Source organism: Anabrus simplex, chromosome 14 (genome assembly GCF_040414725.1).
Source record: "Anabrus simplex isolate iqAnaSimp1 chromosome 14, ASM4041472v1, whole genome shotgun sequence".
NCBI lineage: Eukaryota > Metazoa > Arthropoda > Insecta > Orthoptera > Tettigoniidae > Anabrus > Anabrus simplex.
Window position 1 is genome coordinate 21,071,767 of NC_090278.1, and position 132,510 is coordinate 21,204,276.

Genomic DNA, 132,510 nt, shown 5'->3' on the forward strand with positions numbered 1-132,510 from the left:
TTTTATTAAATTCGAAATGGCACGACAACATTATTATTTTAATATAAATCCTTGAAATAAAAAACGTATAAGTCATTTATTTTTGAATGTTTCAAACGCAGTCACATTGCATAGCGTTGATTTAATTCTCACAATATTGAAGAGTTGCTTCGGAGAAATTAATACATTAGTGGACAGCGAAACTGAAAAACTGAAAAAGGAAAGACCTGAAAACAGGGCACCTATTACTCCAAACGAGAACTGAGAATTAATCCACACGATCCGTGGAAAAACTGACTTTCAACAAGTAGAACGCCTGATTTCTTCTCAATTAAGGTTATCCACCAGTCGAATACCCTTTACGGATACGGAACACCCGCCGAATGGACCCTTAATCGAACCAAATTGACTATCAGTTGCTTTGGATGGGTTGCGAAATATTATGGGAAAGCATGGTGTTCACTACAAGTTAACAGCATCATTCATAATCGAAATAAAATTCCACCATGTATTTGTCATTCATGACACCCTTAAGTGATAAGGTAATCCCGATGCTAAATATGCATCACCCAAACAGCTGTTCAGAAGGAGCCAACAACAACATGATCCACGAGGATCTTACGATACGTCGTTCTGAAGGAACAAAACTACGAAATGCAGGAAACACTTATTCATCACGCATTTAGAAGAAATGCCAAACACTGAAGTTAATTAAAAAGTGGTTAATCACTTGAAAAATATTATTATCAAACCGATTTTCAGGTTAGAAATGGTTATGTTACGCTTAATAAAATTACCAGTCCACATTGAAGAATACAACAATAGGAATTCTTTCCTTTCTCAAACAATGACTACAATTACAGATCCATCTACTTATTGTTTGTCCCAACACACTACCTATAAAGTGATCACTTAATCGAATTCAACTACGTATAAAAGTGAAAGAACGACAAAGATTGAAAATAAAATAATACTACTGGCTGACGAATCGAAACCGCATTCGCAGCTCAAGTCTCACACTAATACATTGAGTGTCAATTTGCACATTATCAAAACGAAACGGACGTCAGAACGACAAAACAATTAAGTCCGTAAAATAAAATAACATTCAAAACTCAACACGCATGGAGAATTACAGTAAAATACTTAATCTCCACCAGGTCGATATCCAAGGTTTGGGCAACCATCATTCGCCGATCACGGTCCCGTTATCTTAAGGAGCACCTTCCAGCTGTTTGGAGCTGCGCACAAGTTGGTCTCATTATTACCGATCTAGCCCTCTTCATATTTCATATTTTACTGTAGATGCTACCTTCGTCCAAGTCACTTCGCAAAACCAAAAGAAACATCTAATCTGAGACTTGAGTATGTACAGCTGACATCCCAGACCTATCGTCGGGCTCACTTAAAATCTGTACATCCTAACACTAATCTCTATGTACACGATACCTTCCAAATTCTATCATCGGGCGTGAACTAGGACGTCTCACCATCAGTAACTCCAAGGATAACATGTGACGTCCTAAATCTATTGTCGGGCGGAAAAAGGGCCGTACTACGCTTCCCCTGGCATATCAGGCGAACTAGCTATTTCAAACCAACTCTGACATTTCAATTGTAAACCTGGTCAGACTAATAACACACACGGAACCACGTCTCTTACTATTAAACGAATCCAAGTCGAAAAATGCAGTAAGTCTCTATCTCGTTACAGAACGTGAGCTCGAAAAATAAGTATACGTGACGAACAATTCTCCAACTCAAACACAATCTTAGCATGTGCAATGAAGTTTTAGGGAAGAAAATAATAATTCCCAACGCATGTCTACCATTTAGTGCATGTTGCCCAAAATAATAATCATCACTACCGCATTGGAAACTCTCAAATCGCCTACCGTCAATTCCAAACATTTATATCAATGACTATCCAGTGAAACGAAATCCGATAAATTTACACGGTCAAACAACACCGACCGTGTATTCTAAATGCTCTTTTATCCTTGAGGTCACATTATCTTAATATTCATACGGACTTTACGTAACTAGTCACTTAACTTTTACTACCAAGATTTTTAACCTTTACTAGAGTCGTTTTCACTGGGGATCTTACTAGAAATCTACAGTGCCTCACACAGTAGTCGTCTCAATTTCCGGATTGTTAGCGGAAAACACTACAGCCTGCCACAATACAGCCTGTCTTCCCAAATACTTCCTCGGCGAACATAGCCTGTCTCATACTCATTCCCCTCGCCTTATCCCAGCGGTATCACTTAAAATCCAGGCTCCCTTTCACCTTCAGTACTCCTATCCCTCTCATCTCCACTTAGATAAATTCTTCGCTCTCAATCCGTTTTTCTTATATTTCCAAGACCCTGTTCATATTTCAATCCTCTTGTGAAAACAACAACCATTATAAAATACACCTCTTTATTTTACTGTTACTACGACTTTCGGACCTCGAGAATACATGAACACACCGCGATTTTCCGTATCATCGATATACACGATGTCGCAAAATTTTACTACCCATGAATAAATATAACTCTATCGAATTTCACTGGAATTTTCTAAATACCTGCGATCCTTGGAAAACATACTGGTTAAATGCACTTTTAACATAGGAAAATTTTATCCCGCGGTAGACATTATTATTATTATTATTATTATTATTATTATTATTATTATTATTATTGACAAACATTTCTGAATTCAACTGATATTTGAAATTAAGACATTCGCCACTACTATTTTACCATTATAGATCTCCTCATTTTCCTCACTTTGGACAATATCTCATAGAACATTAACGCCAGATTTAAACGTCGCATTTTACAGTTTCTTGACGTGAAATTTACAAACTAAAATTTTTCACACGCTGACCAAAATTATGACACTTTTCGCCTGATAATTAAAAATATCAACCCGACAATCATCTTGAAAAATTTGGTTGGAACAAACAATAAAATCTAACTACAACATAATAAAAATATAGACAGACCTGCAAGTGGCGTCATCTCCAGTATTCTGGCTACATTTTCGCCAGCTGACCTCGTGCCTTTAGCCGCACATTGGTACAAATAACATCATCTCCTCAAACATATCAATCTTACAAACACTGCCTTTTCACACGTTATTAATTTACAACATAAATCACGCACTTTCCTCGTTATAATTTGTACAACAAACCTCCTTCGTTCTGCAGTCAACTGCGACTGTCTACCTTCGCCCAGAGTCGTCTCTCTGTCACCGTAACCCAACAGGTGTTCAACAGATAACGAAATCAGAACTGCTCTGACTAGCTTCACAACTCTCTTAACACTTTCAAACACACATGAGGTGATACAATAATATCTGCTATGTACTTTAACAGACGCCTATGCTTTCACAGTTTGTCGTCAAAAGTTCAGAAATTTTCTGTCACCTTCCCTTTCTAACCGAATATGTGGACCTCAGCCACGAACGTGTACTAAGTTATTCATAGATCAATCTCGTACAATTTTCTGCTGACGACGGGCGTAAGCTACCGCAGCCTCAAAAACCAGATCGACACTGACAAATATGCAGTGGGGAGTTTCTTTTATAGTCTTATGAGGGACGCTACACACACTACTAAGCTTGATTGCGTAATCTGCTAATTTCGCGTCCAATAGACCGATTTTTATGAGACTTGTTCCAGAATTCCGGACAGACTTGTGGTTATTTTAGATGTTCATCTCATAATTTTACCACACTCGCAACAGGTAAAATAAATTATTTCTGCCCGGGCGTTTCGCGGGTTTTCTTCATCCATTGACCTTGGCACGTGGAGCTAGTCCACTGATCTGACGCTGATTTGTACTTAGGCTTAACTGCATTTATATTTTACCCTGGGGGCTCTGTCTTCACGTAGGGTTTAAGAAAAATTTAAATTATTTATTTCTGTATTTACTGTGTTGCCAAAATCTCTCGTTACGCAGAATTCCGTGAATTTGAAGAATTATCGGGCACTCGAAGTCCGCCGAGATGTCACGGTATTTCACAAGCTTACCGCGGGTGAGATCTTTCCCACGTGACAGCGAGGCTCTGGGAGCGCAACATGGCTGCTCTCAAAAATAAAAGTAGCTTGTTGATTTGAAATAAATATTGAGAAAAATAAAAAATATTTTTCTCATCGTAGAATTATGGGTTCAGTATACCGTTCTCTGTGAATGTGAAAGCATTGTCAATTCCAGACCAATCACTGTTTCACCGGAAAACAATCAAGATCATGTTGCCTTGACACCGGAGTTGTTCCTCAAAGATATTCGCAATAGTAGAACCGGAGATACCGACGAAATTGAAGAGAACCATTTGGAATGTCGTTTACGTTATCGACACAAACTCAGGGAGCAGCTGAGGGCTCGGTTCCGTTCAGAATACTTAGGCTCACTTAAGTGGATTCATCGCAAGAAGACTCGTCTGCCCTCAGTGGGAGAAGTCGTGTTAATTGGTTCAGATGATACCAAAATAATCTACTGGCCACTTGTTCGAGTAGAAAATATAATTCAGGGTCGTGATGGTAATATACGAGTTATTCGGTCGAGGTCTAAAAAGGGAACAATGACTCGCCCGCTACAACGTGTATTTCCTCTGGAGATAGAAGGCCAGTCTAACATGGAGAGTGAAGAGGTGTTGGACCCTGTTGCGGCTTCTATTTCGGATTCTTGTGATCATACCGAGTCATCCAATGTCGTTCAGATACAGCCAGTTATTAGCATTGACCCTCAAGTTACTCGATCTGGAAGACTAGTGAAAGAGAAGGAAGATAGCTTGTCACTATATTTAGTAATTTTCATTTCAGAAAATTAGGTGGGAGGTTGTGGCAGCACCAGCGTGTATCACAAAACATTAATTGTACTCCTTGGATCTCTTGGTAGAAGCGAGTGTTTTTTGTTTCTGTGTGTAATCTTCTTTGAATCAAACCTGTATTTTAGAAGTTCTGTTCATATAGTGTGGGACGGAATAATAAAATATAGATTAAATAAAGGATAAAGGGGATATCTGTTAACTGTTTATCGTAGGATATATCACATATTCCATAAAATAGTATAATATTCTTTGAAAACAACTGTGTATGAAATAGAGGAACAATAAAAAGTTAACATTTCACTACTTGGCAATAAACTATAAGCGTGAAACACGTCGTGGAATACAGATTAATTAAAACTGCGACTGGTAGTATTACATAATGAATAAATTACCTATATTTACCAATATTGACACACTTAACTTGCATAAGCAGTTCTATCAACCACGACACATGACTTTAATGGGAAATGAACAGGATGAAGAACTGAGAACAAAGTAAATTACACAGTTTTTATTTTAGGTCCATAAGGAACAGATGGGCACACACTGTTCACTCGTACTGAAAAATATATTAGCGACCATTTCTTCAGACTAGGAACACGTATACACGAAATCCTGTCCGTGTCACACATGAGGACTTAGTATATAGGTAGGTACCAATATCGTTCATCACACAAAGTCACTACAGGAACTTGTCCAGCATGCAATTTACAGTACTAGAATGACACTTCATTCTTGAAAGAACGTAATCCGATTCTATCCAATCACACTCAAATATTCAGAAATGTATGATCATTTATTATTATTTCTGCTTAAATACTTAGGAACTTGAATTCTGGAACTTGTCTTAATGAAGTCCTCCACTCTACCATAGAATTCGGGGTCCTGGCACGAGTCCAGCTGCCCTGCCAGTCCATTGAACTAGCGTGCCTATGTGAATGACATGCTGTGTGTTATTTTAGTTGCCCTATTTTAGCACTCCCACAATCATTATTATTATTCTTTCTCAATGTGTTTGCCCTCTAGGGTTGGTTTTTATCTCGGACTCTGCGAGGGATACCACCTCTACCGCCTCAAGGTCAATGCCCTGGAGTGTGACATATTTGGTTGAGGATACAAGTAGGGAGGGGAACCACTACCATTCCCACGCAGCCTCACCTGCTATGCTGAAGAGGAGTCTTCTGGTGGAGAGGAAGATCGGAAGGGATTGACAAGGAGGAAGAAAGGAAAGAAGTGGCCGTGGCCTTATGTTACATTCCATCCGGGCATTTGCCTGGATGAGAAGCGGGAAACCACAGAAAACCACTTCTAGGATGGCTGAGGTGGGAATCAAACCCCCATCAATTCAGTTGAGCACCCGAATCTGAGTGGACTAAGTTATAGCCCTCGTACAACTTTTGAAATTTCGTGTGTGAGCGGCGAATCGAACCCGACCCTACGAGGCTGGCAGCTAATCACACTAACCACTACATCATAGAGGCGGCTGCATGGGTTGTTAATGAGCATACATACGTAATTTTCCGTTATACCATTTACTAAGCCATCCGAAGTTGCTTCCCCCTTCCCGTCCAGGCAAATGCCGGGATGGTACCTAACTTAACGATCACATGCTCACGCATGCGCACTTCTGTATACTTGGACTTGGTGTTACTCATTGCGCAGTAATTTAAATCTCTACATCATGCGATCTGTATTACTATTGTCGTATTCGAGGAGTTAGTTACTTAAATATTTATTCGTCAGTGTATACGAGCATGATTCTATATAAGTTACTCTTAAATAAAAAGTAGGATTAATCTACTCAGTTCGTATGGTACAAATGCTTCAGTCTCTCTCTTAAAATTTCTCGGGCCTGACCCTAGATAAAAGTTCGCATTGTATCCGCTACGGTCAGATTCAAATTCTCTTATTTAATTTGGATGATCTGTGCTGTCTTCTTTACGGACTTACCTACTTTTAACGGTAGATTTTGACAGAAAGATGCCACTGATATGAGTTTTTAGAAGGAGAACATTAAGGTTTAGGTACACTGTATATTTGCTTAGTGAAATTCGGTCCTTGTGCATTAACCTGTTCGGTGGGCTTTGCGTGGAGATCCACAGCTACAAGTCGCTTGCTCGGCGGGTAACGCAAGAAATATCCGCCGACTATAAATACATTTTCTCAGTTACCTGCATGCAGAGGTTTATTTCTTTTTCAGTATCGTATTCAGGGCGAGTGTACCCTCTGGTGTGAATTTTTTCAACCATGTTCTCTCAATTCCTATGTTTCACCCAAGAGTTGGATCATACAGAACGCAACTTACGTCTGGACAAAAATGACCTAAAGCCCAATAGCCTCGCGCCGAAGCTTTAGCTCATCACCTAATCGTCCCTTGGATGAAATAACATTGCAAAAGAAAGTATTTCTAGGGATTATGATACTCAACAGACCTCTTTGGTGACACTTTAGAACTGTGACAAGGTTCTTGGGTTCTTTCTTCACGACTGGAGTGGGTGTTTACTGCGAGTTACACAACATTTATTATCGCACGCATATTCTCCGTAATACAGGCCCAATACATGATTTTCCTCCAAACAGCAGAGACCAGATTTCTATTCACTGCCTTTTCTTAGATGTTTTTCCGCTAAAATAACTGAAAGGAATCACCGGTTCCCATCGTTAGAGGAAGATGATTTATGGTTCACGATAAACTACATGTTGATATTTAGAGGGGAGTGTAATGATTTTAGTGAAGTAAGTTCTGCCGCAGGGGAATTCGTGACAGGAATTCACATGGAACATGTACTGGTGGCTGAAATGAGTAGAGTTCAGGCCCAGCTGATGCGAAAATTCAACAGTCGCGAAAGAGAAACCACGTGATCGATTCCTGTTCAAGTAGCGATCATGACAGTGACAGCGGTGACGATAATACTGATAACAGTCCAAACAGTGTAACTTCTTCGTCAATATGGACCGAAAGTAGACAAAGGCCCCGCACTGACCAAAAATTCCATCATGATGTAAAGGGCAAGTATTTAGGGAAAGGAAAACCAAGCGAAATATTGGGTTTTTATGATGACGAGATATGCCATAACATAGCTGAACAGGCAAAATATGACCAACAGAAAATCGCTTATAAAATCAGTTTACAAAAAAAACGAAGGGGTAGTAATCAAGATGGGTCCGTACAAATAAGAACGAACTAGAGATTTTTAGGGGCATAATGTTGCGACAGGGGATTGTACAGAAAACTATATAAAGTCATTATATTTCTCGCAATTTGTTGTTGACTACTCCTATTTCCTATTAGCTGATGATACGGAAGACACACCTTCTTGCCAGGCTGAGTGGCTCAGACGGTTGAGGCACTGGCCGGCCTTCAGACCCCAACTTAGCAAGGTCGAACCTGATTTGAATGCTCGAATACATCAGCCTCGTGTCGGTAGATTTACTGGCATAAAAAAGAAATCCTGCGCGACTAAATTCCAGCAAATCGGCGTCTCCGAAAACCGTGAAATTAGTTAGTGGAACGTAAAGCCAATATTATTAAATATTCCAACAGATCCTTTTACAATTATCTGACAATGAGGTGAATAATGAACAAATTCCTATCAAAATAAAAAAGATAGTCAGTATATGATCACCTGGTAGCAAAATTTTTGGAAGCTTATACCACTGGTGGCAACGTGTCAATTGACGAGAACCCCTTGTTATGGAAAGGGTGGGAAGGAATGAAAATTAACACACCAATAAAATGATCGCGTTTCGGAATGGAATCATACACATTACGTAAAGACGAGAGAGCGTATGTAACATGATCTGCTTCTGTGAGTATCGCAATGAACAGCTGTAAAGGAAAAGCACCTTTTAATTATGGAAAACTTCTAAATCTATTATTTACATGCAGAGAAAAATTTACTTCCAGCAAAATTTTTTAGATAACAGCCTGCAGTATTTAGATATACGTTACTGTATAAACGAAAAGCAAAACCTTGTTTCTGGGAAGAAACAAAACTCAGTATCACAGTCAGAAAGCACGTATTCCGTTCTACCACACAGAATTCAAAAATTATTTTTTTTGCTAGTTGCTTTACGTCGCACCGACACAGATAGGACTTATGGCGACAATGGGACAGGGAAGGGCTTGGAGTGGGAAGGAAACGGCCGTGGCCTTAATTAAGGTACAGCCCCAGCATTTGCCCGGTGTGAAAATGGGAATCCACGGAAAACCATCTTCAGGTCTGCCGACAGTGGGGTTCGAAACTACTATCTCCCGAATACTGGATACTGGCCGCACTTAAGCGACTGTAGCTATCGAGCTCGGTAATTCAAAAATTAAACAATACGATTTTTCAACAATTACACAATATATTCAAGTAAATATTCCATTAGTGGCCCTTCAATTGATCATTTTAGTCAAAGATTGCTTTTTAGCAAGAAGTTAAATATTTCCCTCGATCAGGGACATCATTCCCCACCTTGGAGTGAGCCAGTGACTACCGAGCTTCCCGCTTCAGAAGTTTAATTACACGATTCTCTGAACATTTTAGAGCATTACTGAGCAGGCGTTTGCGTTCACACCCGTGTTCGTTCGCATGTGAACTATTAGACTGACGGAAGGATTTGCCACAGACATTTCAGCACTGCGGTTTCTCGTCCGCAAATATTTCAAGGCAACACTTCCCCCAGTGAAGAGCTTGCTACAGATGGTGCTGCGTGGCGTCACGCCGGTATGAATCCGCATGTGAGCTGCTAGGTGGACTATCTTGCTGAGGGACTTGCCACAGATATTGAAACGGTTTGGCTTGTCGTCTGACTGCGTATGCATGTGTTTTGAGAGTGCACTTCTATCGGTTTAGAGATTACTACAGATCCAGCAGCGGTGTGGCCTCTAGCCCGTGAGAGTCCGCATATGGCGTGCTAGATGAACTTCCTGTCTGAAGGATTTGCCACAGACTTTGCCGGGGTGTGGCTTCTCTCCCGCATGAGTTCTGTAAGACTGTCTTTTTCAGCTGAAGGATTTACCACTGACATTACAACAGTGCGAGTTCTCGCCCGTGAAATTCCGTGTGTGAACTTTTAAGCTGACATTATGGCTGTAGGATTTACCACAGGTATCGCAGCAGTCGGCTTCTCACCCGTGTTAGTCCGCATTTGAACTGTTACACAGACATTGTTGCTGAAGGATTTAGCACAGACATTGAAGCAGTTTGGCTTATCGCCCATGTGAGCCCTCATGTGATGTGTCAAACTATGAGTTTGAAAGATTTGCCACATATATTGGAACATTGTGGCTTCTTGTACGTGAGTACGCTAGTGATCTTTCAGACCGACTTTCAGGCTGAAGGATTTAACACAGACTTTGCAACGTTGTAGCCTTTTGCTGTGAGAGACGGCATGTGAACCGCTAGATTGTCTTTGTGGCTTAATGAATAGCCACAGACATTGCCAAAGAACTGCTTCTAATTTGTGTGCGTTCGAATATGAACGTTTAGATACCCTTTTCGACTGAAGAATTTGCCACAGACAACGCAAGAGTGTGGCTTCTCCCCGGTATGAGTAAGCGTATGAACTTTTAAATCGAATTTCCGGCTGAGGGATATGCCACAGACTTCGCACCAGTTTGATTTCTCGCCGGTGTGAGACCGCATGTGTTCTGCTAGACTGTCTTTACGGCTGTAGGATTTACCACAGACAATGCAGGAATAAGGCTTCTCGCCCGTGTGTGTCCGTAAGTGACCTGTTAGTGTGATTTTGTGGCTGAATGATTTACCACAGAAATTGCAGCAGAGTGGCTTCTCGCCCGTGTGAGTTCGCATGTGGGCTGTTAAAGTATTCCTTTGGCTAAAAGATTTATAACACACAGTACAAGAGTGCGGCTTGAGGCCTGTGTGAACCCGTATATGTGATGATAGGAATTTCTTCTGCCTGAAAGATTTTCCACAGACATCGCAAGAGAGTTTCTTCTCACCCGTGTGTGCCAGCAGATGGACTTTTAGGCTGTCCTTCCGGCTGTAGCACTTGCCACACATATGGCAGGAGTGTGGCTTAAACCCCGTGTGAGTCCCAATGTGAACTGTTAAAGTGTCTTTTCGGCTGAAGGTTTTACCACAGACATTACATCTGAAACAAGCTCCTCCGCAATACTGAGGTTGATGGTCTGCGCAGATCCCCTCGGGTCTCGATCTACAGTGGAAAAATTAAAACAATGATGTTACCAAATGTTTGACCATCTCCGCTAAAAATGTCACAGAAAGGAAATGCTACTGAACAATGCACTCTCTGATATCACATGCAGAGAGCTCATAACTCATGAACAAGACATTCCTGAGGGTAAACATCATCTGGGGTCATATTCACAGTGTAGTCGTTAATTTGAAAAGATCTCGTTTGATACGAGGATATTTTGCGTCTTTTCTCTTGAATCACGTCATCACATGCAAGAAAATTCTGACGATTTAGAAATGTACGAGCTTATAGGCATCATTTAAAGAATGCACGAGAAGTTCTCCTAGATAAAGGAAGGCACATGCTTTGGAGATTTCATCTTGTTCATCCACTCTGCCGTTTGTGGCAGGCGAGTCATAATTTTTGTAAAAAAACCTTGTTACTGAGGTTGTTTGAGAGAATCTCAGTCCTGTAGACATTAATAAAGTTGAGGACGTTGTTTGAGGACAGTCAGCAAGATCTGCTGAACCATGGCAAATCATTTACTGCATAAATATTATTTAATGTCACGCAAACAATACTATTGTATTTGTACATTGTTATCATACCAGTGCAACATTATATTACATCACACTGTGGTTATTTCTAATTACGTAGATTTGATGTGCAATCAAACAGAGCCGACAGAAGTATAGGACAGTAGGTTTATGCAAGGAATTTCGTACAACTACCATGAATTACATCAGTCTACGTCTTAATTGCTGCCTTTAACAGAGGCCGTATGCAATATAGAAATTAATCCTTATAAAATCCTCGAAAAGCAGAAAGTTAACATGCAGATGACGGTTCTTTCTCTAACCCTGATGCTTTCATTTCACCTACAGATACTGCTGTTGTAGACATTATGATGGCGGCAAAGAATATGGTTTTGGTTGTAGCGTCTAATTACAATGTTCCGATGTCCTGAAATATCTGAACCCAAATGCAAACCTATCACGTACTTAAACATTCTTACGGGTAATCCTTTAACACTACAGCTAAAAGGAACATGGAAATCAAGGCTTGAGCCAGAATTCCAGATGAGAGGACATTGAAGTGAACCGTAGTGGATACTTCTGCTATGCAAAAGAAAAAAATAAATTCCTTTTATTTCGAAAACTTCATGGAACAAGTGATCATTTTGAGTAGCATGGTAACATTGTTGAATAGCATCCAAGTCTATGCCAGTGTCCCCACCGCAGTGTGGTTCTAGATATTCTAGGAAAGAAGAGCGAGGAATACAAATTTCTTGGTGAAATGTGAGATTCGCCTGCAACAGGCACGTGCAATAAGTCGATCACGCAGGAGAAAACACATCGTAACATGAAGTGGTACTTCCCAATTCATGCTGTATGCACTGAATTCACATGTACCGGTGGAATGCACGACTTCCTCACAAGCAAAGTACTGGGAGGCTCGACCATGAGTTCTTACTGCACTCTTAGGAGAAAATAGGTGGACAAATGAAAGGGGGACAATGGTTCCAGATGACACAGGCTAGACCACTTGATAATCACACTAGATATTGATATTGTCACCACTGACAACACGGGTCAGAAAATACGCCACTGGTTTGTATGTCATATGTTTTGTGGCATATCAAGCCAAGCAAAAGGTGCAATACTCTGGAGCAATTCTTCTTCACGTGGTTAAGTTATTTTTGTGACAAGTGATTTATCTGATTCTCAATTATTTTCTTCAGGAAAATGTTATATAATTTTGTATTGATGAATATTCTCCACGACCAATTTACACTGCCATAACAAGTGGTTCGTCGCAGGTGACGGATAAGGGTTCCCCACTGGGCTGCCGGCAGTTTTGAGCGAAATACAATTGCTCTCATAGACCAAATACACACAAGGTCCTTAATGGCAACTTTAGAGGAGATGGAGACGTTCGGTACAGAGTAGTTCGCAGACGAAGTACTCTACCTTTCTCGAAGTTAAAGCAGAAAGGAGCGTAGTGTTCCTTCTCCAGAGGGGATCCGAAAAGGCGTCTGTTTCTATGTCCAGAGCGATGTAACTACATGCTGTCACGAGTTCTAAAACTCTTCACAAGCCGGCCGTTAAATAACACAGTTACAACCTTATGGAATATGTCTCGTGGAATCGGAAGAAAGCCTCGGGCGTGTACCATAGAAGGGACGCACGTTGATAGGTCCCAATCAGCCTGAAAATTACGCAAGGGTTGCTGTCGCATGGGCTGTGAGGACTAAACAAGCGAGAACACCCATCCTGTACGGCGTCACTGAACTATGTCTGGACGAAGTAGCGAATTAGCCATAGCACTTGAGAGTAGGCACATAGGCATCTGTAAGGTGCAGGAGAAAAGATAGAGTGGAGAAAAGTCATGTGAAATGGGGTGCAGTTACTAAATGATGTACAACGGAAACTGAAGAACAAATAATTGTGTTGGCATAGTAACGTCAGCAAAATTTTGATTCTTTAGTCTCCGAGGGGCAAATGTATGACAATCCCTTGATGTAACATGTCTATATTGGGGATAGAAGGAAAATCCACGGTTTCAGTGCAACGCTCCACAAACTGGCCTGGGCAAGGAAACCAAAGATGCCTTCGGGGAAGTGCTAGACAAGAAGACCGTTTACTATCTTATTGTTGCCGATGATCTGAATGGACGTCAGAAGGAGGAAAGAAGACCACACGGCCCACAGCGGTCATGGATATGGACAGAAGAACGATGACGACGGCCAACAAATTCCCGATTATGCACAAAGTTACCACCGCCAACATACAATTCAAAAATCGTGATACTCATCCAGTCAGGTACCACAGTAGCTCCCATCCGAATCACAATGACTGTATTCTTGTGAGAAGACAGAATCTCAAAGATGTTGACAACTTCACAGGAAATGGACCAAAATTGATCAAATGGTTTCATCTGAAGGAGGCCGACGTTGTAGCGAAAATTAGAGTGCCACCAATCACCACAGTTGATGTGAGCCGGACTAAACTCTTAGACGCCACATGCCCAATTCTTTGAACAACTAAATGAGGGCGACGACGACGAAGGATTAGCAATGACACGTGGCTTCGGAATGGCAATGTTACGGATCCAGTAACGTTGAAGGAACAGTTGTTCCACAAGTTTCTAGCTCGTTGGAATGCATACAAAGCAGCCAGTAGTAAAGAGAAGGAGGTCATTGCCATTAAAAACACCAAACAGCGGGATATTTAACAGCTAGTCAAACCGGGGCATTATGAAACGGAACAAATCCAACTCTCTTATGACATCAATAAGAGATCAGACAATTTGCAACTCTATTGCCGGGAAGCGCGAGAACGCTGGCCGAACTACTTTGACAAAACTTCAATATTGGAATTTCCGTTTCGATCAGTCCAATCACCTCCGCTCAAAAATAAGGGAATCCCTGCCGAATTTTATAATTACCGCCCGATCAGACTTCTGAGCCACGCAATGACAGTTCTCCAACCAATCCTCGACAATGGGACTAGCGATTTAGCAAAGATTACGAGCCAAGCTGGATTTTTGTAAAATTGTGGGACTACAGGAGCAATTCACACTGCATGGCAGTAGAGAAGCTGAGAAAGTTCAAACCCACAGGGTGTTCCTCAATTAGGTGTACTATTTTCTGCAGCGTCAGCATCCGAGGTCATTGACCCCTAGTACTGTACTTAGACGTGTTCCGAATCCGAGGTCCTTGACCCGAGGTCACTGACCCCTAGTATAGTAGTATGGCTAAGCCGATTTGCGAATTTTGCATAAGAGAGCGAGTCTAACCTCACAGCCACTATCTTGTGGGGCCTAACTACACGTTAACGGCAAGCTGCCCTTCCTGACGCCTAAGAGAGCAAGCTTAACCTTATTGAAGGGCCTAACCATAGTTTTACGCTAGATGCCCTTCTCATCGTGGACAGTCGTTATCTTGAAGTGGCTTAACTTTACAGGAAGTATTTTTACGGCGAGATGCACTTCCCGACGTTGTTTCAAGTTCTAGGGCAATGGGAATTCACATAAGTAAGCGCATGGAGGAGTCTAACTACACATGGCCGTAGTTGTAAGGCAAGATGCCCTTCCCGACGCCAATTGCACAAGATGACGTCTATATACAACTACTTATGCAAAGGCTTAATAAGGAAGCACATGAAGGAGTCTAGCTACACAGCGGCGTATTTTTACGGCAAGAGGCCCTTCCCACGTTAATTGCAAAAGAAGGCGGCTATACGCAGCTCTTTATGAGACTGCTTAATAAGTAAGCACATGGAGGAGTCTAACTAAACAGGGCTGTAGTTTTACGGCAATTTGCCCATCTCGACTCTAATTGCACAATATGGCGGCTATACACAGCTCCTTATGAGAGGGCCTAGGGGCGCTTGCGCAAGTTGGTGGCTATATAAGGCTTCTTATATAGAAAGATGACGGCTATGGGCGAATGCACAAGATGACGGCTATACTTAGGTTTTATGGAGAAAGATGCCGGCTATGGGTGCTTGCGCAAGATGGTGGCTATGCATAGGCACTTATGAGAACGTCTAGTGGTAAAACAATACATTGGTTACATTTAAGCCCCTAGGAGTCGAATGAACTATCGGATAAACATGTAACTTGAAATTTCGGTTCCGAAATATACTATTTGACTGATGGGTTATAAGCATGTAGCTCATGTGGAAAGTGAAATAAACAGTTCGCGTAGCGCTATAAGAAATATATTGCTTACATTTAAGCCCCCAGCAGTCGAACAAATTATCGCATAAATATGTAACATGAAATACCGGATCCGAAAACATATTATTTAAATCTGTTGCCATAGGTCATAAGCTTGTAGCCACTGATCTCTATACATGGATGGCTGGTGGCTTGGGTAGCAGTAAGCCGAATAGAAGATGACTGGCGTAGTAAGATGGCAGCGAGCGCACGGTGCAGTAGACCCATTGAATAGACCACGAGGAGCGCGCTTGCTTTGTTTATGCTTAGTTCAGTGACGCCAACCCCCTTGATTGTAGTTCCACGGGTGTTCTGTGCTGTGTTATTTCAAAAGAAATAGTAGTGTATTTTATGAATTTAGGTTTGTTGCCTTGTAGTATGCTTGTAAATTCGTTCGTTCGTAATCTGTTTATCCTCCAGGGTTGGTTTTTTCCTCGGATTCAGCGAGGGATCCCACCTCTACCGCCCCAAGGGCAGTGTCCTGGAGATTCAGACTTTCGGTCGGGGATACAACTGGGGAGTATGGCCAGTACCTCGCACAGGCGGCTTCACCTACTATGCTGAAAAGGGGCTTTGTTGGGGGATAGGAAGTTTGGAAGGGATAGAGACAAGGAAGAGGGAAGGAAGCGGCCTTTGCCTTAAGTTAGGTACCATCCCGTCATTTGCCTGGAGGAGAAGTGGGAAACCACGGAAAACCACTTCCACGATGGCCGAGGAGGGAATCGAACACCCTCTACTCAGTTGACCTTCCGAGGCTGAGTGGACCCCGTTCCAGCCCTCATACCACTTTTCAAATTTCGTGGCAGAGCCGGGAATCGAACCCGGGCCTCCGGAGGTGGCAGCTAATCACACTAACCACTACACCACAGAGGCGGACACTGCTTGTAAATTACAAAATTAAATTTAAATGTGCATGTATTTATGTGAAATCCGAATGAAGAAACATCCTACCGGGTATTAACATACCGCAGTGTTCAGCTTATGGATGTACAAACATAAACGATCAGCAGAAGGAGAAATCATTTCATCGGTGAGCTTTATACTGTACATAATAATCTTCCTAGGGTAGTGTTTTGATTTTTAGGTTATTGTATCTTATTTCGCATATTTTGGGAGCAAAATGGCAATTTTTCTAGGTTTCCTTTCTCGAAACCCGAACATCTAAGATCATGGATTAGGAGTATCAGGCGGGAGACTTGAGAGCCTTCTAAAACAGTTGTTCTCTGCTCCCATCAGTTTGAGGAAGACTGTTTAGATAAAAATGGACAAACTGCACACCTTAGAAGTGATGTATAGCCAACTGTTTTCAATTTTCCTGAACATTAACTGCAAGTAAAGATTTACTTATATTTTTATTTATTTGTCACAATTAAACTGACGGTTTTGATGAAATAATTGACGTGACCTTATAACAATCTTAGAAAATGAAGTCTGGAGGAATTCTAGACCTTATTTACATCAGTAATAATTATGGGTTTCAGACACTGGAGTGGTGGGAGAAAGCACAGTGTGGTGGGTGTTTTAGGCTATCCCATTATACTAGTTGTTTTATTTGGGGCTCATTTAACGCGTGTTACATATTTCTGATGATGACCATCAATATTGCTTTGGTAGCTGAATTTAATTAAAGAGGTCTGTAATAGTAAATTAAGCTGCAGGTAACGTGATATACTGACAAGTTTTGAATATTTGCTGGTTTTATGAATGTGTACATTTGCTTCAATTATATTTTAATTTGATAAACTGCGCGTTATTTCATAGAAACAGGAAACAGGAATTCATTATCAAGCACCGATTATGGTATGTCAAATCTAGGCCTGTATAGTGAGCTACGTTTATAGGTACATCATTTCAAGAATGCATAATTTCGTGACATACATGTATACAATTTACAGCAATGTTTCCAGAAACTGATTTTCACTCGTATTGTGTTACCGATCGCTAAATGCATGTATTCAGCACCTAAGTTAATATTAGTCGGCCGTTATTATACACTCATTTTTATTGCTATCCCGGAGATTTACTGACCTCGGAATGACGTGTCAGTGATCCCAATGTCCTTATGCTTTGAGTGAACATGTCCCTATATTTTTAATTATTCCAACGCGCCATTAATTGCGATTTAAAATTGACTATATTATCATTGCATCCCCATAAGGAGAGCTCTAGGATGGGTATGCCAACATGGCGAACCGCGCGCTCAACTTGGCGTACTTTCTCCTGCAGCGGAGAGCTGCCATCAGCGATCCATGTGCTTGTAGCTCATGCAGGAGCGAAATGAAACAGAACGCCTAGTGCGATAAGAAATACATTGTTTACATTAAATCCCCCTAGCAGTCGAACGAATTAACGGAAACATGTAACTTGAAATTTCAGTTCGGAAATATACTATCTGAATCTGTTGTCATGGATTATAAGGATGTAGCTAATGCGGAAACTGAAATTAAACAGAATGCCTAGTGATATATGAAATACAATGCTTATATTTAAGCCCCTAGCAGTCGAACAAATTATCGCATAAACATGTAACATCAAATATTGGTTCGGAAACATTATTTTATTCTATTGCCATGGGTCATAAGCTTGTAGCTTATGCAGGAGCGAAATTAAATAGAACGCCTAGTGCTATAAGAAATACATTGGTTACATTTAAGCGCTTATCAGTCGAACAAATTACCGAATAAACTTGTAACTTCAAATTTCAGTTCGTAAATATACTATTTGAATCTGTTGGCATGGGTTACAAGCATGTAGCTCATGCGGAAAGTAAAATTAAACAAAACGCCTAGTGCTATAAGAAATACATTGGTTACATTTAAGCCCCCAGCAGTCGAACAGATTATCGGATAAACATGTAACTTGGAATTCCGGTTCAAAAATATACTATTTGAATCTGCTGGCATGGGTTATAAGAAGTAGCTCATGCACGAGGTGAAATAAATAGTTCGCATAGCACTATAAAAATACATTACTTTCATTTAAGCCACAGCCGTCCTCCTCCTCCTCTTTATTCGTATAGCAAAAGGGCACGGGACACAACTGCCCTCCTTCTCCTCCTCCTCATCCGTAGAGCAAAAGGCAAAGGGGCTCCTCCTCTTGGCTATACATAGGCTCTTATAGCCGCCTCCTGCTCCTCCGCATCAGCACAACAAAACGACAAAAGGGCTCTTCAAGTTGGCTGTACATACGCGCTTATGGCCTCCTCCTCCTCCTCCTCCTCCTCCCCCTCCGAACACGTGGTCGTGATGACACAATCACGTAGTATGCTGCGTCAGCACGCGAAGTTCAAAATCCACGCCTACGTGGTTAGAACTTGTCAAAAAGCAGGTAGATTTTAATTCCGCGCTCTACGTCGTTAAGTTAGAAGTTAGTGCACATAGATAGGACACGACCACGTGCTCTTGTTTGTAAACAAAGCCACGTGCTTGGCCCTTGCTTTTTTGACAGCTGTCATAGTGACAGCTGTCATCTTTAAACAAGAGAGCATCGTGAACCTCAGTGCTTCAATCTGTACTGAGCTAAACCTCATGGCTGCCACCTTACGCACGTGGGCGCACGAAATTTGAATTCCATGTACTTTCTTGACAGCTGTCATGATGACAGCAGTCATCTTTAACTACGTGGACGTGGAATTTTAAACAACAGAACATCGCTAACCTCACTGCTGCCACCGTATGCATGTGGTGGGGGGCAATTTAAAATCCACATAATCTTAACTCGGTACAATATTCTTCTGTAAGCCACGACATGCAGTCGACGCACACTGCTGTGTCATTAGTAATTTAACGCTTATTTCCGGTCGTAAGCCAGCCAGCTCGCTGCATGCAAATATTTACTTTGCATGTACTGTGTGTTGAAAGCAGATCTGTTATTTTTCCTTTCAATATGTAAGTATTTTAAACTCAGGTAAGTGTGTGCGTTTCTACTGTGAAGTGTTAACAATTTACACATCAACGCCTTCGAAAACAGGATTCATCTTGTGTATGCGTATGCAGCTTTTACGATGCAGAGTAATAGATGGCAGTGATTAACGTTTTACCGTTTACTCACATGCTACTGCATGCAGCTATCAGCCTGGAGCGGGCCGGTTCGAACTGCACTCTGAAGATGCGTTTCCGTACTTTCTCACATTCGCACCAGGCAAATAATAGAAGTTGTATCTTAGCTGTAATCAACTTTAGACTGTAATGTTGGCGACGTGTTAGCCTTCGGATCGAAAGATAGTCGGTTCAGACTGTAATGTTAATCGTGGTAGTGGTGATTATTGATTTACGAGAAATGTAACATTTAATTCTGTATTTCGTTGATCAATTTTAAACATCGTGTGTTCTAAACATCTGCTGTAAGTGTCGACACCGTCCTACCATGTTGCTGAGGGTTCGATTCCTAGTAGCATATAGATTCTGCGCGCTAATCACATCAATAGTAGTAGTAATTATTGTTTTATAAGGAAGTACATCTATCTTATATTTCTATCGTTCCGCTGACTTGGAGTTGCCCTTCTGTCAATGATTACAGCATGATCGTTGCACAATTAAGTAATCACGTGTTCGATTCCCGGGATTACAAGAAGATAGTAAGTATATGCTGTTGTGATGTTTTAAAATTCTAATATGAATATCGACAGAAGATATAGTTGCAGAAAATCGTATTGTCTTGCGTTATTTTATCTGTATAGTAGTAGTGATTATTGATTTAAGAGGAAGTACATCAATTCCTCTTCCACATGGGACCTAAGTTCGAATCCTATAATTTTTCTTTCCCTATGTTATTTGCGATAAGAGAACAGGGTTTGAATTCATGTTTTTCTATTGTAACAAAATCAGAGTTCGAAATCTATACTTAATTTTTTCTGTTGCATGTGTTTGAATCTCGCAAAAATCCATCTCCTTACGCCAAAGATTTTTCATAGTATCCCCTGCTAAGTAGTAAAATAATTTTATTTGCAGTGATGAAGAAGAAGAAGTACGTCGGATGCAGATATACACCATTTGCAATTCTACGTGTGCGTGCTGATTGCATAGAAGTGCCTTTGTATCAACAGAGAGATTAATCTTATAATGCAGATTTCAAATCTCATAATGTTTTGCTTTATAAGTTTTTATATTCCAAGCGCTAATTGTAAACATGTTTCGTCTTGTTCTACAATCAACTGTAATGTGTGCTAATTGTAACTGGTCTTGTCGAATAGAAACATACAGCACTGTAGCGTTAAAAGTTTTTTCCCGTTCTCAACACTAATTGTCAACATGTTTCGTTATACCGGATAAAGACATAGAACATTAGCTTGTTCTACAATCTATTCTAGTGTGCGCTAATTGTAACAGGATTGAACTTGTCTTGTCGAATACAAACATACAGCACAGTAACTATATTGTTTGCGTTATAAGTTATTTTCTGTTCTCAACACTAATAGTCAACATTTTCCTCTTGTTCTACAATGAATTCTAGTATGTGTTAATTGTGAAAGGATTCATGATGTCTTGGTCGAATAAAAACATAGAGCACGGTAACTATGGTGTTATAAGGTTTTTCTGTTCAATAGTCAACATTTTACCTCTTGCCTTCTTACGTCCTGTCGGAGGAGGAGGAGGAGGAGGAGGAGGAGGAGGAGGAGGAGGCCATCAGTGCCTACGTATAGCCAAGAGGAAGAGCCCTTTTGCACTTCTGTTATACTGATGCGGAGGAGGAGGAGGCTATAAGAGCCTATGTATAGCCAAGAGGAGGAGCCCTTTTGCCTTTTTGCCTTTTGCTATACGGATGAGGAGGAGGGCGTTTGTGTCCAGTGCCCTTTGGCCCTTTTGCTATACCAATAAAAAGGAGGGGGAAGGCGGCTGTGGCTTAAATGAAAGCAATGTATTTTTATAGTGTTACGCGAACTGCTTATTTCACCTGCATGAGCTACTTCTTATAACCCAGCCAACAGATTCAAATAGTATATATCCGAACCGAAATTTCAAGTTACATGTATATCCGATAATTTATTCGACTGCTAGGGGCTTAAATGTAACCAATGTATTTCTTATAGCACTAGGCATTCTCTTTAATTTTACTTTCCGCATGAGCTCCATCCTTATAACCTATGCCAACAGGTTAAAATAGCACACTTCCGAACTGAAATTTGAAGTTACATGTTTGTTCGATAATTTGTCTGACTGATAAGCGCTTAAATGTAACCAATGTATTTCTTATGGCATTAGGCGTTCTGTTTAATTTCGCTCCTGCATAAGCTACGAGCTTATAACCTATGGCAACAGACTGAAATAATATGTTTCCGAACCGATATTTCATGTTATATGTATATGCGATAATTTGTTCGACTGCTAGGGTCTTAAATGTAAGCAATGTTTTCTTATAGCACTAGGCATTCTGTTTAATTTCACTTTCCGCATGAGCAACATGCTTATAACCCATGCCAACAGATTCAAATAGTATATTTCCGAAACGAAATTTAAGTTAAATGTTTATCCGATAATTCCTTCGACTGCTAGTTGCTTAAATGTAGCCAATGTATTTCTTACAGCACTAGGCGTTCTGTTTAATTTCTCTTTCGCATGAGCCACATGCTTATAACCGATGCCTACAGTTTCAAATAGTATATTTCCGAACCGAATTTCAAGTTACATGTTTATCCGATAATTCCTTCCACTGCTAGTGGCTTAAATGTAACCAATGTATTTCTTACAGCACTAGGCGTTCTCATTAGGGCACATGTATAGCCGCCATCTTGCTATGAGCCCATATATAGCCACCATCTTGCGCAAGCGTCCATAGCCGGCATCTTTTTCCATAAGAGACTATGTATAGCCGCCATCTTGCGCAATCGCCCATAGCTGTCATCTTTCTATATAAGACGTATACAGCCGCCATCTTGCGCAAGCGCCCCTAGGCCGTCTCATAAGGAGCTGTGTATAGCCACCATCTTGTGCAATTAGCGTTGGGAAAGGCATCCTGCCGAAAAAATACAGCCCTGTGTAGTTAGACTCCTCTTTGTGCTTACTTATTAAGCCGTCTCATTAAGAGCTGTGTATAGCAGCCACCTAGTGCAATTAGCGTCGGGAAGTGCATCTTGCCGTAAAACTGCGGCCCTGTGCAGTTAGACTCTTCCATGTCCTTACTTATTAAGCCGTCTCATAAGGAGCTGTGTATAGCCGTTATCTTATGCAATTGACGCCAGGAAGGGCAACTTGCCGTAAAACTACGGCCATGTGTAGTTAGACTCCTTCATGTGCTTACTTATGTCAATCCCCATACCCTACTACTTAAAACAACGTCGGGAGAATCATCATTGTCCTACCACTCAAGATAGCGTCGGGAGGGCATCTCGTCAGAAAACTACGTCCTGTAAAGTTAAGCCCCTCCAAGATAACGACTGCCCACGACGAGAAGGGCATCTAGCCGTAAAGCTAAGGTTAGGCCCCTCGATGAAGTTAAGCTAGCTCTCTTAGGCGTCAGCAAGGGCAACTAGCCATTAAAGTGTAGTTAGCTGCTCAAGAGAGAGACTGTGAAGTTAGGCTCTCTCTCGTATGCAAAATTCGCAAATCGGCTTAGCCATACTACTATACAAGGGGTCAATGACCTCGTGTCAATGGCTTCGGAATCGGAACCCGGTCAATGACCTCGGGTGCTGACACTGCAGAAAAATAGTACACGTACTTGAGGAACACCCTGTGGTTTTGAACTCTCACAGCTCCTCTACTCAAGGCTGTTAGTTGATAGACACTGTGAATAGAGTAAGAGGCTTCATCTCAACTTTCTGGATGTTGAGATAGCTTTCCATTGGGTACCTCGTTACGTTATCTGGTCAGCGCTACGAGAACGTGGCATTCCAGGGCACCTTGTTGGGAGATTAAACTTGCTCCACGTAGAAACGAGTTATGTTCAAGCTGCCGCAGGAGCATCTGATGACTTCCGTATAACTGTAGGAGTCCATAAAGGCACTGCCGTATTTCCACTGCTGTTTATTCTCAGTCCTGCACAAGCTAATACCATGGACACTTCTCTATGCAAATGTGTCATTTTGGCTGCAGAGAATGAGCTCGATCTGCAGCGCCAAAAAGAAAATTGGAACAATCGACTAGCGCAATATGTCCCGCGCCTCAACAAAAAGGAGACAGAATACAAGACATTACATCGTCAAGTTGGAACCATGCATGTTGACGGTAAAGATATAGCACGAGTAGTGAAATTTAAGTATCTTGTCTCCACAATCTCTGATATGGCCGACTTACTAATGAAGACAACTTAAGGATATACAAAGCCTCGCTGATGTGGAGAATGATAACGGGCGCCCCTGCGACCGTCGGATGAAGGAGGAAATCTACTATCTACTGAACTGTTATGTGCCCTGTTTTTCTTTTTTTCAGAGCAACTAATGCTGGCCAGCTAGAATAGAGATAGAGCGCCAACTAAGCGTCATGGATACGAAGATGCTTAGGTGGAAGGCTGGCATAACTAGAATGGATCACTTTTCAAATTATGTTATTAGGAAATGTCTTGGCTTTGCACCGATACAGAGGAAAACTGAGGAAATTCGCGCGCGCTGGTTTGGGCAATTGTTGCATGCAGAGGTAAATATATATTGTGAAAGTCAGCATATACACAGGAAGCCAGCGGAAAGAGGCGCAAGGGGCAAACAAGACAGCGAAGGAAAGATACAGAGCACTGCAACTCGAAAGCTGTAAGCCTGATCTAATTGGATACAACGTATCACAAAAACCGAACCCTGCCACCAAGCAGGACTAACACTAAAGAAGCAGAATAACAAGAAGCAGATTGATGAATATTCTGCTGTAAAACATGGGATACAATGTATATTTTACACATCCTAGCATTCGACATAATACGTTCAAAATCTCTCTGATAAAGCCTACGTCCAATATCTATATAGGACTTATTTTCACAAAATAGCGTTTGAATGACAGAACACTTCTGGATTTCGTGTTTAATACCTACATTACATGTATTTTAAATAAAAATATATAACTCAACAAAAGAAAACTTTCAGAATTCGGGAGTGACACTTTGTAAATCCAGTGAAATTTTATGGACCAACATTTTACCTCTACTTTATAGGCTAGAGGTCTCTTACCCCAAAGTCCGGCTCCATGCCTAGATGGTTAGCGTGCTGGCCTTTGGTCACAGGGGTCCCGGGTTCGAATCCCGGCAGGGTCGGGAATTTTAACCATCATTGGTTAATTTCGCTGGCACGGGGGCTGGGTATATGTGTCGTCTTCATCATCATTTCATCCTCATCACGACGCGCAGATCGCCTACGGGAGACAAATCAAAAGACCTGCACCTGTCGAGCCGAATGTCATCGGACACTCCCGGCACCAAAAGCCATATGCCATTTCATTTTCTTACCTCAAAGGTATTTTTCCAGACAGTAGGTCCAATTTTCGTTGAGAGTTATTCTGGAATATACGCATATACGTCCATTATCTCGGTCATTTTGGAGATTTCACTCCTTCTCACCCGCCTTCCAATTGGAGATCAACTTGGACTTAAACCACGACCGGAGTGTCACTATTCATTTCAGCAACCCCGAAAACTTTGGATGTGACCCTATTTTCGATTACTTTTATATCTCACCCTCTCCAACACCTGCCCCTAGGGGGTGCTAATCTGTCGTAATCCCACGCAGTTTATCTCCTGATAGTAAGTCATAAGTGTAAGTCGGGCCCCGCGGTGTAGGGGACAACGCGTACGCCTATCATCCGGCGGCACCGGGTTCGATTCCCGGCCGGATCAGGGGGTTTTTAATTGTAAATATTTAATATCCCTGGCCTGGAGACTGGGTGTATGTGTCGTCATTAATGTTCCTATCCTCACATTCACTTCCGCCATTTCCAAATACACGCAGGTTCACACTTATGGTGTCAAGTAGGGGCAAAAGATCTTGTTAGGTCGACGCCCCGAATAAATAGCATTTCAAAAGTCAAAAGTGTACCAGGTTTTATTTGAATCGCTCCAGTAGCCCGGAAAACTATTGTTGTTCGCTTTTAGTTACGTACATAAATCACCCCTCCTCTAGAGAATCCAGGGATGTCTTATCCTAAACAGTACTTTCTCCAGATAGTAAGTCATACTTCTATCAATTTTGGTTGAAAGCTAAACTGTAACATACATACATTATCATGGGCCTTTTTGACAATTTCCGTTTACCCCTCCTCCCCCTGTGCTAAAGGGGGATGAAGTAGGATTTATAAAAAATCCGGCGTGTCTTTATTGTCAGCGGCCCCGAAATTATGGATTCGATACTATTTTCGATTATTTTTATTTATTGTAGTGAGGTTAATTATCTCAGTGCCCACGAAAACTACCGATTCCACACTATTTTCGATTAATTTTATAAATTATTCTCCCCTCTTCCCCACCTCGAAGGGGGCTGAACTTGGATTTGTTAAAATCCGGAGTGTCACTATTCACCTCAGTGACCCCAAAAAATATGGATTCGACAATATTTTCGATTAATTTTTTTTCTCACCCCCTTAACCCTCACCACAATCCGGAGTGCCATTAATCATCTGAACGACACCAAAACTGTGGATTCGACACTATTTTCGATTAATTTATGTATCCCTCAGCCCTCGTCCCCCACCCCAAAGGGAGCTGACTTGGACTTTAAAGAAATCCGGAGTGTCACTATTCATCTCAATGACACCGAAAACTATGGATTCGACACTATTTACGATCATGTTTATATCTCACTCCCCCCTAACCTCAACCATATAGGGGTATGAACATGGACTTATAAAAATTCGGAGTGTCACAATTCACCTCAGCGACCCCGGAAACTACGGATTAGACACTATTTTCGATTAATTTTGTATATCTGGGCTCCGTCACCCCCCAAAGGGGGCTGAACTTGGTTTAAAAAATTCTGGAGTGTCACCATTTACCTCAGTGACCCCAAAAAGTATGGATTCGACAATACTTTCGATGATTTGTACATATCACCCCATCCACCCCCACCCCTAAGGGTGCCTGGGGTGTCTTACCTCCACGCGGATTGTGAAAAGAAGTACGGAGTGTCACTATTCTTCTCAGCGACACCGAAAAGGATGGATTCGACACTATTTTCGATTATTTTTATTTATCACTTCCCCAACCCAAAGGAAATATAAAATATTCGGAATGAGACTATGTTAGTGCCCACGAAAACTACCGATTCGACACTATTTTCGATTATTTTATATACCACTCTCCCCTCTTCACCAAATCGAAGTGGGCTGAACTTGCACTTTAAAAAATCCGGAGTGTCACTATTTACCTCAGTGGCCCTGAAAAGTATGGATTCGACAATATTTTCGATTAATATTTTTATATCTCAACCCCTCAACTTCCATCACAAAGGGGCCTGAACTAGTATTTTAAAAAATCCGGAGTGTTACTATTCATCTCAGCGACCCCAAAAACTATGGATTCGACAATATTTTCGATTAATTTTGATATCACTATCCCCCTCCATTATTTCGGTCATTTTTGACAATTTCCGTTTTACCTCTCCTCCCCCTGTGCCAAAGGGGGATGAAGTAGGATTTATAAAAAATCCGGAGTGCCGCTATTCATCTCAGCAAAACCGAAAACTGTGGATTCGACACAATTTTCGACTATTTTTATATAACACTCCTCCCTCGCCTTCCACACCAAAGGGGGCCAAACTTGGATTTATAAAAAATTCGGAGTCTCATTATTCATCTCAGCCACCCCGAAAACTATGGATTCGACACTATTTTCGATTATACATGTATCTCCCCGCCTCGCCCTCCGTCCCTAAGGGTTCCTGGGGTGCCTTATCCACACGTGGTTGTTCTCCTGATACTAAAAATCCGTAGTGCCACTATTCACCTTGGCGACCCCGAAAACTATGTATTCGACACTATTTCCGATTAATTTTATATACCGTTATCACTCCCCCTGCCCCCACCCCAAAAGGGGGCTGAACTTGGACTTTAAAAATGTCCAGTGTGTCACTATTCATCTCAGCGACCACGAAAAGTAGGGATTCGACACTATTTTCGAATACTTTATACCTCTCCCCCTCGCCCCAACGGGTACATGCGGTGTCTTACCCCCACGCGATTTGTCAAAAGAAATCCGGAATGTGACTATTCATCTAAGTGACCCCGAAAAGGATGGATATGACACTATTTTCGGTTATTTTGATATATCAATCCCCCTCGCCCTCCGCCCCAAAGGGGGCTGAAATTGGACTTTAAAAACATCCGGAATGCCACTATTAATCTTAGCGACCCCGAAAAGTATGGATTCGACACTATTTTCGATAATTTTCTTATATCACTCCACCCTCGCCCCCACTCCAAAGGGGGCTGAACTTGGACTTCAAAAAATTTCCAGAGTGTCACTATTCATCTCAGCGACCACGAAAAGTATGGATTCGAGACTATTGTCGAATATTTTATATGTGACCCCTTTCGCCCCCAATCCCTATGGGTACATGGGGTGTCTTACCCCACGCGGTTCGTTGAGAGAAATCCGGAGTGCCACTATTCACCTCAACGACCCCGAAAAGGATGGATTCGACACTATTTTCGAATATTTTAAAATGTCACCTCCTCGCCCCACCTAAGGGTACTTCGGGTGTCTTAACACCACGCGGTTCGTCTCCTGACACTACGTCGTAAGTGTACCAAGTTTGGTTGAAATCGCTGCAGTGGTTTAGGAGGAGATTTAATACACATATACAACGGCATTTATAGATATATAGATTATTTCGTAATAATTGTGCATATATGTTTGCAAACAACAAAGTACAAGCACTTCACTGACAATGAGCACTAAAATGAAAAGTGGAAAATGGTGATAATCAGTAAGTGTGACGACAAACTGGAACAAGCATAAATTCAATACCATGATATTGAAACAGGAACCACACGGGATCGAACTGTGGATCACGCGGTCTGCTCCATCCTATCATTTTGTGCGTGTTGTGAGCTATGATGCTACGCTTCCGGCGAGCGAGCTTGCGGCAGTCTGCTAAGACACGAATACGACATCACAAAACGCGTGGCCCACACGTCAGAGCGAACCATCTAGAAGCTTTATTATATATCCGCTTCCAGATGAGATATCGGCTAACGATCAACGGGACCGTGTAGCTTACAATAAAGATAGCTCATGTCCAAATTTCATGTTAATAACTATTCCATTTAAGGATATATCTCCCAAGCATTTGGAACCAGGGAAAGCATGGGAGTTGATGGCTCAAGACCTATATGGGCCACTCCCGAAAGCAACCTGAGGGAATAGGTACATTTTTGTAGTCGTACATGTGTTTTCCAAATATACGATGCTTCCACCCATATAGAAGGACAATGCTGGTAGTATTCTTCGAAGTATTAGGAAGAATGTCATCCCAGAAATGGGAAAACCAGAGTTTCTTTTGACGGATCACAGTACACAGTTCACATAGATGGAATTTCAGAACGTTCGTGAGGAACTACATATTCATCACATCATGAAATCCATCTGGTATCCTGAAGCAAATCATACAGAAAATGTTTGCGAGAAATCGCAAAATTCTGCAGAATCTACTCCGGTAACCAACACTGGAAATGGATCGAGGTATTGCCTATCATGCAACACATCGTTAATTCCACTACTCACGAATCAACTCGTGATATCCCGTTAACATTGCATCGGTAAGTAATTCGAAATCGACCATAGGACGATTACTAAAAACACCGCCAGATGTGGATGAACACGAAGAGGACAGACTCACAAACGCCCTCAATCATCTGAGACATGAAGCCATACTCAGGGAGCGACGGCAAAGGGGCAAGAAATTCTGACGGCCACTACAGGATGACGATCTTATCTTTATCCGCAAAACGGCAGAATCTCTTCCCGAGCAAAGGATTTACGCCAAGTCTTGCCCACTCTTTGTTGGACAGTTCCGCATTGTGGAAATCCTTAGGAATGGAGCATACAAGATTGCTCGGATAGACAATGCCATCGAAGGCATGTAGAAAGCTGCCAATTTAAAGGTGTATCACAAGAAGATGACAAAAGAAAATCGTGACCGAATTTTCTTTACCCCGACGAGGGGTCATGAAACAATTTTGAAACTGGCTTTACGTCGCACCGACACAGATAGGTCTTATGGCGACGATGGGATAGGAAAGTCCTACGAGTGGGAAGGAAGCGGCCGCGGCCTTAATTAAGGTACAGCCCCAGCATTTGCCTGGTGCAAAAATGGGAAAACACGGAAAACCATCTTCAAACCTGCCAACAGTGGGGTTCGAACCCTCTATCACCCAGATGCAAGCTCATAGTTGCGCACCCGTAACTTCACGGCCAACTCGCCGATGGTCGTGAAACAGGAACCGCCCGGGATCGAGCTGTGTATCGCGCGATCTGCTTCATCGTTTCAAATTGTGCGCGTTGTGAGCCATGATGCAAAGCATGCGGCAATCTGCTGAGACACGAATACGACGTCACGGAACGCTTGGCTCACACGTCAGGGGGAACCATCTGAAAGCTCTTTTTACATCTCCGCTTCCAGATGAGATATTGACTAACGGACAACGGGACTGTGTAGCTTAAAGTAACAGATAGCTCATGTCGAAATTTCATGTCAATAACTATTTCATTTAAGGAGATATCGCAACGTCAAGATATCAAGTAATTTCAATGACATGCATGCTCAGAGTCAAGTCCGGGTATACAAGACGAGCAATTTCACCAACGAGGTCAGTATAGCGACAGTACAGCACAGTAGAGACCTGCTGTCCGAGGTTGTGCCGGCAGTAAAGTTCAATTTTGTGCTCGAGTGTCGAGTTCGAACGTCGAACTAAGTACCCGCAAGGTACAGCCGAGAACTTCTAACTTCGACAGCGGTACAAAGGCTGTAAACTAAATCTTTCCAAGTAATTAAACATTTCGCGTGACTTAAAATATACAAGTGTTAGACATCGAACGTGTAAATACGAATGTGATAGAACTACTGATTAACTTATAAATTAATACGGCGAGTCTACGTGATAACTTCTACGAGTAAATTAACCAGATAGGACTTTGTTTGTAGAAATTACCTGCCTAATACTTCACTGTTAGAAGTAAAATACAATGCCATTAACTATTTAATATTTCGTGGTGATACAGTGATAGTAGAATGCTCTTCAACGCAACGGGAACAGAGACACAATCCTACATTAAGATCACATGTAAAGTTGAATGAATAGACTTTATTTCAATTTCCGTGAACTGCATTAACCTGACAGTCAGAATTTAGTGAAGTCAGGGTACCGAAAACCTTCAATTGTCTTAGCATAGACTTTGTTTAAAACTTACTGAATTGCATTAAACTGACAAGTGGAACTTAGGAAATTCAGTGTCTCATGATAAATTAATCACCTTATTACTGTAGTGGATTCGATGAAAATTACTGCGCATATTACACGTGCTACTTGGAACGAACAGAGTAATATCACTCAAAATGGTGTGTTTAAACCAACGCCCCATGCATACTCCGACCACCCGTATTATCATGTGAACTTCCGCCCATGGAGACGTAGTAACTTCGAGGGATACGTGGTAATGGTGTTCCTGATCAATGGTGTACGTGGTAACTTCGAGGGACGTGGTGATTGTGTTCCGGTTTATGGTGGCCGTGGTAACTTCGAGGAATACGTGGTAATGGTGTTCCTGATCTATGGTGTACGTGGTAACTTCGAGCGACGTTGTGATGGTGTTCCGGTTTATGGTGGACGTGGTAATTTCGAGGAATACGTGGCGATGGTATTCCTGATCCGTGGTAGACATGGTACTACAGTCTGTGCGAACACATTCAAACGGAGCCAGTTCTTCAACAATGATACGCATTTGTGTCATTAAATAATAGTGTGAACTGTGTCTTATCAAATAACTTTCAATTTAGCAAGTCACTTTAAACTTTCTAGGAACTTTAATTCTCATTCAATATGATTTCGAACTCATACATTCCAATTTTTCAAATGCCTTGCTATTTCTTAACCCAGTGTAATAGTAAGTCGTACAAACGAAACTGCTAACGAGTGGGCATTTTGGAAGTTAGCCACTCAGTTAATATTTCTACGAATCAGAACTTTGTTTATCAGCATATTACATGAGGTTAGTTAGTTAGCTAACTGAAGAATGAACTTTAGCTCGAAAATTGATAGGCATATCAAGGTTGAACTTTATTTGCTAGCACCAATTAATCATTGGAAAAGAAACTCTAAATAATTCCATTAGTTCCATTTTCAGGAATGATCCCTTCTTCAAGGTGAACTTAATTAATGTCGTTATTTATGAACTTCAAGAATGAACATTATTCACTTAACATAACTAAAACCGGGCGAGTTGGCCGTGTGCGCGTAGAGGTGCGCGGCTGTGAGCTTGCATCTGGGAGATAGTAGGTTCAAATCCCACTATCGGCAGCCCTGAAGATGGTTTTCCGTGGTTTCCCATTTTCACACCAGGCAAATGCTGGGGCTGTACCTTAATTAAGGCCACGGCCGCTTCCTTCCAACTCCTAGGCCTTTCCTATCCCATCGTCGCCATAAGATCTATCTGTGTCGGTGCGACGTAAAGCCCCTAGCAAAAAAAACATAACTAAATATTTTGCTGTGATCTTAATTAATGTTGTCATTAATAATCCTCAAGAATGAATTCCCTTTATCCAAGTTAGTTAATTATATCAACAAGAGATTTTATTAATTTCACTGGTGAACTTTATTCTAAATATTTGTCACTAATAAGATTGACAATCTATTATCAGTTTATTGAGTTCTAAGTGCGGATGGAGTCCAATTTGACAAATATTCAAGGGAATGATAGGCCATTCATCTATTCTGACTGATTTTAATATATTTTTTGTGGACAGCACATACAATATTTCATTCCCTCTTTGTACAATCTCCTAATATAAGACTGCACACACCCTGCAAAACCCTCAAGCACAATTACAAGTTACTGGTACAATATCTTTATACACTTACAAGAATGTGAAAATTTAATTTGAATGCTATGATATCTAAGATGTAGCTCTACTGAACTGAATGTCTTATTTCTACAAGTCATTATCTGCTTGGCGTTTACAAATGGAGAAATTTGACTTAACAAAAAATAGAACTGGAAGGGTAATAAAAAAAGGAATCTAACCAAATCAATAATTTAAAAAAATGGCATTATTTGAGTTATAACAGTACTGAACTGAGCCATCAATAAATTGATTAATGAAGCTAAATTATATTAGTTTGCAATTATTACACGATTTGCAATGTACATAAAAATAATTCTGAATTTGCAGATTTAGTTTATAATCTGAAACAAGCCTATGTCTGTGTGTCACTGTTGGTACAAACACACAAAATTACTGAGAATATCTGGAGGCAATAGTTGCAGACTGCATTTCAGATGATAGAAATGTGATGAAGAAATGAAGCAGGGACAGTGAAAGAAAGAATATATTTTTGACGGTTGCTTAAAGGTATTGTAAACAAATACACTTCAGAAATATCTAGTTTATCAGAGACTGTTTTGTAGATATAGGGGTATTCAATAAAACTACATAAAGGAACAATAAATTTGATCTTAAAGTTCCTGAACATTGTAAATAATTTAACAAATAGAATTTTAAGGTATTAGTGTTTAAATGTAACCTTGTAAAGAAAGGATTAAACTGATACAAATGATAAGTTCCAAAGATAAAACAACCACTGCTTAACACAACTGTGAATAGCTACAACATATTCCATATTGTATAAGGTTTGTGGTGTACATACTGTGTTTCTTCTTTGATGTACGCCAGCAGCTGATCATCAGTATTTTGTTCTATGAATATTTCCTTCTTAATGTCTTTGGAAGGCTATAAGTAAGAAATAAGAAAAGTAGAATAAAGAAGTAAATGAATAAAAATATGAGTATATAGACCTAAACAAGAAATAGCTAAGAAAACAAATTTCATATTGGCAAAATAAGAGTATAATTAATTATCTACCAATTTAAAATGTAATAATTTAAGAATGGAAAGTAACAATCAAATCAAATCGAATCAATTCAAAATCACTTTATTTGCAAAAGAGGTGTATACTTCAGTGGTAAATGATACACAAAAATACATTATTATCAGGCAATAAATCTTAAATTGACAAGAGAAGAAAGTATTTTCCTAAAATACAATGTTATACAGTAAATTTTACCCTAACAATTTTTATTAATCACACACCTCATCTTTAATAAATTTCTATAATTTACAAAATTTTACTAATAACATTTTCTGCACCTACAAACATAATCAACTCATATAGAGTCTGTGGAGTGACTTTAAATAATATTATACTGTCGCACGATGAAATTATATTGCATTTATTTATTTATTTATTTGGAAAATAACAAGCATAAGAACCTGCTGCCTCCTAACCAGAGCCACTTTCGTCATCACTTTCTGGATAAGTGATAAGGACAGGAAAAACCACATATAGTAGGATAGCAGTAGAAAATGTAGCAATAGCAAAGGAGGAGCATGAAGGGACAAATACTATCTCCAAATCCTTACACAATACCATTCTTTCCTTCTCTTTCGCTTTCTGTTTATCCCCTTTTCCACACTGACTAGGTATTTTCTTTACCCTCTTATATTCACATTCCCCTGTTCCCATCTTTCTATACATGACTTGACTTGTCACATTTTTGTTCATTTCCATGCTCCTATACCTTACACTTTCTTTCCCTAAACACCTCACTGTAAAATCAAATAATCCTATATTATTCCTACCACTTTCCCAACAAGTGGACAATGCTTTATTAATAACCACAGAAATATCCATCATCCTTCTCTGTACATCACATTAAGACCAAAAATCAATCAATGTCTCTATCAATGAATCAATTAACCATAAAATCCATCAACCACCACTGATCAGCATTTAGTGCTGTCACCTGGGTGGCAGATTGTTTGTCAGTTGTTTATGTAGAAAAAGATCGTGGAAATTCACGAAACAACTCCCTTGGTAAATTATTTTAATAACTGAATCCTATTTGTATAAATGAACATTTGACAACATACGTCCCCTTGAATTCCAACCCGTCTCACCAATGACATCCCAGAATATATTACCTAGCCGAACAGCTTGTCTCCTTTTTCCAAGTTTTTCCAGCCCAAAATTTGCAACACCTCTGCAACACAACTTTTGTCAGAAATCACCCACAAGAAATGGAGCTGTTCTGTGGATTATTTCCTGTTCTCTAATCAAGTAATCCTGGTGAAAGCCTCATATTCTAATTTGGCTTTGCTCAAGATTTATGAGCCCTCTCCTTTAAAACCCCTAAATAAGCCATTAATCATATTAAGAGATCTGTAAATTTTATTTTTAATATGATTTATGTGATTACCACAATTAAAATCTATCGTTATTATGAATATCTAAGTACTTACAGAGAACCCTATGAGGAACTTTCACCCCATCAACACAACAATTAAAACGGAGAGGACTCTTTCTATTTGTGAAACACACAACCTGACTTTTCACTCTGTTCACCATCATACCATTGCGTGATATCCATCTCACAATATTGTCAAGGTCTTTTGCAGTTGCTCCCAATCCTGAAACTTATGTATTACAAAAAGCCTTATCTCTGATTCCAGTTCATTGCTCATATTGATTATATATATGAAAACAAACCTCATCATACTGCCATATGGGAGTCAATCTCATAATCTTTACAAGACCAAATAAAGCTTCACATACTCTAATGCTCTGAGTCCTATTTTCTAGAAATATAGCCACCCATTTGGTCACTATTTTACCTAGCCCAATTGCATATATTTTTGTTGGTAGTCACCCAAGGTCTATCCTATCAAAAGCCTTAGATATGTCCATCATGACACACTTGACCTCCTGAATCTAAAATACCTGCTTTATCTTGCTGGAATCTACAAGATGAGCTTCAGTAGAATAATGTTTTCTAAACCTGAACTACATTGTATCGAACCAGGTAGTAATTTTGCAAATGTGTATAATATAATCAGAAAGAATGCATTCCCAGTGGTTGCATGCTACACCAGTCATGATGAGTAGTGAGTAATTATTGGCATTACGTTTATCAAATTTCTTTATACACAGGGTGCTAGTATATCACTTCTTTATTCATTTTGTACAGTTGCTTCATACATACACTAATCAGTAAAGCACTACAGATTTCATTCTATATCCTAACTAACTGACCTTAGTATATCCCCAGAAACTTTACCAATCACAGCAGCATTTCTAGTTTTATATTTTTTACCTTATTTTCAACGTCTATTTTTTAAAATCACAGGTCCATGTGGACATTGCATATTAATTTCAAAGGATTAAGTGAAACTGTCAACTGCATCAGGTACTGCAAAAGGACATGACCATGCCATTGGTGACACGTGACACGAGTGATGGGTGCCATGCCCATTTGTTGGCGAATGGTGTCTTTTTACATGATGCAGGACAGTGATACCAATTGACTAATGGAGTATACACATTCCCATGTTGCATAATTGGTAATCTATACCTTTCTCAGTCTGTCGACATTCAACACTGTACACAGAGCAACAGGACATACTACCATGCACTATACTCTGGACTTCAGAAGTAGTGAATCCTTCAGCCACAGAGTATGCCTGTGACTTCTTCATCTCATCAGTGCTGACTTTATCATAATTGGCACTTCAACTACCTCACTATCAGATTGTAGGCGAGATCCTAGATACAACTGAGGTTAAGTTATGAGTAAGTTCCCACCTTCCAATACTTATCAATTTCTATATAATAGACTTATTAATTACATAATATAATCCATATAACCTCTAGTACATGTTTCGTTCCGATTATGGAACATCTTCAGCTAAAATTGGTAAAATGGCAAGACAATTAAAATACATTGATGTTAAGATGATACATAAGCTAAAAGATATGATAAAATGGCTCGAAAATTAAAACATATGATAATGATGATGAGATAAAGTTCATTCATGTTGGTTAAAAACACAACAAGTCAGTTTTCAAATGGCGAATTAAAAACAGCGATAAGGTTCTTCATGTTGGAGGCGTGTACATTTTGTCGATCTTGAAGATAAATTGAAGAATACAGGATTTTCTTATATGTGATTTATCGGGGAAATCTTGATAAAATAACCGTAGTTGAAGTTGAGTTTGGTAGGATTATTGAAATGTGTCTGAAACGAGAAAAACAACAAAATGGCACAAAGCTACTCAGGAAAAAACTAACGACTTATGGCTCAAAAATGAAATTAAATTTCTATACAGAAAAAAGTCTTTTTTAAACTCTAAGTTATATAACGCTCATCTAGAAGCTTCCTCCCTTATGGCCCCTATTGAATGGGATTCCTTTTTGAAATATGGCGATACAAAAATTCAAAATATCTTGGATAAGAAACAAGAAATCTTGAACAAAAAACTTCACGGTCTTACTCTAAATCAAAAAAACATAAATCAGTCAAAAGAATCCTCCATTAACATTGAACCCAATTCAACCTTTCACCCCCCGACTAAGAATCTAACTGACGTTGTTTTCGAGGACAAAGAATTGCAGATTATCAACAAAGGACCCAAACATAATTGGTCTAATCCATACAACCAAAAGCAATACATAACAACCATTGCTGAAGTAGAACAGGTCATAGCTCAGCTTCCAGTAGATCAACAACTCGAAACTAAATTCGAAGTCAAAAAGAAACTTGTAGAATTATTTAAAGATCAGAAAGTTAACACACCCCATTTACCTTCTACAGATATAAAAGGCCTAAAACAAAAAATAAAAGATAATGACCTTATAATCACAAAGGCGGATAAAGGCAATGTGTCAGTTATTATGCATAAAAAAGAATATATAGAAAAAACCAAAGCATTTTTTTCAGATAATACTTTCACAAAAATTAAAAAAGATCCGACTAACTCTGTCCAAAGAAAACTAAAACAAATACTTAAAAACATTAATTTCATCCTTAATGAGAACGAAACATCAAACCTAATTAATATGAATCCAAGACTACCAACAGCAAGGGCTTTGCCTAAGATACATAAACCTGACACACCCATTAGACCAATTATTAACTTTAGAAATAGCCCCACCTACAAAACCTCTAAATTTATCAATAGCTTCCTAAAGAAGTACTATACTTTCCAAAGCAGAACCACAATCAATAACTCAATAGAATTTTGTAAAATTATCAAGAACACAAAATTAAAATCATCTTTCACCTTGAACTCTTTCGACGTCACTAATATGTATTCTACGATCCCCACGAAAGAAACTCTAAATATAATTAAGAACAACTTAAAGACACACAGAAAACTTAGTAACCATGAAATAGAAGAATTTATGTTACTCCTAGAATTCACACTTAACAATAATTATTTTTCCTTCAATAACACAGTATACCAACAAAGTGGTCTTCCTATGGGATCTCCAGCGTCAGGTATCCTTGCTGAAATATACATGGATCACTTAGAAAAACATAAAATTTTAAATGATGAAAAAGGCATCATTATCTGGCTAAGGTTTGTCGATGACATCTTCGCAATTATAGATGAACAAATCAATAGTAGCACTAATTTATTAGACCAAATCAACAGTTTAGACCCTTTCATAAAATTTACATTAGAAACTGAGAACAATAAAAAACTAAATTTCCTTGATTTAACAATCGAAAGGAAAGAAGAAAAGTTGGCCTTTACAATCTTTAGGAAACCGACTCAAACTATAAACACCATACGAAAAGATTCATACCATCCTGAGGCACATAAAAGGAGTTCCTTTTTAAGCATGTTAAACAGAGCCTTCAACATTCCCTTATCTAAAAACGACCTCCAAAAAGAAATTAATCTCATTTATAAAATAGCGATAAGCAACGGATACACAAAACACTACATAGATAGATTAGTGAATAAAATGAAGAATAAACCTCAAACGCAGCTAGTAAAAGAACATAAAAAGAAGAACTTCGCCACCTTTACTTATAATAACGGGAATATTTACCAGATTACTAACATTTTTAAGAAATTTAATTTCAATATTGCTTTCCGCACCAATAACAACAATCAACGGTTAATTTTCAATCACCAAAGCATTGCAAGTAATAACAAATATTTAAATTCCGGGATATATAGGCTTAAATGCTCAAATTGTGCCACTTCTTATATCGGACAAACAGGCCGCAATTTCTCAGTAAGATATCAAGAACATATTAATGCCGAAAAACACAGGAAGTACTCGGCCATGAGTCTTCACATGACCGAATATAAACACAATTTTACATCGATAGAAAGGGACTTAACCATTCTACAAACACTAAACAAAGGTAAATTAATGAATATCCTTGAAAATATCTATATTGAAATTGATCAGAAGCGAAATCCCAACCAGAATGTTAACGAAATTACGGAAAACATAAATATATTATTAGAAGAGGCTACCAATTTAGACTCATCCAGAAAAACCACCAAAAAGAATCCCAACAAACAACCAACACACCTCCTTCCGAACAGCTCCACCTTACATAATTGTCCCCCTACCTTTCCGTCCGTTTCCCCTAGCCTATCACAACACCACTCCTCAGTAAGCTCCACCCTACACAACACTTCACCCGCTCTCCTCACGTCACTTACCTCTCCCTCCAATACTCCCCGCCCACCGCAAGCACCTCACACACGTACACAGGACTCAGTCAGTTAACAACACGGCGTAAGGGAGGACGTTAAATACGACAAGATTGTCTTTAAGGTAATCAACTCTATTATCCTTCTTTCTCGCGAACATACATTTTTAACAAGGTTTTCTCCTCAAAATATTTTCTATTTCACTTCTCCTTTTCTCGTTTCAGACACATTTCAATAATCCTACCAAACTCAACTTCAACTACGGTTATTTTATCAAGATTTCCCCGATAAATCACATATAAGAAAATCCTGTATTCTTCAATTTATCTTCAAGATCGACAAAATGTACACGCCTCCAACATGAAGAACCTTATCGCTGTTTTTAATTCGCCATTTGAAAACTGACTTGTTGTGTTTTTAACCAACATGAATGAACTTTATCTCATCATCATTATCATATGTTTTAATTTTCGAGCCATTTTATCATATCTTTTAGCTTATGTATCATCTTAACATCAATGTATTTTAATTGTCTTGCCATTTTACCAATTTTAGCTGAAGATGTTCCATAATCGGAACGAAACATGTACTAGAGGTTATATGGATTATATTATGTAATTAATAAGTCTATTATATAGAAATTGATAAGTATTGGAAGGTGGGAACTTACTCATAACTTAACCTTAGTTGTGTTGAGCCAATACGGAATAAACATGAGATTTATAAGCTGATCCTAGATACATGAATCAACTTGGATAGAGCCATTAGATGGTTCAGATGAGTCCAGGTATTCACACTTCTTTATGTTCATTCTAAGGTCATGTTTTGAGAGAAAGATATTCCAATCTTCACCTTAAAGAAGCAGTCCTGTTCTGGATCTATCAGCAAGTGCAACATCATTTGCATGTAAGAGAGTCCTAGGAATACTCCTTTATAGGTCCCATGTGAGTGTGTCCATGCGGAGTACAAAGGGCAATGGGGACAGAGCGGAGCCTTGGTGTACATTACATGTAATAAATATCATTTTTGGTCCGTATTGATGATATTAGATTGAAATAATAACATTAAGTTATTTATTAGACCACCTAATCAATACAAAATCGTTTTTTTTTTTTTTTTTTTTTTTTTTTTACATAAATTTGTTAGCTAATAGTGGGACATGTTTCGCCTTCCCTGAAGGCATCATCAGCCATAGTCGGCCAACTCACATAAAAAAGCCACTTATCACAGTTTAATATATAGAGCATTAAAGATCCCTATGTCCTCTACTAATTTAAAGAAAGAATTACTATTCATCAAGGAAATAGCTAAATTCAATGGATTTAACACGAGTATGATTGATAAAATCATCAATAAAACCAAACTGAAACTAGCTACCAATTTAACCCCATTAAAACCCGTCAAACCAAAATACGCTAAATTCACGTTCACTAACCATAGCATTTACCCGATAACCAATTCATTAATGAAGCACGAAATAAAAATAGCCTACACAACAAAAAACACTAATCGTAATTTATTCTTCAATCACAACTCTATCAACATCACAGACAATAGTTACTCTGGATCAGGAATATACAGATTAAAATGCTCTACATGTAATTTTTCTTATGTTGGCCAAACTGGCCGCAGCTTCTCTACCAGATATGCCGAGCATTACAATGCCCAAAGACACAACAAATTCTCCGCAATGGCCAACCATATGAGGGACACCGGGCATAAATTCACCACAATAGAACAAGACCTCCATATCCTAAAAAGAGTCGATAAAAGCAAACTCATGACAGAATATGAAAACTTATTTATTTTCCTCGACCAACATTTTAATAAAGATAAAAATCTAAATGACACTATTGATAAAAAAAGCCCCTTGTATGAACAGATTCTTATTTTATTACGAGAATCAACTTCCCTCACCAACAAATTCTTAAAAATCTTCAACCTCACATCAATTAGAGTTCCCACCTCCCCTACAGCTAATATACCCCCTCCCTTCCCCCCGCCACTAGTACCTCTAATTCAAATACAACCAATAAACCCATAGCCACACCCACCGGGACATCGCTCCCTCCAATAGCCTTACACCGTTACAACACGCGCAGTAATACACTCTCTTCCTTCCCTCCCACCAATAGCAGCCCCCCTCCAATAGTTACGTCAACGCAAACAGATCCCCCTCCAGCACAAAACTTCAGTTATAACACACGTAGCAAGAAGTCTACGGTTGCAAATACCTCTAACTCATAATATTACAAGCTATCTTTGTCACCGTCAAATGGTAAGTGCATACAATTCTACTTCAATATTTTTCAAATATCTTTTCACACAATTAACTCTACGTTTCTTGCTTCCATTTACAGATTCCACTTTTATATGCTTTTTCAACTAGAATATCTACAAACTCACAATTTACAACATTTGAACATCACTTCAAATTTTGAGATGGTCCATAGTGATCCTATTTGAAACTGTTCTTCAACTTCTATTCACCAACTTCATATCCTCAACGTGTTCTACAACTTCACCATATGCATCTGACTTTCGTCTTTTATCTTCAAGATCATGATGAACTTTGGATCTCTCGACTAACTTTGACTTTTATTCTCTCCTCTTTACTTTGATTATATATAGATTTTTCGCCATCTTCTAATTATAACCGCCATGACTATCAACTTTACTTTTATGCAATCTTACTACTTGTTGTATAACAATCTGTTGTTTTATCCATTGTACTTATTTTAGCAGCCTTCTAATGTTAATTTTGTTAATACTTCCACTATTGTATCTCATCACATTGTATTTTCAAAACATCATTGTTATTTTTAATGTTATTTTACTTCAAATCTCTTCAAGATTTTTAAAATTCATTTCATTACTACATGTTATTTAGACGCTTATTTTTAATTTAAGGTTAAGACTATGGCTGATGATGCCTTCAGGGAAGGCGAAACATGTCCCACTATTAGCTAACAAATTTATGTAAAAAAAAAAAAACAAAAAAAAAAAAACGATTTTGTATTGATTAGGTGGTCTAATAAATAACTTAATGTTATTATTTCAAGCCTTGGTGTACTCCAAGTTTCACTGAGAAGCTCTCCGAGATGCTGAGAGCACAACGTACACAACATCAGTTGTCTGTGTACAGCATCTTGATCCAAATTAGAAGCATTTCTAGTACACCATGGTCATGAGTGAACACCAGATCACACAGCGTGGAACAAAGTCGAAAGCCATTTCAAGCTCTAGGAAGGCAGCAATTCCATGCAGAGCATGCTTTCCTCCCTTGAAGTCAAGTTGGGCTGCCTACCGATGCTCTTCAATCCTAGAATCAAAGTAGCCCTTACTTCTTCATGGCTTCCCCGTATGCCGTTCTTCCAGTATCTGTTAAAGAGTTCAATCAAGCAAATCGGCATTGAAAATACGATACAGTATACTTAGAAGTTTATGCTTATATTTTTGCAGCAATGTCTGAAATACCCCACACAAGCACCCTAATCAGAAAAACTGAAAAAGACATTATTCTTGAGGTGATCAAGCTACTGCAAGTTGATCCTTACAGAACTCCAGTTGGTGTAAAACACTCAAAAAAGTTCATTTCAACTAACATTTGTTGACACTGTGAACATACAGTACAACACGATACAACAGAACAAATCTTCCCACTGCGGGACAGCAAAAAAGTGACAATCAAGGAGTTTTACCAAAATAGTTCCATGAACTTAGATTGTCCAATATCAACACAGATCTATCCGTATTAAGAAATGAAGCGTACACTTGTTTTAAGTCAAACCATCGTCCAGGTTAATCCCATGGAATATTTTGAAGCTAATACTGAGAGAATTGTAAGAAAACACCAGTAAATTGCAGGGAATATGCTGTAACAGGGAATAATGGATCAAAAAAATCTGGGCATAGAGAAGAGCACATGGCTCAGATTATCTCAAAAAGGAAGAGATTGGGTTGGATCAAACTCATTTCAATGGCACTTCAGTGAATGATCAATGAACAAATAGTAAATTTAATGATTATCATTATTTTACTGAAAAACCAATTATAGTATTAAAATTAACAGCTGAAATATAGCTGGGCAACTCAGAAAACTTAACTGTTAATAATATAGAATGATACTGCATAAGCACTGTATAATCTACAGATAGCTTCACTTTCAAGTTCTACACAACAATTTATATCGAAAATTAGATTTTTACACCAGAAATAGGATTTGTACAAAGCAATTTTACTTCTTCTTTCTTGCTTCCGCATTTGGCCAACTGTTAACCGCGTGAAACTTAATGCTTTCTGGCCAGTCTTCTTCTTTTCTCTTCCCGTAACTTCTTCATTCATTCTCTCCTTATTTTTCTCTTCTCCTCAGATATTACAAATTTGGGCCTGTTCTTCCGCTGCTCTTAATGAAATTTTACTAATTTAACAACATATCAATTTATTAAACTATTATATTTTTAATACTTCTGTATCATTTATACAGTAGTACATAATGTGTAAAGAAATTTTTCATCTACAGCATATTGTACCCGTATATTTCAGCATAACTGGAGTTAAAATTTAGACTACGGCAAGAGCATGATTTAATTTGATCAGTGCATCATTTGTAATGGCTGAGGTGTCCAGCTCCATTGCTAAATGGTTAGCGTGCTGGACTTTAGCCACAGGGGTCCTGGGTTCCATTCCCGGCAGGGTCGGGAATTTTAACCATAATTGGTTAATTTCATTGGCACGGGGACTGGGTGTATGTGTCGTTTTCATCATAATTTCATCCTCATCACGACGCGCAGGTCACCTACGGGTGTCAAATCAAAAGATCTGAATCTGGCGAGCCGAACTTGTCCTCGGACACTCCCGGCACTAAAAGCCATACTCCATTTCATTTTTTCAATGGCTGTGGTGAAGGCCAGGATCGGATAACCTTGGAGCAAGTCGCCCTTAACCTCATAACTGCATGACTGTGTAGGGAGAGACATGAAGAGTTAACATTTTCAAGGCTAGCATCACCCCGCACACTTTCAGAATAAGAAAGTTATTATATTAATAAAAAGCATATTTCCAATACATGACAATGACTATGGCTGTATCATTCTCTTTCATGAAGTCAACCAGTTCTTCTATCTTTTGCGTCGGTATCAGGACATTTACTATCGCAATCTTAACGTAGTTTGGTGCTGGTTGCCCATATCTCACAGCTCCCCCAGCACCCAAACAGCTGTGCATCGCTTTTAGCAGGGGACAGCCTAATCTTTCCCGAGACACCATGTCTGCTTTATCCATATAGGCTATTGTTACAATGGGCTCGCCACACCCACAGGCATTTTGTACCCACTGCCACGTTCAAAATTAGGCCATCCCTAACATAGAGGCAGGCGCCTTTCGTAGCAGGTCCTCTGGAGTACAGATGCTATTGATTTGCCCCTTCTGCCATCTCCACCGTACTGAAGTTCATCTTCACTGCCGTAGATGCTGCTGAGAACTCCAACCATAACCCAGTGCAAAGGCCCTCCATATTTTTTACCCCTGGAGAGAGGGTGTCCCAGTATTTTAAAGCCCCAGGAATTGGGCTACCTGTTGTTCCATGGGTTGTATTTTGGGTATCTCAACCAGCCCTACATACTGTAGGGGCCCCCTATCCACCTCCTGCGTATGCGATCTGTAGGGGTCATGTTCCAATGGTTACTTTCGGAAGTTAACGTCACCCACAAAGGCTAAGGTTTTCCCTTCATACCTAAGGTTAAAAGTCTAACTAATGAATTGTAGTGTAGTGCCTACAGGTGCAACTAGTATAAAATGGCCTTATTTAACAACATTTTATGTCCTAACAGAATGTGGATAAAATGACAGTAAGTTACAGCAACATTTATTAAAACTTCCAAATTCTATAGAACATTTGTATGTGTTATGTTAAAACTGAGCTGGTTGGCTGTTGATCTAAAGTATTTTGGTGTGGCATTATTTATGGTCTTTCATAGTCCCACCACCCTTCATGGGTCCCAAGTTGTTATGCTTAGTGTTGAAACCGTCTGCTTAACCAATAAAATGTCTTAACAGAGAATAATTCTATTATTTGTAGATCAAGCCTGCCAGGTTAAATTGGACTTTCCATTTGTCTGTAAGAAAAATAAAAAATAAAATGTAATGTTTCTAAAGGCAACATGTTGAAATGAGAAGCCAACACTGAAATTAAACGTGGCCTACTTTGGATGCAAAGGCCTTGCAAGTTTGTAGGCACTATGTGCTCAATTGGCAGACTGTCTAGCTGGTGGGTTGAACATATGGAGGGGTCGTGTGGGAGGAGTCTGCAGAATAGGAGGGGGGTTGACTTTGCAGACCACTAGCACTTTTCTTAACTGTCTCCGTTCTTCTTGCCCTTTCTCTTTCTGCCTCTTTCTAGAATAATGGATTGCTAGTTTAAATAACTGATTATGTGTTTGTTTAGACTATTTTCCCTGACAAACTTCTGCAATTTATAAATATCCAACTCCTCGGGAACATTCATCTGTTTAACCTTAGCCTATTTAAAGGGTGTAGCAGAACCATATCTCTCTTGATGTTCGTGAACTGGTGGTTATTGTCATGCATATGTTTGCACATGGCAGAGTATCTAGCATATTTTCTTGCACTGATAAGCACTTGTAGCGTACTGTACTGCTCCACATACATTTTCTTGCACTCTAGGCATGTCAACCTATACACTCCCAATTTACTATAAGTACTGCTTGCGTTCATGCTGTTAGAATAGAACAGGATTTTATCATTATTGTTATTAGTCCTAAGAAACACATTATTATACTTCGTGAACAGTTTGGCCAGACTATATGAGCGCCTATTGATATCAGTAAGTCACAAATTTCTTACTTTCTTTCTTGTTATGAGGAAAGTTGTAGGTTTATTTGTGATCTTAATCTTGGTGCCATTTACGTAATTTTCGGAGTAACCATTTCTTTTCGCAATTTGTTTGTGTGAGTTTCCTATATATTTGGTATATAAGATTTTCATTATTTCTAGTTATTGTTAGTAGTGTAAATAGGACAGTTCGGCCGCCACCTCCACTTCTGGCTCTCGAGAGAGGCCTCCACCTCCAGCGGGAAATTTGAATTTTGGCGGGAAATTTGAATTTTGGTGCGAGATTTGTTGTAAACAAAGCCACGTGCTTTTTGACAGATGTCATCGACAAAAACGCATCGCTAACCTCACTGCTGCCATCTTAACGGGCCTAAACCGCAGTGGTACCAACTTAACCTAACTAGCGCGAGATTTGAATTGGTATACAAAGCCACGTGTTTTTTGACAGCCACGTGCCTTTTGACAGACAACAACGCATCGCTAACCTCAGTACTGCCATCTTGACGGGTATAAACCTCAGTGGTACCAACTTAACCTAACTAGCGCGAGATTTGAATCGGTAAACAAATCCACATGCTTTTTTGACAGCTGTCATCCGCCATCTTTAAACCACAGAGGACTGTGCTGCCCTGTTTATCGCAGTAGCTGCAATTTCGTCACCTGTCATCAGCAGTGCTGCCATCTTAACGGGACTAAACCTTAGTGCTACCAACTTAACGTCACTAGCGTGAGATTTGAATCGGTAAACAAATCCACGTGCTTTTTTGACAGCTGTCATTCGCCATCTTTAATCCATAGAGCACAGTGCTGCCCTCTTTAGCTATTTACCTTTGAAATGTGGTGGCGGATAATTTGAAAAATGCTTTTTGACAGCAGCCATCTTTAATCCAGAGAGCATCGTGCTGCCATCTTTAGCTATATACCTTTGAAATGTGGTGGCGGCAAATTGAAAAATTCCACGTGCTTTTGCTTAGTAAACAAACTCACGCGCTCTTTGTCAGCTGTCATCCCCCATCTTATATCGTAAACCTCAGTGCTACACTCTTTAGGTACATACTTTTGAAATATGGTGGCGGATAATTTATAAAGAAAAATTCTACATCAGCCATCTCTCGACGCTAATTGCACAAGATGGTGGCTATACACGACTCCTTAAAGGTGCTTATGCAAGATGGCCGCTATACATAGGTTCTTATGAGACGCCCTTGGGATGCTTGCGCAAGATGACGGTTATACAAGGCTCGTTATGAGACGCCCTAGGGATGCTTGCGCAAGATGGCGGTTGCCCTTATGAGGCGGTTTAAGGGTCCTTTACACAAGATGGCTAGAGATGCCCTAAGGATGCTTGCGCAAGATGGCGGACGCAAGATGGCGGCTATACACGACTCCTTATGAGACGCCTTATGGGTGCTTGCGCAAGATGGCTGCTGCTCTTATGAAGAAAGCTAGCTTAGAGGCTAACGTGTCATGCTAGTTCGATTCATTAAATTTGGGGCTTAAATGCAAAATGTTAAATATCTCGAAAACGGTGCATCGTAGAGCAAAACGGACAAAAAAAATTCTGCCCAATGCCTTGGTTCGCAGAATGAGGAACATGATAGCATAAGAAAAACATAGTCTAATGATGAGATCAAAAGTTCGGCACCAACTTAGGCCCTTTGGAATTAGCTCTGTTTCAGCTTGTAATGAAGCAAGTCTTTGCAACATGATCAAATCTAGCTATGGTAGAAGGTATAACGTGCCGTGCAGGTTTGATTCATTACATTTGGGGCTTAAATGCAAAATGTTAAATATCTCGAAAACGGTGCATCGTAGAGCAAAACGGACAAAATTTTATCTACCTAATACCCACGCTTGCAGTATCAGGAACATGATAACATAAGCAAAACATAGTCTAACGATGTGATCGACGGTTCGATTCCTACTTAGGCCCTTTGGCATTGGCAGCTATCTATTTCTACAAGATGGCGGCTATACACAGCTTCTTATGAGACAGCTTAAGAGCGCTTGCACAAGATGGCTGCTGCTCTTATGAGACGTCCTATGGGTGCTTGCGGGAGGTAGCAGCGACAAGACGATGACTATACACAGCTCATTATAATACGGCCTAGAGGTGCTCACACAAGATGGTGGCTGCTCTGATGGAGAAAGCTAGCTTTGCATCGTGCAGGTATTTTTACAGCACTAAACCTCATACCTTTGAAATGCGGTGGCGGGCAATTCGAAAAATTCGACGTGCTTTTTCTTCACAGCAGCTATCTTCAGACAATAGCGGCTATACATAAACTGTTAAGGCCTCCTCTTATGTCAAGGCACAACGCTATCGAACAAGTTTAAACCTGCATCGGAATAGCTAGAGTAAGCACGTGCTGCAGTGATGACGTCATTAAGCATGTTTAGACTTGCAAATCACAAAAGAAACGTAACAAGAGTAGAATCGAACACTGCACTCTATGCCGTGAACTTTATCATGTGATCGGAACATTGATTGAAGTGTTTAGAACACTAAATAAGTAATCAAGACTAAAATAGAACACTCTACTCGATACAACATGTGTTTAGAACATGTCAGGGGATACCTTTGTTCTAAGAAGATTAGATTACTGCACATTCCTTGTAGGGCTAATAGGCTAAAGGGCTAATGGGCAAAAGGGCTAAAGTGCTAATGGGCAAAAGGTCTAAAGGGCTAGGGTGCCTCTCCTCTCTTTATCCGGGCTTGAGACCGGCTCTACAACTAGAGGCGGAGTTAACACCCTAAGGAAGGGAGAATGTTGGGAAATAATCTATACGAATATAGCTACTCGATCGGTTATATACTACAGATGGATGACTTAGGTGAGGGTAAGCGCTTACTTAATAATACCTACACGGCGTAATTCATGCTCTATTTCAAAAATATCTTCTTTGTACTGTGTGTAACCAGCATCATGATGGGCTATTAGCAGTTGTAAACGTTTTACGAGTACGTTGGGGTCTTTACAGTATCTTATATCTACATAGGGTAACAGAGGCTTGTGAACTTTGAGTCTATATGCAGACAGTTGATGTGTAGGGACTTGTTTTGATGTAATACGTGCTTCAGCAGTAGCGTTTCTAGGTACAAACTTAACTTGTTTCGATAGCGATGAAGCGTTGAAATTTCCTTCTTCTTTACCTTGCATCTCTTCTTGAGATGTTTGCACTGCGACAGAACGTGTAGTAGGCTTAGGAAATGAAGTAAAATCATCAAGCTGTAATGGCAATGAAACATTACGATTTTCTTCTTCTACTTTCCCTTTACTACTGTTTTGATCAACATCATTATCCTTATCATAATCATGATCTTGCCTCTCTTTATCTTGAAGTTTGTGCTTAGTAACAGAACTTGTAGCAGGCCTGGACAACAAGGGAGAAATAAAAATCTCTCGCAGAGGTGTACTTTTTAAACATAAATCAGTGTTCGCTTCAATATAGTTGAGCTCTTTGTATTTTGTTCCCGATGAAGCTACATTACACGCGGCTTCATGACGTTGAGCGTTGTATGCGTTCTTGAACTCTCTTCTACAATGTTTGCATTGAAAAATTGTCCTACATGATATCTCATGATGTCTCTTGTGATAGCTTCGGGAAAATGCTTTTCCACACTCTTCGCAAATATACCTAGAAATAGGTTTTTCCACGACGGACTTTTATCTTCTGCTAACAGGTTCTTCTTTAAATCTACTTGACATTTGTTACTCTCTACTTCGATGATGCGAACAGCTTAGCGATTAACAGTAAACTAACATAAAAGCGTATAACCAAGGTAGCAACAGTAAGGTTTAAGCTCATCAAGATGGCAAGAGTAAGATTAGCAATGTTCTGTTGTTGGATTTTAAATTCCACACTATAACATGCATAGGGTGGCAGCCTTGAGGTTTACCACCGTCAAGATGGCAGCAGTGAGGTTAGCGACGATCTATTGTCCTTCAAAGTAAGGTTAGGGTCCGTCAAGACGACAGCTGTCAAAAAAGCACGTGGCTTTGTTTACTAAACAAGAGCACGTGGCTGTGACATCACGGTCACGTGGTATGCTGCGTCAGGATGCAAAGTTCAATGTCTACACCTACGTAGTTAACATTCTGCTATGTACACAAGAATTTTTACACATAACTATTCTTTATGCTTTAAGTTCATGTACTAGGTTATGTTAAGATAGCAGCAGATACAAGCGATGGTCACATGCTGTAGTAGAAGATGCATTCATTATCAAAAGGTGATGTGTACACGCTTTAAAACATGGCTATTCTATGTACTTTAAGGTCATGTGTATAGGTTATGATAAGATAGCAGCACAATCTAGCGGAAGAAGTTTAGTACGAGAGTCGATGCATGCAAAATCGATAGGTAATGTGTACACGCTTTGAAACATAGCTATTATTTGTACTTTAAGTTTATGGGTATGGGTTATGTTAAGATACCAGCACAATCTAGCGGAAGAAGTTCAGTACGAGATTCGATGCATGCAAAATCGATAGGTAATGTGTACACGCTTTGAAACATGGCTATTCTTTGTACTTTAAGGTCATGCGTATAGGTCATGCTAAGATAGCAGCACAATCTAGCGGAAGAAGTTTAGTACGAGAGTCGATGCATGCAAAATCGATAGGTAATGTGTACACGCTTTGAAACATGGCTATTCTTTGTACTGTAAGTTCATACGTATAGGGTATGCTAAGATAACAGCACGATCTAGCGGAAGAAGTTTAGTACGAGGGTCGATGCATGTAAAATAGATAGCTGATGTGTACACGCTTTGGAACATGGCTGTTCATATTGCTGCTCTCTTCCCAAGACTTTTAAGCATAGCTAATCCTAATGCTGCTCTTAACGACGTCGAGCTAAGGATTGATTACATGACCGTGACGTCACAGCCACGTGCTCTTGTTTAGTAAACAAAGCCACGAGCTTTTTTGACAGCTGTCGTCTTGACGGACCCTAACCTCACTTTGAAGGACAATAGATCGTCGCTAACCTCACTGCTGCCATCTTGACGGCGGTAAACTTCAAGGCTGCCACCCTATGCATGTTATAGTGCGGAATTTAAAATCCAACAACAGAACATTGCTAATCTTACTCTTGCCATCTTGATGAGCTTAAACCTTACTGTTGCTACCTTGGTTATACGCTTTTATGTTAGTTTACTGTTAATCGCTTAGCTGTTCGCATCATCGAAGTAGAGAGTAACAAATGTCAAGTAGATTTAAAGATGCCTATCATAACCGTTATAATTTCATTGTAACAGTGCCATATTGTAAGTGTGGACTTCTGAGTTTTAGGTTAGGAGCAGTTTAATGCTACCTAACCTAACCTACACTCACATCCCCATCTGAAGATGGAGATTCGTGCTCCATGTGCATCTCCCTGTCACTGGACGAGGTGAAGCATGCCTTCAATTTCTTTGGCTTAGTCTCGGGGTGGGGTTTCTTCCTACGAGGGAAGCGTGCAGGTCTTCCAGAAGGAAGACCCGGTTGCGCAGAATCAGGCCCTCCAAGTGGAGGACGTGAGGCCCCATTTGTACGAGATGTAGAAGAACGCCTGTTAGGGGCGCTCTTCTTCCCCACCGTCAATTCTTGTTTAGACGGGCTGGGAGGCGATTTCCCAGCCCCGGTCGATGATGCCGCCTCCGCCGACTTAGGCGCGGCTTTCGTCGACCTTGTGGGGGAAGGTTATATTGTCTTTCCCCTTCTGTGCCGGCATAGGTTTTTTAGCTGGCACAAGTATATTGGTGGTCGAAGGCCGGGATGGACCCACCTTGGAGCTTGTTCTCTTTGCGGCGTTGCTCGAGCAACTGCCGCCTTGGGCGCAGCGATCTTCTGGAAAGGTGTTCCAGTTGAAAACGAGGAACCTGGGAGGGACTGTGCTATCAAGCTGAAGTCTAGTGTCTTGGCCGGTGCATTCAGAGAATTAAACATACTGCGCACTTCCTGGTAGGAAAGACCATCCAGGGTCTTGATCTCCTGGATCTTGTTCTCACTCAGATAGGTCGGACAGTTCCGATCCTGAGGAGAACGAAGACCAGAGCAGTTAGTGCACTTGTATGGAGGTGTGTACTCCTCAGCGCCGTGAGCTACCTTCCCACATGTACCATACACAGACTGATTCAAAAACCGAGATACCGTGTGTCTGAATCTCTGGCACTGATAGCACCGCATAGGAGGTGGGATGTACGGCCTCACATCGCAACGATAGGTTGTTACCTTGACTTTCTCTGGTAACACTGACAATTTGAAGGAGACTATAAACGCACCCGTGGCAACGTCTTCACCGTTGACTTTGCGTGTGATACTCTGGATGTGGGTCACACCACGGTGCTTCATGTCTTCCATCAATTCATCGTCAGTGTTCAGGATGAGATCGCGGTGGAAAATAACTGAACGAACCAGATTCAACATTTTGTGCTTTTCCACTTTGATGGGGATGTGGCCAAAGTGGTCGAACTTGAGCAACCGATCTGCTTGGAGCACAGTGCTCATCTTTAAAAGCAAACCACCACTGCGCATTTTCTTAAGGTCCTCAAGTTCACCATAGACACCTTCAATGTGGCGACTAAATAGAATGGATTTCAACAACTTGAAGTCATGCCCATCGGTTCTGGTACCAACCAGGAACCTAGGGAAGCTGGAACCTAGACTAATTCGCTGTGCTTGTTCCCAAGGGGTTGCCCCCCTTAGGGAATCAAAAGTTAAAGACTTGGGTTGTGAAATATCCGAGGTGGCAGACGGAAGTTGTTTCGACGCCATGCCCGAAATCATCCTCCCCAAATGCCACCCACTTCGATCGAGGGTCTCTGTAGCCGAACCAAGCAGCCAAGGCAATACCCACCTGGTCGTAGCAGGTACTGCCCGGGTTCCGATGTTGGATGATGCCTAATACGGTATGACTGAGGCAATGAGCACTAGGACTCCCTTCCTCCAGTCACCTGCAATAGCATGTACCCCATAGTGTGTACAGAGCACAAAATATAGGAAAAATAAATAAAAATAATTAATAATATGTCCTTCTGGCATTCGGCTGTGCAGGGACCTGTATTGTTAGGCGGATACTACTGCCCGGGTACATGACACTCCCACCCGCCGCTTCCTGGGTGGTTGCTGCCACGGGCTTTCGAGCATAGTCACACATGTTGGAGCTCCATCGCTGAGCAGCACGCACATCATAAATTTAGAATGATCTACATCTAACCCTCAAAAACACAATAAAAGAATAAAGAGGGGACCACGGCTACATGACCCTTTAAGTCGCATTCTACGACAGGCAGGGATTACCTATGAATGTATTCAACCCCTCCCATCTACAAGAGGTACAACACAGTTTACCAAACCGCAATCCATGCCCGCGCCTCGGTCGCCCCTTTTTGTCGCCTCATACGACAGGCAGGGGATACCGCGGGTGTATTCTACATGTGCGTCCCCCACCTGTAGGGGCTAGTGTGTTTGGTCCGCGAGGGGTATTTTATTTCCCTCAAGTCCGCCGGCAAGCCGGTTAGGAACCCCCATCCGCACCTGGGATGTGCCATGTGGGAGTATCACCTCTCGCCCTGCTACAACAGCGTAGTAGGTTCGTGGACGCAAGATCTTGAAATGACTTCAGCGAAAAGTGGAAATTAGGTAAGTAAACCGTTAATTGGATAAAAATGTATTTTCCAAATGACGATCAATCGTATGCATTCAAATGAAGGGTCAACCATTGATATCTGTTGAGCTATTTTCTAACTATTTAAACTATCTGACAGTGGCTTATCAAATTATGTACATTACCTCAAATGAGTTTTCCTGTGCTGGCCCTGGCTCTGATAACTCTGATTTGGCTTCTTTTTTCAGAGGTAACACTTCTGACACATGGTCAATATTTTCCTGTGGGAAAGGAGATATATTAGGTATGCACATAACATACATCTACAAATACTGTCACCAACAAAAGAGCATGATAATTCATTACTTCACAGTATTACAGTTACTTTCCAAATTTCACTAATGTTTAAGGAATATTTCTACCAGCAGACTAAAACCAATGCTGTACTGAGAATGGTGTTATTATCCTCGGTCACACCTAAAGTCAGAGATAGGACGAGCCGGAGAACCAAATATAAAGTGAGAAACATTTTCTAGCAATATCAGAAGATATCCTACCAGAGATGGATTGGGGGTTCTCGCACAGAATTTTGGAAGGAAGCTGCCACAGATATATAAACACTAAATCGTATTTTTTCATACGTCTAAATATATCAATCAAATCATAGAGGTTGTTTGAACAACTTCCTACTGTTAAAACTGTTCTAAATCTGTTGCCATATACAGGCCCCGATTTCAAGTAGTTAGCGCCCTGGGCAAACCATATTTAGTTGCCCCTCGCCCTACCACTCGTTTATCTGTTCCTCTATGAAGGTAATGGTTTAAAAATGAAAGATTACAGTTTTGAAGATTATGAGTTTTAAAAGAGCACATTATGCAAATGAAGTTAAATCTCATAATTAAATTTATCAAGTAAAAAAGAAAGGTAACAGCCAAATAAGAATTGGGCTGTTTTTATTTTTATTTAAAAAGCCGTTGCTTCAATTTGATAGTTTGTGTGTAAGTAAATAATTTTAGAAATAAGGCGCATATAAATTATCATTAATTTATTGTAATTAAATTCGTTCACATTTAAAAATACAAGTTTTGTTTGTACGCTACTTGTATATAATACTACTTTGCGGAAAATGTTTTTTCCTAGCAAACTCTTGAACAATTTCATCAAAGTTGGTTTTCAAAGTTAAATTTTTTTCAGTGCAAATAAGGATTAATTAACTTAACTTTTCATTAAGAAGAGTTGCCCTCTTGGCATTTTTTACTCTGCTTAAAACTGAAAAATCCCTTTCTGCAGTACAGTTGGTTATTGGTAAGATCAAAACATCCTAATTGCAATTTCAAGGTAGGGAAAAGTACCTGACAAATTGTTTTGCTCAATGTAAGAATTCACTTTAGGGAAGTTTTGGAATCCCTCGAGTTCAACATACATTTGAAAGTGTACACACTCATTTACAAAATCTTGACTGATGTCTTTAGGGTACAGCAAACTAAGTTTCAAAACAGCGTTCTCCACTTCTGATGATGAGCAAATCAGTAATAGAGGTAACACTTGAAATCTGGAAGCTACGACTTCATATGCTTCTTTCCTTCTAGCTAAGTGTCCTATAAGTGTGTCAATTATTGTAAGGAACACATTATTTTTGAAATTTGTTCTTGCATCTAGGTCTCCTTCAATCCCACGTGTTTCATCTGAAAATATTTAGCGTTTTCTTAATCAAGTAGCTTGGTACATCACGTCCACCTATTTCAAAGCAGATTGTTCATATATGTCAAACTAATCCCTTTTCGCTTTGATGAAGCATTCCAGGGTTTTCAATTGTTTTACTCCTCATACTGCAAGTTTTTAGAACAATCGTCAACTCTTTCCAAAATGTCATTCCATCCCGACTAACAGAAGTGTGGTCTCGAAATTCTGAAATTTAGTTTCAAGGTTTTGTGCCTCAAGTCTACAAGCAGGTTTTACACTGCAGTCTTCAGATAGCTGCCTCAAGGATTGTCGTATTTCTTCATAACCTTTTACTAAAGCTCTGACAGCGTCTTCTCTTGCAGACAATCTGGTTTCTGATAAAGATGTTACCACTGGCGTACCGTTTTCTGCCAAGAATTGCTTCAAAATATTCCACTTGTGTTGAAACAGAAAATTATACAACTCCTGGACAAAGCCAAAGAAAACTACTGTGGCAGTGCAGCATTCTGTGGAAGCCGAACCAACAAGATTTAAAGAATGTGCTGCACACGGTATGTATTCAACAAGGGGACTTTGCTGCTTTATTCGGGCCAGAAGCCCTGAGAAAGCTTCTGACATATTGGAAGCGTTATTATAACTTTGGCCCCTACAATTCTTGATGTTGATTTCGAAACTCTTGAGACAGTCAACTACAGCTTTTTCTAGTCCAGCAGATGTATGTGATATTCCAGGCAGAAACATAATGAGTCATTCAACAGGCTTTGGCTCTGTTTGAGGTATATATTGTAAAACAATAGCCAACTGGTCGGTGTAAGAGCAATCAGGCGTCGAATCTACAATGAGAGAGTAGTATCTATCTTCTTTTACTTCATCAACTACAGTTTTAAGCACGCAATTCCCCATAACTTCAATAAATTCATTACATATTTGAGAAGACAGGTATGAGATGTGCCCTGGACTTTTGTTACCATATTTCCCGATGTGCTGGACAAGAAAAGGGTCATATTCACTCATTAACTCGAGGCATCCCAGATATAAACCATTTGAAGTTGATCCAAAATCCTCATTGTCTCCTTGGAAAGGTAAACACCTAACTGCCAAAAATCATACAACAGAAACTATTCTTGAGATTATAATTCGCCAGTAGTTTACCTCTTTTAATGCCGTGTATACAGAATGTTATCAACCTGCATTAACTGTTTTTGTCTGGTTTAAATAAACAGCATAGAATACAGAATACTTTCCCAGTTGACTGTGAATACAATAACCAAACTCTTAAAACAACGTCTCCATTAGGAAGAGACAATGTTCTTTTACCATCATTGTAAGTTCGCAGAGATTTCAAAAAATCCACCATTATGTTTTGTTTTGGACAATGTTTAATACCATTCTCAACAACTGAATTTAACTTGATATTCTAAGTAGCAGGATCATCTATAGAAAATGAATTAGGTGCGGTTACCTCAGGTTGTGATTGTGAAATAGCTCCAAACGGCTGCTGAACAACTTCAGGCTCATCGTTCAATTTAATACTAATACAGGGCTGATTCGTCTGTATATCTAGGCCTTGTAAGTCTTTTTGTGTAAAGTTAAATGGGACCGATAATGAAGTTGAATGTTTTGTTAAGTCATCTTGGCATTCCGATTCCGAGAATGGAGTTGATCGAGTCAAAGTAAAGAACTTTCCCATTTTAGACACTTAAGTAAATCAAGTTCGTCACTCTGCTTTTTAGCACTGCATTGTTTGTATTCCGCACCACTTAACATTTTACTCGCGATTAAATACCGAAAATCATATAAGAATTAAACGAGACAATGAGTTTGCTAGGTAAGGTTATGACGTTGATGGTGGGCAGATGAAAACAGCAATACGCACACGAACCGTCACGAGCCATTGACAGATAAGGGGCTGCTAGGCTAACAGGGTTGCCAAGCCACCAACTACAATTGCCCAACCAGCACACGCACGAGTTAAATAATACCTTTTTTATTGTTTGCAGTTATTTAATTTTTCTTCATAAAATTTAAATATATATATTAAATTCAGGTTTTAAAGTTAGAATAGTTTAAAGTGTTTTATATAGGCTAATAAAATAATTGAAATCGTTTGTGGAAAGTAAAAGTAATTTAAGTGTAATGAATGTAAAACATAATTCACGCAGGCGATAATTTCTAGATGCACCGGCCGCCACCCCTCAAAACCTGACGCCCTGGGCAAGTGCCCAGTCTGCCCATTTATAAATTGGGGCCTGGCCATATAGTGAGAAAAATTAATACTATGTTCTCAGCATAGAGTTTGTTTACAGGCAGATTAAAATCCCTTGAAATATTTTAATCACATATGCTACTCTGGTTTTGCAGAGTTCACAGGGACTGCATAGTGCACTAAGACAGTTCTGTTTCAAACAGCAATTTTCAATGCTTCCAATTGTAAAAATAATATAATGAAAATGAAAATGAAAGAAGCAGACTTATCACAGTCACATACCAGGGAAAGATATGATGTGTGTCAAACAAAAACCAACTACAAATGATATGTTTTACTAGTACAAGGATATTATGTAGTGTTCTCTAAAGAACAGTAGGGATGAGAACACCATCAGTGGTGAACCAGCTGTGTTGGAGTGTACATCTGCAGTTTCAGAAGCTCTTTCATGATTTACTACAAGACCTTTAAATTTCTCACTTGGATTCATAAAACCTCGTCGGCACTAAAGGGTTGCAGGAAGGACTGTGATCAAAAGCTTACATTCTAATATCCCTTTCAGACTGTGTATGCACAATTGTGCGGGTTCGTATTTTAGTCATCCCTGACCGTATTTGATGTTTTTTTGGCGCTAGACCAGACTGCAGGGATTGTGTGGGACACATGGCATGTATTTGAATTGCTTTTAGTATGCGCTTGACCACCAGGGCGAAGGAAGAAGAGTCTAAAAAGCACAGTTGATCGGCGAGATGGCGGGAAACAGTAGTGCCAAAAGTAAGTATTTATTTATTGCATTTATATTAATCTAGAAGCTTTACTGAATACCGGAATTTATTCAATGAAGTGTGTACATTGGTTAGTGAACGTACATTTTGAAGATACATCATCGTATGTGATACAACGAGGTTTTGAATTTTGATACGCACAATTGTGTGGGTCCTGCTTTCCAGATGTTAGTTTTTATTTTGTAAAATAAACTATCAATATGTGTATTGAGGAGCATTTTAGTCAGTTTTTGACATACAAACAAAAATTCACACCTCCAGTTTTCTTTCAGGTCTGAAAGGGAAGTTAATTTACTAATGAAAGAGAATTAACCCATCATTGATAGCATTGTCCTCACGTGAGAGGTAGCGTGTATAGGCACTCCCTAACTTCAGCTTGGTATATTATTTTAGTACTTATACGGGCTCTTCTTGGCAGTTTGAATATATTATACTAGTCACCGGTTATTTATTATATACCTAGGTATGTATATACTTACATATTTGTATATATCCACAATTGTTTATTATCTAATATTTGCTAAAACAATTTTGATTCATGCATTGTTTTCATTCTTTTAGAAGCTAATTATAATTTAGTTTTTTCAGACTGGTTTTATGTTACCCCTTTTTATTTATATAAATCTACATAACTATTACTAAACATTATGAAAAGGAACAAAGAACCTTGGCATTTGAAATGCATATTATAGTACAAAACAAATTTGATCATGGTTTGTAAACCTCATTATTTTCTATTATTGTCCTCTTCACTCATTTCTTTCAACTTCTTGCAGAAAACAGTCACTGCACACTACTTTTTTAGTCCAGTGTGCACTTTGCATACTGAGCATCTGCACACATCACAGTGAGCTGACGTAAATCGGTTTTTCTGGACTCGGCAGTAGGCACATCTTGGTTTGCGCCCGGGATTTTCTGAAATAAATACACCTACCCTACACTTTTTGGTAACAATTATGGCTGCAGTGGATGGATGTTTCAAGGTTTTCTGTTGTCTTGAGGGCTGCACTGTGGTTCTTTCGGATGCAGAATACTGAGTTGGAGGGTATAGGCTGAAGAATTTGGGTACTAGTTAGTACTGTATCGTATCTATTTCTGAATCATTGGATTGCTCCTTATCCTTATGCATGGAATGTTCAGTACGAGCATCAATTCATCAGTCGAAGAAGGACTTGATCATCAACATCAGTAAATATGTTGTCCTCTACTTCAATCCAGCTCAAAAGAACAGATTCACTAGGACTATTGGCCACTATAACAATACAGTGATACTTTTTACTTAAACAGTACACCAGCGTGGAATGCACTAAAACTGTGACGCCTCAGGTATTGAGGCTAAAATGCACCTAACACTGCCTGTGACACGACCGGCATCATAGCGAGGCGTGGACACAACACACTTCCCAAACATTCCCACGTGACACGTGTGCGTGAATCGTAGTGTAAAACATGTGACTTGTACCCATTTGCGAATATCTGGAGTGCAAAAAGTTTCAGTCTTAAACCAAAAAACTTCTCAATAAGGAATGTTATTGTTAGGAGCTACCAATGGCGGGATAAGGTATAAAATCCCATTCAACATACAAGAAATCGAACAGTAGCCAAACTAAGGAAAGGAAGTAAAAGTGATGCACAAAACAGAGAGGTTATTAAGAGTAAAGCCATATTTACCATAGTAGACTTAGTTAAATGTAACATTAAAAATTTTCCAGTCTGTCAAAAACACAAAAATTTTATCATATATTATAACACTACAAACAAAGCTGTAAAAAATACACATTATTATACAAGGAATGGCATGTTTCATTCTACAGGAACAACCCTAGATTCTATCAAATCACTTACAACATACGTATATATGTTGTATTGTTTACATTGTGTAAACTTGTCAATGATAGAGTGATTAGTGATAATACAAACCAGTACTGACAAATAATATTTTTGCATGTATTAATATAAAGAAAAAACTTCAGTACTTATCTAGACTGCCAATTCTAAGTCCATTGCCCAAATACTATTTCAGGACAGTGGTCATGGAGAGGCAAATGGAAAGATTTGAGTATAGCACACTGCTCATGGAGAGGGAAGGCGAAGCATGGGAGCAGTGTGGGGAGCATTGTGGATCCCTCTCTATGGATATTAAAATCTAGTATACTGTATCATGGAGAGGATGGGGGGAAATAGATTGGAGCAAGTGAAGCGCTGTCGAACATTCTTTTAACTCTGCCGAGGAGAAAGAAAGTTATTAACCTACTTCGTGTTATAATATACTTTGATGTAATATGGATGGATGCAAGTTAATGATTTTAGGTAATTAAAGCATGGAATTGAAATAGAGAACATCTACTGGCTATTATTATGATAAATGCTAATTAAAGGAGCAAGCGCTGTCCAGACATTATGTGAGTAGAGCGAAGATCACAAAAAATTTTAAGTGTGTATGATCATTCAGGTTGGTTATATTAGCATTTCTTGTGATGTAGATTTCGATTGCTTCCTTTACATTGTAAGATTTTTTGAAGCATAAAATTTTTAGATCAGTGTTGATGTCTGTGAAATAGTTTGTACTATCGTATATATGCTTCCCAAATGCTGAATGCCAATTATATCTGATCATGTTTCTTGTGTTCTATGTATATTGTGTGGAAGTTATGTTTTGTTCAACTTATATAAACGGCATTGTAGTTGAGTTCTTGGCACTTGAGTTCGTAGACTCCTGATTTTGAGAAAGGGTCTTGGCTGTTTAGATTGCACTTGCTGTTGTGTATCTGCAGCATAATGTTCATTCCAAAGGCTACTTTAAATCATTGTTTCTCGAAAATATAAACTACCTTTTATGTGTTCTTGTTAATGTAGATGAGAACCACGTATTTTTTCTTGTCATGTGTGTTAGCTTCCCAGGGATTTTTCTTATGTTTATTTAATGGTTTATCTACTCTGCCTGGAGGGTGCTTGTTTTCTTTTGCGATTTGTTTAATGATTTGCATCTCTTCATTGAAGTCCACTATGCACATTGCTATGGAAATAGCTCTGTGTATCACTGTATTCAACCCTGCTATTTTAAGTGTGTATTGGTAGTTCAACTGGTCATAAGCATACGACATCTGAGTGGGCTTTCAGTATACTTTGTAAGATAGGTTATCATTATACCTGCTGATTGTTAAGTCTAAATAATTCATTTTCTTGTTACTTTCTGGCTCCATTGTGAACCGGATGGACTTGTGTAAAGAATTTAGTGTGTTTAATAACTGTTGTGCATTACTGTAGTAATGATAATATCATACATGCATAAGATGTCATCTACATATCTGATCCAGTGCAAGAGTCCTTTTAAACACTGAAAGGATCAGAAGATGTTTCCAAAGTTATTCAGAAGATTGCTTGCTATTATACCCTATAACGGTGAGCCCATGGCTAAAGCTTTCCTTTGGCAACAGATTTTCTTGTTGAATGCAAAGCAACTTTGGTGTAGCTAAAAAGGTTATAATTGCTTCGGTTTCCTTTAGTGAAGTGTTTCCTTTAAGACGATTTTTGACAATTTTAATGGATTCATCTATTGGTATGTTGGTGTACATGTTAGGATTGTGGAAGGATATCATATGTATACTCTCTCTTATTTTAAGTTTATTTGTTTCTTTAACTACTTCTAGGCTGGTTTTAATTTATCTGTATTTTTATGTGAGTTTTCTCTTTTAAAATTTGGTTGAGTTGTTTGCCTAAATTGTAACATCCTTAAAATTTACTATTGGTCTACTGGGACATGAGTTTTTCTGTATTTTGGGGAGGCTCTTAGTGTGCAGATTTTTGGATTTTTGATGTTGAGGTTTTCTTGTTCTTGTTTTGTGAGAATAAAGTCTGTTTCCTTGACAGCTTGTTTTATTTCATTTTGAAACTTATTTGTATGGTCACGCTGTAGTTCTTGAATTCCATTGTTGTTGATGAAATCTTCTCTTTTTTCTACACACCTAATGAAGACTGATCAATTAAAAGCAGCCTAGAACTAATCAAAGAACTAAGTAAACTAAAAATAACAGAGAGCACATGTATGATATCCTCTGACATCACTAACATGTACACCAACATACCATTAGATGAATCCATTAAAATGATCGAAAATCTTCTGAAAGAAAACAATTCACCATAAGAAGCCAAACAAATTATAAGCCTCCTTAGAATAACACTACACCAAAATTGCTTTGCATTCTACGACAAAATCTATTGCCTAAAAGAAAGGTTAACGATGGGCTCACCATTATCAGGTATAATAGCAAACATTTTCCCGAATAACATCGAAAACATCTTCTTAGCGGGTCAGCATTCAAAAGGATTCTTACAATGGAGCAGATAGGTAGAGGACATCATATGCATATTTGATAATGACATCACTAGTACACACCAGTTATCAAAGACACTAAATTCCTTACACAAGTCCATCAGGTTCAAAATGGAGCCAGAGAATAGCAAGAAAATAAACTATTTAGACATCACAATCAGCAGGAATAATGATAACAACCTGCCTTAAAAAGTATATAGAAAGCTCACTTAGAAGTTGCCTGCTACAGTAATTGGGTCGAGCTACCAATACACACTCAAACTTGTAGGACTGAACACAATGATACACAGAACTATTTCCATACCAATGAGTACATTGGATTTCAATGATGAGATAAAGATCATTAAACAAATCATAAAAGAAAATATCCACCCTCCAGGCACAGTAGATAAACATAAGAAAAATCCCTGGGAAATAACCCCACATGACAAGGAAAAATATGTGGTTCTCAACTACGTTAACAAGAACGCATATAAAGTAACTAATATTTTCAAGTAATAAAGTCTTCAAGTAGCCTTTAGAATGAACAACACACTGCAGATACACATCAGCAAGTGCAATCTAAACAAAATAGACACTTTCTCAAAGGTAGATGTCCACGAACTCAAGTGCCAAGACCCGAACTGCAATGCCACATAAATAGGTCAAATGAAATATAACTTCCACTCAAGATACAAACAAGACAAAAAAAGAAATCAGATATAATCGGCATTTAGCCTTCGAGAAGCACATGTATGACAGCTCACACCATTCCACAGACATCAACAAAGATCAAAAATTTTACACATCAAAATTAAAAGTAAATATTTGAATATAAAGCAAGCAATCAAACTTTACATTGCAAAAAATGCTAATGTAACCAACTTAAAAGAACGTACACACCTAAAAATTCCCCCTCTATGCTCTAATCAAATAATTTCTGGACAAAACTTACGCATTACATTAGCATTTAACATAATAATATTCAACAGATATTCTTTATTTCAATTCCATACTTTATTTATCTAAAACTATTAACGTGCATTCATTCATATTACATAACGGTACATCATACACACCACCAGAAAATGTTCTCCACAACACCTACGTGCTGCTCCACGAGGTGACATCAGCAGTTAAGTTGGCGGTATGTGCTCGTCGGAAAGGTAAGTCATAATTCCTTAACGTTTGTGTTTGAAATTGTCATTCCCTTGGAATTTAATCTTTAACATACAGGTTTATCAGGAGGATAATCCTGGCAAGTTGAAAAATAGACTTTTAAATTACCTTCAAACATAAATGTTCCAATATAGGATCAATGGGCGTGAGAGGGTACCATGAAAAGTTGTTTTCACCTGGAATTCCTTTTGGAAGAAAAATGTGTTCACTATGAGAGCCAGGGACTACCGACATAACCTAATTCATTGTGACACCCAAAATCATCCTTGAGTTCAGCAGCTACTAGCACTGCAATTGGCTAACATATGATAGAAAATTATGTCAATCCCACAACGATACCATTACCAAACCATGCAGAATAAAAACGTAACCGCACACCCTCCAGAAATCCATTTCAATTTTGATGGGCCCGGGCACATGAAATGCCCTGATGCTTCGATCTCGAAACACTGGCTTTCACAACTTCGTCACTAGCTGGAACTAACCAAGATTACTTCATTATCAAGCACACAACATTAATTCAGCTTTTTGCTACTATCAAACAAAGAAAGCACTGCAGTCTCCCCAGTAAATACCAGAGGCCAATTGTCCACTAGGTGGCCATACCTGAGGGCTTAAGCCACCAGAACGTCTTTCCTTGTCCCATGAACAATGATTTTATCACTAGCCAGAACTGTAGATGTACATCAATACTGTCGTTTGCAGTTCCTAAAGCTGACAGCTTTGTGCAGTGCACTGTGGCATACTTCAAGACAAACAAACAAAACAGAGACATCAACCTAGACGCCCATGCAGCAAATGGTGACTGCTGGTGATAATGGGGAAAGCACATAGTGCATTATGCCCCTAACTAACTTATTCATCTACTAATGGTTAAAATCTGATCTATATAAAGTTATCTGGTACGAAACTTACAAGTGATACATTTGTGTTTCCTTCAAGCCATGCTGGTTCCTCTTTGATCTTTACTTCCAGGTCCATTTCACACTGCAACTGAAGTAGTTGGAAGGTACTGGGATTGTTGATTTCGTCTAATGAACTTACACTGAAACACAGGCCAGAAAAATACATTACATTATTGCTGTGATTGCTATTTAGGTTATTTGTCAGCTGACTAAACAAAAAGCCCTAATTTTATATGACCCTTAATTTAATGATCATACCGAAAAGACCCAAAATTTTACATGACTGCTGATATCGTGATCATACCTATAGGACCTCAAGTTTTCTATGACTGATACTACAATCGTAGCTAAGGACCTCCACTTTTACACGACTTCTTTTTTTTTTTTTTGCTGTACGTCGCACCGACGCAGACAGGTCTTATGGCGACGATGGGACAGGGAAGGGCTAGGAGTGGGAAGGAAGTGGCCGTGGCCTTAATTAATGTACAGCCCCAGCATTTGCCTGGTGTGAAAATGGTAAACCACGGAAAACCATTTTCAGGGCTGCCGACAGTGGGGTTCGAACCTACTATCTTCTGAATACTTAATACTGGCCGCACTTAAGCGACTGCAGTTATCGAGCTCGGTACATGACTTCTAGTACAGTGATCACTTCCATAGGAAATCTAATTTAACATATCTATTGATAATACCAATATAATGGTCTGTTATTGGACATTATAAACTTTCCAGCTAACACATTCTTCGTTGGATGAGCCCAACTTAGCACAATGGGCAAAATGCAGACGTTTGTACTTAGCACGCCCACCAAGACGCATGGCTAGTGCATACCAAGGAGGCCACAGCATAGGCTACTTGGAGCCACAGGCAGTGCCAATGCACTATGAGAGACTGTCTCATTAGCAATAATTGATGCCTGCTTCGCCATCAGATGATATAGATCTATCTATATCATCTACATCATCAAGATCATAGTCAAAGGACCCCTAGTTTTACATGAAAACTTACGTTATAATCATAGCTATATAACATACAGTTTTATATGGAACTGTAACCACAGCAAGATGACTTCTCTTTTTAAATGTTCAATCTACATTGAATATGATTGAAATGCACAAAACTTTTTGAAACTTCAGTGACTATTCCATTTGCATATCACCTTGATCAGCCGAGTCTTGGAATCATTCTACCATTTTTATCCTTTGCACTTTGCTTCAGTGCCTTGACATTTGTCTCATCAAAGTTTCCTTCCTAGAATCAAATTCCCTCAAACCATTCTCGTCTCATCAAGCTGATTAACTATCTGTTTATTTGAGACATGTTCTATTGATCTTCAATAACTTCTGATAACATGGCATTCCAAAGGCTTCAATGCTGTTTCCTCAGCTCCAGTTATTATCCATGTATCACTTTCACACAGTGCCATACTCCACACTCATTGTAAAGATAACTTTCTAAGTTTCTAAGTCTGCTGAATCAAAGAACATGATGGACAAATGATGGGTGTTTAGGCAGGATTTAGTGGAGATATTTATAGATATTGAGAGGGCAAATGACAGTGTACCTTGGCAAGTGTTCTTGGATGCAGTGATAAAAGAGAAGCCAAGGAAAGGTGAAGAACCAATTATAGAAGCCATAAACAAAAAGTAAGTAAGTTGTATGAAGACTACCAAAGGACAAACCAACTGATTCAAAGTAGAAACAAGATGTCAACAGGGATGTGTATTATCCCCTCCACTCTTCATTACAGTCATGGATGAAATCCACAAGAGTATAAAACAAAATATGGGAACCAAGGAGGCAGATAACACACTAGATAGATAGATAGATAGATACATACCGGTATGGGGAGAACATGAATGGAAGTACAAGAACAAGATACAGTAAGGAATCAGGAGACAGAGGAATATGGAATGAAAATAAGTGTGGAAAGTGCATGATAATAGTGGTGTCGAGAGTTAATAGAGAAGTGGGAATATTGAAGTAAATGGTAGACCATTAGAAGTTGTGGAAAACTTTAAATATTCAGGGAGAACAATTAAAGAAGAAGGGAAATAAATTAACAAATTGGAAAGGGAATTGAACAAGACAATGGGTATTACCAATGTGTGAGAATATAGTCTGGAACTGGGACATTTCAAAGGAACGAAAGAAGAAATAAAAGAAAATTTTGCACCCAATGTATTACACACCAATTTTGACATATGCAGCGGGCACATGCACAGAATCACAACATGATAAAAACAGAATAAGAGGCAAAGACAAAATTTCTTAGAGGAATAATAGGGAAGACATGAAGGGATTCAATCAGAAACATAGAAATCAGGGAGAGAATTGGATTCACTGAACTATACAGCAAGACAGAGAAGAGTAAGCTGAATGTGTATGGACACATGATGAGAATGGAAGGAGGTAGAGTTCCAAAGTGAGTATTCACAGAGAAAATAGTAGGAGAAAGATATCAGATGATGTCCAGAAAGAGGTGGATGGATATGGTAAAGGAGAGTTCAGAGAGGAGAGGAGTAAAAGTAGAGGAAATTTTGGAGGAAGAAAAGGAGTGGTGAAGAGAGAGAACTGAGAAGGTCCTTGATCAACAACTCAACCCAGAAGACTGGTAATGGAAAATGAAGAAGAAGAACCTGTGATTTAATGTTGTACTAACAAATCGAACAAAAAGGGCTAGGATTAGGAAGGTAGGGGAGTTAATTAATGAGAAAATTAGAAATTACCACAGGAACGATTTTAAGGACAGCTGATCCTGGGATTCAAACCATGCAAACTTACCACCAGTGATCCCTGAAGAAGATCTTTTACCCACCAATAAATCAGGAAATATCTTACGAAAGGGAGGCAGGCTACTGATAACTATAATATCAGGAGTAAATACCAGATATAGCTGTTGTGGGATTACGACGTGATACAGAAGGATCTCCATAACAACAAGAATTCTACATACAGTATGATAATATTACAGATATACTAAACGCAACAACTGTCAAAATTTCGAACCCTGCTAACATCTTTTGCAGCCTACAGTGTAAAGAAAATCTCAACATTCACAGCGTCACTTTCAAATCGCACACAGAGGTAAATAACACATCAGTATAATAATTAAAATTATACACTAAATCATGCATTTTCTTTCTGAAACTACCATCTGCATATCTTCACCGGCGTAGTTCATCAGAACAATTCCTCATTCCACTAAATTTAGATAAACGTGATATTGTTACAACACACCACTTCCCGGCACTTGATACGCAAAGGCTAGGAGTTTTCTAAAAGAAAGCCAGTTACAAACGCCTACATAATGCATTTTAATGTTTGATTAAAATTGAAATGTAAGAAAATTTAAAATATTAAAAATATGTGAATGTATGCAGAATGCTGAAACTGAGAATAATTAGTAATAACTTCTCTCGGATCTCGATTGAGGTCTATAAGTTTAGCAAGTGTAAATTATTGAATTTTAAACATTACCAACAATGTGTTCGAGAATGTTTACACAGCGTAAAATGACAGAAATCACAATTCCTTCAATGAAGATGCGTAGCACAAGTAACGGGATAAGCTGTACAAGTGGATAATACGCGTCTTCTCTAACAACATACCTGACACTTCGAAACAAAACCTCGTATTTTAATGTAGTTTAATCACTTTAAACAAACTCTTGAAACACAAATTTGATTAGCATCAGTCAGTAGAACAGGCCGAATTTAGGAAAAGATGTATTACCAGAGAAAACTACAGAGTATACGACACTTACTGAAATGAAAAATGAAATGGCTTTTAGTGCCGGGAGATCCCAGGACGGGTTCGGCTCGCCAGGTGCAGGTCTTTTAATTTGACTCCCGTAGGCGACCTGCGCGTCATGATGACTACACATACACCCAGCCCCCGTGCCAGAGAAATTAAGCAATGATGGATAAAATTCCCGGCCCTGCCGGGAATCGAGCCCGGGACCCCTGTGGCCAAAGGCCAGCACGCTAACCATTCGGCCATGGAGCCGAACATATTGAAATGACAACTATAGGTGCAAAGTCACCTATGTCTGGCCCAAACAGGATATATAAGACAGAAGGAACCTCTCCGGGCATTTTTCTTTTTTTTTGCTAGTTGTTTTACGTCGCACCGACACAGATAGGTCTTACGGCGACGATGGGACAGGAAAGGGCTAGGAGTGGGAAGGAAGCGGCCGTGGCCTTAATTAAGGTACAGCCCCAGCATTTGCCTGGAGTGAAAATGGGAAACCACGGAATACCATTTTCAGGGCTGCCGACAGTGGGGTTCGAACCTACTATCTCCCGAATACTGGATACTGTCCGCACTTAAGCGACTGCAGCTATCGAGCTCGGTCTCTCCGGGTATAAAAAGGGGAATAAAAATATTCGACGTCGGTTGCTTCAGGAGAGAAAAAGAATACGTCAGCAGGTACATACGCCGTAACGTATGTGGGCATCCATGGAAGGAGGGTACAACTGAGTGAAATGATCGAATTCTTCGTATAATGGAAATAAAATCGTGCAGTTTTATTATTATTACCGGTATTAATTGTATTATTATTATTGTTGTTGTTGTTGTTATTATTATTATTATTATTATTATTATTATTATTATTATTATTATTATTATTTATTTATTTATTTATTTATTTATTTATTATTATTCTGGAAATATCGCGGACCACAGAGGTGTAAGATAGTACTGGGGTGAATGGGCGGGAAAGGAATTGAGCAGAGCATAATTTAACGCACTAAATGTTGAAATTTTATTTCTTTCTGTTACGCGGATATTTTGAAACGCAGAGGTGAAAGGAGGTGCGGGCATGAATGGGTGGATACGCAAAAGATGGAAGATTAATTTAAAACTTTAACATTGTCAGTCAGTTTTATTTCCTTATTAAGCCTACCTTTTCTTTTCTTTTGGTCTTTGTTTTTCAGACTTAAATTTTACCATTTGCTAAACGAATAAGAATATTTCAGGTACAAAAGTGTGCTCGAGAAGTAGTGTTAGAAATTCCTTGAACAATTAGACAACATTAATGAACAATACGGGCTTGAAGCTCCTAATTTACCAATTTGACAAGAGCGACCCCTGCTCCATTCAATAATACCCCAAGAAGACAGTTCCCAAATTATGCTACATTACAACAGCACCGTTACTCCACAAAATTATGTAGGCAACTACTCTCGAAACCTTATAAAATTCCAGCCGTTGAAAGGCACCTTTAAACTTTTATAATAGAAGGTAAAGCGTCTAAGCTCCTCACAATTACACTCTAGGGGGCAATTCCCCCAAATTTACATGTTCCATGACTGAAAGGCACAATCTACATTTTAACAAAATCAATGGTATTCACTGTCTTAATCGCTCAACTATCAGCTCTACCTGAACATAAAATTTAAAAGAGAAGGTGTTGACTTTGAGAGGGGTAACCAGTACCCATTCTACGCGGCCTTAATTAAAAACTAAAGGTTAAAGTTACTGGCCGAAAAAGCAAAATGTCAGAAGGCGAACACTTACACTCCTTTGGAATTTACCAAAACATCATTAAAACCCTATGCGGGCTTCAGGCCCGAAGTTACAGAGGCTAATCCCATCCTGCGGAGGTGACTAGAGCGAGAAACAAAATATTTAAGTTACACAATTCCCAAGATAGATTAAACGGTTACGGAATTGTAGTCACCTCGACACCTAATTGAAGAGGAATACAAGAGGGGCTCATGCATCATTCCCTGTTTAGGCTAGAGTCCACAGACTTACTTGAACTTTACATTTGAACTTTGAAATTAATATTGATGAAATAAATGTTGCATTACTAAGATTCGGAACTTTTTCCTCGGACTATATTTCTGAGACTATCACATGTCTAAAGTGCGTCTGTCATTAACTTGAGCTGGTGGAATTCCCGAAGGTGGACGAGGCGGCCTTTCCCCCTGCCACTCTTACTAACACACTCTAGACTGGAGCGATCACAAAGACAACATGACTCACCAGCCCTAGGCTTTTATAGCGGAGAGGAAGGGTCCAGAAAACTCTGGGCTAAGACCCTGACACACCCACTATTCCCATTGGTTAATTTAGTAAATATTACAAAATGTTGATTGGTAGATAAATAAGTGTAAAAAATTTCCTACTGGCTACAGTTTTAAGTCGACGGGAAGAGATAGAAGTGTTGAAAACTTTGGAACGTCGGAAAAAATCAATAAACAATTCAGTTTAGGACACCTTAACACACAAAATTACTTCAAAATATAATTGCTCGTCCTTGCCCTAGGGGACGTACCTAAGGTTATTGTGGACATATTTGTCGGTGAATGTTCAAACAATTTCCAAAATGCGTTTCACCGTCTTTACGCCAGATGGCTTTCTACAAGGCGCTTCTTTTAAATTCACGGGTGTACCACCGGTATAGATCTCCATCCCTTAAAAGTTCTTCCACGGAGGACAGGGCCGATGACCTTCGATCATAGGCCCCTTTAAACAACAAGCATCATCATCATCATCCACAGATGACACAGTTTTGAAATTTTGCTTTTTGAAAAACTTTGAATTTGAACATTGAAGGTAGAAAATTCCTTGATGAAGAGTTCATTTGTACGTTATTTGGCAGAAAATCAGTCTTGAAGTGTTTATGAAGTTGTAGACGTTCGGAAGGTACAGTCCAAGTTTGAGGCAAAAGCGCCCACCACTGCCGATACCAGGGTGGGGGGCCCCCGTATCCCTCAAAAATACCCAGAGATACATCTCTCCCGGTACACTGAGAGGGGTAGCCGTGGTGATGGTCGCCGCGAACCAGATATTCAAGTACTGCCTCATGATGAAGTAGGCGGTTGAAGCATCGCCCCTCAGCCCTTACCACAAATGAAGAAGAAGACTGGACCAGAGCGGAGTGGGCCCTTACCCCGTGCCAGCATCACTCGCCATCTGTTGTGACACAGCCGCAGGTGGCAATTAAGGCACTGAAACAATAATTTTCTGGGCGACAGTGACTCTTTTAATAGGCAGAGAGTTTTTTATGTAAGTGTTTGTGGTGCAGATAAGGCGGGCGACATCGAGGATGAGTGTGTGAAATGCAGGCTTGGTATTGGAGGTAGGGGCAAGGTAATGACAGACAGAAACGGAAAGAGAAAAAAAGAAATTACTGAGGGGAACGTTGTTCAATGATTGCCCAGGTAATCAACACATTTCTTTGATATATTACAGGACAGAAGGCCGCACGTACAAACTTACAAACTAAATTTAGAATTTTAAGGTTCAAAGCAGGTGAGGAAAAAATATAACTACTTTCTCACTGTCATGACTTAGTGCCCTGTACAGAAAAGGAGTGGATTTCATACGGGCTTTACTTGTGACAAATGACTGGGTTGCTCACCGAAAGGGTGACCGCTATTAAGAAACACAAAATAATACACGGCCCAAGAAATCTGGGGGCAAGCTTGCATGCGGGTATGAAATTCTTATCCATGACCTGATTTCCGACCTTTAAATCGGTGGGTCTCCGTCCACGATCATATCTCTTTTTAACCTATCATGAAAAGCCCTCAAGTTACTTTTAGCCTTTTTCCACATGTCCCTGATATTATCGGGATCTATTGTCTCTGGCAATTTTTAATTAATGGACCATAGATTAGACAACGGTGTGTTGGGACCACTCTTAAACATGAGAGATGCAGGAGTAATCTTGTGTAGCTCATGAACAGCTTAATTTAGAGCAAAAGATAACCAATGGAGAGAAGTATCCCACCTAGAACCACCTTCATGACGAAAAGCGATCAAAGGTGATTGAAGATTACGATTAACCCGCTCAGCCAGAGATGGTTGGGGTAGTAAGCAGAAGTAGTATCGTGAGATAAGTCAAAACAAACTTTTCGGAATAAATTACATGTGAATGGCTTAGCATTATCGGACACAATATATTCACAAGGACCTAAAGAAGCAAAGATACTGTTAAGGCAAGAAATAGTAGACTGAGCGTAGCCAGCTAAGTCGGAAAAACCATAAAATTCTGGTGAAACCATATACACACACAAGGATGAATTTGTTCCCGTTCCCCTAAGATTGAGGGAATGGTCCGAGATATTCTGTATAGAAACGCTCCATAGGGCGAGATGTATGATGAGATGACAATACCCCTAAATTAGTAGACAAGGTGGGCTTATTAAGAAAGCAAGGTTTAAAGGCTTTAACTATTTCCCGGATTTCGCCATCCATGTTCTTCCAGATGAACATTTCTCTGACTTTCTCTCTGGTTTTGAAGATGCGTAAATGTCCCCCTAATGGGGTCTCATGATAATATTTGAGTATCATGGGCACAAGAACAGCTGGATCTACAACGTTCATCTTCTGATTATGCCTCGAGGGCAACACAGCACCCCATTCCTCACCACATAAGGGAAAACATGTTCCCCAGAAGAAAGGGTTTCAATTATAGGAGCCAACACTGGATCTCCTCATTGATATTTCCCGATACCTCGGCATATCATAGGGGCAACTGTCAAACTAGTACCAACAAAAGGAGGTATGGAAATGGAAGGAGATGAAATTTCCTCCTGTTAAATGGACTCAGTATCACTAGACAACATGCGGCTTAAACCGTCTGCGACCATATTCCCAGATCCCCTAATGTATCGCACGTCGAACTGAAAAGCCGATATACGGATAGTCCACCGAGCGATACGTCCTGTATGAAGGGGCCTAGAAAAAACCCAACTTAAAAAATAATTGTCAGTTTCTGACTCAAATTTGATATGCTCCAGATGCAGTCGGAAATTCTCCACGGCAAACTGGACTGAGACTCCTTCTTATTCATAGATGGAGTACTTGGCTTCTTGAGCCAATGAAGTCCTAGACGCTTAGGAAATTGGCCTCCTCCCAAGTTCAGATTCTTGAAGAAGGACAGCAGCAAAAACAGATCAAGAAGAATCGGTTGAACTATGAATTTCTAAGAGAAATTTCTAAGACTGGGGCATTCCAGAGAGCTAACTTAAAATCTTTGAACGGAGCGTGCTGCAATGGCCGCCATTCGAACTTGACACCTATCCTACGAAGTAATTTTGGGGGCGCCGTCCTATTACCAAAGATTGGAAAAAAATTCGTGAATAAATTCACCAAGCCTATGAACCTAGCGATTCCTTTAACATCCTTAGGAGTATTGAAGGCACGAATAGCCTGCGTTCTAGAATGGTCGATAGAAACTCCATCGGGCGACTCAATATGCCCTTTGGAAATCATAAATTGCTTAGCTGAAGCGACCTTGGGTAATTTAACTATCAACCCAGCATTTTGAAGGCGGTTTAGAACGTCCTTACGATCATCTATGTGTTCTTCAAAAGTTTCAGAAAACAATATGACATCGTCAAGTTAACGATAAAGATATTCAAGTTTGATATCGGATAAGACTCCATCCAGCAGTCTCGTTACCACAGCCGCGCTCGTGGAGGCCCAAAATGCACGCGGTTGTATTCGTACAAATTCCAATCAGTAGCAAAAGCCGCCAGATGTTTGGACACTTCCGCCAGAGGAATCTGATTATATTCTTGGTTAAGATCTGAGATTGTAAGAAATTAGCCTTACGAATTCATGGTAAATAAGAATGAAGATGAGGAAGGGGCACTGACAGAAATACGACCTCACGGTTTAAAGCCCTATAATCAGCAACTGGCCTGCAACCACACTGGTGTTTCGGTACAAGAAAAATGGGCGATGATTCCGCCGACTTCGAAGGTCGAATAATGCCATTCTTTAACCTGTAATTGATGATCTCCTTAGAGCCTTCATTTTAGGTGGAGACAACCTATATGGAAGAAATCTTACCGGAATAGAATCAGTCACCTTAATCTTGTATTTGATTAGGTCGGTAACACCAAGGGTTTCCGAAAATACATCTGGAAGAGACTGACACAACCTTCGAACACTCTCGGCCTGATCCTCAGGTAGATGCCTAAGATCTAACGGCATCTAACTCTGGGTAGGCGAAATAGATGAAGACGAAGCAGAACTACATTTTATAAGAGGAATGTTTAATTTACTATTAAATTTGAACGTGCACGGCATGCTCTGAAGATCGAGCACAAGACCAGAATGCGACATGATGTCGGTTCCCAATATTAGAGAGCAAGACAGCTGTTTAGCAACAAACAACTTAATTTTCCAAGTGAATTTCGAAATGCGGACATTAGCAAAAGTGTAGCCTAAAATTCTAAGGGTGAAGAGTTTGCCGAAATGATTTTGATAGAAGATAAACAAAAACTGGGAATTTGCAACGGGCTCTCAACTTAGAGTAGCACTCCTCATAAATAATGGAGCTAACGCTTCCTGAATCTAATAGCGCAGTGACGGGTTTATCAATAATTTTAATTTTGAGATAAAGCACAAATCCTGGGGACCCCAAAGAAATCCTAAGACATTCCCTTGGGCCTTCAAATGATAAATTAGAGAGGGTCTCTACCTTGAAGAGTTCGGCGCTTGATATAACGTGGGCTGAGCCTCGGGAAGCTTAAGATAGTGACTCAGCCGACAACGCTAGTCATTTCCTATCGCCAAAGTTAGAGGAGGCAACACCAGAAGTAGAACAGGAAAGTATGCTGTTAGGTGAAGTACAATTTCTGGCCAAGTGGAAGAGCGACCCGCGCATAAAACAACCCTGAGACGGGCTGGCTCCGTTCCTAGTCCCAGTAGTATTTACAAGAGGACACTTGATGCGAAGTTGTTCTGCTGATGCGCACGATAACACTTGCGTGGAGGGAATGTTCGGCGAGGTGGTGGCCCAGGGCTCCCTCGCGACTCGTATGTTGTCAGCGTACCTCACTCCCTCGGCTGACACTGTCATTGCCTTAAGTTAAGAGAAGGATGAGGTCGAGAATCAAAACATAAGTACGACCTGTATGATGGAGAAATTCTCGACAATGGTCTGTACAATTTAATCTTCGGAAAAATTAAGAGCGAATACCCTCGTACGGAATTCTTTGTCTTGGACGAAATCCGCCAAATTCTCGTTCAGCCGTTGAACTCCGAAGCAGTACTTCTGCATTAGAGAAGACCTAGCTCTAGCTGGATTGAAGTTAGTCAAGAGATGGGCATGGAAGTCTTCTATTGAAGATCTATCAGCTATTGCATTATCCGAGAGGACGCCTACCGGGTATGGGTAAATAATTTGTAGAATTTGAAAATGAGTCAGCGCAAATACCAAAGCATGGTCCTGAAACTCAGCTAGGAATCATAAGAAAGATATCACATCATTAGTACAATTCACAGAAAATTCTGATATTCCCTTAATGGCTGAGGGGTGGGGCAGGCTGTTAAAACCAGGCGAAATAATAGGGGTGGCATTGGAGTTTGAGGGGGTTCAAAAGCTGCATTGCTAATAAAGAAAGTGGGGAGTCGTTTTAGATGATCAGATGCCTGTTCCATTTGGGCAGACGTTTGCTGTTTAATCACAGACTTCCTACTCTCAGCAGACCTACTGGAGTCCCCTTCCATTGTTAAGTTGACTGTTTGAATTTAGTCGCTTTTAGTACTAGCGGCTCCGGATAACAATCGATTAACCCTATTGGACATGTCAGAAAGATGTTCCAATAGATTACAAGCTTCCTCTGCATGATCGTCCTTCAGATATAAAGACAATAAATCTCTCGCCCTATTGAAAAATGGAACAATCTAGCCTGGACACGCTTAATCTGATTTGTAGAAGGGACACTTACTTCAAAGAAACTTACAACAGAAGCTAGCTCAGTGGTATTATCCGTGATAGTAGACAGAGCCTCATCAATATCTTCTCCACACATAAGGGAATACAGATGGGAAATATAACGATTATTTAAGTTTAGTAATATCGGCCGCAACCCTGCCACCAGACAGGACTTTCTAATTAGAAGTTTATAAATTAATTCCTCATTGCGCAAGTACCGAGGTGCAAGGACTTCTCGAGGCCAGATATAGTGATAAAAAACAGACAAAATTTCAAAAATTCCAGCAATCGCAAACAATAATTATAAAGTTCGGGATAGACTTCTAGGAAGTGCCGTCAAAAGTATATATATATATATATATTAAATTTTCAGTTTTATTTACTTTCTTACCCTTCGTTTTTTCATACTTTAAATATTACAATTTGCTAAGCGAATAACAAAATCTCAAGTACCAAAGTGATCTCGAGAAGTAATGTTAGAAATTCCTAGAACAATTAGACAGCATTAATTAACAATACGACTTTGAAGCTCATAATTTGCCAATGTGACAAGAGCGACCACTGCCCCATATAATAATACCTCTAGAAGACAGAGTTCCCAAAATATGCTACCTTACAAGAGCAACTTTGCTCCACAGTATTACCTAGGCAGCTACTCTCTAAACCTTATAAAAATCAAGCCTTTCAAAGGCACCTTTCAGCTTTTATATTAGAAGGAAGAGGATCTTTACTCCACACAATTACACTGTAGGGGGCAATTCTTCCATATTTACATCTCCAAGGCTTCTGAAAGGAACAATCTACATTTTACAAAAATCAACAGTATTCACTATCTTAATCGCTCAACAATCAGCTCCACCTAGATACAAAATTAAAAAAGAGGATGTTGTCTTTAACTACTCGTTCCACGTGGCCTTATTTAAAAACAAAAGGTTAAAGTTACTGGTCGATAAAGCAAAATGTTACGAGGCGAACAGTGCACTCCTTTGGAATTCACCAGAATATCATAAAAACCCTATGTGGGTTTAAGGCCCGAAGTTACAGAGTCTAATCCCATCCATGGAGGTGACTAGAGGGAGAAACAAAATTTTTAAGTTACATAATTCCCGAGACAGATTTATGGGTCACAAAATCATAGTCACCTCGACACCAAGTTGATGTGGAATGCAAGAGTGTGTCACTCTTTATTCCATGTTTAGGCTAGAGTCCTCGGACTTACTTGAAATTTACAGGAACCTTTCCCTCGGACTATCTTTCTGAGACTATTACATGTTTAAGGTATATTCACACATATCCGTGACTTTTCAGTGATGATTCATATCGTTCCTTTGAGTCTGACTGTCGTGTCCGGCGCAGTGTCCGTTCAGTGATATTCAGTATTGCCGCCAAAGATATATTTGCTGTTTCACGACGTGTTCTGCTGTGAAGTTTGTACGCGCTTTTCAATACGAAATGACCGATGAACTGGTTCGAAATGATCCTGTTCTTTCACAACCGAGAAACATACACTGCGGTTTCAAATATGACATTTGGAATAAACCAGGAAAGGAAATGAACGCAGATGGTGAGTACCTGTTGTATTTAAGTACTGTTATACGCATAAGCTATTTATATTTTCAATTTGACATACTGAGTGAAGTGATTATATAATACACTGAGTAGGTCATGTATAGAAAGTACAATCTATATCAATATATAATTTTATCAATATTCATTACACTTTTGAGCATTCCCTCAACCTATCTGTTCTTACAAATAGCGATGGATTTGAGTGCATTCCGGAAACTAATAGTAATCTTCTACTTCTTCTTCCTCCGCTTTTCCCACATCTGTGGTGTCGCGTGTGCGAACTGTGTCGCAGCTGTGGATTCCGCCCTGATTCTCGGCCGAATGCCCCTTTCGACGCCAACACTATATGGACTGATGTAATCACTGTTGTGTGTTTCCTTGGTGGTTGGTAGTGTAGTGTGTTGTCTGAATATGAAGAGAAAAGTGTCGGAACAAACACCCAGTCTCTGAGCCAAAAGAATTATTCATACGCAATTAAATCCCCGACTCAGCTGGGAATCGTACCCGGGACCCTCTCAAGCGAAGACCTCAACACTGGTCATTCAGCCAATGAGTCGGACACTGGAAGCTATATTAATATACATTATATATAAAATGTTTAATAAAAGTACATTCGTTAAAACTCCTGGGTGGTCTGGACTTCTTGGACGACAACACCCCCCCCCCCCCCCGCCAACGACTGTTACTCCCATCCCAACATAACAGCAGTTTTTCGTATATACTGAGTACAAGTGAAATGAACGCAAGAATAAACAGTTCGAGAAAAGATGCAATATTCTGATTTAGAATAAATACGGTAATTTTATTATAATAATGGTCATGTGATAAGCTACAGTGTAAAGAAGTGGCATTTTTTTCACAAATAATGCGGCAATAATGCGCGTCGAATAACGGTTCCTCGCCCTTCTTGCCCATGGCTAGATGATGAAACCAAGAGAATGATGGCCCACCGTGACTCGTTATTTCGACATTATAAACAAACCCTAGATGACGCACACTTCGTTAAAAAATCGCATAAAGCAGTTAATCAGAAATCAAAAAAATGTACATATTTCCGGAATATAGCTAACAACGTAAATGCTAATCGCGCATGGGACCAACTTAGAGCTCTGGGAATAGGAAAGCATTAACAAACAGACACATCTCCTGACATTCGACTTGACGAAGTGAATGATTAGTAGAATAAATAGTCAACCTATACCAATTAATTTCACCAACTGACCACCTTACCCTCAGGCCAATCAACAATTCAAATTTCAGCGTCACAGAAAATCATGTTAAAAAGGCTTTGTACTCGATTAAATCAAAGGCTACAGGTGTAGATGATATTCCTATCAATATTATACGTAGATTATGTGTGGTGTCCTGCCTGTACTGACGCACATCCTGAACTACTCTTTACCAAACGGAAGTTTCCCTACTGTTTGGGAAACAGCCAATATTATACCGGTACCTAAGAGTTTAGACACTATCACCCTCTGACTATCGTCGTGTCTCAACGAGCTAGAACAACATAGAGAGGCGGAAGCGCTGCCTGGGTGAACCTAATAGAACGAACGTCCGCCATGTTTCCTGTTGTCACACAACCAAGGGGGCATGGCCTTTAAATGACGAAAAGTGTAGAAAATGCGCATTTTAGAATCGCTGGGGGAGAATTAAAGTCCGTTGCCGAAAGCTTGAAGCATGAAAGCGAATACCGCCACTTCATCATATTTCAGAACGAGACCAACATCACGATCAGTCGATTGTAGGGTAGTTCGAAATCATCGCACAGTGACATACGAATAGGCCTCGAAATCGGAACAACCCTGCTTGGCTGTTGTGGTTAAGCGTAAATTAGAATAAAAACGATGGACATAAATATTTATGACAGCAAACCTTAAAATCATAGGGACCTACAACCTCATTCTGTTAATATTTTTAAAATTATTGCATCCTCATGAGTACTGTGTTCTTTTCTTAATCTGTTTACTCTCCCGGGTTGGTTTTCCCACGGACTCGGCGACGGATCGTGAGACATTGGGTCGGGGGATACAACTGTGAGGGAGGGCTGCACCTGCTATGCTGAACAGGGGCCTTGTGGGGGGGGGGAGAAGGAAGCGGCCGTAGCCTTAAGTTAGGTACCATCCCGGCATTTGCCTGGAGGAGAAGTGGGAAACCACGGAAAATCACTTCGAGGATGGCTGAGGTGGGAGTCGAACCCACTTCTACTCAGTTGACCTCCCCAGGCTGATAGAATCCCGTTACAGCCATCGTGCCCCTTTTCAAATTTCGTGGCGGAGCTGGGAATCGAACCCAGGCTTCCAGGGGTGGCAGCTGCTCACGTTAACCAGTGCACCACAGAGGCGGCCCATGAATACTTTACCACAATAAACGTTTAGTGTAATTATTTATTATAATATAGGGGGAATATCATGTTTCTCCCATTACCATATCATACTGGGATTACTAGCTTGAACGTTGTCCATTATGAAGTGTGGCGTAGTTTTAAAAACCAAGGCAACAGACATCTACAATAAAGGCTGTATACATTTCAAAAATAGCAGTAAAATGCTGTATTTATCATACTTGGTGTACGTTTGAACGAAATAAGTGATTGTTTGTGGTTACGTTTTCTTGGTGGTGGCCGTTCCATTTCCTTTATTTGTAAATGTGAATGAAAATTAAATAGGGCTGGAAATGTACAGAGCATAAGCAACTGAATTGAGTGGGATACCATTTATCTCTTTTCTTCCTCACAACGCATTGTTCAGTTAATTCCTTGTTCTTTAAACGAAATATGAAACAAAATTCGACAAATAATTACCGTGGCTATCCGTACTTTCGCTAAGTAAACAATAAAATGGATTTAATTACAAACAGAAATTACAAAAAGGAATCTCGGCTATCATTCAGTAATACTTACTTAAAGTACGATATATCCTTGGTTCTATTACTCCGATTAGTACAACCATACGCTGAGCTTACGGCTGGCATTCTTGAAAGCGAGAATCTATCTTTTCACTTCTTAAAACTTACGGAATTAAATTGGCAAGCACGATCTCCCTTGTCACCTCAACATGTGCTCTCGCGCCAATTCGCTTTGTTTTGACAACCGTTAACATGGCTGCCCCTTATCAACTTGCTTCAAGCCGGGAGCGCTGATGTCAGGTATACAGCCCCTCTATGTTATTCTAGCTCGTTGTCGTGTCTCCATACAACCTGCACTTTCTAAAGCCTTTGAAAGTTAATTATACGAGCAAGTTCTGGAATACCTGAATAAAAAAGTCTTCTGGACCCTTTGGAGTCATGATTTAAGAAGGGTCACAGTATCGCGAAAGCACTTTTGAAGGTTACTGAAGACTTTAGAAAAAACGGTATGGTCAAAACGACTGCTCACAATACCTACCCTTCGTGACTTCACTAGCGCCTTTGACACTATAGAAATTCCGACTATGATAAGGAAAATGGAACTGCTAAATTTCGATCTGGCTGCGCTTAAGTTCTTATCCCAGTAACCGTTAGCAGCATGTAACAGTAAACGACAAGGCCTCTAAATGGAAAATGAAACTTAGTGGTGCCCAACAGGACAGTATTCTAGAGCCCTTACTTTTCTGTATTTATATCAATGACGTACCATTTGTGACACAAAATAGCACACACAACCTCTATGCCAAGGATCTTCAAATATATCGACACTGCAAGACAAGATATTAACAATGACTTCCAGCAACTCAGTATATATGCACACCGGAAATTATCTTACACCAAACTCCACCAAATCTCAGGCAATCATAATTGGATCACGAACATTACTGAGCTCCTCAAACAACGTCGCAATCCCGCCCTTCCTACTAAATGGTAACATTATTCCCTACAGATTGGTCTGATAGCACAAAAGAAATACGTTCAAAGATTTCTGGAGTGCTTCACGCTCTTAAACGACAGAGAGATATATTTCCATTTGAGCTAAACACCAAACTAATTCTTGATTGTAGTGACGTTGTTTTGGTTGACATGATGAGAGAAGAAACACTTAAACTTCAACGAGCACTGAATTCCTGCCTGCGATTTATTTACATTACGGGGTACGATGTTCACATCACCCCATATTATCAGGCTGTCTCATGGCTGAAGCCTGATAAACGTCAGTAGCTGCACACCTTAGCGATGGTGTTTGGAGTGTTAGCTGAAAGTCAGCAACTGTATATTTCTTCTAAATTCACATTTTTGTCATCATTTCACAACTTAAATACACGCTCTAGATCCTTACCACTGCACCGCACAAATGAAATTAATAGATCATTTGCGGTGACCAGCGGCAGATTAAGGAATTCCCTGCCAGCTCAAGTCAGAGAAACTAGCTTTTAATCCAGATTTAAAGTCACCTGCCGAGAGTACCTGCTGAAGATAGCTGACTGAATGGCTGAAGTATGAATGTGTCCGTGCCTGAGGGTTAATTATTTTTAAGACTTTTTAAATGTTAATTAGTTATAATATTAATTTAGTTAGTAATTTGTTTACATGTATCTTCAATTCTATTAATTGATGCACTTTTAACTATTTTAGGTATCTCACTATTTTATTTTGTATCTGGATTAGTCTCTGGTTAAGTGTACGAGAGAGTCTCGAGCCCTAACTACGCCACTGTAAAAGAGACAGTAAGTAAATAAATAAAAAAATATTGAATGTAAGGGTATGGGTATAGATATTTTGTTAGATTGTAAAGAAAAAGACACGTCACAACATACGCTAGGTAGGGTTTACCTTCCCTCGCGGTTAGGGCCGCGCAGCTGTGTGCTTGCATCCGGGACATAATAGATTCGAATCCTACTGTCAGCAGCCTTGAAAAGGGTTTTCCGAGGTTTCCCATTTTCACACCAAGCAAATACTGGGGCTGTACCTTAAGTAAGGCTACGGCCGCTTCCTTCCCACTCCTAGGCCTTTCCTATCCCACCGGCGCCATAAGACCTATCTGTGTCTGTGCGACGTAAATCAAATTGTTAATTAGTTTCACTCGCAAGCCTGGGATACAGAATATAGTAGCATGACGAACATAAGAACAAGGGTGAGGACTCATCGAGTTCAAGCGCTCCCCGCCAGGCTGCGCTAGAGTGGGCAAGATCCACAGTGATGATCACCTGATCTTAGGAATGATACCAGAGGAAACGTACTACTTCGTAACTGATGAAAGTATTTACACTGTCTTCTAAAAACCAGTGAGGGATTACAATTAAAATACCACGGCAGGGTGCAATGGAAAAAGTCGTACATGGAAATAAGAGCTACGACCTTCATCTCAAGTTGCAGGAGCACCTAACTCCCAGCATATTAAAACAAATACCCATGACCTATTTAAAGGTAGTATTCTACTTACCAAATCAATTTATCGGTTACTGGACTTTCGAAAGCTTGCGTGAAGATATGCTGGCTGTTCAAGATTGTATATCTCGCCGGATTTCCTTCGTTCTGAAGAAAAATTGGCATTTCAGATAATGATAAACAAGTCTGGGCATTGTACCCATAACATAAAAACAGCCGGCTCCCGAAGGATCAACAAAATATTTCACCCCACGCTGATTTTGAGATGAGTTTCCCGTTAATGACTTTCTCGTCCTGGAAAAGAGTGTGTCATACACATTTTGAAGGACGTGTTCAAACACTTCATAGTTGCTTGAACCATACCTTTTATTTCGTTGAGAACTGAAAATACACTTCGATCATTCTCACGTAGAGGATGGGCACAGAGCGAACACTTGATAAGTTTAGAAAAGTGTTTAACAACATACCCAGGCAAATGGCACACTAAACACTTCTCAATCGAAGAGTTTCGATGTACGCTATCAAATTCAGGTAGAGAGTTTCCACAGTCTTCGATATTTACTGCATGTTGAATCACAATGTTTGCTTAGTGAAAGTTCTCGTTCACCATTCACTATACAATTACCTGATTTTACTATCAAATCATCAGTGAAATATGAAACATTCTGTTATTACGCGTTAACCCAGTATCCTTCCGTGGAATAGCTCTGGCCCGTTTCTCAAATCGATTTCTATTTGTGACGTGAAATGGGAACTAATATTTATTTGGCATAATGGAATTACTATTTGAAAACACCTAAGAGTATTTAATTATTTAACTGGCATGTCTGCTTGTGAAACGAGACGTTATCTATCGCTCATTGTTTGAAATTGTCATCTAGTTGTGGAATTTTCCATGCACACTTCATTCAAACTGTATTTCCTATTGTTACGTATTTGCTGAATTAATCTGATTCGTGCGAGTTTGATCGATGGCCATGCGGCCATGCGCAGTGTGGGACTTTGAATGCTGGGAACTGTGAACTTCCGCCTTCTCTGTTGGAGAGCAGGCCAGTCTGTCTGTTAGTGATGGGCCAGCGACGGAATCGAGTAGAATCGAGTAATGTGCTCTTAGAATCGGTATACTCGACTCCAGACTCGAGCCCAAGAAAGACCCTTGGCCCAAGGCAAATATTTCAATACATCAATACCGGACAGCTCTATCTCAACAGCATTGAGTGGAGTGCGAACAGCGACGGTGGTGACATCTAGCGTGTTGGTGTGAACTGCATACTTGTCTATGCCACAGTCAAGACCAACGGGAGAGGAGTGCACTACACTCATTGGAAATATTTTTGCTAAAACAATTGAATAATAATAATAAAAATAATAATAATAATAATAATAATAATAATAATAATAATAATAATAATAATAATAATAATAATAATAATAAAATTTTAATATATTAAATGCCTCCTTCATAAACATCCAAACGAGCATTATGTTAGCCGTGCCTTTCGCTGTCTTAAAAATGATAAAGCAGAATTTGTTTGAGGATCCACCCAGCCTCTGGGGGAAATATTTAACAACTACTCTCTCCGCTCCTTTTTAGCCTTTTCTCAATTACCTAGCGCAGGATTTTATATGGACTTAGCCTAGTTTTCCGGCCGGATGCCTTTCCTAACAGCAATCATATGTGGAGGGATATATACCGTACTCACTATCGCGTGTTTTTGTGGTTGTTTTCTGTATGATGTGTTGTATATACTTGAAGATGCGTATGAATACGAACACAAATCCGTAGCTCTCGATCTACAGGAATTAACAGATGCGATTAAAATCTTCGACTCAGCCGGGAATTGTACCAGCGCCCTCTGAACCGAAGGCCAGTACGCTGACCATTCCGTGGTGATGATTATTTTAAGAGGAAGTACAACTGGTCAGCCATCCTCTATTAACACTAATCAGAAGGGAAATGGAAGAGGTCCAACACAGAATTCCTGCGGGACTATATTCCGGCACCTCGGCGTCTCCGTGAAAGTAGTGGGACGTAAAAAATATATTATTATTTTCTTACAGTAAAAACAAGGTGACTGGATTCGAAACTCATGTTCAATTTTCAATTTCAAGACTACCACGATAACCATTGCGCTACAGGCCCACAAGTTTCCGATTGTGAAATTTATGGTACTGTTTAACAATGTGGACCCTCAAGTTTTAGTATACTAGAGTTCCATATTTGTTAATATTATTGGTTTTAGGTCCCACTAACATTTCAGTAGAGTATTTGATTGATTTTCTTAATATAAGGAGCATAGAATGTAACCTCAACACAGATGCGAGGTCATTACTTTTTTAATACTTGCGGTTCTTATCAGTTCCCATGCGCATTATCTTGCTGGGTAATTTGTTCAGCGCATAACACATTTCTTGGAATATAACTGCAATGTAAGATTATTTAGTGACAAGCACTGATACATTATAAACAACACGGCAGTGCGCCAAGAATCATACAGATAGCAATATGTTATTGAAGAGTTGGTCACACCAAGCTGTGTAGGTAGCAGCACTATCGACTATCTCGCTGAAAACAGCAAGCTGTCCCGTATTGTCATATTAAAGTATTTGCCCAAGCACACTAGTGTCGCTATCTGTGGACATATCTTAGAACTATAATTTATTGTAGTGGATTGCACGGCATCCAGGGTCACCCACAGAATATTTTTGTGATGTGGATTGTAATATGTTTGCTGCTGATGATTGGTTTTATTGAGTCATCGGTCGTCAATAATTTGATTGTTACGATAATTATTATCATCATGGGCAAAATATTTGACTTACTAACAAACCGTCAACTTGAAAGAGACACGTAGGACCGAAGATGATCGTAGGATGGGGACAATTTCCACACTGTGGTGGGAACCTCTTCTAATGTCGATAACGGCAGCGTTCTATTATTATTATTATTATTATTATTATTATTATTATTATTATTATTATTATTATTATTATTATTATTATTATTATTATTATTATTATTATTATTATTATTATTACTTTGATTACTGTGCAGCCTGTGCCTGGCAATGCAGCATTTCCTGGTATAGATACTGTGCCTCGTTGAAGTGCCTTGACTATCTTACTGTTCCGTAAAATTCTACCATCACAGTTTTTTCCATATGCGCGAACATCGTCAGCAGTGAAATTGCACTGCGCGTTAACAAGTCCAACAAGACAGTTTTCTTGTTGTTGAAGTACAGAGATCCAATATTTGAGAGAGCTTGTCTCCCAAACAATTCGAGAAATTCCAAAGTGTACGAAAGTCATTAGCAATGGACTTCCACATCGCTACTGTAGGATTTGGCAACATGTCACTCATGAGATTTTCTGTTATTATCTTGCTAGTATCCGTGACTGTCTTGTGCACTGTGCTATGCCCCAAGCGGTAAATGTACGAAATTCTTTGTAGGGAATCTCCCATAGGTAGGTACCTAAAGAAACCAAATTCTCTACCGTTTATTCATATATAATATAATATAATATAATATAATATAATATAATATAATATAATATAATATAATATAATATAATATAATATAATATAATATAATATAATATAATATAATATAATATAATATAATATAATATAATATAATATAATATTCCTCAAATCTCTTTTTAGGTACATCTTGCAGGATCAGATGGAATAACATAAAAGACAATTATAGGAAATCTATGAAGAGAACTGTAACGAAAACTGGACAAAGGGCAAAAAAGATAAAACTTTACAAATATTCTGAACAGTTGAGCTTCTTGAAGCGATATTTCCAGGAGAGGGTAACTAAAGGAAATATTAATAGTCAACAGGACGAAGAAGACGAAGAAGGCGATGCCGAAACACAACAACACGAAAACATACAGGAGACCAGACAGGATTACAAACCCACCGAATCGGTTTTGAATCAGGAATTTCACACTCCGCCAACTTCCACAAAACGTAAAATTAATTCTGAAATTCCACGAAAATCAACAGGAAAGAAAGTGGCTCTCCATCAGAGTAGTTCTGAAAAATTAACGTAGTACTTAATTAGTAAAGAGCAAAACTCAGCCACTACCTCATCAACGACGCATTTTTAGCTGGTGTGGCTCCAACATTGAATACTCTAAGCCCGTATTACTTATGTTTGGCGAAAACTGAAATATTTGCTTCGATACACAAGTATGAGGTGAAGATGCTTATGGAATAACATTCCTATGAAGAAAACATCTCATTCGAAAGATTTGTCCTCCTCATCAACTTCTACGCCTCTCTTTCCTTCAGAATTTCACGAGAATACATCATTTTAAGATCATGAACAAAACTCATCTCCATGTATGGCGATTCCAAGCAGCGCAGAAAATTCCTCATTACTAATTATTTTGAAGGTTTTCAATAAACGTATCAATTAAAACTCACTGTACGTAAGTTCAATGTGTGTGGTTAAGTAAATATTTGTTTAATTATATTTTCACGCTATTATTCACTTATCTCTGACGAACTCCTAACCGTTCTCTCCGTGTGATCGCCTTTCTCCTGTGGGTGCCTTGTTTTAAATGAACTTCCAGTTTACCCAGCAATATGTTAAACAACTTTTAGATACTCTGAAATATTAACAAAATAGATCATCAATTAGTTCCACGCACACTGTAGCGAATTCGCCATCACGTTTTCCGTTCTGCCGTGCCTCATGTACCCACTTCCGTTTATTTAACTGACGCTGTTCCTCTTCATGTAGAATTACAGCAATAGCCGCCAATTCCACGTCCATACACTTTGACATCTCGATAATCACTGAAATGAAACTGAAAGAATACTGATAGGTGTGGATAGCCATCACTAAGACGTCACGTATGTCACGGAAGTGACACGTCATGGATATGTGTGAATAGACCTTTAAAGTGCGTCTGTCATTACCTTGAGCTGGTGGACCTTCCGGGGGTGGACGAGGCGGCCTTTCCTGCTGCCCCCGTTACTAACACACTCTGGACTTCAGCGATCACAAAGAGAACACGGTTCACCAGCCCTCGGAGAGGAAGGTTCTAGAAAATTCTGGACCAAGGCCCTCATACACCCACTATTCCTATTGGTATATTTTATAAATATCATAAAATCTTGATAGGTATATTGGTCAGCTCCAACAACAACGACCTAAAGTCCACAATCAGCTACAAATCCAAAGGGAATTATCAACATGATAAAAAGGGATGAGCATTACAGCTCTAAAACAGGTACAATATTTCATAAGACAAGGTTTGCTCCACCAAATTTTATAGTCTGGGAGTCTGAGCTCCAAAATTTAATACACTCCATCCTCGCAGAGGCATAAAATTCTTACAGCGTTCAAGGTTGTACAATCTTCAAACGAGGTATTTGCAGTCACTTCTGCCGAACAATTTTCATTTTCTTTTCCGGAAACATAAACAGGAGCAATGAAGGGAGTCAACAGAGGGTAATCAGTCGTGTCCTCTTGTGTTTACCAGTACGGAATAAAACAGAGTCCTTTTACATTTAAGCCACCAGGTTTAGAAATGTACGGCACATGAATAAAAGAGTTTTGAAACCTTCCCCTCAAGATATCTGCCGGAGCTATCACATATTAAGAAACTTCTGCCATTACCTTGAGTTGCTGGGCTTTCCAAACGCCGATCTGCGACCCCTGTCCCTTTAGTACACACCGCACACAATAAACTGGAGCGATGACAATAACAATACTGCCTTGAAGAGACAAGCTTTTATTGTATCTCGAGGGGAAGTTCTAGAACTATTTACAGATAGACTGGATACTTGTACACAGCCCCATTTTTATTGGTTAGAGAAAATATTCACAAAATTCCTAATTGGTTGTTGGATACAGGAGATTGAGTGGAGACAAAAGTGTTGAAAACTTTGACACAGCAACAAGACAATCTTCAAAAGTAAGATTAGCCACCTCTGAAAATTAACTTTCCCGTAAGAATTAATTGTCGTTAATCCCACCAGAGTAGGCATGCAGGTCGATGGTAGATATATATTATAGTTGAAAATCCAAGTGCCTTGCATAACATTATTTCAAGTTCAGTTGCATAAAATAGCCCTATAGAAGGCGCGTAGTTTAACTGGACGAAGAAGGTGTACCTCCGGTTCAGACCTCTACCCCCTGAGGTCTTACCACGGTATGAACAGCTTTGAAATATTGAACCTTGCGATACACAAGTTTTGAGAAGCATATATAAGTTGGAGTATCACTTGAGAGAGTTTTTTCTTGTTTTTTCTTGAAGTAGTTTAGATAGTGTTTACACCGGGCGAGTTGGCTGCGCGGTTAGGGACGCGCAGTTGTGAGCTTGCATCCGGGAGATAGTGGGTTCGAATCCCACTGTCGGCAGCCCTGAAGATGGATTTCCGTGGTTCCCCATTTTCACACCAGGCAAACGCTGGTGCTGTACCTTAATTAAGGAAACGGTAGCTTCCTTCCAACTCCTAGGACTTTACTATCCCATCGTCACCGTAAGACCTATCTGTGTCGGTGCAACGTAAAGCCACTAACAAAAAAGAGTGTTTGCGAAGTAGCACATGTTCGGGCTGTTGAGCCCAGAGTCGCCCACGCTGACGATGGCAGAAAGGGATCGCCCGGATCCCCAAGGTACCCTGAGATACCATCCTCCCGTATATTGTGTGGAGCAGCCAAGGCAAATGTCACAAAGGACCAAGTAGCATTTTTCAGGCCAAAAATAGTATGGGTGGTTTGAGTCCAGCTTCCAATTCCCCCACTCCCAAGGATGACAATCCTAAGCGAGGCAGTTTAGATGGAGTCTCGGCCGGAACGAGGAGGGTCTATACCCCGCGAGGGCATCTCTCGCAGGTTGCCACCGGTGAAAGTATGGCACTGAAACTTTGAACTTTGGGGCAACAGTAACTGACTCACAGAGTGTTACATGTGGTGCAGGGAAGGTTGGGGACTTTGGAGGACGAATGGACGGAGTTTCTGTCACAGGTTCGGAGGCAGGGGCCGTAACGGCAGAATGGTAATGAAATTTCTTTTCACAAAAGGATTTAAACGAAAAATAAAATTTAACTTTAATCCATAAATTTTCTCACAACCCACAGGGGCAGAAAGCCTCCTTATTCCAACTTGCTTACGTAAATCTTAAATTAATAAGATGCTAAGGAAAGAAATATAATTAAATCTACATCAACACTTGGTGGCATATAATGAAGAAGCAAAGGCCTTCACACAGGTTTTACTTGAGACAGTCAAAAGCTAAGAATCCTTTCGTTTTCCGGGTTACTCACCAAAAGGGTGACTGGTGTAAGGAAATCAAGTATATTGCAAAGTCCATGATATCTGGTGGCAAGCTTGCCCGCGGGAACAAAATATTTTAACCATAACCTGACCTCAACTTTTAAATTGGTGGGTCTTCGTCAACGGTCATACCTCATTTTTACTCTCTGGTGGGAGAAGATTATTTCTAGCTTTTCTCCAAAAATCCAGGATATTTTATGGATCTTTTGTCTCTGGAAAAAGCTCACTGATCGACCACAAAATTGACATAGGTGTATTTGTGACAAACTTAAACATGAGAAATTGGAGAATATTTGTGGGACACAGAATGACCGAAAGGAAAGCACAGAGTGGTGTGAAGTTACTAAGCATGATCGAGGGCGACAAGTAGTTGCAATTTACAACATGAATTAAAGTTTCAGTTTGCCTTACCTTTTGTCATCTTGGTGAGAAGCCAGGGACAATTTATCCCAGGTATTAAGGGCAACCGATCTCGATAGCTGTAGTCGCTTAAGTGCGGCCAGTATCCAGTATTTTGGAGATAGTGGGTTCGAACCCCACTGTCGGCAGCCCTGAAGATGGTTTTCCGTGGTTTCCCATTCTCACACCAGACAAATGCTGGGGCTGTATCTTAATTAAGGCCACGGCCGCTTCCTTCCCAGTCCTAGCCCTTTCCTCTCCCATTGTCGCCATAAGACCTATCTGTGTCGGTGCGACGTAAAGCCAATAGCAAAAAAAGTATCAAGGGGAAGACAAGGAATAATTAATTACAACAATAATCAAGGAAAAAATAAAGAAAGGTGTCCTGAAATATCGAGCAAAATGCATGGAAATAGCTGTTAAAATCTAACTTAGGCCTATAAGTCCAGATCAATCTTATGGCAGATCAAATACCATCACTACACCGAGCTATGAAGCTCTTATGCCGCCAAGTGCTGGATCCTCGCTCACCATGGTGAGATAGAGAGGATACAAATAAAAGAGAGGACATTTTTATGAATGAGCCTTGGCTTGCGACAAATTCGTGAGGACAAATGTAGAGCTGCACACTAAATTTAAAAAGCGTTCATTTGTTACGACGAAGTGCTGTCTCATGTGTTATGGTCATCTCTGTCGAATGCCTAACTCCAGCGTATCACACACAACTGCAAATGTATTATAACCTACAATCTGCAGAAAGCCATAAATCATGGCCAAATTCCATCGATCTCGACTCAATTATCTCACTCCCTTCGTGTACCCGGATACTCCTTATATCACACTAAATACTTTTTATGGATTACGGAGAGCTAGGAGGTCAACGCGGAGTAGTTACGTACAGCTGCTGTGAAACAAAATGGTAACGAGAAGGGCATCTGTCCGTAAAACTTAGCCCTTTGTATCTGTTGCAGGACTTCAGGAATAGTGCAGCAGTGGGGATTCAACCCCTAAGCGTCAGCATTTTTCTGCTGCGTCAGCGGGTTAACAAAGCATGACATCACGACCACGTGCTCTTGTTTGCAAACAAAGCCACATGCTTGACCACGTGCCTTTTTGACAGATGACAGCTGCCATCTTTAACAATGTGGGCACGGAATTTTAAACATGTATACGTGGCGAACATTAGTACTGCCACCTTATGCACGTGGTGGCGGGCAATTTAAAATCCACGTGCTTTATTGACAGCTGTCAGGTCAAAACGGCATGGGCGCGGAATTTAAACAGCTGTTCTAATGAACAGTCCCCAGTATTTTCTTTGATGGGGAACCACGGTAACCTATGCACAACTGTTTAGAACATTAAATTTTAAACTCTGCAACAAATATTCCATTGGTTTCTGCGGTGGTTCAGCTGCAGCATTTACCCGATTTCAAAATTAGAAACATATGCTAGCTAAAACCACGAAAACCTATGCTACCGATCTGCGCAGGTGTATAGAACAGTCAATATTTAATAGTAAACGAATAATTTGACTGGTGTAAAAATTAGAAACCACGCAAAGCTGCTGCTGACAATAGTGTTCGAACCCACTATTTCCCGAATGCATGGTGATAGCTACGACACCTAAACCGTGCAGCTATCTACCGCTGCTCGAGGGTCCTAGACCCGACAATATTATTTATACATACCGATTACTTACATGTAATCTCTAATAGGTAAGTAGTGGCCTGCATTCAGTAACTTAAAACAAAAAACCTCACTGCTAGTATAAAAAATATCGTAGTTACGAATGTGGCGATTCGACGTTAAAACAATTTTCACCAACACTACATGGCTGGTTTGGAGGGCTGTTTGAATCGAACCCTCTATCCGGGTGGATGGATTTGAACAGTGATCACAAACGCACTTCTTTGATCTTGTACACACGCAACCCTCTCTATTGTAAAGCCTGAGCCCATGCAAAAGTACGGAATTGATTGTAGGACAAGCAAATGCTGTTAGCCCTTACATTTTATCACTACGCGAAAAGAACACACATGAGCTTTTAATTGTCTACAAACATTTTTAATTACCTGAGATACTTACATATGAAGAAGGGGAAGAAAGATTATGTATTAAATTTTTTAAACATGTAGATGTGCTCTCTATCAAGTCATACAAAGAAACTGACGACGCCTGTGTCAGCATGCTTGCACATCGCTCGCTGCTTGCTGTTGTAACCGGAAGTAACAGGTCAGCATACTGTACACGCGTAGTATCTGACCTTGTCAGGACACAAGTACGAGAGAGCACCCTCTATTCTATATTATTATTTCTATTATTATGATTTTAGAGAAGGCTCTGCGGAAGAGCGCCGCCCCCTTACCGCTGGATACCGCGGTTGAAATCCCGGTTATTCTATGTAAGATGTGTGCGGAACAAAGCGGAGGCAAGGCAGGTTTATCTCCGGGTACTCCCGCTGCTCAGCCCCGACCGGGTGGGCTTACAGTCCCGAGTTGCAATAGCAGAGAATGCTACTAGAACATAATAGTATAAAAATATTATCTTTATTACCCTACAGCTACGCAACCCTAGGGGAACCAGACTCAGGTACGGGCATCGTAGTCACCAACCCCACGTTCCTATGTTTAAACTGATCAAGTTAGTAGCCAGGACATACCATAGATGTTATTCTAACACCATAAAAGACAGGGGGACCAGACTCAGGTAAAGGCCTTATAGTCGTGAACCAACGCTCTTAAGTTAAGACTTATAATGACCCGTTTACCACTTTGGCTGTTACCACTTTGGTTTTACTTATAGAGTAACCAGGAGTAGTATAAGTCACGGGTTCGGCGGCCGTCACCGCCACCATACGCTCTCGGGAGAGGCCTCCTCCTAACGATGGCTAAGAGCGCAACCCTAACCTCACACCCGCCATCTTGGAGGGGATTAACCTAACTTTTTATGCGTAAGAGAGCTAGCCTAACCTCACGGAAGGGCCTAACCTCATTTTTTACGACCTGATGCCCTTCCTGACGCCTAAGAGCGCGAACCTAAACACACATCAGCCATCTTGGAGGGTCTTAACCTAACTTTTTATGCGTAAGAGAGCTAGCCTAACCTCACGGGAGGACCTAAACTCCGTTTTACGACCGGATGCCTTTCCTGACGCTTAAGAGAGTGAGCCTAACCTCACATCCTCTATCTTGGAGGGGCTTAACCTAACTTTTGACGCACAAGACAGCAAGCCTAACCTCATGCAAGGGTCTAACCTCAGTTTTACGGCCGGATGCCCTTCCCGACGCCAATTGTGCAAGATAGCGGCTGTACATGGCTCCTTATGAGACTCCTTAAGGGCGCTTGAGCAAGATAGCGGTCGCAAGATGGCTGCTATACATAGGCTCTTATGAGACTCGCTAGGGATCCTTGCGCAAGATGGCGGCTATACGCAGCTCCTTATGGGACACCTTAAGGGTGCTTGCACAAGATGGCTGTTATACACAGGCTCTTATGAGATACCCTAGGGATGCGTGCGCAAGATGGTAGCCACAAGATGGCGGCTATACATAGGCTCTCATAAGACACCCTAGGGATGCTTGCGCAAGATGGCGCCTATGCAAGATGGCGACTATACATAGATTGTTATGCGACAGCTTAAGGGCGCTTGGACAAGATAGCTGCTGCTCTTATGAGGCGCCCTAACGATGCTTGCGCAAGATGGTGGCTACGAGATGGCGGCTATACGTAGCTTCATACGAGACGGCTTAAGGTTGCTTGCACAAGATGGGTGCTGCTCTTATGAGACCCCCAGAGATGCTTGCGCAAGATGGCGGTCACAAGATGGCGGCTATACATAGCTTCTTATGGAAGGCTTAAGGGCGCTTGCACAAGATTGCTGCTATGCATAGGCTCTTATGGGACGTCCTAGGGATGCTTGTGCAAGATGGCGGCTATACACAGGCTCTTATGAAGAAAGGTAGCTTAGAGGCTATTGCGCAAAATGGCAGTTGCTGTTATGCATGCGGTGGAGGGCCAATTTGAAAATCCACGTGCTCTTCAAAGCTACGTGCATTCCGACATTGGCCATCGTTAATCAACGAAGCATCGTGCTGCCATCATTAGCTACTACTTTTGAAATGTGGTGGCGGGCGATTTGAAAACTTATACGTGTTTTTTGACAGCTGTCAGCGGCCATCTTTAATCAACAGAGCATCGTGCTGCTACCTTTAGCTACTACATTTGAAATGTGGTGGCGGGTAACTTCAAAAATCTACGTGGATTTGACACCTGTCAGCCGCCATCTTTAAACAACAACGCATCGTGCAGCTATCTTTACGGCATTAAAACTCAGCCTTATACATGTGGTGGAGGGTGATTTTAAAAAAATCCACGTGCTTTTTTGACAGCTGTCAAACGCCATTTTTAATCAACAGAGCATCGTGCTGCTATCTTTACAGCACTAAACCTCATACCTTTGAAATATTGTTGTATAAAATGTTTGGCGGATTGACGAAATCAGGTCGAAGAAAGGAAACTCTTTTGGATTACCGGTATCCACTAATGCGTGTATATGCGTTACAACTGAGTGTTCACGTGCTCATGTGCTCCTGAGAGCCCACCGCCACTGATTTTTAGTAAATACCGACAATCCAGCCTTGTCATGGTTGCTTCATAATGCTCCTAAAATCGGTCGTACTGGTCGTTGGCTCCTTCGTTTATCTCGCTTTAAATTTTCTCATAAGTTTGTATGAGGTTTTCACAATTCGGTTGCTGAGGCTTTATCTTACCTCTTTGAAGACAATCAATTTCATGCTCCTGAAATTGATCATCTACCTATTAATTCCATTACTTCTATTTCTTCCCTTATCAACTTTCCTCTTTCCTTTCAGTCTTGTGTAGAATATAAAAAACAGGATCCGCATTGCCAACAACTTATTCATGATCTTTCTCTCCCTAATTACTCTGGTCCTTTACGTTTGCAGAATCATCTTCTCATCTTTAGACCTACTCCACGTGCTACTCCTCGCCTCGTCCTCCCTTCTAATTTGCTTTCTATGATTTTTCAGTATTTTCATATTCAGTCATTTTGGTATGGCTAAAACATATGCTCGTCTTGCTTCTCAATTTTTTGGCCAGAGATGAGAAAAGATGTGTATTCTTGGGTCCGCTTATGTGATTCTCGTCAGAAACACAAGCCCCTTAACCATCAACCCTATGGTGCCTATGCTGCCTCTCCTGCTACCTATCCTGCCGGAAAATTCTACATTGACATTTTTGGTCTACTGGTTAAATCCTCAAAATCAAATGCTTATATATTCTCATGCTCTGAAATTAAGGATAATGCTGATACATGGTGAAACAACGCTACGGTTGGCGGTTTGCGGTTGTAAATCACCTCTGGGTATGATCTGCGGTCGTCGCACGGTAGCGCTTGCAGCAGTCCAAATACGCAGAGGTGTGTTGGTGCATGTCAGAGTACGGTGCAGCGAGTAAGTGTGCAGATGTTTTCAGACGTGCTAATGGTGACTGTGTGGTGAAAATGGCTCAGCGAACACATATTGATGACATTATGGGGGGTAGAATAGTAGGGCGACTGGAGGCTGGTCAAACACAGCAGGTCGTAGCACGGGCCCTCCATGTCCCACAAAGTGTGATCTCAAGATTATGGCAACGATTCCAGCAGACAGGAAACGTGTCCAGGCGCTACAGTACGGGACGTCTGCAGTGTACAACACCAGAAGAAGACCGATATCTCACCATCAGTGCCCGCAGACGGCTACGGAGTACTGCAGGTAGCCTTGCTCGGTACCTTGCCGCAGCCACTGGAACACTTGTCTCCAGACACACAGTCTACAGACGACTGAACATATATGGTGTATTCGCCCGGAGACCTGCAAGGTGCATTCCACTGACCGCTGTTCACAGGAGAGCCCGTAAAGCCTGGTGTCAAGAAAACAGTACATGTTGATTGGAACAGTGGTCCCAGGTTATGTTCACGGACGAGTCCAGGTATAATCTGAACAGTGATTGTCGCCGAGTTCTCATCTGGCGTGAACTAGGAACCAGACACCAACGCCGTAATGTCCTTGAAAGGGACCTGCATGGAGGTAGTGGTTTGATGGTGTGGGGTGGGATTATGATTGGTGCACGTACACCCCTGCACATCTATGACAGAGGAACTGTAACAGGTCAGGTGTTTCGGGACGTCATTTTGCACCAGTATGTCCGCCATTTCAGGGGTGCAATGGGTCCCACCTTCCTCCTGATGGATGATAACACACGGCCCCACCGAGCTGCCATCGTGGAGGAGTACCGTGAAACAGAAGATATCCGACGAACGGAGTGGCCTGCCTCTTCTCCAGACCTAAACTCCATCGAGAACGTCTGGGATGCTCTCGGTCGACGTATCGCTGCACGTCTTCAAACCCCTAGGACACTTCAGGAGCCCCGACAGGCACTGGTGCAAGAATGGGAGGCTATACCCCAGCAGCTGCTCGACCACCTGATCCAGAGTATGCCAACCCTTGTGCGGCCTGTGTACGTGTGCATGGTGATCATATCCCATTACTGATGTCGGGGTACATGCGCAGGAAACAGTAGCGTTTTGTAGCACATGTGTTTTGGGATGGTTTTCTCAACGTATCACCAATACCGTGGACTTACAGATATGTTTCGTTTGTGTTCACTACGTGCCTATGCTATTAGCGCCAGTTTTGTGTAGTGCCACGTTGTGTGGCACCACAATGTGCAATTATCCTTAATTCATGACCATGAGTGTATTTACCTTGCTCGGTGGTTTTTAAAAATTTCTTATTGTCGTCCGTTACGCAATATCTCTTCCCAAATAATTATTAATTCATTATCCAATCAAATTTTTTCTATTATTGGTCTTCCCAAAGTATTAGTTTCCGATACTGCTACTATCTTTACTCCTTAAACCTTTTACAACTTTTGTTTTTCTAATGGTATCAAAAAAGCTTTTACGTCTCCATATTATCCTCAGGCAAATATTGTAGAACGTTACCATCGTAATCTCAATACTTTTCTTTCTATCTTCCATTTCCATGACCACAAATCGTGGGATTCTGAACTTCCCCATTTTGTTTTGGCATTAAATACTACTATCAACTCTTCTGCTTCTTACACCCCTGCAAAATTGTTTCTTGGCAGGGAGTTACAAACACCCCTCTCTTTATCTTGGAATCTATCCTCATTGTTGGATCCCCCTCCCACCTTCTTACTGACGCTCAACTGAATCACGCCCTTCAACAATTCCTTCAGGCCACTGATCTTCATCGAAAAGGCTGTAGTTCCCGAGTCCGTGCACCATCTTTTCAACTTACTGATCTTGTATTATTGAAGAATCATCCCACAAGTTCTACTTCTCAAAATCTTTCTACAAAGCTCTCTCCTCGGTGGACTGGCCATTCTCGTATCCTTTCCTTTGCCTCCCCGACTACCGCCCTCCTGCAATCCCTGGATACTTCTACTGATGTTAAAAAGGCTCACTTTTCCCAGATAAAGAAATTCTTTGCTCCTTCCTTTCCCGGTGGTGAGGGATACGGTTCTACCTGGCTGACTTTGCATGTTCCCTTTATTTATTTCCCTTCTTCCATTTGTCCATATTTGAGTAGTTCTTTCTTATTTTCTATATATATTTGTTGTCTCCTCTCTTCTTTCTTTTTGCTCACTCAGGTCAGCTCTCTCCACTCACCCTCGCCCCTTGTCTGACTCTCCCATAAAAATTTATATTGGGGTTTTGTTCTTTACTCCATCTTCGTTTTCTAGTATAGGAATTTTTTATTACTTTATTCCAATATACTACATTAAGCATCTATGCTAATTGTATCCGTGCATTTATTTGTTAAGGCCACCCTTTCCTTACTTATATATATTTGGATTCCTTTTTTATGCGATCCGGATCGTTTTCCTCCTGTCTAACCCTTTTTTCTTCCCCTTTTTAGTGCGCTGCTTAAGCTTGTTTGTTCTTGATTTCCGTTTCTGCTGCATCGTTCTACGAGTTCCTGGGAAGGCGCCTCTTTAGGACAACGTGGGACTCTCTTCTCTTCTCTTGGATCATCGCAACTCTCCCCCATCCTTCGGTTTTCCCGTGTGATGGGAGTATGTTACGGGCTTTCTCCTACATCAAAGGCCGTTATATTTTTCTTACTGTCTACCAACCTCCACGTTCTACTGCTGCTATACTTTCATCGTCTACATGCTCGCTCGGCTCATCATTCACTGTGCTGCTCTCCTCTGCTCCTGCTTCTCCGCCTCTACGTCACGCTTACGTACTCTCCGTTCTAGTAACTTCGGGACTCGCCCTTCTGCAACTATATAAGCGTGCTCCAGTCTCTGATCGGGCAGTCAGGCATTGAATGTGAATATTTTGGAGTGGAGAATGCAGCTACATTCGCAGGCGGCTGGTCCGTTGCGATACGTTTATCAATCATTTTGTTATGCTGCTTTGAAAATTCGTCGTACATCTAGGTGAGCAAAAATGTTCACTTCAGCATTTTTGGTGCTTTCTTCTAAAGACATAAGGACTTGATAGTTCACTACAGCAGGCCCTTCAGGCCTTGATTGCAACCTAATATTGCAGACCGATATCTCAAATTTTTCCAATCCATGTGGTGGACTTATCATGGACGAATGTTGGAAGTGTTTTTGCATCAAGGTCTCTTTGCTTGGCGGTGCAGTGTACGCGCTCACTGTTAACTTTATATGATTTAAGCAGCCTGAAATCCATCCTTCTCTCTCCCACCTCTGTCTGTCTATTTTCCCTCGCATCTTTTCCCTCGGTATTAATTCATTTTCACTATTTGCAAGTCAATAAAATTCCTCTTTTTGGCCCCTGGTGGGTTTGATACAAACTTCAAATGTGGCCTTTATTTAGTCTTATAGTTGTATTACCACTTCCTCTTTTTCCTTAGCTGTGTGATTTACTTAACAAAAATTGTGATTGTGTATGGATCATGGGTTGTAGGTTTGGTGAGGCTCATTGTGTCACTCGCAAATTTCTAGTCGAGATCTATCTGATCTCATTTAATAATTTTTTGTTTTGCCTGTTTCGAAATTGTGGTGATTGCAGTTTAAAAATCTCGTTCGCTGTACATCGCGTGTTCTTGTTGGAAATCTATGGTGAAATGTAATTTTCTCAAATTGACTCCCCTTTTTTTAAACTTTTGCCTGATGCTTTCCCTTTTCTCTCTGTGTTTTCTCATCGTGTACTTACCGTGGTCAACCCCCTTGGTCCGTCTGGAAAAGATCCACTGACTCTGCTTATTAAAAATTGTTATTTCTAATGCACTAAGGCCACTAAGTTACTCAGATAATACTGTTTCATAACCAAAGTGTCATGGACAAACTTTACTTATTTTCTCTCCTGTTGTGATTACCTATCACTTAGGTCTTTCGTATTATTGTCAGACATAAAAAAATTCATATCCAAGGTATCCAAACGACACAACACCAACCCACACTAATTGCAAGAACAGGGTAAAATGGAAAACCGTTCATGCCATACGCACGCACCAGACTCACAATCAGCACCAATCAGCAATTGCACAGCAGAAATAGGAACACATCACCAGCGGTAGGTCATATAACACCAGAATTAGTCACCTACAGGTTGTCAACATATTACACCAAAAAATAAATAAGTTGACCGAGCCACAAGTAATCGCAGTAGAATTAATAAGCTTTAACAATACAGGAACAGTTACAAGCCGAATATTACTAAAACATCGTGACTCATATTTAATTCGTAACCTGCTTAAATAATTCACAACAGTTAGGCTTTAATAAATTTAGAAGAAGAAGGACTGGTATGATAACAATACTTATTAGGCCATTAGTTAGTATCAGCCAAAAAAGTACATGTACAGTGCAGGTAAAATTAACACACCAACCCCATCAATCCATTAAAGTTTCCAGGAAAGGTCTCAGTAACAATGGGAGGGTATAATGAATCACCACATACTTCAGTACAGGATCGCTTACATATACAGTAGATATAGATATGCCTAGGGATAAGGTTAAATTATTCATAAATTTCGCACCCCCAAATTAACGCAGCAGAAAAAATCATTTAAAGAAAAGATACAGTAATAGTTAGCATGTACACTACCTACACACCATGCAGAAAATAACAATAATAATAATAATAATAATAATAATAATAATAATAATAATAATAATAATAATAATAATAATAATAATAACGTTAAATCTGAGAGCCAAAACAAAGGCCAGGACAGATAATATAATAGGATGCTCCCAGAGCGCAGACTATCACTCACCAAATAGTAAACGAAATGAAAATCACACGAAAGGTAAATGAACAAATAAGGTCACCAAGCAGAGATAAAATTAATTCTCAGGCAGATAATCAAATGAAACAAGTCAGAACACGTTTCCACTGGTAGTAAACTAATAACCCTGAGCCAAGCAAGCCGTCCTGAACTACAAGCTATTCAATAAATTTCAATTTCCACAATTATTATATCGGACGATGAATAATTAATTACATGCATTCATCCGCCAACTTAATTGAGATTAAAGATTTACTACACACGGATTGCTATGTCATTCTAACATGATGAGTGGGAGGAGACAACACCTGTTTCGCATGATTATTTGCACTAGGATTAGAGCCAATTCCCCTATTAGCAACTGATAGGCTCTCCATTTCACTTCTGGCAAATAACAAGTCTAAATCTGCAGATATGCTAGCAGTAAGCGACAACAGATCAGTAATCTTACGAATAAATTCAACATTCGATTTAATAGGCAAGAAATCCTTAACTCTTCCAGAGTAGTGATATAATCTAGCTCTGAGGCTAAATATTACATAAGAGCCTGTGTATAGCCGCCTTCTTGAGTAGTAGGCCCCTGGGCCAGCTTTCTCCATAAGAGCCTGTGAATAGCCGCTATTTTGCGCAAACTCTCTTAGGCCGTCTCATAAGAGTATCTGTATAGCCGCCATCTTGCGCAAGCAGCCTTAGGCCGCCTCATAAGAGCCTGTGTATAGCCACCATCTTGAGCAAGCACCCTGAGGCCGACTCATAAGAGCTTATGTATATCCACCTTCATGAGCAAGCGTCCCTGGGCCGTCTCATGAGAGCATATGTATACCCGCCATCTTGTGCAATTGATGTCGGGAAGGGCATCTAGCCGTAAAACTGAGTTCACGCCCCTCCAAGATGGTGTCTCTGAGGTTACTCTCTATTTTACGCAAAACCACAAAATCGGCATTGTACAACTGCTATACTAGCAGTCAATGACCTCGGGTCAGATACACACACAAATACACAACTAGACCTTGGGTGCTGACTCAGCAAAAAAGTGCTGACGCTTGTATCCAGAACTCTAACTGCACCCTACTGACGTAACTCCAGCACGAGCACGATGACCACACTAGTAGCACGACGTAGCTCCAGCACGAGCACGATGACCACACTAGTAGCACGACGTAGCTCCAGCACGAGCACGATGACCACACTAGTAGCACGACGTAACTCCAGCACGAGCACGATGACCACACTAGTAGCACGACGTAGCTCCAGCACGAGCACGATGACGATGACCACACTAGTAGCACGACGTAGCTCCAGCACGAGCACGATGACCACACTAGTAGCACGACGTAGCTCCAGCACGAGCACGATGACGATGTTCACACTAGTAGCACGACGTAGCTCCAGCACGAGCACGATGACGGTGACCACACTAGTAGCACGACGTAGCTCCAGCACGAGCACGATGACCACAGTGGTAAGAGGACGTAGCTCCAGCACGAGCACGATGACGGTGACCACACTAGTAGCACGACGTAGCTCGAGCACGAGCACGATGACCACAGTGGTAAGAGGACGTAGCTCCAGCACGAGCACGATGACGGTGACCACACTAGTAGCACGACGTAGCTCCAGCACGAGCACGATGACCACACTAGTAGCACGACGTAGCTCCAGCACGAGCACGATGACGATGACCACACTAGTAGCACGACGTAGCGCCAGCACGAGCACGATGACGATATCCACTTTAGTAGCACGACGTAGCTCCAGCACGAGCACGATGACCACACTAGTAGCACGACGTAGCTCCAGCACGAGCACGATGACCACACTAGTAGCACGACGTAGCTCGAGCACGAGCACGATGACCACACTAGTAGCACGACGTAGCTCCAGCACGAGCACGATGACCACACTAGTAGCACGACGTAACTCCAGCACGAGCACGATGACCATACTAGTAGCACGACGTAGCTCCAGCACGAGCACGATGACCACACTAGTAGCACGACGTAGCTCCAGCACGAGCACGATGACCACACTAGTAGCACGACGTAGCTCCAACACGCACACGATGACCATACTAGTAGCACGACGTAGCTCGAGCACGAGCACGATGACGATATCCACACTAGTAGCACGACGTAGCTCCAGCACGAGCATGATGACGGTGACCACACTAGTAGCACGACGTAGCGCCAGCACGAGCACGATGACGATATCCACATTAGTAGCACGACGTAGCTCGAGCACGAGCACGATGACCACACTAGTAGCACGACGTAGCTCCAGCACGAGCACGATGACGATATCCACACTAGTAGCACGACGTAGCTCGAGCACGAGCACGATGACCATACTAGTAGCACGACGTAGCTCGAGCACGAGCACGATGACGATATCCACACTAGTAGCACGACGTAGCTCCAGCACGAGCATGATGACGGTGACCACACTAGTAGCACGACGTAGCGCCAGCACGAGCACGATGACGATATCCACATTAGTAGCACGACGTAGCACCAGCACGAGCACGATGACCACACTAGTAGCACGACGTAGCTCGAGCACGAGCACGATGACGATATCCACATTAGTAGCACGACGTAGCTCCAGCACGAGCACGATGACCACACTAGTAGCACGACGTAGCTCGAGCACGAGCACGATGACGATATCCACATTAGTAGCACGACGTAGCACCAGCACGAGCACGATGACGATATCCACATTAGTAGCACGACGTAGCTCCAGCACGAGCACGATGACCACACTAGTAGCACGACGTAGCTCCAGCACGAGCACGATGATGATATCCACATTAGTAGCACGACGTAGCTCGAGCACGAGCACGATGACCACACTAGTAGCACGACGTAGCTCGAGCACGAGCACGATGACGATATCCACATTAGTAGCACGACGTAGCGCCAGAACGAGCACGGTGACCACACTAGTAGCACGACGTAGCTCCAGTACGAGCATGATGACGATATCCACATTAGTAGCACGACGTAGCTCCAGCACGAGCACGGTGACCACACTAGTAGCACGACGTAGCTCGAGCACGAGCACGGTGACGATATCCACATTAGTAGCACGACGTAGCTCGAGCACGAGCACGATGACGATATCCACACTAGTAGCACGACGTAGCTCGAGCACGAGCACGATGACGATGTTCACACTAGTAGCACGACGTAGCTCCAGTACGAGCACGATGACCACACTAGTAGCACGACGTAGCTCGAGCACGAGCATGATGACCATACTAGTAGCACGACGTAGCTCGAGCACGAGCATGATGACCACACTAGTAGCACGACGTAGCTTGAGCACAAGCACGATGACGATGTTCACACTAGTAGCACGACGTAGCTCCAGTACGAGCACGATGACGATGTTCACACTAGTAGCACGACGTAGCTCCAGCACGAGCATGATGACCACACTAGTAGCACGACGTAGCTCGAGCACAAGCACGATGACGGTGACCACACTAGTAGCACGACGTAGCTCGAGCACGAGCACGATGACGATGTTCACACTAGTAGCACGACGTAGCTCGAGCACGAGCACGATGACGATGACGATGTTCACACTAGTAGCACGACGTAGCTCCAGTACGAGCACGATGACGATGTTCACACTAGTAGCACGACGTAGCTCGAGCACGAGCACGATGACGATGTTCACACTAGTAGCACGACGTAGCTCGAGCACGAGCACGATGACCACACTAGTAGCACGACGTAGCTCGAGCACGAGCACGATGACCACACTAGTAGCACGACGTAGCTCCAGTACGAGCATGATGACCACAGTGGTAAGAGGACGTAGCTCGAGCACGAGCACGATGACGATATCCACACTAGTAGCACGACGTAGCTCGAGCACGAGCACGATGACCACACTAGTAGCACGACGTAGCTCCAGCACGAGCACGATGACGATGACCACACTAGTAGCACGACGTAGCTCGAGCACGAGCACGATGACCACACTAGTAGCACGACGTAGCTCCAGTACGAGCATGATGACCACACTAGTAGCACGACGTAGCTCGAGCACGAGCACGATGACCACACTAGTAGCACGACGTAGCTCGAGCACGAGCACGATGACGATATCCACATTAGTAGCACGACGTAGCGCCAGCACGAGCACGATGACCACACTAGTAGCACGACGTAGCTCGAGCACGAGCACGATGACGATATCCACATTAGTAGCACGACGTAGCGCCAGCACGAGCACGATGACCACACTAGTAGCACGACGTAGCTCCAGTACGAGCATGATGACCACATTAGTAGCACGACGTAGCTCCAGCACGAGCACGATGACGATATCCACACTAGTAGCACGACGTAGCGCCAGCACGAGCACGATGACCACACTAGTAGCACGACGTAGCTCGAGCACGAGCACGATGACGATATCCACATTAGTAGCACGACGTAGCGCCAGCACGAGCACGATGACCACACTAGTAGCACGACGTAGCTCCAGTACGAGCATGATGACCACATTAGTAGCACGACGTAGCTCCAGCACGAGCATGATGACGGTGACCACACTAGTAGCACGACGTAGCTCGAGCACGAGCACGATGACCACACTAGTAGCACGACGTAGCTCCAGTACGAGCATGATGACCACACTAGTAGCACGACGTAGCTCGAGCACGAGCACGATGACCACACTAGTAGCACGACGTAGCTCGAGCACGAGCACGATGACGATATCCACATTAGTAGCACGACGTAGCTCGAGCACGAGCACGATGACCACACTAGTAGCACGACGTAGCTCCAGCACGAGCACGATGACGATGACCACACTAGTAGCACGACGTAGCTCGAGCACGAGCACGATGACCACACTAGTAGCACGACGTAGCTCCAGCACGAGCACGATGACGATGACCACACTAGTAGCACGACGTAGCTCGAGCACGAGCACGATGACGATATCCACACTAGTAGCACGACGTAGCTCCAGCACGAGCACGATGACCACACTAGTAGCACGACGTAGCTCGAGCACGAGCACGATGACCACACTAGTAGCACGACGTAGCTCCAGCACGAGCACGATGACGATGACCACACTAGTAGCACGACGTAGCTCGAGCACGAGCACGATGACGATATCCACACTAGTAGCACGACGTAGCTCCAGCACGAGCACGATGACCACACTAGTAGCACGACGTAGCGCCAGCACGAGCACGATGACCACACTAGTAGCACGACGTAGCTCGAGCACGAGCACGATGACGATATCCACATTAGTAGCACGACGTAGCGCCAGCACGAGCACGATGACCACACTAGTAGCACGACGTAGCTCGAGCACGAGCACGATGACGATATCCACATTAGTAGCACGACGTAGCGCCAGCACGAGCACGGTGACCACACTAGTAGCACGACGTAGCTCGAGCACGAGCACGATGACGATATCCACATTAGTAGCACGACGTAGCTCCAGCGCGAGCACGATGACGATGACCACACTAGTAGCACGACGTAGCTCGAGCACGAGCACGATGACGATATCCACATTAGTAGCACGACGTAGCTCCAGCACGAGCACGATGACGATGACCACACTAGTAGCACGACGTAGCTCCAGCACGAGCACGATTACGATGACCATACTAGTAGCACCACGTAGCTCCAGCACGAGTACGATGACCATACCAGTAGCACGACGTAGCTCCAGCACGAGCACAGTGACCACACTAGTAGCACGACGTAGCGCCAGCACGAGCAAGATGGCAGTGACCACTTTGCGGCCTACAGTGACAACCACAGCGACAGCAGTAGCAGCACAACAACGTTCGCAGTTGGCCATAGACCATCGTCAATCTTATACACAATGTGACTGTGAATTCGTTCGTTATGAAATATTTAATAGAGTTGTCAGTCACAATTTGTATTCCTGAACGCGTTTCAGAGCTTGTACCCTATCGTCACGTGCTGAAATTGTTGTTCTATATGATACGCAATCGAAGGGTTGAGCACTAGAAAGTTCGTAACTGAAATTTCGTAACTTAGAAAGAGAACAAAGAGAAAGTTTGTAAAATCCGCATTTTGTGACATCTTTTATACGGAAATGAAGAAATTAACAATATTAGTAGTATAATTGGACAGTTCGGAGGCCGCCTCCGCCTCCGGGCTCCCAGGGGCCCCTCCGCCTCCCGTGGGAAATTTGAATTTTGGCGGGAAATTTGAATTTTGGCGCGAGATTTGAATTGGTAAACAAAGCCACGTGCTTTTGACAGCTGTCATCGATAGCAACGAATCGCTAACCTCACTGCTGCCATCTTAACGGGCCTAAACTTCAGTGGTACCAAATTAACCTAACTAGCGCGAGATTTGAATCGGTAAACAAAGCCACGTGTTTTTTGACAGCCACGTGCTTTTTGACAGACAACAACGCATCGCTAACCTCAGTACTGCCATCTTGACGGGCCTATGTGGTGGCGGATAATTTGAAAAATTCTTTTAGACAAACAGCCATCTTTATTCAACACAGTTATCGCTATCTTACATCGCTTACCTCGGTGCTGCAACCTTTAGTTGAAATGTAGTGGCGGTAAATTCGAACAAGTTTAACCATACATCGGGGGAGCTAGAGTAAGCACGTGCTGCAGTGATGACGTCATCATGCATGTTTAGACTTGTCCGTTTTCTTAAGAGTAAGTCGGTGTAAAGGAATGTGGTGGCGGTAAATTCGAACAAGTTTAAACATGCATCGGGAAAGCTAGAGTAAGCACGTGCTGCAGTGATGACGTCATTGTGCATGTTTAGGCCTGATCGTTTTCTTAAGAGTAAGTCGGTGTAAAGCAATGCAATAAGTACAACATTTTTGAATGCGATCAAATATTTATTTGCAAATGTACTACAACAGTGTTCGTTTTTGCTCCTGACAAGGTTGGTATGCTTCTTAACAACGTATGCTTCTGAGATGCCTCCTGCAACATTCAAATTAAATAAAACATTTAGAAATATATTATACTAAGTATGTTACGCTTTGCAGAGAAGATCATATACTTCTTACCTTGTTGTTATTCCTTTTCGGAATGATCATCATCATCATCATCATCATCATCATCATCATGGGGTACTAGAGAAAGTTCATTCATACACTGTGTACAGTGTTCAATCCTCGGATTTTTCCATCCCAATCATCATCACCATTTTCTCCTCGATGCTTGTAATGTCGTTGACAAGTTCTGCATAAAGCTACTTCGATCGACATCTTACTATGTAGAGGAAGGATGCCCCAAAAATTATGTACGTAAGAGGCAGCGTACGTAGATAAAAATCCTGGTGGTAAGTATTGAATAAGATGTTTCAGCATCGACGATCTATGTTTATAGAACATCATAATAGCCTCACTCACTCGTGTAAGATAAATAAGATGTTGCGTATGAGCATGCAAATAGCATGCACATTTACAGTTTTGTTCCATAGCGTACGATGTCAAAGCACACACTAATGAAAATGATAAAGAGCTATTCTTATTTATAGTCTCGTCACAATATTCGTTAGCGGATGGTAAGTAACATCACTCATATGAATAATAAGACAATAGGCTGCTTTGTTAGCAGGAATGTTCTCAGATGTTTCAAATTCTAAACGAATATCAACTGGAGATTCTTTTATACATTCTTCATGATAAGAGCAGTATATAACTACAACCGGTGCTTTATTTTTAAATTCTTGAGGTGTAAATAGCGGACGATCTTCTTTCTGATAATACGATGATTGAAATTTACAAAACATGTCATAGAGCATCCCAAACTTATTTTTCTCAAAGTTAATGTCTATGTTTTCGTAGGGATATGTAATTCCGTTGAGATATAGTCTAACGTGTCTTAATTTACAGTGATCAAACCGTGAGCTATCTTTTTCGTGATTGAATTTACGATTAGTTTGAAATCCAAAAATAATGTACAAGGGCTTCTCAGTAAAACGTGATGTTTTAACAGCCCAGCTATGCTTGTTTGTAGGTGGTAACACAGGATATTCCTGCAGCTCCCAACTTCTAAAACGTATAGGTAATTGTGTATCATTTTCTACAATCTTGAGCAATCGAAGTTTTTCACGATCAAATAAGGTTACATGTGGAATCCTCCACAGTATACGATGAGTGTTATTTTCGATTCTACTGGTGTTTCTACTGCTTTAAGGGAATTGTAATCACTTCGATCACGGATTAGAATAAGCTCTTGTTTTGCGTTGTAAAGTTTTCTGCGAATAAAAAAATATGTTTCAGTGATAACACACCCGTAAAAGTTCCATCCTCATTAATCATCCAGTTGTTAGTAGCTTTTGGACACCATCCAGCCATCCGCAAAAGATTACTTTCTTCATCACAGAAAGAAGGGTAGAGTTTCATTGCACTTGTAAAACCAACATTCTTTGTTCGATCTATTTCAACATTATTTACTTCATATCGCGCTTCAGAAAAGAGAAAAGCTAGAGCATGGTTGTTTAGTTGTGAAGTGCTTGGTCCACTTCCATCCGACTTTTCTAGTCGTCCTTCAATATAGAGGTAGCTTTCATGTGGTAAGGTGTATATCTTGCTGATTAATAATAAAATGAATTCATCATTGTTATTTAATCCAAACGTAAAAGGTTGATAGGAATGAAGCTACACCTTCACGACTTTCTACTGTATTTGTAATGTCTAGCATTTCTTCCATTCTGTTGTAGTAGTGCATATCCTAAATCTTGGAGTATCTGCTTATGGGTATCTGTTAACTCGATGAGTCTCTGCGCATATGTAGTATGTCTTCGGAATGTACACCGTGTTTTATAGATGGTTTTCATACTGGTTTAAGATGTAGTTTGTAAACTACATACGCGTGCTGATCTAAATGAATAAGCTGATTATGTTTATTTACAAGTCTAAGAGTAATGTTGCTAATGTGTTTTACAGACACAGGATGATAAAGAACTACTGCTGGTTTCTCACAAATAGTATATCCACGTTCCTCTGTAACAATAAAGTCGTGCAGGACGTGCGAAGGTTGTAGATTACTATTCAAGTCTGTAATAATATTACAAGTAATGTTCACATTATAATCATCGAAGAGTTTTATACGTTGATCAGACTCGTAACGTACGTTCGGTAGGAGCTCCCTCGATGAAAATCCAAGCAGTGGTCCAATCGAATCAGGTTGTGATTTGAAGTCAATCTTAAATGATGATTCAATAACACATTTATGTGTAATGTTGCTTATAGTGATTGAGAACTTGTAATTATGATTACTAAAACTATCTCCCCCAAACTGATCAATTAACGTACTTTCAATATAGTCGTGAATATCATCTACTGTATAACTACCTGAGGGTAGTGTTAGCACATACTCATCGCAATAGAACTTGTTTACACCATCACGCACATTATAGATTTTTTTGTAGCTTTCAAACGATACTAGTCCAAGACTATGCGGCTGATAGCCAAGTTCGATTGGTGGATTAAAACAGACGGTTGTTTCAGGTCCTTCTCCACGTACAGCAAACGTTCTTTCACTGTTCGTCATCACGTAGACACTAATGCACTTTCTCTACTGTCTGGGTTTGATATAAGAACATAAGACATAATCGTCCGCACATGCGTGTATTAAAGTTTTGCACACAGTTTTTATTGTAAACAAAATAACGAAATAACGTATGAGCTCAAAAGGAGGAGGTAAGTCTCCATAGCTATCAAAATACCATACTTTAGATTTACGTTTTACATAAGCAACGTAATGAGTTCCAGGTCCACGACTGTCGTCCAAGTTAATTACGGCACTTTCACGTTCACGTGGGCGCGCTGGTAGTTCATCGCGCATATACACTCCTCGAAAATAATGATTTCCTAATTGTTTAGCAAACATAAAAACTTCATCATGCGTTAGAGCTCGATGTGGCAGTGCATTCAGTAGACGTTTTTTTTGGAGAAATGTAGATACCAAGCCCTTTCTTGTATGGCGCTAGCTTCATGTTCACACCTTTGCCTCGTAACGCAATTGCCTCCATCGTCTTGTTATGACGTTCACTCTCTTTCAACTGTTGTTTCGCTTCTTCTACAGCTTTGACAGTTCTCGCTACAGCACTAGCACCACCTAGCAATGACCCTAAAGCTGCTAAGCCAGCAAACAGCGCAGGAAGAAATCCTCCTCGTTTTGGTACAGGAATAATTCGTGCACGTTTACTAAATATTGCTCTGCACTTTGGAGAAATTCTTGCTCTTGCTGCGCGTAACGCCTTAGTAATAGCTACACGAGGATTGTATTCTCCTCGAATAGCTTTTTGCGCAGCCTTTATAACATCTTTCCATCCAAAAGTTTTTACTTTCTTCTTCTTCTTCTTCTTCTTCTTCTTCATGTCGTTTTGATATCGTTGTTTCACCATGCTGTACACGACTTTACTGGTCAAGAGTAAATCATAAACTAACCATTGCCTCTTGTTTCGTTTAATATATATATTACTATTACGTACTTTATGATTCAGTTATCATGAAGATTATAAAGCAGCAAGAAACGCTACCTGTTACCGACATTGTACCACATCTCTTACCTAGTTCTAGTACAACTACAAGAAAACGTCATGGAACGTTGTTTCCTTTTACTGTTCGATGTATTATATCAGGTCCGTCGGGCTGCGGGAAAACAAATCTTTTACTCACACTTATTACTTCTGTAAACGGTGTACGCTTCGAGAATATTTACGTTTTTCGCAAAGTCACTCTATCAACCGCTATATACTATTCTACAAACTGTAATGCACGATCTAGTTAAAGATGGAATAAGATATTTTAAATTTAATTCGCATGAGCAAGTACCATCACCAGACGATGTGCTTCCTAATTCTCTTATGATTTTTGATGATGTCGCAACAGAACAGCAAAACGTTATTCGTGCATTCTTTAGTATGGGTCGGCATAAATATGTTGATTGCATCTATTTGTGCCAAACCTATTCTCGTGTGCCTAAGCAGTTGATACGCGACAACGCAAATGTTATTGTGCTTTTTCGGCAAGATGAGCGCAACATGCGACATGTGTATAACGATCATGTTAACACTGATATGACATTCGATGACTTTAAACGTATGTGTGCTAAATGTTGGTCATTACACCGTTACAGCTTTTTAGTTATTGTTAAAGAAAGTGATGTACGGCATGGACGATATCGCATGGGTTTCGATCATTTTATATGCATTTACACAGAATTACATTACCTACATGATTAAAAACCATCATCATGTTAACATCAAGCAAGGAGATCACAAAACATATCATCCAAGCTCGAAACAATATTCGACGGAAATTTAAAGAGCTTAAGGTAAGCCATGAGTGAAATTGAAAAGTCCTAAACTATCATGGCAATATTTTTCAAATTTGTACCAAAGATGTAATATGACATCAGAAGACAGTTTGTAAGTTTTCAATTCAGTAGCTTTAATGGTTCAGAAGATATGATCAAATTACTTCATTTTTATGGGACGCCATAGAAAAAGTTCCTCGTATTGCAATTTTGATTTTTTCAACTCCATATTTTTTCAACATATTCATCAAACATGCACTTTTTGATATTGACTTTGGTTTTAATGTGCTAATGATAGATAATCCACTACAATTTTTTAAATTTATGCATTCATAATTTTTTCCTTAAATATCAGCAAAAAATAGTAATTTGAAAAAGAATAGTAGTAAATTTCTTTCCAGAAGAAAACTGTTCGCAATTGTAATTCACCATATATCTGTGAACTAATGTACCGAGTTTGAACTACCTATCTCAAAAACTGTAACGCAAGGGACATTTTATATGCAGGAAGGTACTGAAAATTTGAAGTATGAGAAAACAGCAATTAAAGATCTGCATGCACTACACACACTAAAATCCTCCTGGTACATATGTGGGGTCCTCAGATTTCTTTTTCTCCTGCTCTACTGATGCTTTAGCAATCTTCTTCTTCTTTCTATGGTCCTTTCCACTGGTAGAACCTCGCTTCATGCATTTAAACACAATGCAACGAAAATGTAAATGAAAACTAAGTGATGCATGGAGTGAAGAAGTGGGCTCCGCGAGACATTTAAATCGCTGCGGGACTTTAAAAATGGCGATTGAGGTTCGGCGATGCAATATTTGGATAGAAGCAGGCCTGGGGTATTTTATAACGTCAAAATCAAAATTTCAATTTTTTTAATCGATTTTCACGAAAATTCACTCATGGGTTACCTTAAACGTATTCAAGCAGACATGGATTTATTTTTAAAACCACAACTAAGTATACCACTCAAAGAAATTTTTAACTCTACTTCATTACCGCAGTTACTTCAAGATTTGCTTCTATGCAAACATCATATCATAAGGAGAAGCATGAAGAAGAAGTAGAAAAGCATGAACAAGATAAGGAAGAGAAGAAGCAGGATGTAGATCAATAAGAGGAAGAGGAAGTTAAGGAAGAAGAAGAAGAACTTAATGATACATCACCATCTAAGCGTGTTGAGTTTTTAACTACAGATTTTATTGCTGAAACACCTACTACATCGAAGCAAAATCTACCATCTTTGTCTGAGGTTGTGATTACACCAGAGTATCGCAATCAGTTTAGAACTTTTATTCAAGATACCTATGGATCTCTCTTTGCACCTTATATAGAAAACTTTTTACAGGACAAACTGACACTACCTACGGTATTCGCTACGAAGATGACTGTTTCAAATGTTAAGATTAATAACAACAAACTCATTGTAAAAGGTGTTACATATAAACCTACGAAAGGACTCTTTTGGAACTTTTCTCACGAATACCTGACAAGGATATAATTTTAAAAGATGATCTTAAAAACTATAAAGCAATAATTTTTGCTACTGACGCAACACGACGTAATTACAAGAGAATAGAAGGTGTAAATGCGAATAAGAGTTACAAGTATTGTGACGTTGGTGACGAGTATTAGCTCTCCCCAACCATATTTCGAATACTGCATTTGTGGTTTTTTTAAATTGTGTCATTCAGAGTTATTTCAGTCTTGTATTCTACAAGTACCTCAAGTACCTTCTACGTGGCCTTGCCCACTTTATTTAATTGATACCATCTTCGTCACTTTCACCATGAGATTATATTGCTGTAATGTTTTCTCTTGCAATCCTTAATCTTGGTCTCGTGAAATTACGTGCCCTAAGTTGGTGGGCGAGTCTATGACTTTCGCTTTTTGTTCTGTGGGGCCATGCTCATTATCGGTGTGGTCCGCCATGAGTCTTGCCTTGAGTATGATGGAGGAAGGACGTGTGATTACTCCGCTCCGGCATTTGGTTTCTAAATGCGACATGATGCCTGGATAGATGGCATTTGTATGAGGGATTGCCCTCAAAAATCTTCTCAAACACTTTTCAACTGAACGTCCTCGGAGCTATTTAGTTTTCTTATGATGTGTAAAGTACTTGAACCTCTACGTAAGTAACGTGTTTCTGCAGCTTCAACCAACATGTAAGTCTCTTCATAAATTCTATTCCTTTGGCCTCTGGATTCTATTGAAGGTGGTGTACAAACGGTGTGTCTCAAGATTCCTGGTGTGTGAAACTTCTAAAAGCGTCCATCCTCACCTTCTTTGATTTTAGTTAGGGCATTCTTTTATTCGGGTTCCCTATTGTATTTTGATAATATCGCCTAACTGTTTCTCAAAGGTGTGGGTAGTGAAATTTAAGAAGGTTACTTCCAAAAAGAATTATGATTTCATATTTCTTCTAATTTGAAAAGGCAAATTGGTTTATATCTATCTAACGTTTTCGGAAAGTTATGTGTAATTGGAAAAGTAACTACGCTGTTTATAAACTATGGAACACGAGAGGTTTCACCTGAATTTCAGTGAAATGTTCTTCTGCCACATTCTAATTCTGGTTAATTTTATTTATTCTCCTAGCCTTCTTTTTAATTATGTTTTTGGGGTTTCTTTCCCTCCGGTATTTGTACCATTGTTGCTCTTGTTTGATTTGGTGGTTGCTATGGACGCATGGGATGTTTACGTTTCCATAGTAACCGGTTGGGTTGATCTCTGCTACTATTTTATTATCATTATTTTCTTGGGTGGGTTTCTGTCTTTACGTGGTTTTCTAATTACATGTCTTGGGCTGGCTCTACTTCCTGGTGGCGTATTAACTCGTTTTACTTGCCTTTTCCTTCTTATTTTTCTCTGGGAATTGTTTTATTCTATACTCTGCCTGGGTGGTAAGATTTATTACATTTTCTGGCAGTGAGATAAGTACTGAATTCTGGTGGAATCTCTGGATTGTAGCTGCTACTGTTCAAATTAATAATAATTATAATAACGAAAGTAAATTAAATTGTTTGAAAACATTAAGAGAATGATTTAAGTAAAGAAATGGTCCCTGCTAAAGTGTAAACAGGTTACCTAGTCCTCAATTTCTGGGAGATTTCTAAGAAATATTGAAAGTATATTATTTTCTTTTCGTTCGGCCGAACATTTTATATTCTTGCATCACCTTTGCATTTTATGTAGTTTGTAGTTTCTTTTCGAGGTCGTTCATTCATTCATTCATTTTATACTGATTATGTCTACTTTTACCCTTTTATTTATTAAATAAAATATTATGTACCTTGTTCTCAAGGAACATCTTGTTTTCTTTGGTAGTGTTGAAACAACTTATTGCCATACCAAGGGTAATTTTGGGTTCATGGTCTCTGGGTAACTGTTGGGTAAACCTATGTAACGGTAAGTGTTTAACATTAATGTTTTTGTGTCTATTCACTTTATTTTCTTGTGTATGTTTAACTTCTACTGCTGATAGTCGGTAATGCGGTAGAGTATCGTGAGTTTATTTCTAAGCTGTTTCCGGCCGCACGTAGTCTTGAAGCTATCTACAAGGCTTTGTTGCCGTATGTGGATGTAAGATACTGGAATGACCCAAACTTACTCGTTGAACGATTACAACTTTTAAGAGCATCGCAATAGGCTGGTCACACTGTCACGGATCAGAAATTATAGAAATAGAATGAGAACTACGTTATGCCGGTATTATTTTGTAATGGCTCGTCAAGAGAAGATCTCACCTGTAAAAGTAAACATCGCACATGAGTTACATAAACCAGCACGTCGCACCTACTGTCGCAGACGCGTTATTACACGAGGAAAAGATGATCTCTCGCAAGCAGATTTAGTACAAATGATTCCATATGCCTCTAGTAATAAGGGGTATAAGTATCTACTTACTGTTATCGATGTGTACTCGAAGTTTGCTTTTGCACAACCCGTGCGTTCTAAAACAACAGCTCAAGTTAAAGAAGCATTTAAACATATTGTTGAAGAATCGAAACGCTGCCCAAGGCTTCTTCAAACTGATCAAGGTAAAGAGTTTTACAACAAGGATTTTTCTTCTTACCTCAAGTTACTTGGCATTCAACACTACTCTACGTTCAGCAATCTCAAGGCAAGTGTTGTAGAACGCTTTAATCGTACACTCAAAACAATGATGTGGCGAGAATTTACAGCACAAGGTTCATATCGTTGGATTGATCTGCTACCTAGACTTTTATCTACCTACAACGATACACCTCATCGCACTATCGGAACAAAGCCACGTCTTGTTACAAAGAATACACCTCGTATAAATGCCATTCATCTTGTAATTAAAAAAAAACTGATCCACGTCGCCATCGCTTTAAAGAAGGTGATTTTGTTCGCATCAGCAAACACAATCTATCTTTGCAAAAGGAAACACACCTAACTGGAGCACTGAAATTTTTCAAATCAGAAGTGTTAAGCTTACTAATCCAGTTACGTATTTACTTCGCGATCTCAGAGGACAGCCTATTGAAGGAGGATTCTACATCGAAGAAATGCAGAAAACAAAATATCCTGATCACTATTTAGTTGAACGTGTTATTCGACGTCGTGGCAATAAACTGTATGTTATATGGCTTGGTTTTAATAACAACTTTAATTCATGGATTAATAAAGAGGATGTACTTTAAATCTTATTTTAATCCTCTACGTTTCCTTTCTTCTAAGTCACTAGGACATGCTGTAGGATTAAACAACAACTGTAATATGTTTTGACAATTCATATTTATTTTAGAATATATATACATTATTATCCTTTGTTTATTTTACGGTCTTTGTCACTCAGTTTTCATTTTATTGTACCAACAACGACAAGTGCTGCTATCTTCTGAGCAGCTAAAGCACTAGGTAATATCACACACACACACACACACACACACACACACACACACACACGCACACACACACACACAGAGAGAGAGAGAGAGAGCATAACTTTACGAAGCAGATTTTAACAGCTACACGACATACTCTATGCAGGCAGTATGTAACTACGTGTCAGGTGAACGTGTTCTAGGGCCGCAGGGGAGATGAAGCACGAAGAAAAGAAGATCAATCACTTTATTGATGAGTCCACGCCCAACATGCTTCCTCATCTTTTTCCCAGCACGTTTCTTCACCTTTTCCTTGTTTACTCTCTCCACAGCCATGATAAGTGTTTATAAGCGAAGACAACTCGTTAGTTTTAGGCCCGTGATACAGTTTAATTAGTTGACATGTACGGCACTGTCTCACAGAAGGTCTTCTACCTAAACTCACGTGTTCATGATGTAAACTACACGTTTGAAGCTCTGACAAAACAGGATCTTGAGTCCACTCACGAGGCACCTTATCCCAAATCTTCTTTAGAGCATTCGCAGCTACATTAACCAAAAATGCCTTTGGTAATGCATTTAACTCTTCTTCAGTAAAAGTCTTTAGTTTCTTTTTGCAAGCATAAAACTTTACGATCGCCTTTTCAACTGCGGTATCTTAGTATCTGTTAGAAATGACATGATGTCTTTACTCTAGAAATGTTTCTTTTACACTAAGGTTATTTCGACACTGCAGTTTACATATGTTGTTCACTTCCCGGCATGCACTGCAACACAACCAATCAAAGAGCTTGCATACATGTTGTAAAGACTGTTTACTTGTTTCTCTGCTTTGCTCTTTCGGAAGAGTTTTAAATGATGGGCACCCCAATTCATGCATGTCGATAATTTCACACGATGATGGTAGAAAATCACGCAACCATTCTTTCTTTTCACAACCCTTTAAAAGAACAAGATCTGCTCTTGGCAAATGTGCATTCATCATTAAAGGTAGAAAACGATAAGGTATTCCTTTTTCTTCCCACTTCAAACCTAAATTGTTTTCAATCCACGGAGTCTGCTTTTTATCTTCATCTGTTTGCAAACAGTAAGCGAACGGTGGGCTAAATACTAAACTAACAAGTTTTGGTGCCCACAACACACTGCAATCTAACACAGCCACCGCTTTAAACACAAATTTGTTTCCGTTTACTTTAAAGCCTTCCACATCAACTATTAATGTTTTCGTCATGTTTGCACTCCACTCTCTATCACTGTTTCTCGAAGACTAAAGCTTTTAGTCAACGAACGGGTTTAAACATGCGCACCTACAATAACGTCATCGCTGCAGCACATGCAAACTCTTGTTTTTATGATGCATACTTATTGCATTCCTTTTGCACCGACTTACTCTTAAGAAAACGGACAAGTCTAAACATGCATGATGACGTCATCACTGCAGCACGTGCTTTCTCTAGCTCCCCCGATGTATGGTTAAACTTGTTCGAATTTACCGCCACCACATTTCAACTTAAGAATGCAGCACCGAGGTAAGCGATGTAAGATAGCGGTAACTGTGTTGAATAAAGATGGCTGTTTGTAAAAAATAATTTTTCAAATCCGCCACCACATAGAGTGCGGCACTGCGCTCTCTTGATTAAAGATGGCGGTTGACAGCTGTTAGAAAAAAGCATCTAGATTTTAAATTGCTCGCTACTACGATAAAGATAGCAGCACGGTGTTCTGTAGTTTAAAGATAGCTGCTTGTCAAAAAACATGTTTTCATATTATCCGCTACCACATTTAAACTAAAGAGTACAGCACTGAGGTTTGCGATGTAAGATGGCGGATGACAGCTTGTCTGTCAAATAGATTTTTTCAAATAGTCCGCCTCAAAGGTAAGTAGCTAAAGAGGGCAGCACTAAGGTTAGCAATGCAAGATGGTGGATGACAGCTGTGACGTAAAAATTACCCGCAAGATAGCAGCACGACGCTCTGTTCATTAAAGATGGCAGCTTGTCAAATAGATTTTTTCAAATTAATCGCCTCAAAGGTAAGTAGCCGAAGAGGGCAGCACAATGCTCTGGTGATTAAAGATGACTGCTTGTCAATTTTTTTTAAATTATCCGCCACCACAAAGAGGGCAGCACGGTGCTCTCTGGATGAAAGGTGGTGGATAACAGCTGAAGAGCACGTAGAATTTGTTTCCAAACAAGAGCACGTAGAATTTGCCGCTACCACATTTCAACTAAACAGTGCAGCACGGTGCTCTGTTGATTAAATATGGCGGATGACAGCTGTCAGAAAAGCACGTTGATTTGTTTCCAAACAAGAGCACGTGGAATTTGCTGCCACCACATTTCAACTAAAGAGTGCAGCCCTGCTCTCTCTGGATTAAAGATGGCGGTTGACAGCTGTCAAAAAAGCACGTTGATTTGTTTCCAAACAAGAGCACGTGGAATTTACTGCCACCACATTTCAACGAAAGAGTGCAGCACGGTGCTCTCTTGATTAGAGATGGCGGTTGACAGCTGTCAGAAAAGCACATAGGTTTGTTTCCAAACAAGAGCACGTGGAATTTGCCGCCACCACATTTCAAAGGTAAGTAGCTAAAGAGGGCAGCACGGTGCTCTCTGGATTAAAGATGGCGGATGATAGCTGTCAAAAAAGCGCATGGGTTTGTTTCCAAACAAGAACACGTAGAATTTGCCGCCACCTCACCACCACATTTCAACTAAAGAGGGCAGCACGGTGCTCTCTAGATTAAAGATGGCGGATGACAGCTGACGAAAGAGGGCAGCACGGTGCTCTCTTGATTAAAGATGACGGATGACAGCTGCACGTGGCTTTGTTTACCGATTCAAATCTCGCGCTAGTTAGGTTAAGTTGGTAGCACTAAGGTTTAGGCCCGTCAATATGGCAGCACTGAGGTTAGCGATACGCTGTTTTCTGTCAAAAAGCACGTAGATTTGTTTACCGATTCAAATCTCGCGCTAGTTAGGTTAAGGTGGTACTACTGAGGTTTAGGTCCGTCAAGATGGCAGTACTGAGGTTAGCGATGCATTGTTGTCTGTCAAAAAGCACGTGGCTGTCAAAAAACACGTGGCTTTGTTTACCGATTCAAATCTCGCGCCAAAATTCAAATTGCTTGCCAAAATTCAAATTTCCCGCGGGAGGCGGAGGGGCCCCTGGGAGCCCGGAGGCGGAAGCGGCCGCCGAACTGTCCCATTATACTACTAATATTCTGCAACTACTGGAATTTATACGGACATAAAACTCCATCTTTTAGAAAAATATGACAGTTTTTGAAAGTTTCGACATTTCCTTTTTTCATTATTTCAAGCGCTATTTGTGACACACGTTATTGCTGGTACAAACCGTTCTAGTTTGTTTTACGTCGCAGCTACACAGATAGGTTTCATGGCGATCAAGGGATAGGAACAGCCTAGGAATTGGAAGGAAGCTGACGTGCGTTAATTAAGGTACAGCCCCAGCATTTGCCTGGTGCGAAAATTGGAAACCTTGGAAAATATCTTCAGGGCTACCGACATTAGGCAATTAACTTTTATACACGCCGTGAAATTTCAATAATGTTAATTTGTGTGATACAAGTGTCAGAAGGTTGAGGCCATAACTTTATTTGTACGTGAATTCCGTGTGCATTGTTACACGAATATCAGTTTAAATGTTATGCAAATTAGCTACAATGAGTGCATTAGAATGCGAGATAAGGACTTCAATGTTATTATATCGCCAGTTTAAACACATGTGAATTTAATCTCTCAATTTGTAAACAAAATTTGTTGTTTGATTTCTTTGAATTTGTGGGCAACTCACATCTTTTTAAATTAGTTTGAGGTAGTTTAAACCTGAATTATCCTTTCCTTTTCAATTTAATTCATTGACGCTCTTAGTATACCCACGATTTACGCCGGCTGAGTTCTCTGGAGCTGTACAAGAGGAATTTACGCTTTCAGGTAAGGTATGTGCCAGGGTTTACGCACCATCTAGGTGAGTAAGGTTTTCCACTATAGTATTGTTGCGAAAGAAATAGTATGTGGTGTCCATGAAATACATATTCATAGGAATGACAAAAGCGATGTAAATCACAGCACAAGTAATGAAAAATGATCGACCCACGGCACAAAGGATCATCAAACAGTATACATTTTGAGCTGCTCAGCGCCTAAGGCAGGAAGGAATCATTTCACTGGTGGGCACTAGTCAGACCACGGAAGGGCATATGTTAGACACCCAAAACCATACATCTCGTTGGGTTATGGCAACACAAAACTGATATGTTAAACATGATATTTATCAAACAGCAGAGTCAGTGGAACTTCGGCGGGCCGACCGTGGTAAGTGCAGAGTCAGGAAAAGCGAACAGAGAGGAGGGAGCACACAACAAACAAAAATTAAAGGAAAGGGAATCAATTTAAACAAGTTAAATTTCAACCATAAATGACTAGAACAGGCAAAGTGCAACAAACCAAGAATAGGAATCACAAAGATTTTCGTAAGGGCTCGGCTCTTTTAACAATAAAATGCAATCGAGACAGATCTTGATTAAAAATTCTTGCGAATAACATCAATAAGTTTCTGCAAATACCCAAGACCTGTAATCGGCAGAGAACCACAATTTAATACATATTTTTAAATAAATTTCTTGTTTTGAAAATGACACTGATTAAGAAAGAAGGGGTTATTACAGTTTTACAATAGTGATTAAAGGCGACACTTACAATGAAATATCAAAGCCAAAAGGGGGTAAGGGAGTTAGAACACCTTACAAGACAGAAATATAAGAGTTAATACAGTGGAAAAAGACAAAAGGGGACAGACTGAGAAGGGAAGAAAAGAGAGGGGGGAATTTTTCCAGGCTGCTTAAACCCTATATGTTGGCAGTGTGAGCGACCGCTCCGGCCTCAAGAAAAGTTCAGGAAGTGGCACCACTTCTAACATTTGTCCAGATGCAGTTTATCATGTAGAGCAGAAGATTAATGAAGATATCAGTCTGAAGGACTCTGTTAGAATGAAAGCCAGAAAGGCATAGAATAATCAATCGTTCAGTCTTCAAGTCTTGATGGAAAATACGAAAGATGAAAAAGTTATAACGTTTGCTCACCCAGTCTGAAGATTTTCAATGCAGCTTTTCACAGAATAAAAAGGTAAAGCACCGCAACGGGCCAGCCGCCTGCGAAATATTCCGCTCTCTCCACTCAGGGATGTTTTCACTCGATGTCTGACCGGAGAAACAAAGTAATAGCACGCTTATATATGTGGTGAAGTGAGTCTAGAAATTACTCAAAGAAAAAAACGTAGCGTGACGTCACAGCGGAGGAGCAGCGCGGGAGTGAAACAGGCCAGTTTGTGAACAGCTGGGTGAGCAAGCAAATTCGGAGAATATGGCAGCAGTAGAATGCGACGGATGGCAGACGGTACGAAGAAAAAAAATCTTGATATAGTAGAGAGGCCGTAACAGTATATCTGGTTTGTTTTCAGCGTCAGTTTGATTGGAATCAGATCGCTATTTGGCACAGTGTAAAATAGAGGAACAATTAAATGTTACCATTTCACTACTTGGCAACAAACTATAAGCTGTGAAACGCGTCCTGGAATACAAATTAATTAAAAGTGTGGCTGGTAAGTATTGCGTAATGAATAAATTATCTACTGTTGTTGTTGTTTGAGTCATCAGTCCATAGACTGTTTTGATGCAGCCCTCCATGCCACCCTATCCTGTGCTAACATTTTCATTTCTGCGTAAATATTGTATCCTACATCTGATCTAATCTGCTTGTCATATTCATACCTTGGTCTACTCCTACCGTTCTTGCCAACTATACTTCCTTCAAAAACCAACTGAACAAGTCCTGGGTGTCTTAAGATGTGTCCTATCATTCTATCTCTTCTTCTCGTCAAATTTAGCCAAACCGATCTCCTCTCACCAATTCGACTCAGTATCTTTTCATTCGTGATTCGATCTATCCATCTCACCTTCAGCATTCTTCTGTAACACCACATTTCAAAAGCTTCTATTCTCTTTCTTTCTGAGCTAGTTATCGTCCATGTTTCACTTCCATACAATGCCACGCTCCACACGGAAGTCTTCAAAAACCTCTTTCTAATTCCGATATCAATATTTGAAGTGAGCAAATTTCTTTTCTTAAGAAAGCTCTTCCTTGCTTGTGCTAGTCTGCATTTTATGTCCTCCTTACTTCTGCCATCGTTAGTTATTTTACTACCCAAGTAACAATATCCATCTACTTCCTTTAAGACTTCATTTCCTAGTCTAATATTTCCTGCATCACCTGCCTTCGTTCGACTGCACTTCATTACTTTTGTTTTGCACTTATTTATTTTCATCTTGTACTCCTTACCCAAGACTTCATCCACACCATTCAGCAACTTCTCGAGATCTTCTGCAGTCTCAGATAAAATAACAATATCATCGGCAAATCTCAAGGTTCTGATTTCCTTTCCTTGAACTGTGATTCCCTTTCCAAATTCCTCTTTGATTTCCTTTACTGCCTGTTCTATGTACAGAGTAAAAGGAGAGGGGACAAACTGCAGCCTTACCTCACTCCTTTCTGGACTGCTGCTTCTTTTTCAAAGCCTGTAGCGTTATTAAAAAATACGCTACCTATGATATATATATGTCAACTATCTACTGTCTACGCGACATATATTTATATGGTGTCTCTCATCGGAAGTGGTATTTTGGTAAATTAACTCATTCCTCTACGGACATTATGTTCACGGGCTAAGTACTGTACTGAGCCGTGATTTTCCCGTTCATATGGAACTGTTATTCAACTCTATGGAACTAAAACCTTAAGTCTGGTAGACTTGGTTATTTTAATGCATGAGCGCTATGAACTGTTGGAATATTGGTCGTATTTTCTGTCTAAACGTGGCAATTGTGACTTTTCGGAACATTGTTTATTGCTTGGTAATGCTTCTACGAGCTATTAATACATAGTGGAACGAGATATGGACTCCTACGCCATCTGTGAGAGTGGCTAGCAACTTATCTTGGTGGTTCGGCGGTCTCCGCCAGAGCGTCTAGCGGGGTTGAGACTGTGTCGCGCCTAGTGACAATGTGTGAAAGGCGCTTTTTAGCAGTTGGACGCGCTCGTGACTAGAAGCTAAGGCATGTTCAACGGCTACGCTGTTAATAAAATAATTATGATTGCCGGTATGGAAGCTGTGGGAATTGGGTGATAAAGGAGAGTATACCTCGCCTAGCGAGGAAGAATAGATTGTGTTGTACAGTATTTAAGTATATTTGTGTTTAGTATGTAAGTCATTCTTTAAATTTCTTATTTGTGAAGTGCCGTGGTAGTTGGTTATAGCACGAGGATGTTACCTCGGCATTACTGATCACCACAAATGTTCGCCTTTAGGTCTTATTACTGTGTATATATCGTTTTGGTGTAGTTTTCTGTATTCTATAAGTGTATTTATTGTAAGTGAAGTTAAGCTACTGCTTGATGATGGTGTTCGTATTTGAAGTGTGTGCTGCGTAACGGCGAAGTGCAGTGTTTGCTCTAGGTAACAGTCAAAATTCGTTCGTGCCTTTTCTAAATTTTGTGATTCCCTTTGTTTATTCTTGTTTCTGGTGTATCTACGTGTGTTTTCGTGAATTATTTGATCCGTGTGCTGGTTCTTTTGATAAATTGCATCTTCATATTGCCGTGTTTATTGTGGTGTACACTATCGTCTGTTCTCTCTGATATTTTGTTCCCATACTATTGTTTGTGATTCGGTTCGTGTGATTCGGCCTCCCGTTACTCGTGTTATGACCTAACTACTGCGATTGCACTGAACACCACCCATTTCTTTTAAAGGGCATCATTATTTTTATTATTATTATTAGTTGGATTTTTCATTGATTCTTATTTGATTCATACGTATGACTAGGGAATAGGATTGTATATTTCTTCCATTTCTGCGGGTGGTTTTGTTTTATTATGCCTAATGATATGAGGATACCTACATTTATTACAACGATGAGATTCATTAACAATGTAAAAGTTTGAAGATTTGATTGAGGGTTTTGGGCACCCCTAGTATGGAGTGGTTGTTGCTTGGGGCTTATCTACTCTTCTCAGTATTGTTGCTTATCTTATCTTATGTTATCGCCGTGTGGCAGTTACGCAACTGTCATTGGTCATTATTGTCTTGTAGGCATTAGCATCCGCTGTTGTGGGCCGCTGTAATTATTATGATGTTTTGTTTTGCGGTATTGAGGCAAAATCGTGTGTTTTTCTATCTTGTAATGTGGGTTCCGCCTCAATAAATTGTGCATTTCAGGTCGTGTTGTTACTAATTACCACATCTACTATGTGGAGTGATTTTATTTATAATTTATTAGTGTTGATTTTATTTTAACTTCTGTACGATATGTGTTTTCATATTGGTCGGTTGTAGTGTAAAGTCCCTTTATTTTCGTGCATTGTTTGGTTTACGTTATGTGAGTTTGTGAGGAATGATCCTTCCACTAGGATGTGTCAGAAGCCCTCTATTAAATAATTTGTTATAAATTTTATTAAAATTTTATGTTTGTTCACGAACACTTAATAGTAATTTATTTAGTTTGCTGTCTGGTGCACCAGAATTTTATTTTACAAAAGAAGAAGACTTCTTTTAAATAACGTTAATTTTATTTATATCTAGATTAGTTATCTGACTTATTTTCAGAGATGCCAAAAAAAAAATATTTTATCAAGTTCATTATATTAATTGGGGTCTGATGTTTTTTATATTTTAAATAGTATGTAAAAACGAATTTTCTTTTAAGTATAAATTTAATCTAAAATTTTATGTTGGTGTTATTTGGGCGATGTCTGTCGCAATTCCTAATGATCCCATCCTCTACTCTTATTTCTTTTGGGTTAGGTCCTGCACTCTTCCATTTTTCCTTGGATGATGTTGTTTACTGTGTGCTTCATTCCCTCTTTTTCTGTTTATCTTGTATGCGCACGTCCCAATGACGCTTGTCATTTTCTGGTATTGTTTGAGGGCGTTGCAAGCCCTCGATTCTTATTACTGCAGACTGATTTTTATACAGATTGTAGATAATTCTTCGTTCTAGTTATCTGATCCCTATCATCTTCAGAATCATAAATACCTTGGTCCAATCAGCATTATCGAATGCCTTTTCTAGATCTACGAATGCCATGTACATGGGCTTGTCCTTGATTCGATCCTCTAAGATCAGACGTAAAGTTAGGATTGCTTCACGTGTTCCTACATTTCTTCTGAAGCCAAATTGATCTTCTCCCAACGCAGCTTCAACTTGTTTTTCCATTCTTCTCTAAATAATACGTGTTAAAATTTTGCAGGCATGAGATACTAAACTAATTGTGCGGTAGTTTTCACACCTGTCAGCACCGGGTTTCTTGGGAATAGGTTTAACAACATTCTTCCGAAAATCGGATGGGACTTCTCCTGTCTCATATATCTTGCACACTAAATTAAATAACCTTGCCATGCTGGTTTCTCCTAAGGCAGTAATTCAGAGGGAATATCATCAATTCCAGGTGCCTTGTTCCTATTGTGGTCACTCACAGCTCTGTCAAACTCTGGCCTCAAAATTGTCTGCCATTTCATCAGCATCAACAGCTTCTTCATGTTCCAGAACCAAATTATCTACATCTTTACCTTCATACAAGTGTTGGATATGCTCCTGCTATCATTCTGCTTTGTCTTCTTTCCCTAGAAGTGGCTTTCCATCCGAGCTCTTAATATTCATACACCTAGATTTCCTTTCTCCAAAGGTTTCCTTGATTTTCCTGTATACAGCAGCTACATTTCCCAGGACCATACAGCCTTCGATATCCTTGCACTTCTCCTTCAGCCATTCTTCCTTAGCTACCTTGCAATTTCTATCCACTTCATTCTTTAATCGTCTGTATTGTTTCTGCCCTCTTCATTTCTAACATTCTTGTATTTTCGTCCTTGATCAATCAGGTCTAGTATCTCCTGAGTTATCCACTGATTCTTAGTTGATCTTTCCTTCCTTCCTAACATTTCTTCAGCAGCCCTACTGACTTCATTTTTCATGACTCTCCACTCTTCCTCTATAGTGTTTCCTTCAGCCTTTTCATTTAGTCCTTGCGCAACATGTTCCTTGAAACAATCCCTCACACTCTTTTCTTTCAACTTGTCTAGATCCCATCTTTTTGCATTCTTTCCTTTCTTCAATTTCTTCAACTTCAGATGGCATTTCATGACCAACAAGTTGTGGTCAGAGTCCACGTCTGCTCCCGGGAAAGTTTTGCAATCCAACACCTGGTTTCTGAATCTCTGCCTAATCATAATGAAGTCTATTTGATACCTTCCAGTGTCTCCAGGTCTCGTCCACGTATACAGCCGTCGTTTGTGGTGTTTGAACCAAGTATTGGCAAGGATTAAATTATGATCAGTGCAGAATTCAACCAGCCGAGTTCCTCTTTCGTTCCTTTGTCCCAATCCGAATTCTCCTACTGTACAACCTTCTCTTCCTCGGCCTACCACTGCATTCCAGTCTCCCATCACAATTAGATTCTCGTCACCTTTTACATATTGTATTAAATCTTTTATCTCCTCATATATTCTTTCAATTTCTTCATCATGTGCTGAACTAGTAGGCATACAGACCTGCACTATTGTGGTGGGCATTGGTTTGGTGTCTATCTTGACGACAATAATTCTTTCACTATGCTGGCCGTAGTAGCTTACCCGCTGCCCTACTTTCTTATTCATTATTAAACCAACTCCTGCATTTCCCCTGTTTGATTTTGTGTTGATAATTCGGTAGTCGCCTGACCAGAAATCTTGTTCTTTCTGCCAACGTACTTCACTTATCTACATCTAACTTTAGCCTATCCATCTCCCTTTTCAGATTCTCTAACCTACCACAACGATTCAAACTTCTAACATTCCACGCTCCGACTCGCAGAATGTCAGTATCCATCTTCCTGATGATCGCCCCTTCTCGTGTAGTCCCAACCCGGAGATCCGAATGGGGGACTAGTTTACCTCCGGAATATTTTACCCGGAAGGAAGCCATCATCAGTACATCAGTCATACAGAGAGAGCTGCATGTCCTCTGGAGTTAGTTACGGGTGTAGTTTCCCGTTGCTGTCAGTCGTGTAGCGGTATCAACACAGCTAAGCCATGTTGAGTATTATTACAAGGCCGTATCAGTCAATCATCTAGACTACTGCCCTTGCAACTACCGAAATGCTGCTACCCCCCCTTTCGATGAACCATTCGTTAGTCTGGTCTCTCAACAGATACCCATCCGATATGGTTGCACCTGCGGCTCGGCTATCTGCATCATTGGGACACGCAAGCCTCCCCACCGCGGCAAGGTCACATGGTTCGCAGATATTGTCACGCTTAACTTGCATAAGCAATTCTATCAACCACGAACCCAGAACTTTAACTGGAAAAGAACAGGATGAAGAACTGAGCACAAAGTAACTTACACAGTTTGTATTTTAGGTTCATACACATACACAAATTTATTTAAAACCTAAGGAATAGATGAGCACAAACAGTTCACTCGTACTGGAAAAGATATTAGCGAACATTCCTTCAGACTGAAAACACGTATACACGAAATCCTGTCCGTGCGACACATGAGGTCTTAGTATAGAGGAAGGTACCAGTAACGTTCTTCACAAAAATTCACTACAGGAACGCGTCCAGCATGCAAGTAAAAATACAAGAATGACGCTTCATTCTTGAAAGAACATAATCCGATTCTATCAAATCACAAATGTACAAAGATTTATTTCTATTTCTGTTTAAATACTTAGGAACTTGAATTCTTGAACTAATCTTAATGAGGTCCTCCACTCTAACACAGAGTGCGGGGTGTTGGCACGAATCCAGCTGGCTAGCCAGTCCATTGAACTGGCGTGCCTAGGTCAATGACACACTGTGTTATTTTAGTTGCCCTATTTTTCGCTCCCAGAATCATTATTATTATTATTCTTTCTCAATCTGTTTACCCTCCAGGGTTGGTTTTTACCTCGTAATCTGCGAGAGATCCCACCTCTACCGCCTCGTGGTCAATGCCCAGGAGTGTGACATATTTGGATGGGGATACAAGTGGGGAGTGGGACCACTACCAAGCCCAGGCAGCCTCATCTGCTATGCTGAACGGGAGTCTTCTGGTGGATGGGAAGATCGGAAGAGATAGACAAGGAGGGAGGAAGCGGTCGTGGCCTTATGTTACATACCATCCCAGCATTTGTCTGGATTAGAAGAGGGAAACCACAGAAAACCACTTCTAGGATGACTGAGGTGGGAATCGAACCCCCATCTATTCATTTGAGCACCCAAAGCTGAGTGGACCCAGTTATAGCCCTCGTACAACCTTTCAAATTTCGTATATGAGCGGCGAATCAAACCTGGGCCTTCAGGGGTGGCAGCTAATCAAACTAATTACTACATCATACAGGCGGAGTGCAAGGGTTGTTAATGAGCATACATCGGTAATTTTCCGTTATATAATTTACTCAGCCATCCTCGAAGTGGTTTCCCCATTCCCCTCCAGGCAAATGCCGGAATGGTACCTAACTTAACGATCACATTCTCAGGCATTCTCACTTCTGTACACTTGCGGAGTAATTTAAATCTCCACATCATGAGATCCGTATTACTATTGTCGTATTCAAAGTGTGTACATACGTGCATGATTCTATGTAAGTTACTCTTAATAAAAAGTAGGATATATCTACTCAGTTCGTATGGTACAAATGCTTTAGTTCTTCTCTTGAAATTTCTCGAGCCTGACCCTAGGTAAAAGTTCACATTGCATCGCTACGGTCTGATTCAAATTATCGTATTTAATTTGGATGATCTGCCCTTGTAACTGTGGTGCTGAATTGCAAACCATCCTGCACATTCTGAAGGACTGCCCTCTGCGAGCTTTTGCTGGTTCCATCGAGGACATTCACCGAGTGGCCCTTAAGGCACTCTCTTGGCTGGAAGAGCTGGACATTCGTCTGTAAGAGACTGAAAGACCCCCACTTTAACCTTTTTAATGTGGTGTTTATATATATTGTATGTATGTAAGGTCAAATTTTGTCCCTGTTAAGAACTTGTACATAGTCGATTGTCAACTAAAATAATAATAATAACAATAATAATAATAATAACACGCTTACCTACTTTCAACGGTAGAATTTGATAGCAAGATGCCACTGATATGAGTTTTTAGAGTGAGAATATTAAGATTTAGGTACACTATATATTTGCTTAGGGAAATTCGGTCCCTGGTACACTAACCCGTTCAGTGGGCGATGCGTGTAAATGTAAATCCGCAGCTACAAATCGCTTGCTCGCTGATTATAAATATATTTTTCTCAGTTGCCTGCATGCAGAGGTTTATTTCTTTTTTCAGTAGCGTATTCAGGTTGAGTCTACCCTCTGATGCAAAATTTTCAAGTAATTTCTCTCAATTCCTCTGCGTCATCCAATCATCCAAGAGTTGGATCATACAGAACGCAACTTACGTCTGCAAAAACCCACCTAAAGCCCAATAGCCTCGCACCGAAACTTTAGCTCATCGCCTAATCGTCCCGTTGATGAAATAATATTGCAATATAAAGTATTTCTGGTGATCATGATACTCAGCAGGCCTCTCTGGTGACACTTTAGAACTGTGACACAGTTCTTGATTTCTGTCTTCACGAGTGGAGTGGGTGTTTACTGCGAGTTACGCAACATTTATTATCGCACGCATGTGGTACTTAATAGAGGCACAGTATATGTTTTTCCTCCAAACCGCTAAAGTGTCTGAAAGGAATCACTGGTCCCCGCTGTTAGATGAAGATGATTTACGGGTCACGATAAACGAAATGTTATTTTGTGGGAGGATAGTGATTTTAGTGAAATAAGTTCTGCCGCAGGGGAATTCCAAAGTGAAAGGAATTTACGTGGAACATGTACTGCAGGCTGAAATGTGTAGAGTGCGTGTCCAGTTGATATGAAAATTTAGCAGTCGCGAGTGAGATAACACCTGACCGATTCCTGTTCAAGTAGCAATCATGACAGTGACGATAATACTGATAACAGTGAAACCAGTGAACTACTTCGACAACCTGGACCGAAAGTAGACAAAGAAGCCCTGCATTGACCACAAATTCCACCAGGACGTAAAGGGCAAGGTTTTAGGGAAAGCAAAACCAAGCGAAATATTTGATTACTTTCCGATGATGAAATATCCCAGAACATAGATGAACAGACAAAATGTGCCAAACAGAAAATCGCACATAAAACTCAGATTAGAAAGAAAAAAAGAAGGGATAGAAATCAACACCCGGTCTGTACAAATAAGGACGAAATAAAGATCCATATGGGCGTAATGTTGCCACAGGGGATTGTACAGAAAATTATATAAGGCCATTATATTTCCCATGAGCTGACGATACGGAAGACAATTTGCCAGGCTCAGACGGTTGGGGCACTGGGCGGCATTCGGACCCCAACTTGGCAGGATCGAACCTGATTTGAAGGTGGTCGAACACATCAGCCTAGTGTCGATAGATTTACGGGCATGAAAAGGAACTCCTGCGCGACTAAATTCCACCACCTCGGCGTCTCCGACAACAGTAAAATTAGTTAGTGGAATATTATTAGTTATTCCTCCATATACTTTTACACTTATCTGACAATGAGGCGTATAATGAACAAATTTCTACCACAATGTAAAAGATAAAGCCACCTGGTAGCAAAATTTTGGAAGCTTGTACCACTGATGGTAATGTGCCAATTGATGAGAACCCCTTGTTGTGGAAAGTTAACATAAGAAGAAAATGATCGCGTTTCGGAACAGACTCGTACAAATTATGTGAAGAGACAGGGTATGCAGCTTGATCTGTTTCTGTGTCTATCACAATGAACAGCTGTAAAGGAAGAAAAAACACTGTAAAGACTAGAAATACTGTATATATTATATGTATTGTAC

General features: G+C 40.4%; 1 protein-coding gene across 1 annotated transcript; it reads right to left on the reverse strand.

Annotated features, from left to right (window-relative positions):
• Positions 1-10,557: 10,557 nt before the first annotated feature.
• Positions 10,558-79,440, reverse strand: LOC136885435 (zinc finger protein 674). The gene is made up of 6 exons (XM_068230265.1): positions 79,321-79,440; positions 64,843-64,972; positions 53,948-54,043; positions 33,450-33,532; positions 10,737-10,974; positions 10,558-10,632 (listed from the first exon to the last, which is right to left on the reverse strand). Exons 2-6 carry the CDS (start codon positions 64,906-64,908, stop codon positions 10,558-10,560), a joined length of 558 nt encoding a protein of 185 aa, XP_068086366.1. The 5' UTR covers positions 64,909-64,972; positions 79,321-79,440.
• Positions 79,441-132,510: the final 53,070 nt, after the last annotated feature.

Coding starts and splice junctions, on each gene's coding strand:
- LOC136885435 (XM_068230265.1), bottom strand. CDS start 64,908: ATGGACCTGGAAGTAAAGATCAAAGAGGAACCAGCATGGCTTGAAGGA. Junction 54,044..64,842: donor GAAACACAAATGTATCACTT/GTAAGTTTCGTA, acceptor CCTTTCCCACAG/GAAAATATTGACCATGTGTC. Junction 33,533..53,947: donor CACAGGAAAACTCATTTGAG/GTAATGTACATA, acceptor TCTTACTTATAG/CCTTCCAAAGACATTAAGAA.